Raw genomic sequence first — 120,653 nt, 5'->3', positions numbered from 1 at the left:
CCAAACAGCATCAGTTAAGCAACAAAAATGCCCAGCCCCCTGTAATAGTCATCACTCTATAATTGATTTAAAACTCAGGCTTCTCCCTCCCTCCCAGCTTGGGCATCTGTGAGGTGGGTCGCCTCCCACGGAAAAGGACTGTGTGAGCAGTTTCTCTCCTTCCTCATTCGATACTTCCATTCCTTTCGTCGTCTTGCTAGCTATTGCCTCTGAGCCCTCCATGCTGGGTGGCTGCTAGTCTCTGATGTGCTGCCTCGGCATAGATCGGAAAGAGGTTCCCCTCGTGGATGGATGCCACCCTGTGGGGAGAGAATTGCACTTCTCTCTGTGTGAAGTGGAAAAAGGCAATTCTTCCTCTGAGAAGACGCAACCGGCTGCCAAGACATATGGTTTGGAGCGTAGAAAGCAGGCGAGATTGCAGCCACTGTGCGCACCTACAGCCATGCATACTTTTCAGTGGCTTGCACAACCGTAAGGCCTGTTGAAGTTGGAGCATATGGAAGAATTAATAGGCCAGACAGAGTCAAGTTTGTCCCTCACTAGTGCTGTTGTGAGTGGCATCTGCATTTCCCGGGGTTTGCAGAGATTTAAGGCTACTCTTTAGGGAAGGGACTGGATTCCTTAGTTCTATAAAGCTCCCTCATTCCATCGATGGGATCACATCTTTGTGGCCTCTTTCATGTGGATGAATGCATTGCTCTTAAAGTTGTTTGTTTATAATTCTTGCTCAAGACTCTGGGCATCTGGGGATGCACTTCCACCCTCCTCCCACTGAAACCAGTCACTTCTGGCAGTGTTCTTGAACAGGATCCGAGACAGTGCTTCTCCAGGCCCTTCATGTATGTAACATATCTAGAGTAGACAAAACATGCTCTTCCCAAAACCATAGCCTCGTTTCTACCCCATGGGAGGCCTGAGCCAGCCCTTCACCCTTTACATATTCCAGACGTAACTCAGACACCGGCCACTGTGCCTCTCACATTGGAAGGGACACATATTCTGCACTTCTCTGTGATCCCAGTAAAACTCTTTCCATCAGTGTGAGATGATGGGCACGTACTCCTTACGATGAGGTTAGGGGTGTGGCAGTGACTCAGGACACCAATAACTTTCTCTAAAAACCTTAAATCTTCTATCTCTTTCAACCTCTCCAACATCTTTTATAGGCTGGAGGTAGGTGGCGAACTGAGAGTGAAAAACTGGTTTTCTATAATCGTCCACAGTAAATCCTGTGGTGTTGGGTGTGGTGGCTTCCACAATTGCTGCAGCAAGGGAAGGGAGAGCTGGGGAATCATACACTGGAACTAAATGTTCTGGCCCAGAAGTGCACACACTTCTGTGCATAGCCCTTGAGCCAGAACTGGCCTCCTGGGCACAGCCTCACTGGAAGGCAGGGTGGGAAATGTTGCCATCTTGCATACCCAGAAAGAAGAAAATGAAATGGGTTTCATGTAACCCATCATGAAACCCACCCACGAAACCCCATTTCATGTAACATTGTCTCTGCCACAAGGACACAGAAAAAAAAAGTAACAGGAAAAGGGAATCAGGATCTGATATCAGAAGACTTACTTTTCACTGTACTGTTTACTATATTCATTATGTTGTTTGGTTTTTTTGAACCATTGGGTCATGTATACTTTTTTAGTTAAAAGAATTAGTGACTTAGGGCGGCTGGCTAGCTCAGTCAGTGGAGCATGTGACTCTTAATCTTGGGTTGTGGGTTTAAGCCCTGCATTGGATGTGCAGATTACTTAAAGATAAAATCTTAAAAAAAAAAAAAAAAGAAATAGTAACTTTAGCATCAATGGATACTAAAATTAGTGGGTGAAAGTTTTACAAGGAATAGGTTACAGTATAAAAATACCTCCCCACCTGACACTTATTAATTACAAATGGACAAAAATCCCTGACAGGTACCACCTCAATCTAGGAATCAAAATTACTTAACGTCACCAGTAATGGGACAAATAGACATCATATGCTTCCTGATTTAATGAAGCGAGAAGAATACAACGTCATTCTTTGTGATATTCCTCCCAAAAATGTATAGCCTGGACTTAATCGTAAGGAAAAAACCCAGATAAACCCAAATGAAGTGATTTTGTACACAATATCTGGCCTGCACTCTTCAAGTGACAAGGTAATAGCAGGCAAAGAGAGAAGAATTATTCTAGATTGAGGGAAACTAAAGAGACTTGTTGATTAAATGCAACATGTGATCTGGATTATATCTCGAACCAGAAAAATACTTTTTTCCTCTTTGCTATAAAAGACATTATTGAGACAATTGATGATATCTGAATAAGATCTGTAGGTTAGATAGTGTAACAATGTTATTTTTTGAATTTCATAATTTTCCTATTGTGTAAAGTATGTCTTTGTTTCAGGAAATATTCAAGTGTTTAGGGGTGAAAAGGCATCACATCTACAGTTTCCTCTCAAATAGTTTAGGAAATATATGTATAATAAAATATATTTTTTGTATATTTATATAACATATATAACCTAGTGTGTTATATAGTTAAACATATAAATATGTATATAATTATTTTCTGAACAAATTGGCCATTTGAGAGTAAATTATGGATATGCCTTTTCCCCCCTAAATGAATATATGCATGTATATAAATGTGTGTGTACTTATATATATGTGGGGGTAAAGAATGATAAAGCAAATGTGATGAAATGTTAACATTTTGGGAATCTGGATAACAGATGTATGGTAGGTCTTTGTATTCTTCATGCAACTATTCTAAAAGTCTGAAATTCTCTCAAAATAAAAAGCTGTTAAAAGTGACTAGTAACTATTTACTAAGTTTGTGGACTTTTGCACTATACATAATGCTGATCAGCAAATTCTATTTGTAACAGAATAAAAGTAGAGGGTAATTTTAAAAATTATACCTCACAGAATTATTGCAAGGATCAAATGTAATATGTGTTAGTCTGTAAACAACTATTCGCATGAGTTGTTTTCATTTTTTTAAGCTTTATTTATTTTTTTAGTAATCTCTACACCCAACATGAACTCCCAACCTGAGATCAAGAGTTGCCTGCTCTTCTGACTGAGCCAGGCAGGTGCCTCTGTTGTTTTCATTTTGACCGAAGTAGGTGATTCCTGTTGAAGTGTAATGGAGATTGAGGGAGGTTGAGGTTGAGTGACATGAACAACATACTGAATAAGATGATGAGTGCTAGGCCAGGGGGCTGGATTTTGCCTGTAGTGGTCAGTTTTGGGTACTGAAAAGTCATTACTTACCAAAATGTGTTGGAAGAAAGCTGAATTCTTAACAGTGCTGGGAAGTATTCAGAAGGATGAGCTCAGCCTCCTTGTCCAGTTAAGCTGGCGGGTTTTACAGATGAAGCATCTGGACTAAGGTCTTAAAGATGAAGCTGTGAAGATTCAAAGCTTGAGAAGGCAGATGGAGAAAAACAAGGAGATAAGAAATGTCACGTCGCTAAGACCAGCTACATAATTTGGAGGGCCTAGTACAAAATGAAAATGCAGGGCCCTTTGATCATAAGTTATTAAGAATTTGGAAACAGTAACAGCAGAACAGTAAACTGAGTGGAGGGTGGGGGCTCCTGAGCATGAGGCCTCATGGGACAGGCAGGTCACACATGGGTGAAGCTGGCCTGCACATCACAGTCCACCAAGCTGGTCCATCTTCAGCCATTCACCCAAGGTCACCACATGCTTTCAGTTGAAAGGGACTGAAATTGATGCAAACAGGCTCAAATCAAAAGGAAATGCAGACTGGCAGAAGGTTGTTCTTCAGGCACAGGAAGATTGCTGGTGATTGACAGCAATCAAAAACCCAGGTTCTTTCAGGAAAATCTCTGTGCTCAGTGTATGGAATTTGCCCTGAGACTCCATAAGTTCCAAAGTAAGAAATGGGGCACCTCTTTCTGTTCTCTTCAGCAGGAGCAAAGATGCCTTTCCCAGGAGCTGCACACATCTCCCTAGCCAGAACTGGGTCCCATGGCAGGAGGAATGTGGAGCCATGATTGGATTAGACAATCAGGAGGCCCCTCCTATAGTTCAGAGTGGGGTTATCTTCACCTGACACACAAAGGCATGTGGAGGAGGGTGGATGCCTGAACAAAATCAGGGCCTTGGGGGCGCCCGCTGGCTCAGTCAGTGGAGCATGTGACTCTTGATCCTAGGGCTATGAGTTCGAGCCCCATCTTGGGTGTAGAGATTACTTTAAAAAATGATCACTCATTCAATCATTCAATCAATCAGGGCTCTCGTAGGAAACAGGAGGATTGTCTGCTGTAGTTCCTGACATACTGTTTTCAGAATTGCTGATATAAGTGCAAGGGGGTTGGGTAACCAAATAGCTGAATGGGGAAGTGCAGAGAAGAGAGCAGTGAGAGGAGCCTGGCAGGGAAGTGATCATGTGATTCATGTTGGCCAGTCTGTGTTTCATCTAGTGGGTTACTGGGGACCATTGGTGTTACATGACTTAAGTGGGTAAAAAAGAAAATATTTTTTAAAGATTTTATTTATTGAGGCCTGGGTGGCTCAGTTGGTTAAGAGTCTGCCTTTGGCTCAAGTCATGATCCCAGGGGCCTAGGATCAAGTTCTGCATCAGGCTCCCTGTTCAGTGGGAAGTCTGCTGCTCCCTCTGTCCTTCCTTCTGCTCATGCTCCCTCTCCCTCCTTATTTATTTATTTATTTATTTATTTATTTATTTATTTATTTATTTATTTATGAGAGAGAGAGAGAGAATGTGTGTGAGTGCATGTGTGCAGGACAGAACAGAGAGGGAGGGAGTAGGACAAGCAGACTCTGTACTGAGCGCAGAGCTGAGGTGGGGCTCTGTCCCAGGACCCTGAGATCATGACCTGAGCCAAAATCAAGAGTTGGAGGCTTAACCACTAAACTGACTGAGCCACCGTGCACAAAAGAATATCCTTATTTCAATAGATACATGTTTATTTTTATGCATATTTTAAAAGTAATTAGTAAGCGAAACACAAAAAGTACTGACCATAAGGAAAAAGATTGAGAATTCAGACTTGCTAAGATAAAGAGCTATTGTTCATGAAAGAAACCAGTAGGAGGGCAAAAAGGCAAGCCACAGGGAGGGAGAATATATTTGCAATCCATACATCCACCAGCAGACACTTATCAAGAATACACACGCAGGGCAGCCCGGGTGGCTCAGCAGTTTAGCGCTGCCTTCAGCCCAGAGCCTGATCCTGGGGTCCCGGGATTGAGTCCCACATCAGGCTCCCTGAATGGAGCCTGCTTCTCCCTCTGCCTGTGTCTCTGCCCCCCCCCCCCCTCTCTTTCTCTTTGTGTCTCTCATGAATAAATAAAATCTTAAAAAAAAAAAAAAAGAATACACACGCACATGGTCAGAGGAGATGGGAGAAGGTGATGTGCATAATTTGCGACAAGCCCCAGAGAGATCCCTGGGCTTCTGGAGGAAGACCATGCCATCCACAGTGGAGAATTAACCACTCTTTGGAAAATACATAGAAATACTATAAAACTAAAAATCAGTAAAAGTAAGGACAAACCAATTAAGAAAAGGATAAAAGACATATAAACAAGCCCTTCACAAGAGGATATGCAATTGGCTGGTAAACATGAAAAGTTTTTCAACTTCATGAGTCATCAGGGAAATACAAATTAAAACCACAATGAGATGCACTTTATACTAATGAGAATGGCTAAAATTACAATAAGTGATAATATCAAGTGTTGCTGAGGGTGTGAAATACCTGGAACCCTCATTCAGTGCTCCGAAGAGGGTAGACTGGTACAGTCCACTGGACACCGTGAGGCAGAATGTAGTAACATTGAAAATATATAATCTACAACTCAGCAATTTAATTCAGGTATGCAGCCTCAGAAATGAGTGCATGTGTATACTAGAATGCATGAACAAGAATATTCACAGCAGTACTATTCATAAGTAAATACTAAAACCTGGGAACAACCTAAATGTCCATCGATGGTAGAACAGATGAGCATTAGGGTGTGATCATAAAATGGACTGCTATATATCAATGAGAAAGCATAAACTATTGTTATATGCAATAAGATGGATGAATTTCACAAACATAACGTTGAAGGAAAGAAACCAGAAAAGAATACACATGATAGAATTCATTCCATTTGTATAAAGTTCAAAAGCAGGTTCACCCATTCATAGCAACATTATTCACAATAACCAGAAGGTGGGAGCAACTTACCTGTCTGTTGACAGATGAGTGGGTGAACAATGTAAGATATACCCATACAACGGAATATCATTCAGACTTGAAAAGGATGGAAATTTTGACACATGCCACAACGTGGAACCTTGAGGACATTATGCTAAGTAAAATAAGCCAGCCACAAAAAGACAAATACTGGATGATCCCGTTTATGTGAGCTACCTAGAGCAGTCAAAATCACAGAGACAGAAGGTGGAATGGTGGTTGCAAGGGGGTGAGGAAAGGACGGGAGGGGAAGTTGTTTAATGGGCATAGATGTACATAGAGCGAGGGTCAGTTTTGCAAGAAGGAAAGTTCTGGAGATGGGTTGCATAACAATGTGAATGTATTTAACACTGCTGAACTTAAAAATATTTAAGATGGTAAATATTGTGTGCTACGTATTTGATTACAGTTTAAAAAATTTTTTTAAACGCAGGTAAAGGGCAGCCCCGGTGGCTCAGCGGTTTAGCATCTGCCTTCAGCTCGGGGCCTGATCCTGGTGTCCCGGGATCGAGTCCCGCATCAGGCTCCCTGCATGGAGCCTGCTTCTCCCTCTGCCTGTGTCTCTGCCTCTCTCTCTGTGTCTCTCATGAATAAATTAATAAAAAGATTGAAGATATTTTTAAAAATTAAAAATGCAGGTAAATGAATCTACGATGACGGAAGAAGGATAGTTCCCTTGAAGGAGAAACACTGCCCTGCTGCGGAGATAGTGGCCAGCAGACAGTCTCCAGTGTCAGTTCTTCCAGAGCCTGCAGAGGTCTGTCTTGCCTGAAATCATGCCCTTCCTGGGGTAGGCTGCATCTGGTGACTTAACAAAGCAGGGGGCATAAAGGTCTAGCCATTTAGACTCGATGCTTGACAACCTCTCCCTCCCGGGTGACCTGCTGATTGGCTGAGGCTTTGGTGACCCTGCAGCACAGACTTCCTTCAGCCCAATCCTGCTTTTGCTCCCTTCCTTTCATAGGTGTGGGTCTCTAACAAGCATTTTACATCCCAAACTCCATCTCAGGATCAACTCTTGAGAGCCTGACCTTCTGACAGTTGGTACCAGAAGTGGATGAGAAATTTGGTGATAAGATGGGGTCTTGGAACTGGATCACCACCCATCTGACAACCAGGACCCTGTTACTAGAAGTTGGTGGAGCACACCCAGTGGCGAACTGGGAGAGTGAACCAATAGAATGGAATGCTCTAGAGGGCACAATGTACCAGATACTTGAGATGTATGGAGAAAATAGTAGCTATAGGGATGGATGGAACTGGATGGCTATTGCAAAGCTCCATGGATGTGCTCCAGAATAACGAACAATTAGCCAGTAAAAGCTGGGTGCGGAAAAAAAAAAAAAAAAAGCTGAGCACGAAAACCAGAGGGCCTCTTTGGTTCGTACAAAGAAGCGCATATCTCCTTCAGTGGAAGGGCAGAGAAGCTGAGGGCTAAGCTCAGGACTTGCTAGTATGAGTGACTGATTTCAAAGACCGTTAAATTCCCAAATAAGGCAGATCTCTTATGCGAAAGTCAGTGTCCTGGTTGGAAAAACCTGAAATTCTGACACATGGAATGGAAATATCTGGGTGGATGCTCCCAAAGATTTTAACTCCACAAATTCCTCTGAACCTTACGAGCCTGCAGAAGTAGCCACCTCTTCCTAGTGAGAGCCAGCACTCCCTCTCTGCTGGAAGACAGTGAAGATGGCTCTCCCTCACAAAGCAACAGGTACCTCTTCGGATCTGCTCCCGCATTTCCTCCGAGCCACTAGGCCTACACTAGGTTAGCTGCAGCATAACACAGCATGGAAGTGCTGGGCCTGATAAGGGAGAGAAAAGGGACTGGGCCTCATAGGAGCAGCAAGGCCTACCCATTATGAACTAGGGGATCCAGAGGGGATACATGTGGAACGGGATTCCAAGGGTGCTAGTTGGAGGGAGAAGAAGCATAAAATCAGGAAAGGAAGAGTTTATTGACTTGGGATCCCTCTCCACCCCGCCTCCCCTCTTTACATGTACCTGAGTTTGGATCAACTACTTACTTAAAAAAAAAAAAAGATTTATTGGGATGCCTGGGTGGCTCCGTGGTTAAGCGTCTGCTTTCGGCTCAGGTTGTGATCCCGGGGTCCTGGGATTGAGTCCCGCATTGGGCTTCCCACAGGGAGCCTGTTTCTCCCTCTGCCTGTGTCTCTGCCTCTCTCTGTGTGTCTCTCATGAATAAATAAAATCTTTTTTAAAAATTTAATAAAAGATTTACTTATTTGTGTGTTGGGAGTGGGATGGCCAGAGGAAGAAGGAGAGAGAATCCCAAGCAGACTCCACACTGAGCTCAGAACCCCATGTGGGGCCGCATCTCACAACCCTGAGATCACAACCTGAGCTGAAACCAAGAGTCAGACTCTTAACTGCCACTGCCACCCAGGTGCCCCGTTAAGATTCTTATTTAAATTCCAGTTAGTTAACACAGTGTGATATTAGTTTCAGGTGTACAATATAGTAATTCGACACTTACAACACCTGGTGCTCATCGCAGCACATGTCCTCCTTAATCCCCATCATCTATTTAACCCATTCCCTCCCCTCTGGTAACCATCAGTTTGTTCTCTAGAGTTAAGAATCCTTTTCTTGTATTTTTTCTCTCTTACTTTTTCCCTTTGGTCATTTGCTTTGTTTCTTAAACACATATGAGTGAAATCATACAGTATTTTTATTTCTCTGACTGATTTATTCTGCTTACCATAGTGCTCTTTAGTTCTATCCATGTCATTGCAAATGACAAGATTTCCTTCCTTTTTATGGCTAATAGCCCATTGTGTGTGTGTGTGTGTGTATACCACCTCTTCTTTATGCATTCCTTTGTTGAGGGAACTTGGGGCTGTTTTCATAATTTGGCTATTGTAGATAACACTGCTATAAACATTGGGGTACCATGTATCCCTTTAAATTAGTATTTTCGTATTCTTTGGGTTAACACCCAATAATGTGATTGCTGGATAGTAAATAGTTCTATTTTTAATTTTCTTTCTTCCTTTTTTAAAAAAGATTATTTATTTATTTATTTGACACAGCGAAAGAGCACAAGGAGGGGGAATGGCAGAGGCAGAGGGAGAAGCAGGCTCCTTGCTGGGCAGGGAGCTCGATGCAAGGCATGATCCTCCCTGGGATCGTGACCTCAGCTGAAAGCAGACGCTTAACCAACTGAGCCTCCCAGATTTCCCTATTTTTAACTTTCTGAGGAATTTCCATACTGTTTTCCAGAGTGGCTGTGCATTCCCACCAACAGCGTAAGAGGGAGGGTTCTTTTTTCTCCACATTCTCGCCAATACCTGTTGTTTCTTGTGTTGATTTTAGCCATTCTGACAGGTGTGAGGTGATATCTCATTGTAGTTTTGATTTGCATTTCCCTGATGATGAGTAATACTGAGCATCTATCTTTTCATGTGTCTGTTGGTCATCTGTATGTCTTTGGGAAAATGTCTATCCATGTCTTCTGCCCATTTTTTTTAAGATTTTATTTATTTACTCATGAGAGACACACAGAGAGGTGCAGAGACACAGGCAGAAGGAGAAGCAGGCTCCCCGCAGGGAGCCCGACATGGGACTTGATCCCAGAACCCCAGGATCACAGCTTGAGCCGAAGGCAGAAACCGTTGCTCAACCATTGAACCACCCAGGTGCCCCATTACCTATTTATATTATTATATTTTTAGAGATTTTACTTATTTATTTGATAGAGAAAGCACAAGCAGGGGGAGTGGCAGGCAGAGGGAGAGAGAGAAGCAGGCTCCCTGAATAGCAGGGAGCCCAATGTGGGGCTCGATCCCAGGACCCTGAGATCATGACCTGGGCCAAAGGCAGACACTCAACTGACTGAGCCACCCAGGGCACCCCACCTATTTTATATTCAGTGAAAACCATTTCCAATTCCAATCCAACACCACAGGGTTTTCCTGGTTTCTCCGTACTATATTTGTCCTTTCATTTTTGATAAGTGAGAAACTTGGTTCCTGTTATTTCATCATCCTTGAAATATTTACTTATATGATCAATCCCTTTGTATCTTCTGTGTCACCACTGTCCTGCCCCTCCATGAACTCTCTCCTTACCTGGCTTGGGCTCTGACATCCCAGCTGGGTGGTGACTATCACGTCCTTGTCCCCTTGTAGACACCTTCCTTGTGCTTGGGCTCCAACACTTCACTCTTGACCATCACCAAGCCATCTCTACCCACCACACACTCCCTCCTCATTCTGCTTGGGCTTCAATACTCTGAGCCCAGCCATGAAATGGGATTTTTAAAGCAAAGGGATTAAGAATGCGCACTATAAGTTCTAACTGTGATGAAATCAGCCATATGCCTTCGTTTGGCATGAGGACAAAATTAACAATATTCTGTATTTATGTTAGAGTTCTTAAAGTACCAACTACATTTCAGTATTTAATCTACTTGGCACTTGTTTTTGCAAATGGTATAAAATTGGTGTCTAGTCTTTTTTCCCTGGTAGACATCAGCACTGTTATGACATATTCATCCTTTTATCACTGAATTTCACCTTTAATATGTTCTTTTTAAAAAATATTTTATTTATTTGAGAGAGAGAGAGCGAAACCATGAGTAGGGGGTAAGGCAGAGGGAGAAGCTGGCTCCCCACTGAGCAGGGAGCCCGATGCAGGGCTCCATCCCAGGACCCCAGGGTCATGACCTGAGCTGAAGGAAGACCCTGAAGCCACCGAACCACCCACATGCCTCTAATATGTTCTATTCTTATAAACAGATTTCTATTCCCAGATTTTCTAGTCAGTTACACTGGCTCATTTGTCTATTCCTATGCCAATTTCATAAGGGTTTTATTATGGTAGCTTTATGGTGTCTTCCAATATCTGGTAAGCCAAGTATACCCTTAGTATACTTCTTCCTACATAATTGGCTATTCATAGGAACTTTATGCTTTCCAAATGAATTTTAAGATGATCTAATCCAATTTAAAAAATCTCGTGGAGATTGGAATTGGAAATAATTTTATATAAATGTATAGGTTGACCTTTTTGTGACATTAAGTCTTCATATCCTAGGCTAAAACAATGAGGCCATACAATGCTTATTCATTGTTCAGATCTTGTCTCATTTATTTATCCAACAAATATTTTTGAGCCCCTACTAACCCTAAGCCCCATTCAAAGTGTTGGAGTTACAAACTTGAACAAAACAGACAAGTTTCCTACCTTTTTGGAATACACATTCCAGTAGGGGACACAGGTAATAAACAAATACATAATGTATGTATGTAACATGTAAATATGTAATATATCACATGGTGTTACATGCTAAGGCAAAAAAAAAAAAAAAAGAATCCAGCTGAGGGGGTGTTGTAGAATGGAGGATGGCTGGGGTTTTTGTTTTGTTTTGTTTAGGGTAATAAGGTGATAGGGTGACGGTCGTGCACAGCCATGAAGGAGTCACCGTGTGTTGCAGGTAGGAGGGATGCAACTGTCGGGAGCGTGCACGTGTGGTATGTTTCGCTGGCAGAGGAAGGGCAAACTCCCCAGCATGGCCATGCCAGCATGGAGTAAGTTAGGGGTGGATGGCAGGAGGGGAAATGAAGCATTGGCTTTAACTCTGACAGAAAGACTGTTGCTCCTGAGTTTTGAGCAGAAGAGTAACAAGATCTGATGAAGCCTTTAAAAGGTCATTCTGGGGGCACCTGGGCGACTCAGTGGGTTGAACCGCCAACTCTATTTCTGCTCAGTCATGATCTCAGGGTCCCTGGATGGAGCCCTTCACTCAGAGGGGTCTGGAAGGGGTAGGAAGAAGTATACTAAGGGTATACTTGGCTTACCCACCCCTTCCCTCCGCCCTGTCCACGCTCTGGTGCGCTGGCGTGTTCTCTGTCTCATAAATCAATCAATCAATCAATCAATCAATCTTTTAAAAAAATCATTCTGGGGACGCCTTGGTGGCTCCATGGTTGAGCATCTGCCTTTGGCTCAGGGCAGGATCCCGGGGTCCTGGGATCGAGTCCCTCATCCGGCTCCCTGCATAGAGCCTGCTTCTTCCTCTGCCTGTGTCTCTGCCTCTCTGTGTATCTCTCATGAATAAGTAAATAATTTTTTTAAATCATTCTGTTGGACTGGAGGGGAAGGAGGGAGACCCATTGGGAATCTCTTAGGATAACGCTTGCCCGAGGTGATGGCTTGGACACGGTGGAGGTGGTAGGAAGTGGGGGATTTCGCGAGCGGCCTGGCTGAAGTGCCACCATAGTCCACCAGGGGGCAGTACCTGCAGAGATCAAGCATCACAGCCTGGCCTTTCTTCTCCCTCCCATAATGATACAGTCACTCCTTCCCCTTTGCTGTAGAATTTATATTTTATTTGGGACTGCGCACGCCCAGCCTTAAGGGATGAATCACGACAGTATAAGCACCATTTCCATCTCCATGATGGCCCCCACCTAATGTCATAACCTTCATCAACCCCACCTCCTGCACATGTACAAGCACCAACCAGTGTCCTCATGGAGCCTGGGAAACAGGTTGCTGAGTGCGACGAGGAACTCCTTTCTTTGCCAATATTTCTTATGCGAACATTGCCTTTTAAACATTTTAAACCTGTAATGATGAAAAGAAAAAAACCCAACATTTAAAACAATTTAATTCAGGGACGCCTGGGTGGCTCAGCGGTTTAGTGTCTGCCTTTGGCCCAGGGCATGATCCCGGGGTCCTGGAATCGAGTCCCACATTGGGCTCCCTGCACGGAGCCTGCTTCTCCATCTGCCTGTGTCTCTGCCTCTCTTTCTCTTTCATGAATAAATAAATAAAATCTTTAAAAAAATAAAAATGAAACAATTTAATTCATAGACATGTGAAGAAAATTTGAGATATACAAAAGAGTTTACAGCAGCACTGTCCAGTAAAACTATAATGCGAGCCACATATGTAATTGAAAATTTTCAGTTACGGGGATGCCCAGGTGGCTCAGTCAGTTAAGTGTATGCCTTCGGCTCAGGTCATGATCCCAGGGGTCTGGGATCGAGCCCTGGGTGGCATCAGGCTCCCCACTCAGCAGAGAGTATGCTTCTCCCTCTCCCTCTGCATCTGCCCTCCCACCACTTATGCACACTTTCTAAAATGAATAAATAAAATCTGTAAAAAAGTAAAATAAAATTTTCAGTTATACACATAACCAAATTTTTTTTAATATTTTATTTATTTATTTATGAGAGACATAGAGGCAGAGACACAGGCAGGGGGAAAAGCAGGCTCCCTGCAGGGACCCCAATGCAGGACTCCATCCCAGGACCCCAGGATCATGACCTAAGCCAAAGGCAGATGCTCAACCATGGAGCCACCAAGGCATCCCCATAACCAAATTTTTTTTTTAAAGATTTTATTTATTCATTCATGACAGACACATAGAGGTAGAGACACAGGCAGAGAGACAAGCAGGCTCCATGCAGGGATCCCAATGTGGGACTCCATTCTGGGACCCCAGGACTATGCTCTGGGCCAAAGGCAGGCGCTAAATCACTGAGCCCCCCAGGGATCCCTCCCATAACCAAATTTTTTAAAAAGATTTTATTTATTTATTCATGATAGAGAGGGAGAGACACAGGCAGAGGGAGAAGCAGGCTCCATGCAGGGAGCCTGACGTGGGACTCGATCCCAGGTCTCCAGGATCACGCCCTGGGCCGAAGGCGGCTCTAAACCGCCGAGCCACCCAGGCTGCCCCATAACCAAATTTTTTAAAGTAAAAAGAAACAGATTGAAATTAAGTTCAATAATTATTATATTTTATCAAATATTATAAAAATATTATTTCAGGAGAGCCCCAGTGGTGCAGCGGTTTAGTGACACCTGCAGCCCGGGGTGTGATCCTGGAGACCCGGGATTGAGTCCCGCGTTGGGCTCCCGGCATGGAGCCTGCTTCTCCCTCTGCCTGTGTCTCTGCCCCTCTCTCTCTCTCTCTCTCTCTCTCTCTCTCTCTGTGTCTCTATGAATAAATAAAATCTTAAAAAAATATATTATTTCAAAATATAATCAATATAAAATACTTAATGAGATAATTTACATTCTTTTTTTTCATACAAAGTCTTCAAAATCTAGTGGCTATTTTGTATTTATAGCACATCTCAATTTGGACTGGCCACATTTCAAGTGTTCAACATCCACATGTGGCTACTGCCTGCTGTATTGAACACTGTAGGTTTACAGTGTATGCAAGAACATCTTATCCCCCCAGCGCTCATTCTTCTCTTTGTTTTATTATACATGCATCCCACCCTCAAGTTTAACAACGCACATGGATGCCCAACTGAGTCACCGTCTCCCAGCCTCCCAAAGGTGGTGTGTAGCCATTAGGATTCATTTTCTATAGCAGTGTAAAAAACTACCACAAACGTAGCAGCTTATAACAGCGCCACGTATTGCCCCAGGGTTCTACAGGTCCCAAGTCTGGGCCTGGCTGTTTTCTGCTCAGGACCTTACAAGGCCAAAATCAAGGTGTCCGCTGGGCGGGGCTCTCGTCTGGAGGCTCTGGGGGAAGAACCTGCTTCTAAACTCATTCAGGCTGTTGGCAGAAGCCGGATCCATGTGGCCACAGATCTGAGGTCCTGTTTCCTGCGCTCTGTTCCCCGAGGCTGCCTGGACCCCTACTCGTGTAGCCCCCTCCATCGTTAAAATGGCATCAGTGGGACACCTGGGTGGCTCAGCGGTTGAGCATCTGCCAGTGGCTCAGGTTGTGATCCCGGGGTCCTGAGCTCCCCCGTCGGGCTCCCCACAGGGAGCCTGCTACTCCCTCTGCTTGTGTCTCTGCTTCTTTCTGTGTGTCTCTCATGAATAAATAAATAAAATTTAAAAATAATAATAAAATATTTTAAACAAACAAACATAAATAAAATGGCAACAGTACGAGTCGTTTGAATCTTTGACTTCCCCTTCTGCCTACCAGCGGGGGAAAAAGCTGTGCACTTCAAGGGCCTGTGAGTAGAGCAGGCCCACCTGGCAGCCTTCTTTTTGCTCTGTAACAACATGATCACAGGATGAGATCATACCCACACTCAGAGGGGAGGGATCTCAGGGCATTGAGAGCATTCTTAGACTCTAGCCTCCTACAGCAGGTGACTAAATGCCAGGCAATAGGAAGTTAGCAGCAACTCTATCCTTCTAGTTGCTCAGGGTAATGTTTTCGGGGTCATCCTTGCCCTCTTGCTTTTCCTTACACCTCGGGTTAGAAAACGAAATTCAACGAAATAAATCTTAAAGATCTTGTTGGCTTTATCCAACAATTCATAAATGAGGCAACATCCCATCTGGTAGGGAGAAAGGAGCTGCAAGTTGCTCTACAAAGTGGAAGACGTAGAGGGAGAAGTGAGCAAGAAAACTATACCAGCACCAAGTAGATTGTCGTGGTAACGTCACTTTCCTTTAGGCGAGGCAGGGGTCTATGGGGCAGGCTACCTCACTAGTGCAGCCCAGGCAATTCCGGATCAACTGACTTAAGATTCTACTTCTGGGAGAGGCCGAAAGTATAATTAAGTGAAGTCTCGGTTTGGTGATGTGGGGCTTAGCACAAGTGACTCCTTTTTGGGTCTGTTGACTTGTTTTTAACACCAGTCAGTCATCAAATTCTATCAGCTCAACTTTCTTTTCTTTTGTTTTCTTTTTTAAAGATTTGATTTATTTATTCATGAGACACACAGAGAGAGAGAGAGAGAGAGGCGGAGACCCAGGCCGAGGGAGAAGCAGGCTCCACGCAGGGAGCCGACGTGGGACTATCTGGGGGCTCCAGGACCACGCCCTGGGCCGAAGGCAGATGCTCAACTGCTGAGCCTCCCAGGGATCCCCCTGCTTTCGAAGTTCTCCTAGGACACAACCACTTCTCATCAGCCGTGGGTTGCGGCGGTGGCCTCCTCACTGGCCTGGCCTCAGCGCTCTGCCCTCAGTAGCCCTGGTACCACAGGCTGCGCGCCATGTAATTCCTCGGTTCAGCACCCCTCAAGGGGCACCCATCTTGGGATAAGAGCCAAAGCCAGTGTGGACTGTAGGCTCTGCTTCGGTCTCCTCATGAGCTGGGACCTCAGATCCCGCCCTTCTGCCCTCGTCGCTTCCCAGAGGGACGTGCAGCTGCACAGACCTCGTCAGAAAGTCCTCTGAGGCTTTGCACCTGATACTCTCCGCGGCTAGAATGTTCTTCCCCAAGACACGTGCCTGGCTAGCTACACACACTCACACTCACACACACTCACACTCACACACGCACTCACGCCCACGGGGAGCTTTCGTATCCCCCCCCCCTTGCTTCCTTTGTGCTCCTCGGCGCTCCTCATTATGTAACATGTTGCGGACCTGAAGCTCGCACCTTGTCGGTCTCTCCCACTAAGAGGCAAATCCCTCAGAACACGCTTGTAGGCCCACTTCCCCCCACTTTTGTCCGTCATTGTATCAGCCTGGCGCAGGGGAAGCCCTGAAAATGGTCTGGTGGAGAAAAGCGGCGTGAGAGGGGCTGAGGGAGGGCCGAGGAGTCGCGGCCGCCAGGGCAGGCGGCGGGGCCCGTCCAGGCCACTCCTGTGGGTGCTGCGGTCGCGGCTGCCCCTCAGCGAGCAGACACGGAACAGACTTCGCGCTGAGGCAAGGGGGTGAGCCAAGGAGAGCACCTGAACAAACCGGAGGAAGGCAGGACTGGAGAAGAAAGAGCACAGGGGAGGAGACAGGGGAGCTCCCTAATTCCTGCAGGACCAGGGCAGATGCCTAAATCCCCTCACCATCCTGCGGACACCACACGGATCCGCCATGACGGCAAATGAAATCCCCTCAGCTCTCCCCGACAGCGTCCTGGGAGACGGAGGAAACCTGAAACTTCAATTTACATGTAAATGGGGAGATAAATATCTGGAATTCGCAGAACCGGCCCCGGAGCTCGCGGCAGAACTGGGGCACGGGGAGGGGTGAGGGCGGGGTGTGCAGGAGAGGGGTGCGCGGCCCTGGGGGAGGCCAAGAGCAGCCCCCCCCGCACCCAAGACAGGCCTGAGACCTGCTGGATCAGAGCACTGGCTGCTGGCTAAGGGAAAGGAACGTTCGAGAAAGTGGATGGTTCATTGGGTCACGAAAGAAAATCTCAGTAACTTTAATAGGGATGGTAGGGCCTCCTGGGTGGCTCAGATGGTTAAGGGTCTGCCCTCCCCGCAGGTTGTGATCTCCAGGTCCTGGGATTGAGCCCCAAGCCCCCCCACCCCATGCCTCTCCCTCTCCCTCTCCCTCTGCCATTCCCCCTGCTTGTGCTGTCTAATGAGTAAATACAGTCTTAAAAAAAAACAAAAAACAATAACAACATAAGCAACATTCTCTGATCGCGAGTCAAAAAAATTATAACAAAATTAAAAGCAAAAAGACCCTTACGCTAATTTAAAAAAAAAAAACTGTTGGGGATCCCCGGATGGCTCAGCGGCTGAGCATCTGCCTTCAGCCCAGGGCGTGATCCTGGAGTCCCGGGATCGAGTCCTGCATCAGGGTCCCTGCATGGAGCCTGCTTCTCCCTCTGCCTGTGTCTCTGCCTCTCTCTCTCTGTGTCTCTCATGAATAAATAAATAAATAAAATCTTAAAAAAAAAAAAAAGCTGTGTATTAGACACATGGGTCAGCAAGGCAATACAGACCCAAATTGCAGAATTTTATGAAATAGCAACGATGAACACAACTTATCCGAAGCTATAAAATACCACAAAAGCAGTTGTTAGAATAAAATACATCACATGAAGGTAACATGTTATAAGTACCTTCATGTACTATACATATCAGTAAAATTAAACATCAATTAAAGCTTAAAAAAGCTTTTTAATTGATCAAACAAAGCAGAATGGAGGGACTATGAAAGATAACAGCAGAAATTAATGAGCTAGAAGCAGAAAAAATGTAAAAAAAATAAATCCATCCAACTGCTGCTGGTTCTTAAAAAAAAAATCAAATCTATCCAACCTAATCAAACAAACCATTAGCTAATCTAATCAGGAAGAAAAAAGAAAAGGGAAAAGGCATAAATATGGAAGATAAGGAATGGCAGGGAGGAAATAGCCAGTGAGACAGAAGAAAAATTAAAAATCTTGGGGCACCTGGGTGGGTCAGTGGTTAAGTGTCTGCCTTTGGCTCAGGTCATGATCCCGGGTTCCTGGGATGGAGCCCTGCACTAAGCTCCCCCATCGGGCTCCCTGCTCAGCAGAGCGTCTGCTTCTCCCTCTGCCCCTCACCCTGCTCGTACTCTCTCTCTCAAATAAATATTCTTTTTAAAGAAATTAAAAAATCTTAGGATACTACATTTCTTGAGTCTAGACCAATGTATTAAAAAACCAATGATGATTTCCTAGGAGGATATCATTCACTGAAATTGGCCCCATTGAGGAAGTTTTGGAATATAGGTGAGGTCTGGAGCCAAAGACCAAGAAAGAATTCTTGAGATGTCTTTGGTGCAAAATGGTTTTATTAAAGCCCGGGGTCAGGACTCACAGACAGGAAGAGCTGCTGCCCCTGGCTGGTGAGGAGTGGCTGAATATATACCTGGGAATTGGGAGGGGTTTGAGGATAGCGAAGTGTCCAAGGAATTGAACCTTGGAAGCAAGGTTTCCAGGGCCTTGAGGGGGCCAGCTATTGTCGGGAAAGGTCACTTATTACCATCTAATAAACCCTGAGTCGTGACACCTTTCAGATGGATATCGGTGGGCCTTGTGCTTGGAGGACGATTTCCAACATGTATCTTCGGGGGTTTAGAGATAAAGGAAATTTCTAAAGGGGGTTTTATATATTAAAGTAGACTTACAGGCTCCTGGGGGTCCGGCTAAGATTGCCTTCTGCCCTTAGCAAAGTATTAACATGGAGGCAGCTGAGTCTGTAGAGGACTGTCCTGCTGCCTGTTTCAAGGACTTGCCAATGTGCTGCCCCCCAGGCTCGGGCCTTGTCTTCAGCTAGCCCCGTGTTCCCGCATCGCAGGTAAACATAAAAAAATTAAACACATGAAAGAGCTACTCCTCAAAAAGACACGAGACCCAGGTGGATTCATAGGAGAATCTCCTAAACCTTCTAAGCTACCTAAAATATTCCAGAACATAGAAAAGGGGAACTCCTACACTATTTTTAACTTGTCACATGCATGTACAAAAACCACAAAGAATAAGTAGTCTTTGACATTTATCCACATATTTACCACTTCCGATGCTCCTCATTCCTTCCTGAAGATTCAAATTTCCATCTGGTTCCAGGCAAGAAAAGAAGAAGCAAAAAGGAGAGAAGGGATGATACCTACAGCCAGGAAGCAAAGCTTTTCCAGATATCCTTGGCAGAATTTTGCTGATGTCTCACTGGCTAGAAAACTTTGGTGGAGTTTTTAGCTTACAAATTCAAGGTTCCGCTAATAAGACAAGGAGAATGGTTCTTAGGGAGGAAAAAGCAATGACTGCCACAGTCCACCCTTCTGGATATCCATCCTCCCACAGGTAGGATAACACCTCCCCAGTGGGGACGGTGCTGAGCTCTAGCCAGACATTGACTGCATCCATCCCAGAAGTCTGGACCCCTAGCCAATAAGCAGTTTTCTCCACGTGACCCTGATGTGAAGCCTCAAAGTCCAATAACCTGCAAACTAAAAGGCAAGTTATTTCCCCCAATATATTCCATATATAATAGAGGAGAAGGAAGGCAAAGAATGGGAAGGAAATCTACAGTAAATACCGACCAGATTCTGCTAGACTGGAGTGACCAGGACTCCCTCCCTGACAGTAATTTCCTCACTCAGCCAACCTGCTTTCTGGAAGGACAGCCCTCTTTGATTGTGCCCCATGGTCCAATGCCATCTTCCTTGGAGAGGACTTCTTGTTCATTATCCTCTTTCTATCATATCTGAAGTGAACTTTGGGGAGGAGACCCATTCTACTGTGTGTGTTCAGAGAAGACCTGGGCTGAAAAATGATAAGGTATTGCTGGCCAGATTCTTAAATTCTCATTTTTGGTGATAGGATTCTCTCGAAAATGTAGGTTTCAAGTCTATTTGCCTCTTATTCAGTCCTATGTGTGAGTAGCCACAGCCAAAACTCCTATGTGGCCATGGTCTTTTTCTGTTTTGTTTTGTTTCATTTTTAATTTGAGAGAGAAAGAGAGCACAAGTAGGGAGGGGCTGAGAGAGAGAGAGAGAGAGAGAGAGAGAATCTCAAGCAGGCTTCATGCCCCAGTGCAGAGCTAGACTCGGGGCTCGGTCTCATGACCCTGAGGTCATGACCTTAGCCAAAATCAAGAGTTGGGCACTCAACCAACAGAGCCACCCAGGTGCTCCATAGCCCAGGTCTTTAAACCTAGAAGTCTTCCTCTATAACTCTCTGGCTTCTGTGTTCTGTCTACACCTCAAGCCTTCAACTTAATGTTTACTGACTTGAGACAACTGGAAACCAAAGATTGTTGTGGGAAGAGAACACTTTGGTGACCTCACTTCCTCTGTTGAGTGGTGGCTCTTAAAGGGTGGTGCCTAGGAGAGTTCCAGGACACCAGTCTTTTCTTCTAAGCTACTGCCTGGCGGCCACGGCTCCTATTTAAAAAACAAAAAGAACAATGTTTTTCAGCCCTGCAAATCTCCAGATTATGAGAGCCTCCTTCAAAGATTTGCAGGCTGTATGTAGAGTGTTCTTCCATAGTAAAGGAACTCAGTGAACAGGTATTTCTTCCCTTTTTCCTTCAGTGTGGATGACTCTAGTACACCAGTTTCTTTCAGGACTTTGTAGAAAGTGGAGTGAAGCAGGACGCCTGGGTGGCTCAGTGGTTGAGTGTCTGCCTTCGGCTCAGGGCCTGATCCCAGGGTTCTGGGATTGAGTCCTGCATCAGGGTCCCTACGGGGAACATTACTCCCTCTGCCTATATCTCTGCCTCTCTCTATGTCTCTCATGAATAAATAAACAATATCTTAAAAAAAAAAAAAAAAAAAAAAGAAAGAAAGAAAGAGGGCAGCCCAGATGGCTCAGCAGTTTAGCACCGCCTTCGGCCTAAGGTGTGATCCTGGAGACCCGGGGTCAAGTCTCACATTGGGCTCCCCGCATGGAGCCTGCTTCTCCCTCTGCCTGTGTCTCTGTCTCTCTCTCTCTGTGTCTCTCATGAATAAATAAATAAAATCTTTAAAAAAATGTTTTTAAAAGAAAGTGGAGCAAAATCATCTGCACATGCCAATATTCTGAATTATTCCAGCTATTTTCCCTAACACAATAGACTTGGTTGGCATGTAGGGTATCTCCGCTAGAAGAGCAAATGGACTCAAAGTTTCACCACAGCATAAGGACATTGTGGGCATTCCAGTTTGCAATGTCTGCACCCTCACAGCCCAAGGCCCCATCACTACTACTCAATAAAGTCCATGTTTCATGGGCTGAATGCTCTAAGTGATTGTACTTGGCTGCATTTCACAAAAACCCAACAGACTGCCTAACCCAATAAGGGGTATACTTTTTTTCATGTTACAATGCATCTGGAATATGCAGTCTGGGGCCAGTGTAGCTGCTCACGGAATTAGGCTCCTTCTATCTCCTTTGGCCACTCTTAGTGTCTTTTGGTTTTATAATCACAAGTTCGTTGTCATTCTTCTGGATATTGTTATCTGCTTTGCAGGGCAGAAGAAGAGGGTAGAAGAAGTCAGAATGTATGTGCCAGTAAGTCTACTCTCTCTCTCTCTCTCTCACACTCTCTCTTTAAGGCAGAAAATCAGTCACTTTTACAGAATTAATTTTCCTACTGAGTTTCACTTGTGTCTTATTGGCCACATTGCCACCACCCTTTGCTCCAGGGGAGCTGCATATTTTTAAACTGTAAATAAACTGGAGGTTCTGTAAATAAGGAAGAAGAGGAGGATAGATACTTGCTAGCCAGCTGGGTCTTCCAGGGCAATGCAAATTGTTTATGCAATAAAAGGAATACCTTGGCTCAAGTAACGGAAAAGTCCAACAGCTTGATCCAACGGCTTAATGAAATCACCGAGAATCCAGTTTCTCTTCAACTGTCCACTCCGCCTTCTTATGTGTCAGAATAATCTGAGGCTGCCTGACTCCTTGTGTGGTTCTCAGATGGCTCCCAGGGCCACAAGCTTTGTCATTCATGCCCAAAAGCAAATAGAGAGTTATCAGGCTCCCAGCATTTGCAGCTAACATGCTCAACCCAACACAGGGCTCAGAGAATGGAATTGCTCATTGCTCAGCCCAGGTAGCAACCTCTAAACCTAGATTTGGGGTGGAGTCATCCCAGGAACTACATGGATCAGATCCCCAAATGGAAACTGTGGTCTACTGAAAAGTCAGTCAGGGACCCCTGGGGAGTAAGGTAGGGAAATGGTTGATAGGAACACAATCAACGAATGTCCTCCAGGACAGCTAAAGAAAGAAGGAATCAATCAAAAGGGGGATTAGTTAGCACCGGAAATAGCAAGAAAAAGGAGAGTCTGTAAAGTAACATTGACAACATTCATCGATCCAAGCACTGGTGGGGAAGAGGGAGCCTGACCCAAGGTCATAACTTGTCCAGATCCAATGGCAGATCCATTTTTACTGTGAAGGCCTCAGAAGCACACTCCTGTTATTCCCAGCCCCCATCTCTCATTCTGGCGCTCTGATTCCAGCTCATCATGCAGGCTTCTAATTGTATTTGACCTCCCAAGGTATTTTCTTATAGGGGCAAGTACTCTAACCAGAGACCGGAACGCTTGGCAATTCTGGTTCATAGTGTAAACCAATACACCAGCTTCCTGGTTTTGATATTAATTTGTGACTCACCGTGTCTGCAAAAGCTCCTTTCTGAGCCTGTGTGGCTGTGAATCAGACCCTGAAGTCCTGGTGTCTCCAAGATATTGGAAAACTTGTGAGTCTATCAGCAACCAGCCAATGGGTTTCCCTGGAAGACCCGCACATTGTCGTGTATCCAACCCATCAACTCCTTCTCCAGTATTGATTTGAGGTTTTATAGCATTCAGTGTCTTACGCTGGAATCCCACTGTATTATTCCTAATGTAGATAACGCTGGGTTTGAGCTGACGCAAAGTTCTTTTTTATCTTCAAGATCTCTTGCTGGAAGCCTTGTGTGACCTGCCTCACTGTCCTTCTGATCCTGAGGCAGAATTCTATGAGGCACAAATTTGAATCTTATGTGAACAGACACTTCAGAAAAGAGGGTATTTGAATGCTCATAGGAAAAACATACTCATGTTCACTAGTTGTAAGGGATATGAGATACTACGACCTACCCACTGGAATGACTAAAATTAAAAGGACAATAACAAGTGTTTGCAAGAAAGTAGAGAAATTGGGACTCACATTTCTGCTGGGGGTGTAAAGTGGTACAACTAGTTGGGAAGTCTGTTTGGCAATGTGCATGAAGCTGGACACACACTTATCCTATGTCCTGGCAATTCTAGTCCTAACCACGTATACAAGGGAAATGCATACATACACTTAGCAAAAGACACGCTTAAGAATATTCACTGCAGCACCATTCCTAGTAGTTCTGACTCGCAAACACCCCCAATAGTAGAATTAATAAATACCTTGTATTACATTCATACCATCTATACTACAAAGCAATGCAGATGTGCCCGACGACAGGGGGAAATCTCACTAACGTAATGTTGAAGCAAAGAAGCCAGATACAAAAGACCATGTATGGTATGATTCCGTTTAGAGAAGTTCAAGAGCAGGCAAAAACTAATTTTTGGTGTTAGAAGTCAAGATAATGGCTATCTCTGGAGGAAGAGGTAGGTAATGACTAGAAAGGAACATTCAAGTTGCTCCCGAGGTGTTGTGAATGTTCTGGTTTTTTATCTGGGTGCTGATTAAATTGATGTGTACACTTAGTGAAAATTCATCAAGTTGTACAATTATAATTTGTACACTTTTCTTGGCTGGGCTCCCTGACCTATCTAGAGGTTCATCTGACACACAGCTACCTGGGCTGGCCTCTGCTGGGGCAATCCAGGACACTCAGCTCTGCAACAAGTGCCTGTCATTCACCACAGGCCAGCCCAGGCATGTTCTCAGGGGGATGGCAGAGGTGCAAAAAGGGTTGTTCCCAATGGTCAAGACCATATCAAGCCATCATAGCTGCTACCATTCCATAGCTGCTACTTGCCAAAGCAAGTGAAATGGTGGAAACTAGAATCAAGGGGCGGGCAGGTTACTCTACTCACGGTGGACAAGCATTGCACAGTTACATGGTAAAGGGCATGGATGGATACAGGGAGAATGATCCACACAATCTCCCACAGTGTGAGAATAAGAAGCCTGAAGTTGATGGCAATATAGTGAAACACATACAATATTTGAGAAGTACGGGGTGCTTTAAGGGCACGAAAAAAAGGGAACATCTCAAGTTTTATCTCATATTCAAATTATTCATGAAAAAATTTATGCATGGACATATCCATTCCAGACTACGAACTTCTTGTATATGCTCCATTTTCACATTTCCCTCAGCTGCTGGCATAATGCCTTGCATAAAATAGGCACTTGAACATTTGTGACATTAATGCTCTACCATAAAGGTAGTCCTATTTATCTCAGGCTCCAGAGGAAAAAAGAGACCCACATATGTAGTAATCCTATCTTTATATTTTATAGTCATTTCAGTGAGCTCATAATCTCTATTCATAGAATAGTCTCCTGTCAAGTGAAGGGCTGGAGGAGTTCCAGCCCAGTGATTGAATGGTGGGATCATTCAAATTTTGAGTGTTCTTTTTTTTGAGTGGGTACCTGGTGATGGGAGTCTTCTCCATTTTATTTATTTATTTATTTATTTTTTTGTTTTTGTTTTTTTGTTTTTTATTTATTTATGATAGTCACACAGAGAGAGAGAGAGAGAGGCAGAGACATAGGCAGAGGGAGAAGCAGGCTCCATGCACCGGGAGCCCGACGTGGGATTCGATCCCGGGTCTCCAGGATCACGCCCCAGGCCAAAGGCAGGCGCTAAACCGCTGCGCCACCCAGGGATCCCTCTTCTCCATTTTAAAACATCGTGTCCTCATCGTGGTAAAGTAGGTAAACTGGGTAGCACAGTTGGTTAAGTGTCCCACTCTTGGTTTGGGCTCAAGTCGTGACCTCAGGGTTGTGGGATCAAGCCCCACCATGGACTCTGCACTCAGCGAGGAGTCTGCTTGGGATTCTCTCTCCCTCTCCCTCTGCCCCTCCCCACCAACTATGCACCCCTTCCCAATAAAATAAATAAATCTTAAAAAAATAAAATTGTGGTAAAAAATATATATCATGAAATTTACCATCTTAACTTTTAAATTATTTATTTATTTATTTATTTATTTATTTATTTTTAAAAGATTTTATTTATTTATTCATGATAGACACAGAGAGAGGAGAGAGAGAGAGAGAGAGAGAGAGGCAGAGACACAGTCAGAGGGAGAAGCAGGCTCCATGCAGGGAGCCTGACGTGGGACTCGATCCCAGGTCTCTAGGATCACACTCTGGGCCGAAGGCAGGCGCTTAAACTGCTGAGCCACCTGGGCTGCCCCCATCTTAACTTTTTTTAAATAAAGATTTTATTTATCCATTTGAGAGAGAGAGAGAGAGAGAGAGCAAGCACACAGGCGAAAGAAGAAAGGGCAGATGAAGAGGAAGAAAGAGTCCCAAGCAGACTCTCGCTGATTGCGGAGCCTGGACCCCAAGATCACAACCTGAGTCAAAATCTAGAGTTGGATGCCTAAACGACTATACCACCCAGGCACCCCATCTTAACTTATTTTAAAGGTGCAGTTCACTGGCCCTAAGTACACTCATATTATTGTGCAACCACCACCATCATCCATCTCTAGAACTTTACCTTCCCAAACTGAAACTCTGTACCCATTAAATAATAACTCTCCATTCTCCCTATGCCCCAGCCCCTGACAGCCACCACCTTACATTTTTGTCTCTATGAGTATGACTGGTTTAGGTCCTCATGTAGGTGGAATCATATAGTCTTTTTGTGACTGGATTATTTCACCAGCATTCTGTCCTCAAATTTAATCCATGTTGTAGTTTGTGTCAGAATTCCCTTCCTTTTTAAGGCTGAATGATATTCCATTGTATGTATGCACCACATTTTGTTCAGCCCTTCACTTACTGATGGGAACTTGGGATGCTTTACCTTTGACCATTGTGAAGTGATGTGGTCCTTTTACATGTGAAACAAATTCCACCTAGGTATGGAAACCAGTGCTGTAGGAACACTCACAGCATGCCCTGCCCCATCCAACATGCCCTGGGCAGGAATTTTCTAAAGCAGCTACAGGTCCCTTCCCACAGCAAACCAGCACAGACCTCATTAACACCAGGTACCCCATACCCACATTCTCTTGTAGACCTACCTAATCCAACATACGCCCAAAGCAGGAGTCCATCCAAAGCAGAGCCACAAGCTGGGCAGTGAGCAAGCTGCCTCAATGGGTCAGCACCATACTGAAGTGACTCCTGCCCAGGGGAAGGGGGAAGACAACCATATAGCAGTTCAACTGTCAGCCCCTAGCAGTGGGCTGGGGGCAGACATCTAGTCTGCCTGCAGACCCCACCCACCAATGAAAGATTTTCAGGGGGACAACACAGGGAAAGTACCCTGAAATTTGGCACTACTGCATCTCTGGCAAACACTTGGTCTGACTCAACTTAAGCCCAAGGAGTCCCTGGACTGGCCCACTAATACTATAGGGACCAAACCCTCCCCACAAGAGGCAAAGAGAACCACTGCAGACGACTGAACTGAAGGCAAAGGTGACTCAGCTACAAGAGTGGGGCCCACACAATACAGGTAGGAGACACCCTAGAAGAGCCAGGTTCTGGCAAACAGGATATTGCACTATGGAGTACCATAGAAGCTCTTCTTCATAAGGCACTACTTGCAAGAGGAGATGTAGCTGACTTTCCTAATACTGAGAAACAGACACAGAGAGTTAGATAGAATGAGGAGACAGAGGACTATGTCTTAAGTGAAAGAACAGAACAAAATTACAGTACAAGAGCAAAACAGAGATAAGTAATATGCCTGATAGGGAATTTATTTTTTTTTAGATTTTATTTATTTAATTGAGAGAGAGAGAGAGAGAGAGAGTGTGTGTGTGTGAAAGAGAGAGCATGAATGGGGGGAGGAGCAGACTTCCACATTCAGCAAGGATCCCCTCATATGGGACTCAATTCCAAGACCCTGGGATCATGACCCGAGCCAAAGGCAGATGCTTAGCCGACTGAGCCACCTAGGCACCCTCTGATAAGGAACTTAAAGTAATGGTCATAAAGATACTCACTGGGCTTGAGAAAAGAGTAGAAGACCTCAGTGAGATCCTCAATAAAGAGACAGAAAAAATGAAAAAGAACCAATTTGAGATGAAGAACTCAGTAACTGAAATTAAAAATACATTAGATGGAATAGCTAGTGGGCTAGAGGAAGAAGAACAGATTAGCAACCTGGAGGACAGAGTAATAGAAAGTAATGAAGCCAAATGGGAGAGACAAAAAAGAATAAAAATGAGAAGAGATTAAGGGAACTCAGTGACACTATCAAGCATAATAACATTTGCATTATAGGGATCCTAGAAGAAGGGAAAGAAAAGCAGGCAGAAAATGTATTTGAAGAAATTATAGCTGAAAAATCCCTGAATCTGGTGAAGGAAACAGACATCCAGATCCAGAAGGCACAGAGAGCCCACAGCAAAATTAACCTAAGGAGATCCACACCAAGGCACATAGTAATTAAAATGGCAAAAGAGAATTTTAAAAGCTGCAAGAAAAAAGAAAACAGTTACTTAGAAGAGGAAACCCCATAAGGCTAGCAGCTGATTTTTCAACAGAAACTTTGCAGGCCAGAGGGAGTGGAATGATACACTCAAAGTGCTGAAAGAAAAGAAAACCCGTGGGACGCCTGGGTGGCTCAGCAGTTGGCCTTTGGCCCAGGGCGTGATCCTGGGGTCCTGGGATCAAGTCCTGCATCGGACTTCCTGCAGGGAGCCTGCTTCCCCCTCTGCCTGTGTCTCGGCCTCTCTCTCTGTGTCTCTCATGAATAAATAAATAAAATCTTAAAAAAAAACAACCCTGCAACCAAGAATCTCTATATAGCAAGACTATCATTCAGAATAGAAGGAGATAAAGAGCTTTCAAGACAGACAAAAGGAATTCCTCACCACTAAACCAACCTTACAAGAAATGTTAAAGGGGATTCTTTAAGTGGAAAGGAGAGATGAAAAGCAGGAGGAAGAATAGTAGGAAGCATGAAAGCAGTAAAATTAAGTATATCTATAAAAATCAGTCAATAAATTCACAAAATTAAAGGATGTAAAGTAAGACACCATATACCCAAAACATGGTGGAGACAGGAGTAAAAGTTTGGTGCTTTTAGAATGGGTTCAAACTTAAGCATCCATCAACTTAATAGAGGTTGCTCTATGCTTAAGATGCTAAATTTAAATCTAAAAGTAACGACAAATTAAAAACTTAATATATATGCAAAAAAATAAAGAGTATCCAAGTATATCACTAAAGAAATCCAGCAAACTGTGAGAGAAGTGAGTGAGAAGAAAGGAACAGAGGTGATCTGCCAAAACAACCACAAAACAAGTACCAAAATGGCAGTAAGTACATACCTATTGATAATTACTTTTTAAAAAAAAGATTTTATTTATTCATGAGAGACCCAGAGAAAGAGACAGAGACACAGGCAGAGGGAGAAGCAGGCTCCAGGCAGGGAGCCCGATGTGGGACTCCATCCCAGGTGTCCGGGATCACACCCTGAGCCAAAGGCAGACGCTCAACCGCTGAGCCACCCAGGTGTCCCCGATAATTACTTTGAATGTAAATGGACTCAAGGCTCATTGAAAGATATAGGGTGATGGAATGGATGAAAAAGCAGGACCCATCTATATGCTGCCTACAAGAGACTCATTTCAGACCTAAAGACACCTGCAGATTGAATGTGAAGGGATGGAAAAGCATTTAACATGCAAACAGAAGTGAAAAGAAAGCCAAGGTAGCAATATTTATTTATATCATACAAAATGGACTTTAAAGTAACTGTAATGAGACAAGGGAGGACACTACATAATCATGAAGGGAACAATCCAACAAGAGGACAACCGCTACTGGGGGAAGATTTAAGATGGCAGAGGAGTAGGGGACCCTAATTTCTTCTGGGCCCTGGAATCCAGCTGGAGAGCTATCGCATCATTCTGAACACCTGTCAAATTAACCGGAGCTCTGAGAAAAGACTTGCTAGAATAGAAATAGAAAAGTGATCACTTTTTGCAAGGTGGGAGGTGTGGAGACGTGAACCCAAGACAGTATGTCAGAAGACAAAGCGCAGAGGGAGAGAGCCTCCGTAAGCCAGGCACTGGAAAGTACTAGAAGCAGCAGAGCACAAGGGTCGAACTCTTAAAAGTCTGCCTGAAAGGTGCTCAGGGGGCGAGGTGGAGTGGGAATCCCAGGTGGGACAGCATAGTCTCAGGATCCCCCGGATCACAAAAAGAATGGGGGTGCCTGAGTGCTGCAGAGTTCCCAAGCCCTGGAGGGGGGAAGCCAGCTGAAAACAGCGAGTCCAGGCTCCGGCTTTCTGCTTGGTGTTGCCATAAAGCGGGAACTGAGGCAGGGCTGGGCAACTGCTCTCCAGCTGGCGTCCCTCCAGAGGCAGAACCGCAGTGAGGCCTCCCTCCCATCCCTGGGAGGAGCGGCCCAGGCGCGTGCTGTAGGAGTCCCTAAAGTTTAGAGACTCTAAACAGGGTCACCTGCCTGAGATAAAATGCTCCATATCAGGCCGGGTGAACACAGAGTAGGGAAGGACACCAGGGAGACCAGGGTGCTTGACTCTATGAGGGCTCACCGAAGAGTGAAGGGCCGAACTTCCAGCTCTGGGGCTGTAGACTGGGCTGCAGCCTTGTTCATCCCCCCACCATCGGTGCTGAAAGCCCTCGGCCCCATAGTACAATCTGGGGCTGCTTACACTGCGCCCAGTGTTGTAGCAGGGGCAGTTCTGCTGGGACAACGATATCTAAGAATCAGGACAACAGGCCCCTCGCCAGAAAACCAGCAGAAACATCCAGCTAATACCGAGTGTCCCCCTCATAGAAGGCTGCAGAACTCCAGCTCTTGGGGAAAACAGTATATGACATTTGTGGGGTTTTTCTTATTATTCTGTAGTCTTTTGGTTTTATATTTTTCCCTTTTCAGCTGTTTTCTTATTTTATCATTTCTTTTTTTAAGTCTTTTTAAATTTTCATTCTTACATTTACATTTATATATATATATTTCTCATTTTTGGCTTCCTTTCATTGTATTTAATTTTATTTTTGTGTATATATATGTGTGTGTGTGTGTGTGTGTGTGTGTGTGTGTGTGTGTTTCTCTCTCCTATTTTGGGGTCTAGTTTCTTCTAACAAACAGACCAAAATACACTCAGGATCTAGTTTATTGTTCTGTTCTATTTCTTGTTTGACTTTCTCTCTCTCTCTCTGTTTTTTGTTTTTGTTTTTGTTTTTGTTTTGTTTTTTGTTTTGGTTTCTGTTCTCTTCTGATTTGTTTAGTGTATAGTTTTCTGGTGCCTTGTTGCTATTTTTGTATTTTCTCTCTCTTTCATCTGTTCTTTTCTGGACATAATGATGAGATGGGAAAACTCACCCCAAAAGAGAACAGGAGGCAGTACTCACTGCCAGAGATTTAATCAATATGGATATAAGTAAGATGTTGGAACTAGAATTTAAAACGATTATAAAGATACTAGCTGGGCTTGAAAAAAGCATAGAAGACACTAGAGAATCCCTTACTGGAAAAATAAGAGAACTAAAATCTGATCAGGTTGAAATAAAAAAGGCTATTACTGAAATGCAATAAAAAATGGAGGCTTAACTGCTAGCATAAATGAGGCAGAAGAGAGAGTCAGTGATATGGAAGACAAAATGATGGAGAACAAGGAAGCTGAGAAAAAGGTAGATAAACAACTACTGGATCATGAGAGGAGGATTCGAGAGATCAGTAATACCATAAAGTGAAACAATATTAGAATAATTGGGGGATGTGTGGGTGGCTTAGCAGTTGAGTGCCTGCCTCCGGCCCAGGGCCTGATCCTGGAGTCCCGGGATCGAGTCCCACATCGAGCTCCCTGCATGGAGCCTGCTTCTCCCTCTGCCTGTGTCTCTGCCTCTGTGTGTGTGTGTTGTGTGTGTCTCATGAATAAATAAATAAAATCTTTTTTAAAAATTAGAATAAAAAAAAAAATTAGAATAATTGGAGTTCCAGAGGAAGAGGAGAGAGAGAGAGAGAGAGAGAGAGAGAAAGAGAGAGAGAGAGAGGAGGTTTATTTAAACAAATTATAGCACAGAACTTCCCTAATCTGGGGAAGGAAACAGGCATCCAAGTTCAGGAGACACAGAGAATCCCTCTCAAAATCAATAAAAATAGGTCAACACCTTGACATATAATAGTGAAGCTTGCAAATTTCAGAGATAAAGAGAAAATCCTGAAAGCAGCTTGGGACAAGAAGCTCTTAACCTGGGACTCCTGGGTGGCTCAGTGGTTGAGCACCTGCCTTCATGCCATCGAGTCCCACATCGGGCTCCCTGCATAGAGCCTGCCTGTGTCTCTGCCTGTGTCTTTGCCTCTCTCTGTGTGTCTCTCATGAATAAATAAATAAAAATAAAAAAAGACGCTCTTAACCTATAATGGTAGAGATATAAGACTGGCAGCAGACCTGTCCACAGAGACCTGGCAGGCCAGAAAGGACTGGCATGATATATTCAAGGTGCTAAAGGGGGAAGATATGCAGCCAAGAATACTTTATGCAGCAAGGCTGTCATTCAGAATAGAAAGAGAAATAAAGAGCTCCCAGGAGAAACAAAAACTAAAAGAATTTGTGGTCACCAAACCAGCCCTACAAGAAATATTAAAAGGGATCCTTTGAGCGAAGAGAGAGCTCAAAAGTAACATAGACCAGAAAGGAACAGAGACAGTACACAGAAACATTGACTTTACAGGTAACACAATGGCACTAAATTCATATCTTTCAATAATTACTCTGAATATAAATGGGCTAAATGCTCCAATAAAAAGACACAGGGTATCAGATTGGATAAAAAAAAAAAAAAAAAACCCAAGACCCATCAATATGCTGTCTACAAGAGACTCATTTCATACCCAAAGACACCTCCAGATTGAAAATGAGGGGGTAAAGAACCACTTATGCTAATAGATGTCAAAAGAAACCTGGGGTAGAAATCCTTATATCAAATAAATTAGATTTTTAAAAAATATTTTATTTATTTATTTATTTGAGAGAGAGAGAGTGAATGAGGAGAGAAGCAGAGGGAGAAGCAGACTCCCTGCTGAGCAGGGAGCCCGACATGGGGCTTGATGCTAGGACCCCAGGATCATGACCTGAGCCAAAGGCAGCCACTTGACCAACTGAGCCACCTTGGCACCCCCAATTTTTAAAATCTAAAAGTTAGATTTTATTTTATTTTATTTTATTTTTTGACCTCTGAACTTTTTATTGGCCTCCTGCTCCTCAAAGGGTACCATGTTTCTGCTGCCTCAATGCCTCAGAATTTTGGTGTTGTTGGTCTCAGACACCGCCTTGCTGTTCATGATCTTACAGGTGGTGGTCTTCTGGATGGTCTGTCTGCAAGGAGTTGCTGTTGTCCAGGGCATCAATAAGACTGAAGTCCTTCCCATCTTCCAACAGGTGACAACAGTAGGTGGCAATCTCAGCCTCCAGCTTGACCTTGACATTCAGCAGAGCCTCATATTCCTGGGCCTGGCACTGCCCCTCTGCCAGGCTGGGACAGCTCTGACTCCAGGTGCAGCAGGACCCCGTTGAGCTGTTCCATCTGCATCGCGTAGCAGGTCTCGACCTCCCTCAGGCTGTTCTCCAAGCTGGCCTTCAGGTTTCTCATTGAGTCCAGGTTGATCTCCAAGGACTGGGTGGTACTTCTCCGCTCCATGAGGGTCATCTCAGCTTCTCTTATCTCAGCAGTCTGTGTGGTGACCACCGTGGTGCTCTCCTCGATCTGCTGGGACCAGTACTTGTCCAGCTGCTCCCAGATCTTTTTTTTTTTTTTTAATTTTTATTTATTTATGATAGTCACACACACAGAGAGAGAGAGAGAGAGAGGGGCAGACACACAGGCAGAGGGAGAAGCAGGCTCCATGCACCGGGAGCCCGACGTGGGATTCGATCCCGGGTCTCCAGGATCGCGCCCTGGGCCAAAGGCAGGCACCAAACCGCTGCGCCACCCAGGGATCCCTACTCCCAGAACTTCTGAGCCAGCTCGTCATACTGGGCCCGGATATCTGCCATGATCTTGCTGAGGTCCTGAGATGTGGGTGCATCCAACTCCACTGTCAACCCAGAGTTGACGATTTGGTTTTATAGATCCTTTACTTCCTCCTCGTGGTTCTTCTTCGTGAAGAGCAGCTCCTCCTTGAGAGCCTCGATCTCTGTCTCTAGCTGCAGCCCAGTGACATTGGTGTCATCAATGACCTTGCAAAGCCTATGGATGTCACTCTCCACAGACTGGTGCATGGCCACCTCCATCTCATACTTTACTCAGAAGTCGTCAGCAGCAAGACGGGCATTATCAATCTGCAGAATGATGCAGGCATTGTCCACAGCACTGGCAAAGATCTGAGCCCTCAGGTCCTCAATGGTCTTGAAGTAATGCCCCCAGTCTCTGACCTGGGGTCCCTTCTTCTCCAGGTGTTCCCGAGTTTTCATCTCCAGTTTCTGATCATCAGCCTCCAGGCTCCTCCCCCTCTCCAGGTAGGAGGCCAGGTGGTCATTCAGGTCTTGCATGGTCTCCTTCTCTCCCTGGATACCCTCTATGCCTGCCAGTCCCCCAACCATCCCTGCAGCTGGGCCTCCGGACCCCCAGCCACCCTGAAAGCTGGTGGAGCAGGATACAGAGATCTAGGAGCCCGAGCCCCCTGCACCTGCATAGACGCTGGCCACACTGCTGCTGATTATCTGGACCCGGTGGCTGGGTGACTGCCTGGAGCCCAGGGACTGGTCGTTGGAAGAGAAGGTGGAGCAGGTGGTGAAGCTCATGCTGTTCGGAGAGTAAGAAGGTGAGACGGGAAGCCAGGACTCAGGCTCCAGCCAGTGACAAATTAGATTTTAAACCAAAGACTGGAATAAGAGATGAAGAAGGACACTACATCATAATAAAAGGGTCTGTCCAATAAAAAGATCTAAGAAATATAAATATTTATGCCCCTAACTTGGGAGTAGCCAATTCTATAAACCAATTAATAACAAAATTAAAGAAACACATTGATAATAATACAATAATAGCAGGGGACTTTAACACCCCACTCACAGCAATGGATAGAATATATAAACAGAAGATCAACAAGGAAACAAGGGCTTTGAACAACACACTGGAGCAGATGGACTTCACATATATGTTCAGAACATTTTATCCCAACACAACAGAACACACATTCTTCTTGAGTGCACATGGAACATTCTCCAGAATGGATCACATACTGGGACACAAAGTAGGTCTCAACTGGTACCAAAAGATTGGGATTATTCCTTGCATATTTTCAGACCACAATGCTTTAAAACTTGCTCAATCACCAGAGAAAATTAGGAAGCAAGACAAATACATGGAGGTTAAAGAGCATCCTACTAAAGAATTAATGAGTCAATTGGGAAATTAAAGAAGAATTTTAAAAATTCATGGAAGCAAATGAAAATGAAAACACAACTCTTCAGAACCTTCGGGATGCAGCAAAGGCAAAGAGGGAAGTATATAGCAATACAAGCCTTGAAGAAACAAAACAAAACAAAAGTCCCAAATATACAATCTAATCTTACACTTAAAGGAGATGGAGAAAGAACAGCATGTAAAACCTAAATCCAGCAGGGGAAGAGAAATAATAAAGATTAGAGCAGAAATCAATGAAATAAAAATCAAAAGAATAGTAGAACAGATCAACAAAACTAGGAGCGGATTCTTTGAAGGAATTAATAAGATTGATAAGCCCCTAGGCAGACTTATCAAAAAGAAAAGAGAAAGGACCTGAATAAATAAGAACATTTTATTGGAGAGGAGAGATCACAACCAACACCAAAGAAATACAAAAAATTATAAGAATATGTTATAAGCAATTATATGCCAACAAATTAGGCAATCTAGAAGAAATAGATGCATTCCTAGAGACATAAAAACTACCAGAACTAAAACAGGAAGAAATAGAAAACCTGAAAAGACCTATAACCAGAAAAGAATTGAAGCAGTAATCAAAAAATCTCACAACAAATGAGAGTCCAGAGCTAGAAGTCTTTCCAGGAGAATTCTACCAAACATTTAAAGAAGAATTAAAACCTATTCTTTCTGGGATCCCTTGGGTGGCGCAGCGGTTTAGCGTCTGCCTTTGGCCCAGGGCGCGATCCTGGAGACCCAGGATCGAATCCCACGTCAGGCTCCCGGTGCCTGGAGCCTGCTTCTCCCTCTGCCTATGTCTCTGCCTCTCTCTCTCTCTCTCTGTGTGACTATCATAAATAAATAAAACATTAAAAAAAAACTATTCTTCTGAAGCAGTTTTGAAAAATAGAAATGGAAGGAAAACTTTGAAACTCATTCTATGAGACCAGCATTCCTCCTTGAGTTTGATTCCCAAACCAGAAACCCCAAAATTCTCCCAAAAGGGAGAATTAGAGACCAACATCCCTGATGAACATGGATGCAAAAATTCTCACCGAGATACTAGAGGGAACATACCTCAATATCATAAAACATGATGCATCACATCAACAAGAGAAAGGATAAAAACCAGATGATCATTTCGATAGATGCTGAAAAAGCATCTGACAAAGTACAACATCCATTCATGATAAAAATCCTACACAAGGCAGGTTTATTTATTTATTTTTAAAAAAAGATTTTATTTATTCATGAGAGACACAGAGATAGAGAGAGAGAGAGAGAGAGGCAGAGACACAGGCAGAGGGAGAAGCAGGCTCCATGCAGGGAGCCCGACGTGGGACTCGATCCCGGGTCTCCAGGATCATGCCCTGGGCCGAAGACGGCGCTAAACCACTGATCCACTGGGGCTGCCCCAACAAAGCAGATTTAGAGAGAACATACCTCAACCCAATAAAAGCATATATGAAAAACCCATAGCTAATTCCATCTTCAATGGGGAACATCTGACTTTTCCTTGTTTCCTCCAGGAACAAGACATGGATGTCCACTCTCATCATTGTTATTCAACATTGCCTGAACAATCAGACAATGAAAAGAAGTAAAAGGCATCCAAATTAGCAAGGAAGAAGTAAAACTTTTTCTATTTACAAATGACATGATACTATATGCGTAGAAAACCTGAAAGACTCCAGCAAAAACTACTAGACTGATAAATGAGTTCAATAAAGTTGCAGGATACAAATCAATATACAGAAACCCACTGCATTTCTATACACTAATAATGAAGTAGCAGAGAGAGAAATTAAGAAAACAGCTCCATTTACACCCAAAATAATAAAATATCTAGGAATAAACTTAACCAAGGAGGTAAAAAGACCTACACTCTGATGAAAGAAATTGAAGATGACATAAACAATTGGAAAGATATTCTATGCTCATGAGTTGGAAAAACAAATATTGCTAAAATGTCTATACTACCCAAAGCAATCTACAGATTTAATGCAATCCCTATCACAATACCAACAGAATTTTTCACCAAACTAGAACAAATGATCCTAACATCTGTATGGAACCACTGAAGAGCCAAAACAATCTTGAAAAAGAAGAACACAACTGATGGTATCACAATCCCAGATTTCCAGATACACTACAAAGCTTCAGTAATCAAAACAGTATGGTACTGGCACAAAAATAGACATATATTTCAATGGAACAGGATAGAGAGCCCAGAAACAAACCCAGGATTGATTGATTCATTCATTCATTCATGAGAGAGAGAGACACACACACACACACAGAGGCAGAGACACAGGCAGAGGGAGAAGCAGGCTCCACGCAGGGAGCCCGATGCGGGACTCGATCCCGGGTCTCCAGGATCATGTCCTGGGCCGAAGGCAGGCGCTGAACCACTGAGCCACCCAGGGATCCCCCCATGATTTATTTATATAGTCAGTTAATATTCTACAAAGGAGGCAAGACTATGCAATGGGAAAAAAGCAGTCTCCAACGAATGGTGCTGGGAAAACTTGACAGCTACATGAAAAAGAATGAAATTGAAAAAAAAAAAAAAAAGAAATTGTACCACTTTCTTACACCATACCCAAAAATAAATTCAAAATGAATTAAAGACCTAAATGTGAGACCTCAAACCATAAAAATCCTAGAGGAGAGCACAGGCAGTAATGTCTCTGACATTGGCTGTCGCAACATTTTTCTAGCTATGTCTCCTGAGGCAAGGGAAACAAAAGCAAAAATAAACTATTGGGACTACACCAAAATAAGCTTCTGCACAATAAAGGAAACAATCAACAAAACTAAAAGACAACCTATTGAATGGGAGAAGATATATGCAAATGACATATCCAATAAGGGGCCAGTATGCAAAATATATAAAGAACAATTGACACCAAAACTCACAAATAATCCAGTTAAAAAAATGGTAAAAGACATACAGATGGCCAACAGATACAGGAAAAGATGCTCGACATCGCTAATCATCAGGGAAATGTAAATCAGAAACACAATGAGATCTCACCTCACAGGTCAGAATAATTAAAATAAAAAACACAAGAAACAAATGTTGACCAGGATGTGGAGAAAAAGAAACACTTGGGATCCCTGGGTGGCTCAGTGGTTTAGCGCCTTCCTTCGGCCCAGGACATGATCCTGGAGACCCAGGATCGAGTCTCATGTCGGGCTCCCTGCATGGAGCCTGCTTCTCCCTCTGCCTGTGTCTCTGCCTCTCTCTCTCTGTGCGTCTCATGAATAAATAAATAAAATCTTTAAAAAAAAAAAGCATAAAATTGTCTTAAAAAAAAAAAAAGAAAAAGAAACCCTTGCATACTGTTGGTGGGAATGCAAATTGGTGCAGCCACTGTGGAAAATAGTATGGAGGTTCCTCAAAAGATGAAAAATAGAACCATCTTATGATTCAGTAATTCCACTAGTGGATATGTACCCAAAATATACAGAAACACTAATTTGGAAAGGTAAATGTACCTTATGTCTATGATAGCATTATTTACAATAGCCAAATTACAGAAGTAGCCTAAGTGTCCATCCATAGGTGAATGGATACAGACGAGGTGGTATATATACCCAATGGATATCACCCAGCCAGACAAAAGAATGAATTCTTGCCATTTGCAACAACATGGATAGAGCTAGAGGGTATTATGCTAAGTCAGGGAAAGACATACCGTATGATTTCACTCATATATAAAGTGAAGAAACAAAACAAATGAACAACAACAAAAAAAGAGACAAACCCCAAAATAGACTCAACTATAGAGAACAAAGTGATGGTGACCAGAGGGGGATGGGTGAAATAGGTGTTTGGGATTAAGGAGGGCACTTGTGATGAGCACCAGGTATTGTATGAAGTGTTGAATCTCTACACTGTATACCTGAAACTAATATAACACTGTGTGTTAACTATGCTGGAATTAAAATGAAATCTTTTAAATTAATTAATCAACTAATTAATTATTTTAAAAAGAATTCTTTTTCTGAGCAGATAAATCTGCCTGGGATCTTAGGAACAGGATAAGGCATTAAGCCAAACCTCATTGTTAACCCCAGGAACATAATCCAGAGTGTGGCAGGCACCATGATTTCAAAACTAGGCTTGCGGGTGGAAGGTCACAAGTAGACTGACAAGAGGATATTTCTAAGGTTGGCTCTTGCCTCCCTTCATATTTGTTTATGTCTGTTTTCGTTGATTCTGGGAACTTCACAGCACCATCCCAATATATTCCTTTTCTACTAAGGTTACCCAGAATTAGTTTCTGTTGTTTGTAACCAAGAACACTGACCAGCACACTGCAGTGACATCTTTTCGTTTGTCATTATTTTAAGACAAATTAAAACTTTAATGTAATTCATGTGTTAAATCTATCCAATAGGCACGGATTAAAGAAAGATAATACTCATTGTTGAAAAGGATGTGAAGAGTAGGTGCTGATGGGTTTTAATCTGGAACTCTGCTTAACGATTGAAAGTTTGGAGAGAAGATTCTGGATCTGATGGTGGTGACATAGCTTTTTTCCCCTGTTTTTTTCTTTGAAAAATTGTTTTTAAGATTTTTTTTTTTAAGTAATCTCTACACCCAACATGGGGCTGGAATTCACAACCCTAAGATCAGTAGTTGAATGCTCCACTGACTGAGCCAGTGTGTGTCCTCCATTTTTTAATTGTTATAAAAACACATAAAATTGTAAGCATTTTAGGTTTGCAGTGTTGAGTACTTTCACATTGTGGTGCACCATCGTCCATCTCAGGAATTCTTTTCATCTTGTAAAACTGAAACTCTACACCTACCAGGTAATAACTTCCCATTCTCCCTTCCCCCAAACCCTAGCAACCACCCTTAAACTTTCTGTCTCTATGATTTTAACCACTCTAGGTACTTCACATAATTGAAATAATATATTTATCTTTTTGTGACTGGCTTATTTTACTTAGCGTGATGAGGGAGAAGCTTTTTAATCTCTCTGGATCCCCAATTAAAAACAGTGGGACGGCTGGGTGGCTCAGTGGGTGAGCGTCTGCCTTTGGCTCAGGGTGTGATCCCAGGGTCCTGGGACGGAGTCCTTCATCGGGCTCCCTGCATGGAGCCTGCTTCTCCCTCTGCCTGTGTCTCTGCCTCTCTCTATGTCTCTCATGAATAAAGAAAATCTTTAAAACACACACACACACACACACACACACACACACACAAACAGAGCAACTGGGGTCAAACCCAAAAACCCAAGGATAATATTTATAACAAAACTAGGTGCTATGAACTGTTTGCCCCTCAAATTTATACACTGAACCCTAAACTCCAATATGACATTGTTTGGAGATAGAGCTTTTAGGAGGTAATTAAGGTTAAATGAAGTCATGAGTCCCTAATACAATAGGATGGGTGGCCTGATAAGAGGGAAAGGTCTCTTTCCATGAACACACACCAATGAAAGGCCAGGTAGGGACACCGTGGCCATCTACAAACCAGAAAGTGAGTTCTTCCTAGAAACCAGATCCTGCTGGACACCTGATCTTGGACTTTCCACACTCCAGTACTGTGAGAAATAACTTTCTATTGTTTAAGCTACTCCGTGTGTGGTACTTCTCGACGGCAGCAGGATGTGACTTCTATACAAGGTGACGGTGCTTCCAGGAACTCCAAAATACAAGCTGGTGAGGACAAAGGATTGGTAACCACGGACCTGCACGGTATTAGCATCTGTGCAGAAAGAAGCAGAAGGGAGGAAGGAGGCATCTAACAGATCTGAGAATAGGAATTCGTAGAAAGAGTCAACAGACATCCGCTGAGAAGCCTGACCATTTACAGAACAGCAGCTGAACCTGGGAAGTTCTCTTGGCCTTTCCACCAGGGGCTGAAGGCCGGGGCAGGGCTTTCTTCCAGAGCAGGGCCTCGCCCGTGGGAAGGAGAAGGCAGGGGTGACAACCAAAAGCAGAGGCGGGCGCGCAGGGGTGCGGAGCTGACCTGCAAACCAGCTCGGACTCATTTACAGGCCAGGTGGAGCCTGCGGAAGCTCCGGAGCCGAGCCAGGAGCAGAGTGAGGAGGCCTCTAGCTGGGAACGAGGAGCAACGTTAAAGACCAGCCGCAGGGATCCCTGCTGGGCTCAGCGGGTTAGCGCCGCCTTGGGCCCAGGGCGTGACCCCGGGGTCACGGGATCGAGTCCCGCGTCGGGCTCCCTGCAGGGAGCCTGCTTCTCCCTCTGTCTCTCTCTCTATATAATAATATAATAAATAAATCTTAAAAAAAAAAAAAAAAAAGACCAGCCGCCCAGGCGTCCTGCTCCTCCCCGCTCACTGTCCACCCGCTTGCAGGAGCTTGAACTCGGTCTTTCGCACCTGATGGCTTCGCGACCCCGGTCAAGTTCCAGAAACGCCACTCGTCCCCAGGTGCAAGTGAGGAGTGAAGCCGCAGCTCGTGCGCGGGGACGAGCAACACCCCGGCCGGGCCGAGAGGGGGGCTCCGGGCCCGCCCCACCTGCCAGCGCGCACACTCGAGCCCCGACCCACGCGCTCCCGCGGGGACGCGGGGTCCGCTCTTCGGGGACCTGGGGCGGGGGGCGGCCGTGCAGAGCAGCAGCAGCGGGGCCGGGCCGAGCCAGCGGAGGCGGTGACCCCCGACGACCCGGAGCCCCAGCGCCAAGGGAGAACCCAGCCCAGGCCTGGAGGAGACAGACTTGCGGGCTTCTGTGCATGATGGCAAGCCCTGTCCCCTCTCTGAGCCTCAGGTCCACCCCCCACCTCCCCACCCCATGACAGGGGTCGCCTAGAAGTCGGGGAGTCTCTTTTCTTTTTTAGAGATTTCATTCATTCATTCATTTATTCATTCATTCATGCTAGACACACAGAGATAGGCAGAGACATAGGCAGAGGGAGAAGCAGGCTCCCTGCAGGGAGCTGGATGCGGGGATGATCCCCATCCCAGGACCCCAGGATCACACCTGAAGCTAAGGCAGACCCTCAACCACTGAGCTCAACCATCCAGGCCGCCCCAAGTCGGGGAGTCTTAACAAACTAGAAGACAAGTCTAGTGCCAGACTCGCTAACGGCCAGCTCAGTGGGTTGGACCCTGAAAGTGGTGTTTCTCAGAGGACAGGCTGGCTTGAGTGAACACCACGTCCTCTGAGCCTATAAGCAGGACAAAGATGGCTTTCCGTCAGGAGGCTGGCAGAGGGTCCCTTCAGGAGAGGGCAGAGGGCAGGGGTCAGCACCCCATCATCGCTCTGCTGTGAGAACACAGAATTTCCATCTTGGCCTGACTCCCTCCCCTCTCCCTTCCCCTCCCTTCCCCAGCCAGCAGCCTCTGGGCTGCCTCCCCCCAGCCAGCTGGTGTATGCTCAGAAAATCCAAAGTCATTGCCATGTGAGTGGAGGGGGATGTAATTAAGAAGGCCCCTTTTATTTTGTTGAGGTAGTTTCCTTGTATTGTTAGTTTGTTAAGTGTCTTTAACTTAAATGGGTGTCAGTTAGTAAATTAGATTAGTTTTGTCAGTGCCTTTTCTATATTGAAATGCTCCTGTGGTTCCTTCCCCTCCTTTTGTGGATGTGCTGTAAATTACATTAATACATTTTTGTATGTTGAACTATCTTTGCATTCTGGGAATAATCCCATGCGGTCATGGTGTATAATCCTTTGCATATGCCACTGAATTGTTTGCTAGGATTTTGTGGAGGATTTTTGCATGGATGCTCATGACATTTGGGTGTGGTTCTTTCTTTCTTTCTTTCTTTCTTTCTTTCTTTCTTTCTTTCTTTCTTTCTTTCTTTTTTTTATTTAAAGACTTATTTATTCAAGAGAGACACAGAGAGGCAGAGACATAGGCAGAGGGAGAAGCAGGCTCCATGCAGGGAGCCCGATGTGGGACTTGATCCCGGGACTCCAGGATCACACCCTGGGCCAAAGGCAGACGCTCAATGGCTGAGCCACCCAGGGATCCCTGCTGTCTGGTTTTGATAACAGGGTAATGCCTTTGTAAACTGAGTTGGGAAGTGTTCTCTCCTTTTCAGTTTTTTGCAAAAGTTTGAGAAAGATTGGTATTAGTTCTTTAAATGTTTGGTAGAATTCACCAACGAAGCCATTAGGTTCAGGGCTTTTCTTTGTTGGATTGTTTGGGTTTTAAGCAAAGTGTTACTCAAAACTTCTCAGCACCCTCTAGTTGTCAGATGTTGGGAAATTTTTTTATTACTGATTCAGTCTCCTTACTAGTTATAGTTCTATTCGGATCTTCTATTTCTTCATGATTTAGTCTTGGTGGGTTTGTGTTTCTAGAAATTTGTCCATTTTTAAAAGATTTTATTTATTCATTTGACAGAAGGAGTGAGAGAGCACAAGCAGGGGGTCAGTAGAGAGAGAAGGAGAAGCAGATCCTGCACTGAGCAGGGAGCCCAATGTGGGACTCTACCCCAGGACCCTGGACTCATGACCTGAGCTGAAGGTAGATGCCTGCCTGAGCCACCCAGGTGCCCCGAATTTGTCCATTTCATCAATGTTACCCAATTTGTTAGCATACAATTGTTCCAGTACTCTCTTGCAGTTTTTTTTTATTTCTGTAGAATCAGTGGTAATGTCCCCACTTCCATTTTTCAAAAGATTTTATTTACTTATTTGACACAGAGAGAGCACACACAGGGGAAGAGGGACAAACTGACTCTGTCGAGCAAGGGGCCTGACACAGGGCTTGATCCCAGGACCCTGGGATCACAACCCAAGCCGAAGGCAGATATTTAACCGACTGAGGCACCTCTCCACTTTCATTTCTGATGTGAATGATTTGTCTTCTCTTTTTTTCAGTCCATCTAGCTAAAGTTTGTCAATTTTGTTGTTTTTTTCAAACAACTAACTTCTGGTTTCATTGGTATTTCTCTTCTGTATTTCATTTCTCTCTGCTCTAGTCTTTATTATGTCCTTTCTTCTGCTAGCTTTGGGCTTAGTTTGTTCTTTTTCTAGTTCCTTAAGATGTAAGGTAGGTTGCTGATTTGAGAACTTTTCTTGTTTTTTAACATAAGCATTCATAGCTATTCATAATAAACAACAGGGAAGAAGTCAAATCTCATACAAGATTATTGTATGAAAAAGAGAATAAGGAGCAGAATTACATCCTTATTAGCAGTGAAAGCATACCAATAGGATATGAGCAAGAGACATAAATGACAATCACTTATTTCAAAATGACCGAGACGATCTTTCCTTTTTTTTTTAATGTATGCTCGGGCAGCTCCGGTGGTGCAGCAGGTTAGCGCTGCCTGCGGCCCAGGATGTTATCCTGGAGACCTGGGATCGAGTCCACGTCAGGCTCCTGCATGGAGCCTGTTTCTCCCTCTGCCTGTGTCTCTGCCTCTCTCTCTCTCTGTGTCTCTATGAATAAATAAATAAAAATCTTTAAAAAAAATGTATGCTCCATGCCCAGCGTAGAGCCCAGTATGGGACTTGAACTCACAACCCTGTGATCAAGACCTGAACTGAAATTGAGTTGGTCACCCAACAGGCTCTGGTGCCCCAAATGAACTAAAAGATCTTAAGGAAATGGTATGTGATATGAAAGCATAACATCAATTAGGACGAGGAAAGCTCAGAAATGAAGTGAAAGAGCTCAGAAAAGAATATACAAATAAAAGAAGAAAAATACAAAATAAAGCCTAAAACAAAAGGAACACAAGGAGGAATAAATACGGCAGGTAACGCTATAAGAGAAATATAAGGAGGAAAGAAGGAACATCTAAAAAATAAAAAAGGAAGATATAAAGGATTGGAGAAAAAGCAAAAAATATTGAAGAGAGAACAAAGATCCAACATATGAATAACAAGAGTCTTCTTAAGAAGCAAATCAGAGCAAGAGAAAACTTGTAATTCTAAAACTTATAATTCAAAAAAGTTGTCATGAAATTTTTAAAAATCGATGTTATGTTTTGAAAGATCTTACCATTTGCCTGAGATAACTGACCTAGAACGAGTGACACCAAGGCATAGTTTGGCAAAATTACCAGAACTTATAGAAAAAGAAAATTATTTTTGAGAATTTAAATTTTTATTTTATTTTTAAAAATATTTTATTTATTTATTCATGAGAGGCACAGAGAGAGAAAGACACACACAGGCAGAGGGAGAAGCAGGCTCCTCACAAGGAGCCCGATGTGGGACTTGATGCCGGGACTCCAGGATCTCGCCCTGAGCCAAAGGCAGACACTCAACTGCTGAGCTACCCGGTCATCCCAAAATTTTATTTTTATTAGAGAGAGAGCGCATGAGTGCATGTGAGTTGGGGAAAAAGGAGCAGAGGGAGAAGAAGAGAGAAAAAAATCTTCAGCAGTTTCCACATTCAGTGCAGAGCCCAATGTGAGGCTCTATCTCACAACCCTGAGATGATGACCTGAGCTGAAATCAAGTCAGGCTTAACTGACTGAGCCAGCCAGATGCCCCAAGAAAGAAATATATTTGATGAAACTAGGAGCAAGTAAAAAGGGCAAACAAATTGCAAGGGAAAGAAAATTCGGTTTTCATCATAAGAAAATGAAATATCTTGAGGAAAGAAAATGTGAACCCAAAATTTTATGTTTAGATAATTGATTTTTACATGTAAAGGCTATTGCTATGAAAAAGCTCCAGGAATATTGTAACCCTTCCTGGGAAATCTAGTACAGAGTGAGTTTCAATGGTAAAAAAAAAAAAAAAACAAAAAAAACAAAAAAAAAACAAACACTAGTTGTGAACATTAAACACAGAATTCCTTGGAGAACTAAAAGTGTTACAAGAGGGATGCCTCGGTGGCTCCGTTGGTTGAGTGTCTGCCTTCAGCTCGGGGTCCTGGGATTGAGCTCCACATCAGGCTCCCTGCTAAGCAGGGAGTCTGCTTCTCCTTATCCTGCTCCCCTTGCTTGTGCTCTCTCTCTTTGTCAAATAAATAAATAAAACATATTTTTAAAAAGTATTAAAAGGAAGAAGGTATTTAATGGTATAGATTCAGATAATACATAATATGTCTGTTGAAGTAGAGACGAGTGGAAGGGGTAGAGTGAAAAGTATGTGCAAAAGAAAATTTTTAACTTTTCTCCTCTTTTTAATTTTAAAAGTTTTTTTATTTTTAAATTATTTTTATTTTTAAAAAATATTTTATTTATTTATTCATGAGAGACAGAGAGAAAGAGAGAGAGAAAGAGAGAGAGAGAGAGAGAGAGAGAGAGGCAGAGACACAGGCAGAGGGAGAAGCAGGCTCCATGCAGGGAGCCTGACGTGGGACTCCATCCTGGGACCTGAGGATCACGCCCACTCAACTGCTGAGTCACCCAGGCGTCCCTAATTTAAAAAGTTATTCATTGATTTAAGCAATCTCTATACCCAATGTGGGGATCGAACTCATGACTTGGAGATCAAGAGTCACATGCTCTTCAACTGAGTCAACCAGACACTCCTTACACCTTTCTTAACAATTATATTGGTGATGATTGTACTCTTATTTTGGAGAGTGTTATTTATATAATGTGGGCTAAAGTAAATGAGTAATTATGGCTTACCCCTATGTTCTGTTTTTTTTTTTTAACATTCTTAGTTTATTAATCCTCTCATGAAAAATCTGCAGAATCATCACAGATAAAGCCACTGCAGAATCTTTACTCCTTCTGTTGTCCAATCTCCAGCTCACTTTTTGCCAGCACCAACATTGGCTTTTGCAGTCCCCCTGACTTTCTTCATTCTGTTTTTGCATTCTTTGCGCTGTTTTCTTGATGTCTTTTTCTTCTCATACAGGCCATGTCTTGCAAGTCTATGTTTGGGTTCATTTTTCTTTGCATAATCCAAGGAATCATAAATCATGCCAAAGCCAGTTGTCTTGTCACCACCAGGATGGGTTCTGAATCCAAATACAAATATGACATCTGGTGTGGTCTTGTACATTTTGGCTAGTTTTTCCCGAATTTCTGTCTTAGGTACTGTTGCCTTCCCGGGGTGAGGAACATCAATGAGCATCTGTTTCTGCTGAAGTGGTTGGTCATGAACTTCCTGGTCTGGATAGTTACTGTGTCGTTCATGATGGTGGCCAAGCTTCAAGCAGCCGGGGAGGAAAAGAGATACCCCTATGTTCTTGAGAACTAAGAATCTCAGTGTGGAAGACAGGAAATAAACATGCAACATAGAAAAGATTATGAACCCCCCCCCCCTGCAGCCTTGAATTTGAAGGAACCATATAAACTTTTTATCTCTATAAAGATCTAGATCTCTTTCTAGCTCTGACCACCAAAGCACCTTAGAAATAATGAGCAATCTAGTAGCACTAAGCATCTCTAGGTGTTGATTGGGATCTTGCAATACAATTTCCCACTAACAACCATTTGACCTTCTTGAAGGAATGGCTCATTTTGGGTTTGGGGCAGGAATTGTACAAGATGAGTCTAGGACTCTTGTCATGACAGTGTGGAAACCATCAAAAACTTCCAGGACTGTATGTTAAAAGGACTCAGCCTCAAGTTGAAAAGGCCTGGGACACCTGGGTGGCTCAGCAGGTGAGCGTCTGCCTTTGGCCCAGGGCATGATCCTGGAGTCCCAGGATTGAGTCCCGCATCGGGCTCCTGCGAGGAGCCTGCTTTTGCCTCTACCTGTGTCTCTGCCTCTCTCTCTCGGTGTCTCTCATGAATAAATAAGTAAAATCTAAAAAACCAAAAAACAAAACACCATTAAGCGTGTGAAAGAGCAAGCCAACCACTGGGAAGATATTCATAATACACATTCTTGACGAGGACCTACATTTGTGCAATTCTTAATTTCAGTGACGATACCTATTTCTAAAAGTTATTTTTGGTTCTTCTCAAATATGCCTGTTCTTTTTTTCATCATGTCTTAACTCTTAAAGGCTTGATATCTTCTTCAGTTTATTTACTATTTATTTATTATTTATTATTCATTTATTTTCATTTATTATTTTTAATTTAATTTATTTTTTATTCATTTATTTTTATTTATTATTTTTAATTTAATTTATTTATTATTTATTTATTATTTATATTTATTCATATTTATTTATATTTATCTATCTATTTACTTACTTACTTATTTATGACACACAGAGGCAGGCTCCATGCAGGGAGCCCGACGCGGGACTCGATCCCGGGTCTCCAGGACCAGGCCCTGGGCTGAAGGCGGCGCTAAACCGCTGAGCCACCCGGGCTGCCCCTTCTTCCACATTTGAGCGCTCATCCTAACTTCCGTGCAAACACAATGCAATTCTTATTTTTTATTTTTTATTTTTTTTACAATGCAATTCTTACAGTGCATCCAAAATATGCAGCTTCTCGCGACTCCTGGGGTGCCCAGCGGTGGAGTCTCCGCGCGGGAAATTTCAAGCGGCCCGGAGGCCACGCCCCCCCGCGTGGGTTGACCGGAAGCCGAGTAGGCGGCCGGCGCCTCGGGAGGGGCGGGGCCGCCGCAGAAAGACTGCAACTCCCAGAATGCAGCGCGGGACTTCCGGTTTCCGGCGAGTGGCCCGGAGCGTGTTTACACCGGCGGCTCTGCGGCCGGGTTCCTTCCGCGGGACGGGTGAGGGCGCTGGGGGCCCCGGGCCGCGCGGGCCCGACGAGCGTCCACTACTTAGCAGCCCCCGTGGGGGCGGCGGGGTCGTCGCCTGCGACACAGCGTCCCTGCCCCGCTGCTGGCTGGCTGTAACCTTGGGCCAGGGGCTTCGGTGCCCTGGTCTGTACTGTGCGTGATAAGGCCCTTCAGGGAGCAGCTGGGAGGAGCAAGTGAGATACGGGGTCATGATCCTGACCACGGCCCGCCCTGCCCTAGGAGGGTCTCCCACCCGCAGGAGTCTCTGACTCATTTTTCTGGACACATCGGCCAAACACTGGGACGAAGAGGCAGAAATTCTCTTCTTTGCTTTCACGGCAGGGCCTCCCAAGAATGGGAATGGGGTGGGGGGTTGGGCATTAAATAAGTATTTGCAAGCGTTTGCTTACAAAGGGGGGTGTGGGGACGTCAGAGGGCAGGGAGACGGGACGGAGGAGGTTGTATTTGAAGGATCCAGGTAGGAGTCGGCAGAGCTAACAGATGGTTCCAGGAGGGAGCTGGGGGGGGGGGGGGCGGATAGGGGGTGGAGGATGGGAGAAGTAGGTGATGAGCAGGATGAGCAGGGAGTGCTGTAAATTGGTGAGTCGCTGTATTGGACGCTTGAAAGGAATGCAAACGCTTGAGTAGAAAACACTAAAGTGATGGGTTGAGGGGCAGCGTGGATATTGGACAGGGAGAGAGGCAAGAGGCAGGGAACTTGTTATACAGAATTGAGGAAGAAGCAAATTGAACTCCAATTAAAAAAATATATATATATATATCATGTAAGAAAGACACACCTAACTCTGGGAAATGAACAAGGGGTAGTGGAAGGGGAGGTGGGCAGGAAGGTTGGGGAGACTGGGTGACGGGCACTGAAGGGGGCACTTGGTGGGATGAGCACTGGGTGTTATGCTACATGTTGGCAAATTGAACTCCAATAAAATTTTTTTTTTTAAATCATGTAAGAAAAGAATTGATGAAGAAAATTGGCAATAAGGAGCATACATAGGGAGAGGGTTGGATGATCTCGTTTGAACCTCACAACATTTCCTATTAGGTGAGATGGGGTTTTTATGTCCACTTTAAAGATTGAAGGAACTGAGGCCTAGAAAACTGAAGTCTTATGCTGTTTCTCATAGGATGAGTAAGGAGAGGGAGGACTCACAGATTCTGGTTCTGGCCTGAGGTTGCGTCCTGTGTTTTTCTCCAACAGTGTCACACTGAATTCGCAGTTCATTCAACCCCTGGGTGGGGGTGGGCATGGGGGTGAGGGTGGGGTAGGGAGGGGTAGGGTGGTGGTCTGCCCTGTAACCACTCAGGCTTTGTTCCTTTACAGGGAGAAAGAGAGAGCGCGAAAGAGAGAGGATGTCTCTCTCAGATTGGCACCTGGCGGTGAAGCTGGCTGACCAGCCACTTGCCCCAAAGTCCATTCTCCAGTTGCCAGAGTCAGAGTTGGGTGAATACTCACTGGGGGGCTACAGTATTTCATTTCTGAAGCAGCTCATTGCTGGCAAACTCCAGGAGTCTGTTCCAGACCCTGAGCTGATTGGTGAGTCTCTGTGGACTGGGGATGGGATGCTGTTCTGACCTCTTTCTGGGGAGGACACTTCTGGAATTACAAGAGTAGACTAAGAGTTTGGAGTCTGTTACCTCCACCGTGTTAACTGTGTCCAGGGAAGTGAGTGTCGTTGTAAGCCAAGTAATAAAACTGCGGGTTGCCATTTGAGTTGTGCATCATACGGAGCTTCTTTATCATGGAGTTCCTTAACAATGACATGAAAGAGCTTGAATTTGGGGTGGGCTAGGGAAGGAGGAGCTCATCTTTGGGGGAGGCCCCAGTATGTAGTATTCGAGATGGGTTTTGAGGGATGCTTGGAAGGATTTTTGTTTGCTTGATCGGTTAGAGAGATGGCAGTAAAAAGGGAAAAAAGGAAAGGAGGGCAAGGGTATTCTAGGTGGAGGAAGAAGGAATTAAATGATAAACATAATTTATGAAGCTGAGGGATCCAGTTGGTTCATCCTTTTTTTATTGTTGCATTTTCTTATTTATTTTAAAGATTTTTAATTTATTTATTCATGAGAGACAGGCAGAGACACAGGCAGAGGGAGAAGCAGGCTCCACGCAGGGAGCCCGATGTGGGACTCATCGGGGTCTCCAGGATCCAGCCCCTGGGCTGAAGGCGGCGCTAAACCACGGAGCCACGGAGATGCCCTTTCTCATTTATTTAAATCGAGCAGTTTCCCGGATGTTAAGCTCTAGAGCTTTCCCGTGCATAGACTGTATTTTATGACTTTGTACTCGCTAATGATTTTTATTGAAATGTATTTATTAAATAAGAGTACTTTTTAAAGCACTCCGGCTATCTGTCCCATTGAGGTAAGTTTCTTATGAGGCAGAAGCCATCCACATTGTTTTGAGAAGCAAAATATAAGTGGACCATTCTCTTTTTAGATTTGATATACTGTGGCCGGAAGCTTAAAGATGACCAGACCCTTGACTTCTACGGCATTCAACCTGGGTCCACAGTCCATGTTCTGCGGAAGTCCTGGCCCGAGCCTGATCAGAAACCAGGTGAGTGAGGAGGGCCCTGAGATAGACAGAGTTTCTGTAATATCTGCAAGAAAAGGGTCTGTGTGTTCTGGAGGCATGGCCTGGGTAGAACAAAAAGTGAGATGGTGATGGAGGATATCTGTATTACTTACTGAATTAATCTTCCATTGGCAGTAGAGTGCGATTTTTTTTTTTTTTTTTTTTTTTTTTTAAATTTTTATTTATTTATGATAGTCACAGAGAGAGAGAGAGGCAGAGACACAGGCAGAGGGAGAAGCAGGCTCCATGCACCGGGAGCCCGACGTGGGACTCGATCCCGGGTCTCCAGGATCGCGCCCTGGGCCAAAGGCAGGCGCCAAACCGCTGCGCCACCCAGGGATCCCAGTAGAGTGCGATTTTGATCTACTTGCTATCAACACCGCTAAGGGAAGGGAGTTTGTTCCTCTACTTTTTTTTTTTTAATATTTTTTTTATTCATGAGAGAGAGAGAGGCAGAGACACAGGCAGAAGGAGAAGCAGGCTCCATGCAGGGAGCCCAATGTGGGACTCGATCCCAGGACCCCAGGATCAGGCCCTGGGCTGAAGGCGGCACTAAACCGCTGAGCCACCCGGGCTGCCCTGTTACTCTACTTTTTAAATTCATTACCCACTGTTTCCTAGTGGGGTAGGGAGTGAGTGTCTATTTAAACTTTCTTAGATTAACAGTTGATTTCTCGGTGAACTTTGTATCTTTTTGTTGTTATTGTTCTCATTAGGAAAAAAACTGAAAACTCCTGGTGTTCCTGTAATGATGTAGTTTGTCCTCTTGTTAGCAAATCTTCCCAGAAATGGCCCTAGGCGGTGATTTGTTCACTTAGGTCATTCCTGCTATACTGGTAATGTATTTTCCTGAAGCTTGAAAATATCTGAACAATATTAAAGTAGCTCTGGGAGAAAACTTCCAAAACCTTACAAAACAAATGCCTTTTTATTTATTTATAAAAGGTGCAGCTTGGAATTCATAATGTAAGTTTTACATCTGTGTTTAAAAAGTTTTCCCAAGGATAAAGCTAAGCTGTATAAAACAGATAAGCTTTGTGAAACTGGCAGTTTGTTATATTTATGTACGTTCATGATTGCTGTGGTTGGTTATCAGCTTGAAATTTCCCCTCTTTTCAATTCTAAACATAAAAGACAAAAAAGATCTTTTTTTGTCCACTAATGGGAAGTGAGAAAAAAAGAAAGGCAGTCTCTAACATTCAAGGGGTTGGCCTGGCCCTCAGGTAAGCCTTGAAACATGAAGTTTGACAGATCACCAACATCTATAAGGCCACATGCTCTGAGGCAGTAATGGATCAAGACAAAAATAAGATCCCTCTCATTTCTGAACAGAGACAAAACCCTGGACATTGTCCAAATCACAAAAATGACCAAATATCCCTGTCTCCGGCTATTATGAGTGACTGCTCCATCTTTACCAGTTACAGCTTTGGCTTTGCTCTAGATTTCCTTCCTTCTAGGTAACAGTTATTAAGATATCCCATCATAAAGTCACTTCCACTCCCTGACAGCATTCAACCTAGAGCAAAACCCTGCTGCTTTAAACTCCCCCTCCCCGATCACAGCCAAAGCCCAAATCCTATAAGTCTTCTCTAAAAGCATCCTCTTGGGATGCCCACACTTTCCATGGCATGCATCCTCTCTACAGAGCAGTAAACCCACTTTGATCCACTGCAGTGTGCCCCTCTGGTCTTTGGCTGGAGGGCACGCCAGAAGGAAAGTAACATTTGTTGCTCCGTCAAGCCAGATTGTTTCTCTTCGATATCCCATTTAATCATTAGACCTGCAGGCCAGATGACAGCATTAGCATTTTATAGATGAAGAAAAGGGGTTAGAAAAGGTATTTATTCAAGGTCACCTACCTAGAAAGTGAATGCAAGAGCTGGGATATGAATCAAGTTTTCCTGGCTCTGGAGCCCACGTTCTTTCCACTGGGCCGGCTGCCTCCCACTTCCAAAGAGTGAGACTGAGATTAGCTCAGAGATGTAGTGACAACCATAACTCTTAGCTGACTCCTGGCTTAAGCTATAAAGAGTCCCTTTTCCTCCTCCATTTGGCCTGGAGATTTATTTTTGAAACAAAGGCACGTTTTATTGGGGGTGAAAATAAACTCAGATCTGAAAAGAAACGTATCATGATGGCATTTTGGATATTTTATCCTTGAGTGCTCTTAGAGGAAGCACATTTCTTGATCTCCCACTAGATTAGCACCTGTAGGAGGAGAACCTGTCAGTCCCTCTCTTCCCACCTGGATCTCTGTGGCAGGTACAAATCTTTTCAGGATCTCACTTAGCCAGCGGCGATGTGGATCTTGAGCTCCGGCCACAATAACCAGTTTGCTGTTCTATCAAAGCACTTCATTGTTTTATTCCCCCCATGACTTCGCACATGTTCTCACTTAAGCCTAGGACTTTATCCTACTAGTAAACGTCTGCTTTGCCTTAAATACCCTCTCAGATGGTCTCCCTTGGGAGACAACACCTCTGTCCTGGCTTGCCCTCTCCATGATGGCTGTCTCTCCCCCGTTCCTAGTGCCCTAACTGGGGTCCACATCTCTTCTGGGGTCCTCAGCATGCTGTTTTGTCATTGTGTGTTTGTGGATTTGATCTAGTCTGGCTTTGACTCCTGTCCCAGGAGTTCCTTGTTGTGGCAGGGACTCTATTTTCTGCCTTCCTGTGCCTCTCCCAAAACCAGGCAAGGGATAAATTACTTAGCACGTGTTTGTTGAATGAATAAATTGGGAATTCACTTAAGATGAATATTTTTTGAGAGATACCATTGTCCTGATTAGAAGTATAGGTAAGGACAATGGTTGCCACCCCAGGCCCCGGGGTGCCATTCTCACCTTGCTTTGGGACTGTTGCCTGGACTTGGCAGTACACAGTGTGTACAATCCCAAGTAGCTGTCCTAGGGGAGGGTAACCACACTTAAAAGTGTGATCCAGCCTGAGCTTCCTACCTACTCCCTCTCCTTTTACCCAAATTTCTTTGCCTATGAAATGGGCTGATGTCCTAAATAGTAAAGTAACCAAGTAGAAGTAAGATAACTGCTAAACTTTCCCATATATGTGAATGAATCATAGTGTCCAAAGATCAGAAGGGAGCCTCGAGTCTCAGTGAAACACTTGCTATCAGGCACGTGATATAAGGTTGTTAAGAACCCTAGGGGTACAGTGTGTTTTCTCTGCCCTTCTTACCTATTTTTTAAAAATTCAAAATAATATTACAGCCTGAAAGAAAATATCAAAAGGGAAACAATCAGCCTTGATCCTGCCACCCTCCCGAATTTTTCATCTTCCCTTTGTTCCCTTCCAGCCTTGGGCCACGTGCACACAGACACGTTTTCTGTAGTTTTACTAGAGAACATACGTACAACTTTGTGTTCTATTTCTTTCCCTTAGCATATTGTGTCAGTATAGCTCCATATTGTTCAGATGGCTTTCGGTACTTATTTTAAATTACTGTCTAAAACTCTAGTGAGTTGATTATACCTTCCCCTTTTCCAAATGTAAGAAGTCTAGAATTCCCGCAGACTAGAATTCCCGCAGGATATTGATCAGAGCCCTCTTTCTCGTGGTAAGATTCACCTCTGCTGGAACTGGAATTTCTTGGCTTTATGTACTGGAGATGCTTAAAAGAGCGCAGCCTGCACATCTGTAGCACCAGTGGGTTTTTCTGAACGGGCACTCACATTCTCAGTGGGGTGTTGAGGGAACACGCTGAAATGATGATGCTCTGCATCTGCCGCAGGGACAGGGCTGGGTTGTAGGTAACCAAGTGTCTTGTCCCCAGAACCTGTGGACAAAGTTGCTGCCCTGAGGGAGTTCCGGGTGCTGCATACTGCCCTGCACAGCAGCTCTTCCTACAGGGAGGCGGTGAGTGTATGCCTAGGCCCCTTGCCCGAGACTCTTGCCAGGGTGGCAGGAGAGGGTGTGAATGCTGGTTAGTGGTGTAGAATGGGAGCTGGAGGCCCGTTGCCATGGCTACCAAGAGTTCCTCGGGGAGTTTTTATCATGCCTGTGGGTCTCAGTAGAGCCCTATCATCCTCCAAAGAGGCTCTCTCAGCTAGGTATTGTTGATTTTCGCTAATGATAATGGTACCACCTCTCCTGATATTGGCCTCATGGATGAACATAGTTCCAGTCAGTGGATCCACATACTGTTTCTGCAGGACCTCATTCTTTGACTTTTGCTGAATTGCAGGCCCACTGCTCCTACCTGGATTTCCCCGCTGGGAAAATATGCTGATGTCTCTTGGTAGGAGAATTGATAAGCAAAATTAATAGAGCTGCAAACTTCCCAATATATATGCATACAAAATGATAATTTTATTAGAGATTGAAAAGGGCTTTGGGGACCTAGAGGAACATTTGCTATTGGGCTTATAAAGAGAGCTTTTATTTTGGAAGCATTAGAACTGGAGATGAGAGAGAGGACTAGAAATTGAAGGTTTACTGTGGTCTTGCTTTTTTTTTTTTTTTTTTTTAATTGTTTGCTTTCCCTCCAGTAAGCCACAATCTTAGAGCAAAGAGAGGTCTGTCTGGTTCCTGGAGAGGTCTCTCTGGTTCCTGGGGCTATTGCTTGCTCCATTGTGGTGTGTGTGTGAGCACGTAGAGGGAGGAAGCCCTTCAGCAGTGTATGCAGGTGTGCGGGTGTTTGCTGTGTGGTTGGGCTAGTTGAGTCCTCAGCCTCACCCCCACCATCATTTCCCCTGCAGGTCTTTAAGATGCTCAGCAATAAGGAATCTCTAGATCAGATCATTGTGGCCACCCCAGGCCTCAGCAGTGACCCTATTGCTCTTGGTAAGTGCTGGACTGAACTTGAGGAAACAGGAATTGTTGGAGAAGGAGAAAGTAAGAGAAGGCCCTTCCCATCTTGTCAAGAATCACTGACCTTGTTGGCGGGCGGGGGTGGGGACCAAGCTGCTTCTCAATGTACCCAGCCCTCCAGAAGCGGTCAGTGCCCCTGAGAGATCATGACCTACCTACCATCCTAAGTGAGACAGGAGGGTGCCAGATGGGGGCAGCAGTTAGCCCCCAGCAGGGAAGATTTCCTGCACACATGGAGTGGTGAAGGGAAGAGGCGGCGAAGGGAAGAACCCCAGATGAACCTGGATGAACCCGGAAGTTTGGGGAAGAGGGACTGGTGTGTTGGTCAGTGGCGTGTGGCCTCAGTGCAGGGGGAGGTGGTGAGAGGGGCACAAGGTGGTGAACACTTGGCTTGTACTTCTGGGTACTTCTTCCCCGCCCTCTCATGGAGCTGCTCTGTGGCCCTGTGGAGTGGTCATTCTGAGGCCTAAAGCCTCTTCACCCTCCTGGATCTGGTTAGATTTCCAGTCTCTGAGGTGAGCCCTGTTCTTCTTCAGGCGTTCTCCAGGACAAGGACCTCTTCTCTGTCTTTGCGGATCCCAGCATGCTTGAAACGTAAGCATCCCCATCTACTTACGGGGTCCCTTATCTCCTCAGATAGGCCAAAAGCCTAATTGTCGCCCTGGATTCTGCTCTTGGAGCCCAACCCTAACTATCCCCCAGTCCACCTGTAATTTCTGGCAGGAGGTGAGAAAGAGCAGGGGCCACTGGTGGACCGAGAGAGCCCACAGGCAGGGACACGTGCAGATGTGGGGACGAAGTAGGTTCTGAGGGAGGTGGCTTTGTCAGCCAGGCTCAGTACAGATTGGATGGCTGTCTGCCCCCCGTTCCTAGTGCCCTAACTGGGGTCCACATCTCTTCTGGGGTCCTCAGCATGCTGTAGACATGGGGGAGCCTTTGAAATATTTTAGGGTGGGGAGAGAGGCAGATGCATTTTAGTCCCTCAAAGTTTAGAGCCAGGAGGGACATAAAGGTGATCTGCCTTGTTTTGCAAGTGAAGAAAACAGCCCCAGCCTGGGGAAGAGAAGGGACCCCCAGAGATTTCCCAGGAGAAAGTTGCAATGGAGTCAAGCCTGGAGAAGGACCCCTGAGCCTCCGAGGCTGTGCATGTCCCGTCATGCCTTGCTGGAGGGGAAGGTGAAGCATCTGCAGTGAATACTAGGACTGCAGAGCTTGCCACCGTGCTGGGGGCAGAGCAGCCCGAGGACAGAGCCAAGCGGTGGGAGGTGCTGAGGGACTTAAAGGCAGGCACGGGCAGTGCAATCGGCCTGAGGGGCACCCCGAGCTTGTGGCATGCTGAGGGTGCTCGTTCCTTCTTGGTCACCCTTCTGTTTCCTCCCGCCTCTGTCCCAGGTTGGTGCCTGCCCACCCAGCCCTGGTCAATGCCATCGTCCTGGTTCTGCACTCGGTGGCAGGCAGCACCCCACTGCCGGGAGCTGACTCCTCTTCCCGAAGCGTGCCCTCCGGCTCGTACCGGGACATGCCGGGTAGGCCCCAGGATGGTGTAATGTGGGCCCCCTAGGGAGCGGTGGAGGCCCCGGGAGTTGCTTTCCTCAGCAGCTATGTATAGCGCTGGCTGAGGGCGTTCCTTGGGAACTCTCGGCTTGAGTCAGGGAGTGCATCTGTCCTGTAATTTTCCAAGGAGAGAAATGAAAATGTGAATTTGGAGAGTATCTGAGCTGAGATTCTGGAGCTACGCCTGTGCCTTTCTGTTCTTCCTCCCAAAATCTGTTCTCCCTCCTCCAGGTGGCTTCCTGTTTGAAGGGCTCTCAGATGATGAAGACGACTTTCACCCAGTAAGTGGCCTGGCTGCTTGCCATTTAGAGGATATGGTGCCAGGAACGCGCCTCTCCCGGGGACTTGGCACACCCAAGCTGGGAGGGGGTCTTAACCCCTTTGGTGGCCAATCTGTGTCATACTATTCCCTTCTGAACCTGGCAGCTATTCGGGTAGTTCCTGTAGTGAGGGTGGAGTCCCCCCTGGGAATGTCACAGTGCCATTTCCCTGATTGCCTCCCTTCTTCAGAGCTCTAGGTCCACGCCCTCCAGCAGCACACCCAGCTCGCGCCCAGCCTCCCTGGGGTACAGTGGAGCTGCTGGCCCCCGGCCCATCACCCAGAGTGAGCTGGCCACCGCCCTCGCCCTGGCCAGCACTCCGGAGAGCAGCTCTCACACGCCGACTCCTGGCACCCAGGTATGGAGGGAGGCCCTCAAGATGGAGGCCGGGACCCGGGGGAGAAGCTCCAATGGGCTCTTTGCTGACCTTGATACTAGATCTGATTTGTACTGAAGTCTGCCTGGAGCCCTGGTGGGGTTCTCACTGCAGCTTGGTCGACCTTCCCCCTCACTTGCCCTTAGGGTTCAGCCTCGGGGATTCAGTATAGTCCAGAATTCCTCCCCTCATAGCTCAGAAGAACACCCCCCTCACATAATATGCCCTTCTTCATCCCTGACAGGGCTCAGCCGTCACCAGCTTAAGCGTTCCTGGTAATGGTCACTCTAGCTGCCAAGACCATCTCTCCCAGTGCTGGGGTCCTAGGCTAGGTCAGGGGCTCGATTCCATTTCTCTGGAGCAGAAGAGGGTGGAATCTTTCCTGGCCACAGCAAGCTTTTAGGTATCCCTGTGTGGCTGTCTTATGCAGGTCTCTGTTGGGAGGCAGTCGTTGGGTACCCTAGGGACCCCTGATGGGCTGCTGTGACAACAGCTGGTATATGCTGGAAGATTGAGGTAGCTCTGAGGATGGCACTGACCACTGATTTGTCTCTAGGGCCATTCCTCAGGGACCTCACCAATGTCTTCTGGTGTCCAGTCAGGGACACCCATCACCAATGATCTCTTCAGCCAAGCCCTCCAGCATGCCCTGCAGGCCTCTGGGCAGCCCAGCCTTCAGGTCAGTTTTCCCTCCTCCCGGTGTCCTAGTTACTGGTGACTTCTTAGTTGCTTTGGATAGTCAACTCCTTTCTGTTCTCCAGAGGGCCTTCGTTGTTCTAGGAGAAGCTGAGGTGTGGCAGTGTGACAGGAGAGGATGTTTCCAGCAAGAGCAGTTGCCCCTGTGGCTTCCACTCCTGTACCCTGTACCCTGTGACTGTGGCCTGACTCCACTGACTGCATGGCTTGGATACTTTGGGCAGTTTTAGTCAAGGAGTCAGTCATTCATCCCTCGAGCAGGACTGAGTGTTGAACATATATACACCAGACCCAGGCTCAGCTCCTGGGGCAGAGACAAGCCGTCATCATCCCAGTCCTGAAGGAGTACCAGCAGATTGAAACTGGGGAGCAACAGTGTGAGAAGCCTGGCCTAGGCTTGAGGTGAGGGCCTGGGCAAAACTTACCTGAGGAAGAGGTGTTTGAGTTGATTGTCAAAGAGTTGATGAGAGGTTAGCCGAGTCGGGAAGGGGGCATTTAGGTGGGAGGATGGTATTCAGGCAGAGGCATCCACATGGAGTACGTATGACCTACCCAAGCCTACAAGCTAGGAGGCGGTGTTTTCGTGGAGAAAATCCTGAGAGGAAAAAAAAAAAAAAAAAAAAAAAGATCCTGAGAGGGAGCCAGTGGAAAGGGGAGCAGGAGCCTGCGTGTGAAGGTCTTGTACGCTTGGGTAAGGAGACGAGGCTTGATTTTGCAATCACCAGGAAGCCATGAAGATTTTAAGCAGGAAGTGATACCATCACTGCTCTGCTTCCTATAAGGGTCACCTAAGTTGAAGACCCTAGGGACGAACATTTGATTGCGTGTCCCCGCGCACGAGCTGTCGGCTTCACTCCGCTATCCTTGCTCCTCACTTGAACCTGGGGATGAGTGGCGTTTCTGGAACTTGTCCAGGGTCACGAAGTCCTCAAGTGGGAAAGACAAGAGTTCAAGCTCCTGTAAAACACTATCTCTAAACCATGGGCCCCGGTGGACAGTGAGGGGAAGAGAAGCAGGACCCATGGGCGGCTGGTCTTCTCTGTTGTTCCTTCACGTTCCCCAGCTAGATGCCTGTTCACTGTGCTCTCCAGCCCAGGAGCTTTCACTGGCTCCACCTGGCCTGTAAGTGAGTCCGAGTTGGGTTGTGTGGTTTCTGAAAAGCCGTCAGCTCCTCACCCTTGCGTGCCCGCCTCTCTGAATTTGGTTGTCACCCCCTGCCTTCTCCTTCCCACGGGTGAGCATACTATTCCCTAACTTGTGCACTTCCTCCTTCATGAGGTAGGGATATTAATAAAGCTCTGAAAGTACTAAAAGAAAATGTGGGTTAACTTCTTTAAAGCCTTATAGTAGAAAAGGCCTTTGTAGCTGAGAGGCAAATTCCAGGAGCCATCACATGAAGAGTAATACATTTTGAGTTTGTAGAAGTGAAGGTTTCTGCACAGCAAACCCAACCAACAAACAAAACAAGCAAACACTGAAGGCTAGCAACAAACTGGGAAAACATCTGTAACACATACCAGGCAAAGGGTAAAACCCCCAGCATGGAGAATTCTAGTATTTACGATCAGGAGCTCCATAGAAAAACGGGCAAAGAACAGGAATAGGCTCTTCGTGGAAAGGAAGTGCGGGTGGCCTCTCAAGCCGTGTGATTCCTTGCAGCACCATTTCTTGGAATTTATCCTGGAGGTGGAGGTACGCGTGTGTCAAAAGCGACATTGTACAGAGACAGTCACTGCCACATCGTTTGTGATGGCAAAAAGTTGGAAACAGCTCGGTTATGGTACATTTCAGGATGTCCATGAGTTGGAATATTGTACAATTATTAAGAATCTCTTTATTTAGTGGCATAGAGAGATCACATAATTATGCTAGAAAAATGTTGGGAGGGGTTGCTGCCTGTAGAACGAGGTTCTGAGAAAAGGGTAGATATAGGAACGTATATTTATATTTTCTCGAAGAAAATAAAATAGATTCTCAGAGGTGGAAATGGGAGTGGATACAAGTGAGACTTTTTTTTGCTTGTTTGTTTAAAGATTTATTTATTTATTCATGAGAGACACAGAGAGAGAGGCAGAGACACAGGCAGAGGGAGAAGCAGGCTCCCTGTGGGGAGCCGGATGTGGGACTCGATCCAGGATCCCAGGATCCCACCCTGAGCCAAAGGCAGAGACTCAACCGCTGAGCCACCCAGGCATCCCATAAGTGAAATTTTTCACTCTACATCATGCTCAGAAACAAAGCTCATTTAAAAAATGTACGCCCTCCCCCCGTTTGTGTATGTGTCTATCCGTCTATACAATGAACAGGAGAAAGTTTAATTTTTTGAAATTTAGACAGTGAGTAACCTGCGACCTTGTCTTTCAGTCTTTATGTTGACGGTTTCCTTTTTTTTTTTTTTTGGTTTCCTTTTTTTATTAGGAAAACTTCTTGTTTGTTCTCTAAGCCCTCAAGCCCCCCAGGGCGTCTCCCTCGAAGCCGTGAGTCCTGTGGAACTTCGCAGGGCGACTGTGCTGTAGGAGGCAGCCTTCCTCTGTCCGCCTGAGAGAGCAGAGCTGAGTGAGTCTGTAGGACCCCAGCTAACAGCGTCTGCCTGGTCCTGTCTTTCCGCAGAGCCAGTGGCAGCCTCAGCTGCAGCAGCTGCGTGACATGGGCATCCAGGACGACGAGCTGAGCCTGCGGGCCCTGCAGGCCACCAGCGGCGACATCCAAGCGGCGCTGGAGCTCATCTTTGCCGGAGGAGCCCCATGAACTCCTGCTCCTTGTCACCCCCCAGCAAACTGCCGAGGTGGCTGCCCACGGGAGGCACTCCTGAAGGTGCCCCGTCTCCCCTCTCCCCAATACATCTGATGCTTGACCTTTTGCTCTGTCCATTGCGTGGCCATTCTGGCTGACCTGAGCTGGTGGAGGCAACGGGCAGTGTGGTGTGTGGGTCTTGGTGCGTGGCTCGCCCTTGCCTCTGAGCCCGGGTGGAAAATTTGAGGCCTGTGTCATGGGATGTTGTTGATGCCCATGTTCTCTTTCGGGAGAAGTTTTCAGTGATAGCCCCAGACCCTTTGGTGCTTGGGGTTGTGGCATCCTCAGGACGTGGCCACGGCTGGAGCAAGGCTGCCACCCAGTGTCCAGGGTGGCTGCTGTGTGACCGCTGTGACCAGAAGAGGCACGTGCTCCTGAGATGACCCCAGGCTGGGGAGTGGCCAGGAGTATTTTTAGTGGGAGCAGGTAGGGTTGCTTGCCTTCCCACGAGCTTCCAGAAGATTCCATGTCCCTCCCCTGGCCTAGTCCCGTCAGGCAGTCTCTGCCGCCTGTTCCATAATGACGCCAGACTCCAGACCTCAGAGTGGTGCCAGGAGGCAGGGCCCTCTTCTCTGTCCTGAAGGCGTAAATACAAGAGCAGTTAAATAACAATACTAAACAACAACACCAACACGAACAGGGCTCAGCTTTCATCTCGAAGAGAGGGCACCAACCCCCAAGCTGCTGCTCCATCTGCCTGGGCTCTCGTTCCCCTTGGCACAGCGTTCCCTACTGCGCCGCAGACACGTCCAAGTTGAGCGAGTGGGTTTCATGTGCTTTGAATACTTTGTCACATCCTTCCCCTCAGATGGTGTTTCGCTGGAAAGGCGCTCAGAGGTTGCTCCTGCCCTGTGCCTTTGGCAGGCGTTCCGTCCGCAGCATCCACAGTCCTGGTCATTCAGCGACAGCTGGTCACTTCCTGGGACAAGAGGTCTACCCGCTCCTGAGGACTGCCTCCTCTGTCCCTTGTACCCCAGAGCATTTGGCCTTCCGTCTCCTTTCTACCCTGAGGGAACCCCCAGCCAAGCCTGCTGCTCCCTCTGCTCTGTTAGCAGGACCTTAACTGGGGAGAGGAGCAGCCGGTCGCTTGCCCCTGTGGCTCATGCTGGCTTTGGTGCCCAGCACATCCTGTTCTCCCTGCATGACTTCCAGTTACCAGTGCTTCTCTTCACAGGAGGTACCTGGGGGGACCCACCGTTCCAGATATGGCCCGGCTAGCACATCGTTCCTTTCCTCCTCTAGAAAACAGGAAATCTTCCCACATTCCCGTCTCGGTCCTAGAATTAACGTTGAGGGGTGTTTGCATTGGCTGAAAAGGCCTGGAACTCACCAGGTTCCTTGGTGCCAGGCTTCTCTATGCCTCAGTGGTCCACTAGGAGCCCAGCTGCCACTTTGTGGTTGAGAACAAGACCAGGAAGCTCTATCTCAGTACCCGGTGTCTCTGGCTTATTTGTGCTGGCAAAGGCCAGTTCCATCCTTGTGGGACCACTTGGTCAAATGGGGCTGACACAACCCTTCTCCCTATGGGACTGCCTGCCCGGAGCTAGTGTCATTCTGTGGCAAGTCATACTGTGCCCCTGGGGACTGCCTTTGGAGGCCCTGGATCTCCTTAAACGGCCCCCCCACCATGCTATGGGACGTTTGGGTAACTCTGTCCTGTCCCTGGAACCGACCCCCAAATACCAGTTGTACTGCTTCCCAGAATTGAACCGTTTCCACGATTTCCCTTTCCCTTCTTTGTCAGCTCTTTCCTCCAGGGTCTTGGCAAGTTGGCTTTGCTTCCTGTGGCCATGTTTTAAATAATATATGTTGAGTCTGATAAGTGCCCCCATGGGGCCCGGGGCTTTCCATGGGCCGAGGACTCCTTCCTCACCATTGTTTCCTTTACCTTTTCAACAAACATCCATCCAGCCTCTGCTTTGTGCCAGGTAAACCTGTTGGAGTCCTTGCTGTCACAGAGCCACGTCACTGGGAAGACAGAAAAACAGACGTTTGCGCTAAAGTCTGATGAGAGCCTCGGGAGGCAGCTCCCCTGGGCTTGGGGCTCACAGGAAGGGGAGCTCACTTGGGTTAGGGCGGGGGCACCTGTGTGAGGGAGAGCTTCCTGGAGAGAGTGGTGTCTGGCCTAGGGCTGAGGGGGAGAAAGAATTGGGCAGGAAGGTGTAGTTTTGAGTGGGCCGGGTGCGGGAAGAACACAGCTCCTGTAGCCCAGTGTGGCAGGCTGGATTTTGAGGTAGGCAGAGGCTGGATCATTTTAAGCCACATAAGGAATTTGGATTTGCTCTAAAGACGCTGGGGAGTCCCAGGAGATTTTGAATCAGGGGAGAGAGGCTTGCATTTTAGAGCGGTCCCTGGCTGCTGAGTGTGAACTGGTGGGGCGTCGGGCAGGCTTGGGGCGGGGGGAGGCCAGCGAGGAAGCTGTGATCCGCTTATTGTGACCCACCACAGGCTCACCAGGCGGCATGGCATGGCCGTGTGGGAGGAGGGCGGGTGGAAGCAAATTAGCATCGAGGAATCCGTGTTCCTAGTGCATCTTGGGAAAGGTGAGCGTGCTTAACTAGCCCCCATTATCAGGTGCAGACACTGGGGTTAAGGGGTGTGAGGCCTCGGACAAGTCAGCGTAGGAACTCAAGTCTGTCTTACTCCAGAGCTGGCCCGCTTCCCACGGCTGCCCCCGGCTGGTGGGTGGGGAGGGCTGGGCCGTGGTGCAGGGTCTGCCCCGGCTCAGGAGCTTGGGCTTTATCCCGACGGCAGAGAGCACCTTGGGTGGCTTTAGGCATGGCAGTTAGGGGCAGGCGGGAGGGTGGGGGGGCGCAGATTCATGTGAGGTAGCCTGACAGCTGTGTGGGGGCTGGATTTGTGGGAAGTGAGATTGGCAGTAGGAGACCGGCTAGGAGGCTTGCTGCCTGCAGATGGGACCCAAGTGGGGGCCTCCACTAGAGCCGCAGCAGGGGGGGCTGGGTGGAGGGGGAGGGATGTGAGATGTGAAAGACAGGCTAGACGGGATGAGCCGGGGAAGGGGCGGCGGGGGGGACGGTGCTGCAAGAGTGAGGGATTAGGCGTGGGATTTGGAGTGCAGGGCCAGTCTGGGACGTGTTGGGCTCACAGTGCTGTGGAGCAGCCAGGCGGGGATGTCGTAGAACAATTAGATATTAGGCTGGAGATCACGGCCAGCAAGTCTTAAGTTGAAGACTGGGCCTGCATCACGTGAGAAGGGAATTCAGCTTTTCAGGGACAGGTAGCAGGGAGGGACACCCGCTAAGGCGTTAGACCAGGCAGGGGATGGCGGCTGGTGACCATGGAGCATGGAAAGGGGTGGCATCTGCCACTCTGGGAACATGAGGCTGGAATGGAAGGAACGGGGTGGGGAGGGCATGGTCAGTGCTCTGAGCTGCCATGGAGAGACCTAGTAACCAGGGCTTCTAACCTTGAGCTTGCCGACCTGAGCCATGGTGACCTTGGGGAGATGCTAACGTGGAACCAGAGCCCGGTGATCGGTGATCGGAGTCGAGGCGTGAAGAGGTAGGGGCGGCAGAGGCAGGCAGGGTAGAGAACTCGGGAACCTTGCCTGTGAGAGGGTAGCTGGGGGGAGCTAGCTGGCAGTTAGAGGAGAGATGGAACTGAGAGTGAGCTTTTGCAGTTCAACAGAGGTGAAGTTGGAATTGATCACGAGAACTTTTCTAGGAAGCTACGGGGAGAAAAAAAGGAAAAGACCCCAAAATAGAATATGTAAATATGCAAAGATGGGTGAATTTTCTGAACAGATCCCTTCTCCTGATATAACTCAAATTTGGCTGGGCTGGCATGGGCTGAGCTGGCACAGCTTGCTGGGCACATGGGCCCCATCTGGCCTGGGCCCCAGACCAAGCTCTCAGCCCTGCCCCGAGCTGGCCTCTTGTCACCTCTGCCGCAGGCCGTGGCATCAGACGTTTGGTGAGAAAACTGGGGGGTTAAATCCCCTCCACCTCCAGACCTCCGTGTGCTTACCCAGCCTCTCCAAGTCCCCTCGGGGTCTGGGTGGGGGTTAGGTCGGTTTGGCTGTGCCCCTGGTTTCCCTGGGCCTGGCCCTGTCTGGCTCCTTCATGCTCTGCAGTTGCTGGTAACAGAATTCAGCTTCCTGTATGCTCGGAATGCCTCGTGCAGAGCCCCGGGCACTGCCCTACTGTACCCTGGCAGAGCCGCCGACAGCAGTGCGGTTCGGTCGTGCTCATCTATCAGGCACTGTCGTCTCTGTGCCAGTCGTTGAGCTGGGCAAGCACAGATGCCATCTCAGCTGAACCTCATGACAGCCCTGAGAGGTAGATCCTACTCATCCTTTTATAGATGAGTGCTTCCTCTTGTAACAGGATGTGGCCATACTGGGCCATACTGGCCGTTCTGGGCCTCGAGTTGGATTGGACCGGCACGATTCCATCAGTCCATCACTTGAGGCCTCATGCCTGGCTGCCAGACCTGGAAGCCAGTGGGAGTCACTGGGGGGCCTGCTCACCATTCATCCCTCCAGGAGGTGGCAGCTTGCGTCTTAGAAGGGATTCAGTCTTCTAGGTGAGATTGGCTGAGAGTTAGGTCATTTCCACAGACAGCCTAACCTCTTGGAGCGCACCGGTGTCCTGTTTGACATTTTCCCTTGATTTGTATAAGTGGATATTGACAATGTGCAAGTCAGGGCTGGGCTGGTGAATGTTCTAGATGACTGATGGAGTTAGGGTCATGATGATGAGGCATCCCGACCAAGAGAGACAGGAATAGGGACAATCCAAGGTCCTGCGGTGGGGACTGCTTTCATGCAGGATGGGGTCTTATTTTTCCCCCTCCTAGGCCCAGATTCAGACTCATCATCTTTCTCAACCAGTGTTCCAGAAAGCCACTGCTGATGGGTGGAAATTGGCCCAAGGATGACTAAGATCAATAGGTTTTAGTAGCCGGAGGGGTCTCAGCCCAGTAAGGCAGTGCCTTTGGAGGGCCTTAGGAAGGAAGTCAATCTTTCAACCCTTTGCTAAGCTTTTCCAAATGTTGCGTTCTGATCCGCCACCCTATTTTTGAAGGAGATGGCCACAAACTGGGCTGCCCAGCACCTAAGAGCTTCTCTGCACAATTGTTAAGATGTCTTAGGAGTTAGCCAGAATTACAGAGAATGGGCAAAACCCCATGAGGGACCTAGTTGGAACTGGGGTTATTTACCCTGAAAAAACAGTAGATTTAGAAGGGTTTGACCTCTGTGTTGAAATCCTCTGTTGAAATCCCCTGGCTCTATCCCAGGAAGAGGGATTAGAGTGATCTGTGTGGCCCTGGAGGACAGATTTAGGATCCCTCGTGAGAGTCTTCCCCGGTGGGGGGTGGGAGGAGCCACTTCATCAGAGCTAAGTAAGGTGGGCGAGGCTGCCTGGGAGGTGAGCTCATCCTCCCTGGAGTATGTGAGGAGCTGCAGGACTGCCATCAGGGCTGCTGTGATGAGGCTCCCGGGTTGGAGCAAATGACCTCTGAGAGTTGAGAATTGAGATTCTTAGATCACTGTTTCCATGGAAGAACTCAAATAGTTCATGGGACACCTCGTGTCTGCAAGTGTTTCTTTTCGTTCAGGCGGTCCCAGCAGCCCCAGCATCACATCGGAGCTGGCAGGGTCCTGGGACCCCTATCCTACAGAGAGAGTTTTATTTATTTTTTATTTCTTTAAAGATTTTATTTGTTTATTCATAGACACACACACACAGAGAGAGAGAGAGGCAGAGACACAGGGAGAGGGGGAAGCAGGCTCCATGCAGGGAGCCCGATGTGGGACTCGATCCCGGGTCTCCAGGATCACACCCCGGGCTGCAGGTGGCGCCAAACCGCTGCACCACCAGGGCTGCCCCAGAGAGAGTTTTAAAAACATATTTATTTCAACCGGCAAACAAAAAGGAAATGAAGAAAGTAGGATGAGAGAGGTTTGTTGATCTCTGGCCTAGCGCAGAGACAGACCAGAAGAATAGCTCCTCTTTCACATTTTGTAAACAAAGAAACGGAGGCCTGGGCTGGGCTGGGGCAGGGCTTTGCTTTTCTTGGGTCAGTGGCCGTGATGGGACTTGTGCCCAGCCACCTCTGGTCAGGAGACTTTGTTAGTCTAGATGGGTTCCACATGACTCCCATGAGATCCTGCTCTGCCACAGGCCTTGGGCACAGAGAATGGAGGCTCAGAGATGGGGATGGGGGTGGTGATGGGGGCATGGGCGGGTGGAGGGAGGCGTTTATCTCCAGAAAGGCTTGGGAGTATAGGGATCTGCACTTGAGGCTGACTCCGCTCGGTTCCGAGGCGGCCACCAGGTGGCACTCTGCCACAAGCCCAGTCCACTGTTCTGAGGATTTCCCTGGTTTCTGCTGCTCCCCCCAGGGGTGCTAGTATTTTTTGGGGGGTGGGGGGGGGAGTAAGTAACAGCAGTAAGAACTGCTGTTGTGAGTGGAGCGAAGGCCGGGGTGGACACCAAGTGCTGAGGCCCCATAGCATGGTGGGGCTGGCCTGAAGGGGCTGTTATGTGCTTGGGCTCCTTATGCCCTACGTCGGGCCTCTGGTTAGGGGTGGGTCACTCCTTGGAATCAGGGCTGAGAAGGGGGTCAGAGGAAGCTTGGAGAGAGGAGGAATGCTCTGAGTAGGCCCTGAAAGGCTTTGCTCTGAAGGCTGGGGAGAGGTCCCAGTGCGGCTTCAGGGCTGTGAACCTAAGGTCTGTGTGTGTCCATTACTCTGACTCCCCCAGAGGCCTTCTGGATTTGGCTGTGCCTCAGCTACCCCAGGGAAGACCTCTTCAAAGTATTTTTCTTCTAGATAGGACCCCCTGCACCATTTCTTGCCCCAGCCTTCTCCCCTGGCGCGTGTCCCCCATACCGGGAGCCGTGGGGAGCCGTGGGGACTGGGAGGACAGGCACGCACCCCGCCCCCAGACCTATCAGCATTCCCATCTGTGGCTGCTTTTGCAGGTCAGTTTCCCACCATTTGCTGTGAAAGAGGATTGTGCCTCCGCCCTTGCTCCAGGCCTCCGAGCTACCCTGGGCCTCCAGTGGGGCAGGCCCGCTCCTGTCACGGCTATTACCATTCTCATGTGATGTCCCTGTGCGGCCTGAGGCGGGGAGGTCCACTCCAGCACTGGTCCTCGGCTTTCCCCACCCTGGTACCTGGTCCCCTCTAGGCCTGCAGTCTAGTTGCTCTCTTCTTTTATAGAGCTACTGCTCAAATTATAGGCCTGGTGCTCACCTCCCCTGGCCGCCTGTAGCCAACCAGGAGTGGACTGCCATCTGGCCCTTTGCCCCTAGATTGGCGGGCTGGGAGGGTGCCCGTTAGTGCAGCAGGTGCTAAGCTGGGCATGGAGGAGCTCCGCCAGAGCCCCACCCTGGGCATGAAGTGGAATAGTCCCCAGCATTCCCCCCCTCATCCCCATCCCAGCCTGGAAAAAAAAACTTCCCTGGCATCCACCCCAGTTTCCATCTGCTGCCCTGTTGCTTGAGGGGCTGAGCCCAGCCGCTGGCCTGCCCTTCTGCCTGGCACCTGGTGGTAACCTAGGCCCCGTCTGGGTCGTTCCGAGAATCATTTGGATCCATTCTGCAGCCATACATAGCAGGCGGCAGCAGTATGGTGCAGTGCACAGAGAGCAGATTATGATGTAGAAGATGGGGGTGTAGGCCGCAGGGAGATGGCCTGAGCTGCTTCCCAGCCCTCTGCATAGCTGTGTGACCTTGGATGTATCGCATTCCCTCTCTGTACCTTGGTTTTCTTGTGTGCAAAGGAAGCCAGATAACAGCAAGTACCTTAGCCGACTGTGAAGGTAGGTGGGGCTAGAGTGAGGCTGCGGAGCGTGCACAGCACAGAGTGACCTCGACGCCAGCCATTGCAGTCCAAAAAGCCGGCCCTCCTTGGGCAGCTCCCTTCCCGTCCATGTGCCTGGTGGCCTCTAATAGGAGCTTATCCCCTCTCCCTCAGTGAGGGAGACGACCTAGAACTGCTGGGGATAACAGAGGTGGAAGTGAGTTGTGGGTTGTGAGTTGCCCGGCGGCACAAGGGCAGTGTCATCAGTTCTGAATTCTCAGTTCTTAAAGGCAGGAGCGAGATGATTTCTTAATTTTCCTTTGCTTTGCAGAGAGGACAGACAATGGAGGCCACACAGCTCAGCAGATGAGGTCCTGGACTAGAGGGAGAATGTGTCTTGGAGACCAGCCTGGGCCAGGACACGCTGCTCACTTCAGGGCCACAGCCTCGGCTGCACACCTGGGGTTGAACTGTCCACAGCCTCCCCTTCTTTGGGGCACCGTACCTCTGGGCATTTGGAAGCTGTTGGCCCCACCCAGGAGGCCAGGAACCTAGCCCTGTCTCTGGAGGCATCTTGATTTCACCTTTTAGCCTGTTGGGGTATCTTGGAGCTCATAGGGAAGAAGGAAAGGGATAGCTGGTAACCAAATAAGGAATGGTCAAGCAAAAGACTTCCTGGTGACGAAACTTTGCTGGCTGTGGGCTGGGGCCGGGGCCGGGGGCCCCCTCTCTATGCTGGTGTGTTCAGTGTGTGAATCAAGTCCAGCTAGTTGTGTGGGTCCTGGAGGCCTAGCGGCACCTCTGCTACCTCCTCCTCACCCTGTTTTCCTCTCGGTGCAGCTCACCCCGGAGACAGATACCAGTTCAGCTCTCCAGGAAGCACTGGATAAGTGGAATTCCTATCCATGGTCCCCTCAGGCACAAAGGTGGAGAGCCTGGGCCTTCCCCGGCCCAAGGGAGAGGAGACTCCTCTGCAAAGGGCAGGCATGTGGCTCTGAGAGATCAGCTAATGGCAGAGCTGCCGGGACTATTTACAGAACTGGCAGAGGGACTGGGTCTGGATCCTGCCCGCATCACTGCTGGGTCATCAGGTTGCCTGCATGGCTGAACCCTTAGATGCCTTGGGAGCGGAGACTCCCCAAGGCTGGTCTGACCCTGCCTCCAGGACAGCAAGACTTGGGAATGCAGGATGCTCCTTTCTCTTTCTACTTGGGAAAGGGGCCTTCTTAATTACATCCCCCTCCACTCACATGGAAATGAGTTTGGATTTTCTGAGCATACACCAGCTGGCTGGGGGGAGGCAGCCCAGAAGGCTGCTGGTTGGGGAAGGGAGGAGAAGGGAGAGGGGAGGGAGTCAGGCCAAGATGAATATTCTGTGTTCTCACAGCAGAGCGATGATGGGGTGCTGAGTGCTCCCCACAGATCATCCACCCTCTTCCCCCGCTCCAGGGGAAAGTATCTTGCTCGTCCCTGTTAGGCTCTGCGGGAACCGCGTCCACTTAAGCCAGGCTGTCCTCGGAGAACCACAGCTTTCAGAGTCCAAACCACCGAGCCGGCCATTAGTGAGGTTCCCTGCAGGGTGCCCTGGGAGAGGTCCTCCCCGACTGGTAGGCCAGCCCTTTCGTGGGGCGCGGGGAGTGGATCTGGGGCCCAAAGAGGGACGCACGGGGCCTGCACCGATCACAGAAGCCCCCAAGTGAGTCTTGTCCCCGGAGGCCCGGGTTCTCTCCCCGAGAAGTTGCCGGGGAAGGGAAGGCGGAGGTTCCCCGGCTGCGGGCGCTGCGCCCCCGTCGGGCAGCAGAGGCGAGGGAGGCTGCGGGGGGGGGGGGGGCGGGGGGGGGGGGGGGGGTGGGGTCAGGGCTCGGCTCCGCCCCTCGCGCGCGGAGCTCGGCTGCGGTCGGGCGCTGGCTCAGTCCCGGCTGCTCGCCGCCGTCGCTCGGGGCTGCGGGATGACACCGCCTCCGCCCGGATGCGCCTCCCTCGGCGCCCCGCGCGCCCGCGCTCCCGGCCCGCCGGCTCGGCCCCGGCCCCCGCTGCGGCTGCTGCTGCTGCTGCTGTGCACGGCCGCCGCCGCCCGAGGCCACCCGAGGAGCGGACCCCGCGTCTCCGCGGTCTGGAAAGGTGGGGGCGCCGCGCGGCCGGCGGGGCGCGGGGAGGGCGGCGCGGGGCGCGGGGCGCGGGGCGCGGGGAGGGCGGCCCCCGGGCAGTGCGCGCGCGGCGCTGCGGGTCCCGGGCCGTCCCCGCGGGAGCGCGTGGGGCCGGGGTGCGCGGGGTGCGCGGGGTGCGCGCTGGCAGGCGGGGCGGGCTGCGCGGCGCGGGGAGCCGGGCCCGGCTAAGTCGCTCCAAGTCCTCCCGGGCCGGGAGCCGCAGCGCCGGGGCGCGGGCAGGGCCCCCTCCCGGCCGGGGGGCGTCCCCGGTTGTGCAGCGCCGGGACCTCTGCACCGGACCCTCTCTTCGGCCGGGCCCCCCCAGCCGGGGGTCCGCTCCGTGCGCTGCGGGCGCCGCTGTCGCGCGGGGCGCGGGCTGGGCCGGCAAGGGGGGCGCGGACCCTCGCCGCCGCCGCCGCCGCCGCCGCGCTCGGGCTGCGGGAACAAAGACCCCGCCGCCTGCCCCCGCCCCGGGCCCGGCCCGGCCCCGGCCCCGGCCCCGGCCCCGGCCCGGAGCGCAGCAGCGCGGGAGCGCAGGAGCGCAGGAGCGCAGGCCGGGCAGAGGGCTGGGCACCGGGCGGCGAGCGGGGGCGCGGCGCGGCGCGGAGGCTCGGGGCACCGGGCGCTGCCTCCGCAGTGCCGGGACCAGCCGCTCCCCCCTCGTCCGCACGTGGCAGTTGTCACCAGGAATTGGCGCCCGCGCGGGGGGCAGTGCCCGTGGGGTGGGGCGCGGTCGTCGGGACCCCCGCGCGGCGGATCCGGGGCGGGGGCGCCGCTCTTAGGCCGCGGTGCGCACGCGAACCCGGGGGGCCATACCTCCCCAGGGGCGCCTCACTTTCGACCCCTGTGTGATGGGTCAGGAAGCAGGCCCGGCGGGGTTGGGGGCTTCCTGCCGCGAGGGACTGAGCTCCCCTCCCCTGCATTGCACACAAATGCTTCCCCGCCCCTAGACCCGCAGGGCTCTGTCCCCCGAATTTGGCGGCACTGCGGCCCCCCTGTGGCGGTGGCCGACTCGCCGTGGGGGCTGGGGGACTGGTCTGGTCTGGCCCAGCCGGGAGCCTTTGATGCCTGAGGCGGTTTGCAGGAATTGCGAGAGCCTGAGCATTATCTGGGGCAGGTATTCTTAGCAGAGAGAGGGAGAAAAAAAAAAAAAAAATCCCACACACAAAACGAGCGGCCCGATCTGCAGCTGCGGCGGAGGGAGTGAATGTGACTTGCCCAAGGTCACTCCGCAGCACAGGAGCTCCCGGTGCCGACGGGGGGGCTCGATCTGGCGCAGCACCAGCGCCAGTTATGAGTTAGGGAGGGGAGGAGGAGCTAGGCAGCGTTTGGGCCCTGAAGGGGGCTCCGTGGGGGCGAGCTCTGCCACGCGGTGGGAGTAGAGCAGAAAGCTGGACCTCGGGTCGTCTGTTCCGGGTGGACACTTGCACACCCCTCACTCCAGCCCAGGCTTTCTCTGCATTTCCAGCGTCTTTGCCTCACCTCAGTCTCCTTGGCTGTCCTGAGCAGCCCTGCATTTGGGCTCCCTGAAGGGGACTCCTACGGCCGCATTCGAGTGTTCTGGAATCTCCCCTTGCACCAAATCCCTTGCACTTGGCTCTGCTTGCCCCTACCCCCAAGGCTTCCTAAGACCCCTCCCCCCATACTTAATGCACAGCCACTTCTTAGCACATAATGTGAACCTCCACAGCTCAGCCACTTAGTCCCCACCCTGGGGCTATTTAAAGATGCTCTCAGCCCTCTTGCCCACTTTCAAGGCTCCCAACCCAGCTCCACTGTCTTTCCACTGCGCACGGTTCACAACTGTACCACACGGGCCCGCGCTGGCCGTGCCCTGGGCTTGGTAATGCACTATCGATCCCCACCCGGACCTGCCGCCCCCTCACCTATCTCGTCCGAAGGCAGCCTCTCTGCACGTCTTCACCAGTGCCAGGCGCCCCGCCGGCCAGACAGACCCTGCCATCAGCCTCTCCCCCGGGCCCACAGCTGGCGATGGTATGCCTGGCTGACAGCTGCCTCCGATTTCCCGTGGGGTGACACATGGCAGTCGGACAGGAATGGGCTTGGGCAGGGCGAGATGCGGAGTAGGCTGAGAAGAGGACCCTCCAGCCTTGCTGTAGACCCAGGCCCCTGACTTCCAGCGGGTGGGCCTCCACCAACGACTAGACCAAAGATAATGGTGTTTCTGGAGACACTTTTCTATGAGGCATAGACTGGGCTTTTAGTTTTGAGCCAGGACAGGTGTGGGGACTGGAATAGGTCTGCAGGGTTCATCTCTGCCGTTTATTTTGTGTCGCTTATACTCCTAAGCCTCAGGGAAAGATTTGATCAGGGAGTTCTGGGAGATTCCCAGCCTGCACTTGTTAGGGAGCTTGAAGCCTCTCCAGCCTGCTGACGGCCTGGCCCAGAGAGAGATGGGTGTGTCAGCACCGACCTGCTGGGTGCCCTTGAACTCTGCATCTGTCTCTGACCCTCAGAGTTAGATCAGGAAGGGCTCTGGAGGTTGTCCTCTGAGGGTGTCACTGTGACACATGGGCCAATCACGGAGGCAAAGTAAGGGCCTGACCTCCCTGCCAGCAGGGATTGGAGGGGAGTGGGTTGCAAGTGGGGGCAAGAGGTTGGCGTGCTTGTGTAAGCTGTGTACTCCTCTCTCATTCCATCCCTGCTGGGAGGAGCTGGGGAAACCCAGGCAGGTCCTGACCCCCCAAATCAGAGGTGAGCCAGCGTGTCTACAACGAGAAACACAGCTGAGTCTCCAGTCTCCACCTGCCCAGCCGGTTCTGCGCTATCTCTTGTCCAATTAAACAACAGGATGTTATTGTTGACTTGGTGGCTGCTGGGGGAGCCATTATGGGGTGACTCCCCAGGGCAGGGGGTTGCTGTCACCTTCTCCAGGGGATGAGGTCACAGCTGGGGCTCCCCAAGCATCAGCATTTCCACTGGAAATCCTTGCCCCCTTGGGGACTTAGATGTGCTCATCACCTTCCAGATGAACTCCTCCTGCAGAACCAGGGAAGGGGGGGCAATTCTCCCAGGAGGAGAGACGGGGTTTTCTGAGTGATGATGTCACTCAGGTGACATCATCCGGCCAAGCTGTGTGGCCCCTTGTTCCTTACTAGTGAAGATTCTGAGAGCAGGCTGGGGTGGGCAGATGCAGGCATGGGCCTGAGGCATCCACAGTGTGGGGAAAAGAGCAGAGGTCAGGAACTGGCTCGGGTCCTCGCTCTGACCTGATTTGCTGTGTGACTCTGGGCAGGTACTTGCCTTTTTCTGAGGCTCAGTGTCCTCAGATGTCCAAAGTGGGTGGAGGGAGGAGCTTATACTTAACAGAGCACGGATTTCCTGGGAATCCTGCCTCTCTGGGACGGGCAGAGGCTGCGGTAGCCGGTTCAAACCTCAGCATTAAGGAGAAATTGAAACCTGGGAAGTCAGGGGAAATCCTTGGGTTTGTGTTCTCTCCTATCTTTCTCTCTAGGAGCGGACGGCCGAGAATCAGCTGCAGGAAGTGGTTCATTAGTTAGTAGTCTTAAAGGTGGGCATAGTGATTTAGGGTTTGACATTTGACATTTGCTGGGGTCAACCTTGTATTAGTCTCAGGGCAGGGCTTGGGGACCCAGGGATGAGAAAGTCGACCAGTTTATATAGACTTCTCAGTGCAGATGGGGAGACGGACAGGCAGGTCAACCTTCAGTTACAATAAAATGTGGCAGGGCCTGTAACAGAGGGCAGCTCTGGGGGTTGAGGAGGCACCTAACCCAGTCTGCCCAATCAGGGAGGGCTTCCTGGAGGAGATGGTAAGTTGGGATGACACGAGTAGTAGAAGCCAGCTGAGGAGGGGAGCGACAGGAGGAAGTACCTAGTGTGATAGGATTTTAGACCCAAAAACTTACAACTAGGACCAGGGAGAGGAGAAGAGCTGAGTGGGTGCCCCCAGGAGGGAGACATTGAGTTAGCCAGGGTTGGGGACTCCAGAAAGGTTTCTTACAGGAGGGGACATCTGAGTTGGGCCACTTAATCTTATACAGCCAGTGGGAGGAAGGACCGTGGCTGGCAGGGGAGGCCTCCTGCGTGTCCTAGCTCCCGTATGGGGAGCCAGGAGCTTTCTGCCTTACTCCTGACTGTGGTTCTCCTGTATCTGGGCTGAGAGTCGCCGTGATGGGAGGACTCCCCCCGCCCCCCCGCCCCGCACCATCCAGGCACTGTTGGTCGGGGAGGGGCAGATCCCTTCCTGTGGTCAGCTTCCCCTTCCAGGCACGGTTACCTCCTTAGCGGAGGGTAGATCACTCCTTGGGCTGGGGGGCCTGGGGGGATTCTGGGCACTCAGGAGAAACAGTGAAAACTGGGCACCCTTCTTTATGAAGGGCCAGGCCAGGGCCCCTGACGTGTAGGTGGTAAGCTGAGGCTCGGACCAGGGAAAGGGGTCCAGCAGCCTGCAGGGGGGTGGTGATAGGAGTGGGTGGCCCTGTTGTTGACAGCTGAGGCCCCAGCTGACGTCCTGTCCTCCACCCCCAGCCCTGTGTCCCTTATTTCAGCTACCACACGGCGTCTGGCTATGTCACAAGGGCCTGACCATACTTCCTCTGCTCTGGTTGGTAGCTTTGGGGACGGAAAGCTTCCCCTTCTCGTAGTTTCCTTTTTTGGCCAGGCTTGTCTGCCCCCAGAGGTCTCCTTCCTCCCAGGGTTGGGGAGGAAGGGGTCCTCCTAGAGCCTGGAGGACGGTGGTCCCTTATTGACCTTGCAGTCGGAGAGCACGCGTTCCCCTTTCCCGGGGAGATGTGTCCCCTGCGGCCCTTCCGTCCCTCCACGTACTGTGCAGTGACAGAGCCACCACTCTCCCCAGGGCTGCCTGTGGCCGGGCTCCGCACCCACCTTCTCTCCCACACATCTTTCCTCCCACTCCCCAGCGCCCATGTGTTCCTGCCTCGGTGCTGCTGCCCTGCTCGTCATCCCTCCCTGCACCCTCATCACCCTTCTCCTTTCTGCCATTTCTGTCTCACTTCCTCCAAAAAGCCTTGGATGACTCCACCTCACGGCCTGATGGAGCAGGGCCTAGGACATCAGAGGACAAACGTCAGAGATCAGCTGGGCCAACCACACATTCCGTAGATGGGGAAACTGAGGGCAGAGATGATAGAGGGCGGCCAAGGTCACCCAAGGACACAGGCAGAGCGAGGGCCGGGGCTGGGTCTTCTCCCCAAGCCTGCTGTGGGCCCGGCCACTGGCCTCTGTCTACCTGCCCGTCTGCCTACCCGCTCCCTCCCCGGGCCTGAGGCTCACTGAGCCCTTCCTCCTTGGCCAGTTCGGCTGAGCCCAGGCTCTTCCTGCCCCAGTGCTGTCTGCTTCCAGAAGCCCACCGGCCCTGACCAGCCTCCCTCGGGGCCTTAGATTGGGCCGGGTCCATGTGGCTCTTCTGGTCTTTTCCTCCGGGCAGCTGGGCGTCAGGTCTTGAGGGCAGGTTGATCTGTGTCACGGTTTGGGCTAATCTGGGTTTAACCGTCACGGCCCCCTGGGATTAGGCTGATCCTACCCTGCCTCCTGCACCCCTTGCTTCCAGTCAGGGGCTCAGGCTCTGCGCTAACGCCTCGGGGCAGCTCTCACTGCGGAGGGCGGCGGCACCTGCCCCCGGAGAAGGCCCGGGCTGGCCCTCGGGGAGCACAGAGCTGCTTGGAGAGGTCAGCCTGCTGCGGGCCAGGGAGGGCACCCGGGAGATCCGAACCTAGGGGTAGAGCCAAGGACCGCGACAGGAGGTGAGAGCAGGACATTTCAGTGTGAGGTGGCCCAGCGGGGGGGAGACTTACTGGGTGGGGAGCAGGGGCCAGGTGAGAGCGAAGGGCAGACCCGCTCGTGCTGTTTATCTCCTGGGCCCAGGGCTTTGGCCTGGCCTAGTGAGGAAGGAATGTTACCCTGATAACTCAGTGCCCTGTCGGTGGCCCAGGAACCCGTTCCAAGACGACTGCTCCGCTGATGTAGCAGTTTGGCGACTACTCCTGTCCACCCCTCCCTGCTATCTGAGGTGTCCTTACTTGTCCAGCCCTGGCCTTGGCTTGGCCCAGGGCCCACGGAATGAGAGGAGGCCTGGCCTTCACCTTCAGGACCCAACGGTCCAGGCAAAATCCCACCAGACAGTGCGATCTGAGGGCGGATGGTGTGTGCCAGATGGTGTATTGTGCAAGGTCAGAGGGAGGATGGAGCAGTGAGGGCTGGAGCAGCCGGGAATACCTCCCGAAGCCAGGCGGCTGAGGCCAGGTGTTCAAGGACAGGTAGGACCATGTGCACAGACGGAAGGGGAGAGGGCAACCGTGGGAAAGGAGAGCATGAGCAAAGGCGAGGAGGAGGGAAAGAGCCGTGGCAGAGATGAGCAGAGGTGGGCCTTGGCTGCCAGGTAGAGGGGGAGGGCCCTGCGGGGAGAGGCGCTGGGAGCCATGGCGGGTGCTGGAGCCGAGTGTTTTCGCCGGTGCCGGCTGGGGAGGAAGCTGGCTGGGCAGATAGTAAGGGAGGGCTCCGAGCATATCTTGCCCTGCCCTGTGCTCTACCCCAGCCTTGCTGTTTTGTACCGAGATCTCAAGATACTCACCTCCGCAGTCAGTCATGCGGGTTGGCCCTCAGATCCCTGCCACCCCCCACCCCCTTGCCTCAGGCCCGCGCGCCTGTGCTCCCTTACACACGGCCTCTGTAGGGCATCGTGGATAGAGGTCAGACCCTCACGGGCCCAGAGGCCTCTGACCAGGCTCCACCCTCTCTGGGCCCCAGTCTTCTCTTTTGTGTGGGAGGCACTGGCCTGGAAGCTTCCGAGGGCCCTGCTATGGAGCGCAGCTCCACTCCCCCACCTAATAGCTGTGCGCCCCTGGGCAAGTGGCTCCAGTTCCCTGTGTCTCGCTGCCCTCGCTGTGAGACGTGGTGATAAAAGAACCCCCCTTCGAAGAGTTCAGCAGTGATCAATGAGTTAATGTATCTAAAAATCGCTTAGACTAGTGCCTGGCACGTCGGAAGTGCAGTGCAGGGTTAGGTGGCAGGGGTGTCATTGTCGCCGCTCTCCTCCTTTGGCGTCTCTGATTGCTGGCGAGATCCAGCCCGGCCCCTGCCCGCGCTCCCTCCACGCCGTGCTGGCAGGCTGCCCTCGCTCTTTCGCCTTGCCCCCTCTCCCCCGGCCCAGGCTGAGGCTGAGCTGGGGAGCCTCTCTCAGGTCTCCCCGTCTCGCCTGCCTCCCTGTACCGAGGTGGGTCAGCCATCCTCTGCCCTCGCCCCCACCTCTGCCCTGCTCCCTTATCGGCCCCTGGCTCTGGGCCCAAGGGCAGGCCCTGCCTCTCTGCCCATCCTCTCCTTTGAAGGAGCCACCCGTTGACCTTGGACTTTCTCTGGGGCTTTTGGAACCCGCCGGGCTGAAGAAGAGGCAGAAGGTGGACAGGGCATGCGGCCCATCCGGGTTTCCTGCCTTCCCTGGCCTTTGAGGCTCCTCGCTGCTCCACGTGGGCCGTGGCTCAACCTTCCTTCCCTGAGTCTCCCGAGTCTGGCTCAGCCCAGGGCCCCCCCAGCTTGCTGTCCACACTGCCTGGTTCCTGGAAGCCTTCACCCCAGCAGGGCTTCCCACCAGCCGGGCTTCTGGTCCCCTGAGCGCAGTGGCACGGTGCAGAGAGCGCACAGCCCTTGCCCACCCAGAGGGGCCCGAGTTTTCCCGCCTTCTTTGCACGGTGGCCGGGGTATTTGGCAGGCTAGTTGATGGAGGCAGAAGGGGATGTTGGCTTCTTCTGCTGCCCCTACCTCCATTCAAAAAGCCATCTCTGGCTTTTCTGGGACTTACACTCCCACACTTCCCCCAAACAACCCCTGAACTCAAAGCTGATTGTTTTGTGATTTGTCCTGAGAACCGCGGTTGGATCAGAAAACCTAGACCTTAGCAGGTATCAGCCCCTTCAGCCCACAGAGAAGGAAGCCACCCAGGAAGGCCCTGGTCACAGCCAAGCAGCCACCTGGCTGCCAAAGGGAGCACAGGCCTCTAGGAGCCAGGGCTGAGCCCACCTGTGAGGCACGCCCCGCTCCCACTCATAGCTGACCTCGGTGGGGGGGGAGGATGTGCCCCGTTGGCCCAGCAGGTTTTCACCCAGTGGGCAAGGGAGGGGAGGATGGGGAGCAGGAGGTGACCCGGGGAAGCAGAGAGAAGCAATACACAGCATTTTGTAAATCAAGAGGCTCTCCAGGCGGTGGGGGATGTGGTCCTGCAGGGCCGGAGCTGTGGCCCGCCCCTACCTCTGCCTTCCTTGCCATGTGCCTTGGGCCAGTGGCAAGCTCATCTGGCCGCTCTGCCTCCTTAGCTCAGTGATTGTTCAGATCCTCTCCCTTCCGTGACCCGTGGGGTATGGGTGGCAAAGGCTGGAGAGGCTGCATACTAATTCCCGGGCCACACGCGGGCCCTCCCTCCTCATTCTCAGCCAGGTGTGCGTGGTAGGAATGCAGGGTGGGGTACCCCGTGGGAGGACGTGGCTGGGTCCCCAGTCCGAGGTTGGCCTGGCTCCTGCCCTGTGCCCGGGCCTCCCCAGCTGCCCGACTCAGGCATTCCCTGCTGGTGTCCACATTCCTGCCATTCTCAGCGCCTGCCTCAATGCCCACTTTCAAAGGGCTCCTTGATGTTGGCATTCGAGGCCCGTCGGGTCAGTGGGTCAGGTTAGAAGGCCGTCCCTGCCCAGGCCAGGCTACAGGGCCTGTGCCTTGTTGCTCCCTTCATGGACAACAACATCCCCTACGTCCCAGCCCCCACTCCCATCCTCCTCTTGGGCTGCCTCTCTCTTTTGTAAGCAGTGAGGATGTGGGCATAGTGGGGACCAGGTAGAGACAGCACCCGGAGTGTGGGAGAGGAGGAACAATATCCCCCCACGGCAGCCTGCTTTCAGAAAACCTACCCCATGGAAGTCCGGACTTGTTCCAGCCATTAGGCCACTGGGATGGTGGTGGGAGGGTGGGCCGTGAGAGTGATCAGGTCTGAATGTTTCCGGTGGCACCTTGCCTCCCACGCTCGGCCACCTTCCTGACCCTCCTCTCTGGCTGAGGCTGGGTCTTGCAGCTCCTGCCACTGCGAGGAGGGTGGGGACTCGGGGCCATGGAGTCTGGCGTGGGTACAGGGCAGCCTGAGTGTGCTCTTTCTCGGTCCAGAAGGAGCAAGGATTGGCTCAGAATCACATGGGGGTGGGGGCAGGGGTCCTGTGCCTGGCCCACCTTTGGGGCCATGCCCCCCCCCCCAGGTGCACCTAGCCCCCTCCCTGGCCCGAACCCCTGGTTATTCTGGGAGCTTTTAGCTACCACTTAGTCAGCCACTAATGCGTCAGGCCGGGGAGCGAGGGGGGAGACACAGTGCCAGACGGTGCTCCTTTTAGATATCCAGGATGGGAAGCAGAGGGAGCTGGTCAGGCAGGGAGAGCAGGGAGGTGGGGGGATGCCAGAGGAGCTAGGGGAGGCTTTCTGGATCCTAGCCCTGCCCGGAGGAGGGAGGTGAGGCAGTGCTGCAGGCCGATGGGCAGGCTCCTTGTGCTGCTGTACCTTCCCACCCCCTCGTGCTCGGGGCCCCTGGGTCTGGGGACCCACCGTCCAGTCAGCCTTCCCACCTTCGCTCGGCTCTTTCCCCTGTCTGGGATTTTCCTCCTGCCTGTTCCTGACCCATCTAGCTTTGATCCACCTCCCCCAGCCCTTCGGATTCACTGGGAAGCAAAAAGATGCACGTAAGGATGTGACACTTGCTCAGCCCGCTGGCTGTTTTTAGGGGCAAGCTCTGGCCTCGCTCTGCCTGGCCTTGCCCCGCATTGGGCAGAGCCTTGAAGGCCGCCCCCTCCCTGACCCAGCTCTCTGTGATGGTGCCATGGGGCCGCGGGTGCTGGCTGTGAAGGCTTGGTGCTGCCTTCACTTCCAGGCAGCCCTCCTGCCCCTGAGCCCCCACCCAGCTCCTACAACCTGAACAAAGCTTTCTTTCATGTATTCATCGAGCTGCTGCTGCTCAGACACTTCCCCGGCACAATCAGGCCCTTTGAGGGCCTTGGGCAGTTCGGGAGCCAGGCCGGGGCTGGGTGGAGAATGGGCCAAGGCTGCGTCCTGGGGCTGAGCGGGTGCCGTCCTACCCACACACTGCACCAGGCGCGGAGTGGGGGGCGGGAGTCTGGGGGCCAAGGGCGGCAGTGCTCCCTGGCCCCCGTGTGTTCTTCTGCAGAATGGGGCGAACAATGTCTGCGTCACGCAGCCCTGGCTGCTGCAGCCGGGGTTCAGAGGGAGTGGGACTCGGGCTTGCAGGTCTGTGCAGGGCCGTCCTGCGCCCAGTGTCGTAGCCCTCGCGCCGCACCCCACAGCAGGCCGCCCTCACCCTCCCTCCCTCTGTGTCCTCAGAAAGACCTTGTGAGCGGCCCTGAGTTCTGCACCGGGGACAGGTCTGCACGAGATTCGGGGAGGCTCGCTTTGCTGTGGCTGTGTCACTTGGGTTTCAGCGGAGGGCCAGGTCTCCCCCTCACACCTGGCTCTCCGGGGCCAGGCCGTGCATCTCCCGTCAGGCCCGACTCCCCGGGGCAGGACTGCAACCCCTAGACTAGAGCTGTCCCCGGGACCCACTCTGGTGCCCCCCCCCCCCGCCCCCGCCACGCCCGACCTGTGGTTGGCCTTACACTTCTCTCCTCTCAGGCCGGTGTGGCTTGAGGGGTAGGCTTCGGGGGGCTCAGCTCTCAGGCTCCAGCCCATCTCCAGATGCAGATGCAGACAGGCAGCTTTTCCTGGCCGTGGCCGGCTGGGGGTGGAAAAGGGGCAGCCACAGACTGTCTGGATCCCTGGCTGGCTGCCAGTGAAAGGGGAGCCGGGCAGCTGACCCTAGCACTCTGGAGAGGTGGGGGGAGCCTGGGGGCTGAGCCCTGCCAGCCAGGCGGTGCCCAAGCCTCGGCCAGCACCCCGCACCCCAACCCAGTGCCGAGCTGGGCTCTCAGCATCGCTCTGCACAGCTGGGGCTGAGAGGGTGAGCGAGGGTGCAGCCCGGCTGCTCAGGCTGTGCGTGGAGCGCTCCGGGAGAGCCAGGGGAAGCCCGGGCAGAGAACCGATTCTAGGAGCCAGTCCGTCCTCCTTCTCGTGTGACCTTGGGCTGGCGTGTCCCCCAGAGGCCCTGCGCCAGGCCACAGCCAAGGTGAAGACTGAAAATATCCCACGTCCAGGACTGACCTGACCGTGCGGGCGGGGGGGCGGGGGTTGCCTAAGAGGAGAGGGTCGCAGGGACGCCCCGTTGACTGTAGCACCGGCAGGACCCGGGGCAGGCTCAGGGAACGGCGGCCCTCTTCCGCGTGGGCCAGGCTGCGGCCTGCTCCGGCGCTGGTGGGAAACGCTGAATTTGCTGCAGCTGAATAAACAGCGGTTGCTGACTTCTGGGGTGAGCCCAAGCTGGTCAGGGGCAGGAAGATGCTAGCTGGGGCTGCTTGCAGGGGGCCGAGCCGCAGGCCGTCCCATCTCTAATTTAGTCCTACAACCAGGCCAACCTCAGCAATGTCACCGGAGATGAGACATCCTGTCCCTGGAGGTAGTGGCTACAGACAGTTTCTTTTTTGGGCAAAATTGTCCTGGTCAGCCCTTCTGCTTCGAGGCCTCGGCTGTGCCCTGCGACGGGCTCCCGGTCGCAGAGCTGCTGGGGAGGTCAGGCCGGACGCAGCGCGCAACAGGCCAGGCTGCGGCGTGCGTGGTCGTTCAGCGCCTGCTCCCGACCCTGTGACCTTGGGCTGCCTCCTTCTAGACTTCCATTTTCCCATCTGTAAAAATGGGGAGGAGCGGATATTCAGATTCCTTTTCTAGCTCCCATGAAAGCTGGCCTGGGTGGGTCAGGAGGGGTTGGAGAGGGCTTCCCAAAGGAGGGGTTGGGCTCTGACCAAAGTGAGCCCTGGGAACCCGGACTCTGAGTGGGCTGCTTAGAGGCCCCACTCCCTGCAACGGGGCAGCTGTGGCTACTGCCTCTGTCCTGGCAGGGGTGACTCTCACAGAGCAAAGCCGGGGAGCCCCAGTCGAGTCCTGAAGCCTTAGCTTCTTGGGAATAGCAGACTGAAGTGTGTGCACCTGTGCGCGCGCGTGCGTGTGCGTTGGGCAGGGATGGTGGGAGGTCTGTTTTCCCCAGGGATCCCTAAATCCTGCCCTCACCCTGAGGCTACACATATTGTAGGGTAGGGATCATGGCTTTGGGGTGAGGACAGCTGGTTGCTGGACCCCAGCAGGGGCCCTTCGCTTCTCCCACTCACGGCTCTGCGTCTTGGTACTGCCCCAGTCCAGACGCAAACGCTAGTTGCCAGGCAGGTGCTGGAGTGCCAGGGGGGTGGAGGCAGGTTCTTGCTGCCCAGGGCCTCGCCTCAACGTCTCTGCCAATTGCCTCCTCCTCAGGCCGCGCAGGACAGGACTGGGTTGACTTCGGCCTGGCGGAGCCTCACACGGTGCTTTTCCATGAGCCCGGCAGCTCCTCCGTGTGGGTGGGTGGACGTGGCAAGGTCTATCTCTTCAACTTCCCCGAGGGCAAGAATGCCTCCATGCGCACGGTGAGCCCGGACCCCTCTGCCTGGATCCCCCTGCTGGCCCCAGGAACCGAGCGGGGCCCCTCCCTCCTTCCCCCCCCCCCCCCCCGCCCGAGTCTCACTCCTTGTCTCCCCTCTGGCCTTGGTAGGGGGGCCTCAGGGAATCCCTGGGAGCCAGCATCCCTTTGTAAACTGGCCCACCTCCTATTATATCCCACATATGGTCCCTGGGAGAGGGCTCCCTGACGGTAGTCCAGATTGGCACGGGTGTTGGGGAAACGTTGAGAAAGGCCTAGAGCTAGCCCCCTGGGCCAAGTGGACTGTGCTGCTGCAGGAGGAAGGTGGGCAGGACAGGAAGCTGGGCTCCAGAACCCCATGGCCCCCTTCTTCCAAGATTTCTGGGCTGGCTCTGGGCTTTGGCTCTGGGTAGCAGGCCAGCCTGTGTGATCTCAGGTAAATCGCTCAGCCTCTCAGAGCCCTAGCTGCTCATCTATAAAGTGAGCTCATCCCCAAGATGCATGGAAGGTACTTAGAGGCATCTCACCTCGGCGGAGTGGATTAATGCTCTCCCCTCTCCCCCAGGTGGACATCGGCTCCACGAAGGGGTCCTGCCTGGACAAGCGGGTGAGTGGGGGAGAGGAAGTAGGGGGGTGTAGGGACAGGAGTCCTGAGTCTGGGGAAGGAGGCATAGCTCAGCCTTGGGAGCTCCAGGATTCCCAGTTCTGATGGGGAGACGTGGTCATTCTCTAAGGCTTCTCTGCCTTTACTCTGTTGTTGGGGGGGTTGGGGTCAGTGGCACCCCCCTGGGCTCTCCTTTTGAAGGGTGCCTTTGGGATTCAGACTTCTGATGCCTCCTGCCCCAAGACGGAGGGTCCGAGTGCTAGGCCTGCCAGGGCCTCCAGCCAACCCTCTCCTTCCCCTTCTCCCGGGCAGGACTGTGAGAACTACATCACGCTCTTGGAGAAGCAGGGCGATGGGCTGCTCATCTGTGGCACCAATGCCCGGCGTCCCAGCTGCTGGAGCCTGGTGAGAAGGCCCTCCCCATGGGCCGTGTCTGGGTGGGCTTCTGCCCCCTGTATAGGGAAGGAGCTGGAGGGACTCGGAGGCTGGCCTCGCCTTTATAGGGTCCCTGGGAGGATGTAGACCCTGGCTGGGAAGCTGGCCTCCTGGGAGCAGTGGCCATGGCATCATGTGGCTGCTGGACCCTCCTTGGTCTCCCCCAGGTGAATGGCACCGTCGAGTCTCTTGGTGAGAAGAGAGGCTATGCCCCCTTCAGCCCGGATGAGAACTCACTGGTCCTGTTTGACGGTAGGGCGGCTGCCCTGGGCTGGGGGAGGGCGGTCAGCTCGTGTCCGGTGGCCCAGGCTCGGAGAAGGGACCCCCAGGAGCTGTCTGCCCTTACCCGTGCCCCTCCCACCACACGCAGGGGATGAAGTGTACTCCACCATCCGGAAGCAGGAATACAATGGAAAGATCCCCCGGTTCCGGCGCATCCAGGGCGAAATTGAGCTGTACACCAGTGATACCGTCATGCAGAGTACGTCAGGCTCCAGCTGGGCTAGGGGGTGGAGAGGTGTGCATGCCCAGGGCAGTGGGCGGAATCCTCGTGTTCCCTGGGGGCTCCCTGGGCCCTCAAGACACTGGGGGCCTGAGGGGCCAGAGGCAGGGGAACGGGAGACAATAGGGTGGGGGCAGGGGGCAGCCGCAGACCCAGTGTGGGCTCCCCTGAGCCAGTGCATCCCTCTGCTGAGCTCATGTGGGGGCAACACCTCCTCCCTCCTCATTAGGGCGCTGCCAATTAGGCAGAAGCGACATAGGGGCCCCCGGGGACCTCCCCCCAGTCCCCAGGCATGAAGTCATCGCTCTTGGGCCGACCATATCCTTATAGGAGAGGGCAAAACAGGTATGGGGTGGGGGTGCAGAGGCTCAGGCCCCTTGGGTTATCTGGCCCGATGTTCTGGGTTTTATTCTAGGTCTGTTTGCCCCGGGTTTGTTGGTAGAGGTTCGGGTTGTGTGTGTGTGTGTGCGTGTGTGCACACAGGGGCGGGTCCTCTGAGCGGGCTCCCAGCCTCACACCCCTTTGCCTGTGTCTCTGGCAGACCCCCAGTTCATCAAGGCTACCATCGTGCACCAAGACCAGGCCTATGATGACAAGATCTACTACTTCTTCCGGGAGGACAATCCTGACAAGAACCCCGAGGCCCCTCTCAACGTGTCCCGCGTGGCCCAGCTGTGCAGGGTGAGTGGGCGGCTGAGTGGACAAGAGTGCATGTCCACACCTGAGCAGAAGTGAGCAAATGTGTGAAAACACACCTAGGCCAGTTGTCGCACACGTTTGCAGGAAGGAGCGTGTGACATGTGCGCGTGAATCTGGGTGTGGGATTGTGGGAGCGAACGTGCGTGCACAAGAGGGTCTGGGCACCTGTGCATGCGTGGTAGTGTGCAGATGTGTGTCTCCTGTGGCATGTGTTCGTGAGTGTGGAAGTGTGTTTACACGTGTGTTTCAGCCGTCTGAAGGTGCCGGGATGCATCTGTGCCATGTGTGTGAGTGTGTATTTGTGAGAGTGGGCAAATGCGTGTCTGAGCTGGTCTGCTGTCTGGGGACGGGCGCCCTCCACCTGCAGGTCCCTACTGCTGGCCCTGTGCCCTGGATCAGCCAGGCCCGCGGCTGGAGCTGGGTCCAAGCACCTGGCCTGGGAGGACAGGCACCTGGGCCTCGTCACCTGGAAGGTCCCGGCCCCTTTCGGAGCCTCCCTGCCTCCTCTGGAGCCTGGGTGCTGGCATTCCTGGCAGCAGGTGCCATGGCTGTGTGGCAGCCGGGGCAGGTGCTGAGGGGCCTCTCCTTCCCTCCTTTCAGGGGGACCAGGGTGGCGAGAGTTCGCTGTCAGTCTCCAAGTGGAACACCTTCCTGAAAGCCATGCTGGTGTGCAGCGATGTCACCACCAATAAGAACTTCAACAGGCTGCAGGATGTCTTTCTGCTCCCTGACCCTAACGGCCAGTGGAGGGACACTAGAGTCTATGGTGTTTTTTCCAACCCTTGGTGAGTGAGCTTTGCTGGGGCTGGGGCTGGGCTGGCATCGGTTACGTGTCCAGTGGGGATCCGAAGGTGTAGGCCCTGCTGGGCACGAACGGGGACGGTTGCTGGGCCTGTGGGGGGGGGGATGGCCACGTTCAGGGAGATGAATATGCTGACATGCTGGAGTCTGGGCACGTGGGTATGTGTGCACGTGCCACGGGCGTGCTTACGGCTGTGCCGGTGCCCGTGTGTCCCTCAGCCGCGTGCTCAGAGGGGGTGCCGAGGCCTCTTAGGGTGCCGGGTGCTATCACACCTGCTCAAGCGCTGCCTGCACCTGATCATTCACACTTCTTAATCACTCTCGTTGATTGAAAACAAGGCAGGCGAGAGTGTTGGTGTGTGTGGGGAGAACTGGGGGACAGGGTGGGGAGGCCAGGCCCCCGTCCTGTTGCTTGAGCGTGGGCAGATCCAGCCTGGCCGGGGCGGGAAGCGGAGTCTGGTCTCCTCGGGCAGCAGCATGCTGTAGCTGTGCCCAGAGAAGTGGGAGAAGCACCCCCTGGAACACACGCTGGGACTTCTCCAGCCCCGGGGCTGCCCTCTGCACTGAGTGGTTCTGTGAAGAACGCAGGTTGGGGTTTGGGATTACAGCAGACAGAAATTTGGTTGAACTTGCCTCTCTCCCCTGCCTTCCCCCCTCCTCCTGCCTTCCACCCTGCTGTCCCTCCCTCCCTCCTGTCTTCCCCGGCGCCTGATAACTCTTGGGCACCCGGCCTGACCCCCAGGGTAGTGCCTGTCCCCACACGGCTCCCAGACCAGGGTGCTGGGCTGCGCCTCTGTCCGGTGCTGGGCTGGCCTGGGTGAGAGAGGGCGGTGGGTCCCGGGCCCCCCACCGAGGTGCTCTCTGTGCCCCCCAGGAACTACTCGGCCGTCTGCGTGTACTCCCTCGGTGACATTGACAGGGTCTTCCGAACATCCTCACTCAAGGGCTACCACATGAGCCTTCCCAACCCTCGGCCGGGCAAGGTAAGCTGACCCCCACCATGGCCTAGGCTTTGGCCCACCTCCCAGCCGCACCACTAACCTGGACCCGTCCTCCTTGCCCAGTGCCTCCCGGACCGGCAGCCCATACCCACGGAGACCTTCCAGGTGGCTGACAGTCACCCCGAGGTGGCACAGAGGGTGGAGCCCATGGGGCCTCTGAAGACGCCCCTGTTCCACTCGAAGTACCACTACCAGAAAGTGGTTGTCCACCGCATGCAGGCCAGCAGCGGGGAGACCTTCCACGTGCTTTACCTAACCACAGGTGAGGGGCTACCCCGCGACCTTCTGGCCTGCTTTGTAAAAACACACATGGTAATATGACTAACATCTGATTGGATCTTTATACTTGGAAGGAAGAATTGGTGACCAAGACCTGCCAGGGGTTCGTATGTGCAGCTGTGGAAGAGTCAGGCAGGGAGGGCTTCTTGGAGGAGGTGGGGGTAGAGGGAAGGGGAGCGGTTATCCTAGGATGGGAGAAGAGCAGGCGTGAGGATTCAGAGGCAGAAATGGAGCAAGTCTGAGCAAAGCTGGGTGTAGCTTTGGCCCCGACCTCTGACCCAGGGAAGAGGGTAGGAAGAAAAATGCAAAGTCAGGAGGAAGGACCTGGTCACTGGTATCCTGGGGGCCTTTGCCGGGCAGAATGAGGAAATCGGGCTCTCGCCTTGTCTTTGAGACCGTGCAGGCGAGGGGAAATGTTTGATGCGGGATGCCAAGAAGTGAGACGTGAGGACTTCCAGACAGCAGAGCCTTTGCAGAGTCTCGCAGAGGACCCGTGGCAGTCAGAGTTTGCTGAGCCCGGAAGCCGGGGGGGAATGCCCTGGGAGATACCCCTGTGTTCTGGGAAGCTACCAGCTGGGGACGAGCCAGGCCTGAGCTGAGTTTTTGGCAGCTTCTTGGTTCCAGGCTGTGGGCAAAGGGGCTCCTGGGAGCAGGCATGGAGATCAGTATTGGCGGGGCCACGGGCCTTCCTTGAGACTGGGTGGTGGTGCCACCCGGGGCAGTGTCTCCCCGGGAGCCTAGAGCCTCTGGGGCCCCACAGTCAGAGCCTCAGGCGCTCACCCTCAATACCTCCCCTGCCACGGGGCTTCCTGCTATTGCTTCACCTTGTGGCTGTCTCAGGGCCCGAATGACCTTAGTGGTTGGTTGACTCCCGGAAGCCTAGGGAAGAGGAATTCCCCAAGGGGCCTGGCTCCTGGGTCCTGAGACCCCAATTCTTTACTCCCCTGTTCATCCTGGCTGCACCCGTGGTCCCCTGCCCTGGCTCCGCTCAGCAGTGGCTGGCCTAGCTGTGGTCAGCCAGGGGGATAGATAGCAGGGCATTGGGGTGCAGGAGAGGGAGGGTCACAGAGGACAGGAGTGGGAGCTGGAGCCGGGACAAGGAAAGCTGGGTGGGGCTATGGGCTCCCCTCCTGCAGCCCCGGGGAGGCGAGCGCACTTGAACGATGAGGCAGTTGTCCTCGTTTATCCGTGAGGGCCGTGGGAGAGTTAGCATCCTGGAGCCTGCGGCAGGGAGGATCGGGGCCAGATAGGAAATAGAACTTTCTGAGCCCACTGCAGAGAGTGGGAGGTCTCACACCTGGGAGAAGCTGTGGGAGGCGCTCACCGGGCTGCCGTGGAGGAGGCGGAGGGCAATGTGTACGCGTGGGGGTGTGAAGGCAGCGGCCAGGGTGGGGGCTTGTCAGGACAAAGGAGCATCTGGTCACATCTCGGAGCCCGGAGAGGGGGATCATAGACACATAGAGGAGCGTCCTAGGTGGGTGATCATCTGATTGCTTTTTTGGGGCAAGTGATGCCCTGGGAAATCGGGAGGGAGGGAGAGGGAGGTAAGCTATTCTAGAAACTGGGACAGCAGGGGAGGTGGGAATGGGAGGACCCGGAGGTCAGAATGCCCATTAGTCCCCGACAGGTAGGAATGGAGGCAGCACGGCCTTGGAGGCAGGCAGCCTGGTTCTGACCTTGGGAATCTCTATGTGGCATCTACGGTCCTTTTCCAATCAAACATTTTTATAAAACTTTAAAAATCCCGTAAGATTAAATACAATACGGAGTCCTGGATTGGATCCTGGAACAGACAAAGGACTTTAGTGGAAAAACCCAAGAAACCCAAATAAAGTCTATAGTTGAGGTAAGAGTAACGTCCCAGTGTCAATTGCCCCATTGTGACAAATGTGCCACAGTTATATAAGGTAGTAACGTTGGGGGAAACTGGGTGAAGGGTGTTCGGGAACTATGTACTGTCTTTGTGACTTTTCTGTAAAGCTAAAAATATTCCAAAATGCAAAGTTTATTTAAGGCAAACATCCCCCGAAGAGTCCAGGAAGCAGGGGAATCGTAGGAGCTGAGGGGTGGGGATCTGACGTCTCCGGGTTCCAGGCACCGGCTGTGTGACCTTGAGCAAGTGGCTCGGCCTTTCTCAGCCTCATTTCCTCGTCCCGAATCAGGGAGGTAGCAGCCGCCTCTTGAGAGCGTGGAGCACGGCCCTGAGGACCGCTTCTGTGCCCCGGGCCTGGCTGCCCCTGCGGCCTCCTCCAGCGCCTGCGGCCCGGCCTCCGGCCACAGGGTCTCTCCCAGGCTCCCGCGCCCCTCTCCAGTCGTGCCCTCCTCGCGCACCCCCGGCCCGAGCCATGCCCCCCAGCCTCCTCCTCCACATCTGGAGGGAGGTGATGGAGCCCCCGCGCTGGCCCGCTGACCCTCTGCCCCTCGCCTCCAGACAGGGGCACCATCCACAAGGTGGTGGAGTCCGGGGAGCGGGAGCGCAGCCTGGTCTTCAACATCATGGAGATCCAGCCCTTTCACCACCCGGCTGCCATCCAGGCCATGTCGCTGGACGCCGAGCGGGTGAGCCTCCCCACGTCCCTGTCCCCAGGGCCAGCCGAGGCAGGGCTGGCCTGGTGACTTAGCTGGTGTTGGGGGGGCCGTGCCTGACCGCAGTCCTGCTCTCCTTCCAGCGGAAGCTGTATGTGAGCTCCCAGTGGGAGGTGAGCCAGGTGCCCCTGGACCTGTGTGAGGTCTACGGCGGGGGCTGCCACGGCTGCCTCATGGCCCGAGACCCCTACTGCGGCTGGGACCAGGGCCGCTGTGTCTCCATCTACAGCTCCCAAGCGTACGTTGGCCCGGATCCCTCGGCCCTGGGGGGTGGGGGTGCACACAGGAGTGGGGGTGCTGGAGGTGGGCTGCAGGGGGTCCTCTGGGGGCAGACTGCTGCTGATCGTGGCAGGGGGTGAGGGCAGGGAAGGGGCCAGACCCGTGGGCTCCTGTCCGCTTACCCTCTCGCCCCTTCCAGCTCCAGGTCAATGCTGCAGTCCATTCATCCAGCTGAGCCACACAAAGAATGCCCCAACCCCAAACCAGGTACCCGATCTGGCCCTGCTGGGGCCCCAGTCCCCTGGGGTGGTACAGCCGCATCTCACGGAGACATGGCCTGGTCCTGGGGGCCCTGGGCAGATGGGGCAGGCCAGTCCCGCTGGGGCTGGAGGGGTGTCATATGGGGCGGTTGTGGGGAGGGACGGAACGGGGAGGGAGGCCGGGTGGGGGGAGTGGGGAGGACGGTGGGCACCGTGTGCCTTTAGAAGCCTTGGGCCCAGAGGCCTGGCCAGCAGGGGAGAGCACAGCCCGCCTCGGGAGCCCTCGGCCCCCCTCATGGCTGCCTCCCCCATTCCTCTCCAGACAAGGCCCCACTGCAGAAGGTTTCCCTGGCTCAGAACTCTCGCTACTACCTGAGTTGCCCCATGGAGTCCCGTCACGCCACCTACTCCTGGCGCCACCAGGAGAACGTGGAGCAGACCTGCGAGCCGGGCCACCAGAGCCCCAACTGTATCCTGTTCATCGAGAACCTCACGGCGCGCCAGTACGGCCACTACCACTGCGAGGCCCAGGAGGGCTCCTACTTCCACGAGGCTCAGCACTGGGAGCTGCTGCCCGAGGATGGCGCCACCGCCGAGCACCTGCTGGGCCACGCCCGGGCCCTGGCTGCCTCCCTCTGGCTGTGCATCCTGCCCACGCTGGCTCTCGGCCTGCTGGTCCACTAGGGCCCCGGGGCTGGGCGTGGCGCGGGTTCCTGGGGAGGCTCGGCCCGATGGAGGACCCAGGCCTGGAGATGGCCAGCCGCGGGCGGCTGCCAGGCCCGCGTGGGGCACGGGCCGTGGGGGCCGCGAAGTTGGGGCATGGGTGACCTCGGACTTTAGCTTCTGGAGACCACTTTTCCAACGCTCCTCCTCAAACTTGGCCAAACGCGGTGACGTCTTCAAGAGCCCACGGGGCGGAGAGCGGGGTTTGGGAAGGGAAGCTGGGACCCTGGCTCCGGACCTGGGGGCCGAGGCTGGAGCCCTTCCGGCCCCTCCACCCCAGCTGCCCCTGCTCCTGCTCCTGGCGCGGCGAGCCCAGGGCTGCCTCCGTGGCGTCCTCACCAGCCCTGGGTCCCACCAGGCAGCGGCCTTGCATGTTTATTGAAGGATGTTTGCTTTCCGGACGGAAGGACGGAAAAAGCTCTATTTTTATGTTAGGCTTATTTCATGTATAGCTAATTCTGACTGCATCTGTATGAAAATACCAAAACTACAGGCTGGGGGTGGGGTGGGGCAGGGAGGGACTGGGGGAGAAATGGGCTGGGGAGGGGGGTCCCAGTCGAGGCTCCGGGGACGGGGTGAGAGTCTAGGGGTAGGCATGGGTTCGCGGAGAGTGGCATGAGCTGGCTCTGCCCTGGGATCCCAGTCTGAGGGAACACGCCCCAGTCCCCGCTGTGGGGGCAGCTATGAGAGGGGGTAGGGTGAGGGAGACAGGGGAGGAAGAAGGAGAAACTGAGCCCTGGGTTCACCACGTCCATGTAGAAGGAGGAGCCGGGTCCTCAGGGGGGGGTTCCAAGACTCTGCCCTTGGCATTGGGGGTTGGGGGGCGGGGGGTCCTCTCCCCTCCCCTCAGCCCCCTTCCCCAGGGGCTGCGCTTCCATGCTCCTAGTCTCCCACCTTCAGCTCAGGACATGTTATAACTTAGGCTAAACTGTGAATTCCGGTGGGGACAGCCTGGGCCAAGCTCTCCAGGTGCGCGGCTCTGCCCCCAGCCCTGTCGGTGGATCTCGGCAGAGAGCGGGCCCCTCTCTGGCTGTGTCTGGCCAGCCCAGGGCGGGGCCTGGGGCCGGCGGCCTTCCAGCTTGGGCCCCTGCATCTCTTCTCAATGCACTTTAATAATGTAACATATTACTAATAAACCAGCTATTTATTTACCCGTGTCTGCTCCTTGCCTGCAAAGCCCTGCTGGTTGGGGGGGAGGGGTTGAGGGCTGGGGGGGGCCTGTCCTGTTTATGGCTCAGAACCTCCTGCCTGTGCAGGCGTCACACACACTTAACTGCCTCTGTCCTTGGAGCCCCGGAAGCACTCCGTGGAGCTCCTGGCTGATGGGATCCGAACCCCCATCTCCTGAGCAGTGCACTGCCTGCCAAGCTGCGGGGCCGGAGCCCAGGCAGCTTCCGCATCCCACCCCGCTCCTCACACCTCAGGAGCTGGCCCTCTCTCCCCCTGCACCCATCCCCCCAGGCTCCTCCTTCCACTTTCCAGAGAGGCCTGGCCTGGCAGCCTTGCGGGGAGGAGAGGGCAGTGGGGGGGGGGGGGGGCATCGGGTGGGGGGTGGATTAAATGGTGGTGATGGCAGTGTGTGTGCAAGAGGGCTTGAGTGGGGATGGGGTACAGGGCAGGAGTGGGGGTGAAGGCTGCATGCAGGGGGGTGGCTGGCGAGCAAGGGGCAACTGGCGGGCAGGACACAAAGTTTGTGCCCTAGCCTCAGAGTTTGGCTTTTCAGCCCCTAGGGCAGTGAGGAGGGCTGGGCTGGGGTCTGCGCCTTAGAAGCCCTGGGGCTCCTGGGGCTCCTTCCGTGGGAGGCAGGGAGGGGTTCGGAGGCTGTTGGGAGGGGGTGGGCAGACTAAGGCCCCAGGGAATGCAGAGGAAGGAACCTTGCCCTCCCCCGGGGCCTTTCCTCTCTTTGTTCTTTTCTGGCCTGCCCCTGGCGGTAGGGACTGGGCCTTCTGGGGTGTGTGGGAGATTTGGGACAGGTCCCCCGTCTGAGTCTGAGCCCAGCTTCTGGGCGGCTCTGGAGGACACCCACAGAACTCGAATCACCCCCCCCATGGCACCCCCTCCCTGTCCGTCTGCCCTGTGCTTTCCTGGGTCAGCCCCCCACGACCCTGCCTGGTTCTTTCCCCCCCACATCCAGCCTTTCCAGATTGACCAAGGCAAGAGCAGGTGCGTGGGGCCAGGAGCCTGGGCATCTGGGGGGCCTGTAAGTGCTCTGGGCTGGGGGCAGGACGTGGGTCCCCAGTCGCCCTCATGATCCTGGGCGGGCCTTGCCTTCCCTGAGACTCATTCTTGTTTGTAAGAAGAGGTTGGGTCAGGGCTTCTGTGGGGCCCCTTCCTCCACAGTTCTGGGTTCTAAGACCAATTTGCTTTGTCTTGGAGGGAACTCAGGGCCTACTCATGGCCTTGTCTACCTCCTCGGGGGCCCACCCAGCCCGTGGTGGGGAGGGGGACAAAGGGTGGGTTTCAGGAGCAGCTAGGAGGGGTGGGGGGCTCCAGCCCCGGCCCCACCTGCATGGCTGGGTGACCTCCAGTGAGGTCCCTGCTCTCTCTGGACTTTAGCAGGCTCCCTTTTTCCAGTCGGGGTGCTCTCGGTACCCAGATGGGCCTTTGGGAGAAGACTCGAGGGACAGAAGACGCTCCTTTGCCTCTGCAGAGGCAGCAGCAGGGCTGGGCAGGAGGAAGCTGTGGCGGGAGGCATGAACCGAGCGCATGTAAATCCCACGTAAATGAGCGGCGGGCGGGCAGGCCTGGCACAGGACCCCTGGCCTGTGCTCCCCTGTGGCCGAGGAGCACGTGGGCCCTGCACGGCGGGGCCGCGTGGGCCGTCCGGCTGGGGCTGCAGGCGCCAAGGGCCACCTGACACCCCAACATCGGCCCCTTGGGGCGCCAGCCAGGCCTGCGCTGCCTTCTGTCTTGTGCGTCACCCCCTGCCGCCCCGAGGGGAGGACGTGTGTGCTGTTGAAGACCAAGGCTCCGCTCCGTGGGGGCAGCTAGAGGGAACGGAGACCGCTTCATAACTGGAGGGGCCCCTGAGGCTTACCCTGGGGGCCCGTCTCCCCTGGGGGAGGCCTCTGCCTTCTAGTGTCTCTGGGGCCGGGTCCCTGACCTGCCGTGGACAGCCCCGCACACCCCTGCCTTCTCGATGCTCAGCTGCGGTCTCCCGCCCACCTTTGCTCCTGTGGGTCTCTCCCCTGGAAGGCCAGGAGCAGGGTGACCCCAGGCAGACACTGCAGACCGACTTGGAATCCTTCAGACGAGTCCTCGACTGTCCCTTCCACCAGCACCACTGACCCCGCGGCCTGCTCCGTCCTGGGCTGCGGGCTGGGGGTGCGTCCCTGGGGTCCTGGCCCAGGAAGGCCCGGCCGCCGCCCCTGGGACCCTGGAAGCCCGGTCGGGGAAGCAGGAGTGGGGCTGGCTGGGGACCGTGCCAGTGACGATCCTGGGAGGGGGGGTACCCGGCCCATGGTGGCGGGGGAGGGTGGCTTGAGTGGGCCTTAGGGGACAAGGAGAAGTCCCCGGGGTGGGGAGGTCACCGGAGAATGGAAGAGGGAACGGCATTTGCGGAGGCCTGGAGTGTCCTGGGCTTGGCTGGAGTAGTGTGAGCTCCGGGAGGACAGGGAGGCTCCTGTCAGTTTGGGTGGCACCAGGGGCGCCCTGGTGGCTCAGCGGTTGAGCGTCCGCCTTCGGCTCCTGGGCTCTGGGATCGAGTCCCGCGTCGGGCTCCCTGCATGGAGCCTGCTTCTCCCTCTGCCTGTGTCTCTGCCTCTCTCTGTGTTTCTCATGAATAAATAAAGAACATCTTAAAAAAATCTTTTTTGGGTGGTGGCTGCATCTCTAGCACGGAGAATGGTGCCTGCAACACATTCCTGTTGAAACCGTGGATGAAAGAGGAGAGAGCATCTGAAAGTACAATCAATGGCTCTGTCAGTGCAGCTCCTGGGAACGAAGGCCCCAGATAGCGAAGGCCCCAGATCCCCACCCTGCAGGGACCAGGGAGCCACTGAAGGAGTTCGAGCAAGAGGAGGGTGATGATGACTATAGTGCTGGTGAGGATGCTGGGGGCCGGATGGGGGCCCCCAGTGCCCACGTGTCATCCCTGCCTGCCTCTTCCCAAGCTCACCCCCTCTCCCATCCCCAGCCATTTCCAGCTGCCTCTGTGGCCCAATTTTAGCCTCTCGTTGTCTGGAAAAGCAAGTGGAGCGTCTGGGCTGGGCCCTCCCCGTCGGGGTTCCGGCCAGGAGGTCTGTGGGTGTGGGTCGGTGGAATGAGGCTGAAATAGTTCACTCAGGCTCAGGAAAACACTTTTATGTTGATATTGGTCAACTCTGGGACGAGTCGTCCTTGGAAAAACAAAACAAAAACAACACTACATTCCCAAGATCCCCAGTGGCCACAGACCAGCCCACAAGAGAGGAAAGAGCACAGAACCACACCCGGGAGCACTGTCCTGTTGCATGCGGGGGCCTCCCTGTAGGATGGCGCCCATGCCAGGATGGCCGAGTCAGCACCTGAAAAAGTCCCGAAGTCCTGGGCTCCCTCTCTGGTGCTTCATTCAGATTGGGCTGAATGGGCTCAGAGGGCTTAGGCTGGGGTGGACACACGCCCCAAGCGTGCTGGCTGACGCAGCCTGCAGCCTACCCCACTCAGGGGGCTGACTCACGCCCAGAGCAGACATAACTAACCAAGGGGGGCATTTCTTGCTTCTGAGCTCAGAGAAATGATTTCCTCTGGAACCACATTCTTCAAGCTCTACGGCTTATCTGAATTGAGAGGTGTCATAAGTCTAAAAGACGTAAATGGATTTCGAAGGCGTAATAGGGAAAGAAGGTTATTGATATGTTGTCACATTGGTTACACTGGGAAACGAAAATGTTTTGGATATATTGGGTCAAATAAAATATATCGTAGAAGTTCACCTCACCAGTTCCTCTTGACTTCTACTGATTGTGACTCTGGGAAAACTGAAAATGTTCAGTGTGGCTCACAGATATTTCTACTGGGCAGCAGTGCTTTAGAGTATGTGCTCTGTGAGGACAGGGAATGTTGTCCTTTTTTTAAAATTTTTTTTTATTTATGATAGTCACAAAGAGAGAGAGAGAGAGAGGCAGAGACACAGGCAGAGGCAGAAGCAGGCTCCATGCACCGGGAGCCCGATGTGGGATTCGATCCCGGGTCTCCAGGATCACGCCCTGGGCCAAAGGCAGGCGCCAAACCGCTGCGCCACCCAGGGATCCCCCCATTTTTTTTTTAAAGATTTATTTATTTGAGAGAGTGCGAGCGGTGGGAGGGAAAGAGGGAGAGGGAGAGTCTCAAGCAGACTCCCTGCTGAATGCAGGGCTGGACTCCACGACCCTGAGATCATGATTTGAGCCGAAATCAAGAGTCAGACGCTTAACCGACTGAGCCACCCAGGCCCCCCTCTCTCTGCATAGTAGGTGCTCAATAATTATTTGTGGAATGAGCGACGAATGAATGACTCCTTGTTCTTCAGGGAACAATCACCAACTAATCAGAACGCATTTGCTACCCTGAGCTTGCACAGTAGCTCCAGCACGGGGCTCAAATGCCCATTTGTGCCCTCCCAATTTTAGAGCATGTATCATCCTCTCTGGACCCTCTCAGAACCCAGAAGGGGCAGCTGGAGATGGACTTGGGTGATAGCTCTTCTCTGCCACTGGTCCCCTGAAGGGGAACTTCTGGTTCCTTCTGATGAGGCAGTAGGACAGCATGTAAATGATATGAAAATCACCTGTTAAGGGCATTTGCCTCCCTGGGGTGCTGGGATGCTTCTGGTCTACTTCCTGGACCCAGCCCCTGGTCCCTAGGGACAAAACAGGACGCTCTTGAGCTCCCAGGGGGCAACTGGGGCCACTTGAGTCTTTCCCCAGCGAGCAAGGGCTATAGCCTGGAGCATCCTTGTGTCTCCATCCAGCAGGAGCCTAAAAATAGGCTGCAGTTCCAGCCTCCCCCACAGCCGCCCGCGCCGAGCCGGGCCCTGCGCCTGCCAGCTCCTCCACGGCCCAGATTGTCTGCACAGTGTGCCCCAGCTCCCGACCCCCGGCTCCTCGGCCTCGGTCCCATCCTGACCCCTGGGGACCTGAGCTCAGGGCTCCCACTGTCAGGCCTGCAGAGGGTCTGCTTACTGCTCTGCCCTCCCAAGCAGTCTGGACCCCGAGCCCTGGACCTCCAAACCCTACGTCCGGTCCTCTTTCCCGTCCTTGAGGGGATGTTGAGGGTGTTCCAGGCAGTGGAACCAGCAAGCACAAAACCAAGTAGTTCTGCTATGGTTTGTGGCAAAGGGGAAACTGTGGGAAGGACCGGTAGGACAAGCTGGAGCGCGGGCCAGGCACAGGCTGGAAGCCCCCCTGCCGTGCGTGGGTCCTCCGGCTGGCTCTGTCCTGGCCCGCACAGAGGGGCCGCCCCGATGGAAGAGCCATTGCCATGCTGTCCACACTGTGTGTAGAGCCCCGGGGGCTACTCATCTCTCCAGTTTGGCCCAACCATACCTCTGATTTGTGGGAAGCCCTGGAGCCTTCCAGCTCTGAGTTCTGGGGTTCCTGCCTGCTGATAAAGCTGCAGGTGGGCCAGCAGGGCTCCCCACCAATGCCCAGAGACAGGAACAGCCTGGAGCGCCAGGCAGGGCCAGCACCAGGACCTTCATGGCTTGGTGTCCTGCTGGGGCTCATCCCCTCACTCTGAGGTCAGACCATCACTGTTGGGAGCACATCCTGCTCTGAGTCTGAAGAGTGGGGTTGGGGGCCCCGCTCTGTGGAGGGCCTTCCTGGTGGCAAGAGTGAGTGAGCAGGTGACGCTGTTGGCCCGTGACGGTTTCCCCAGTCTGAACTGAGCAGGGTCCCAGCTGCAGGAAGTGGGGGCAGCGGAAGTTACTTTTTCCTCTTTGGGACGTTGACTCTCAGGGAAATGCTGAGTTCACGGGGCGGACCTTCCTAAAGCTGCCCTAAAGGGTTCCGGGAATCCTATTACCAAAGCTGCCTCTTGCCCCAACATCTGATAGACTGACCAGAGCCCTGGGAGGCAGAGTGCCAGCGTGGGCATTGCTGCTCCCCAGTAGAAGATGGGAGGCTGGCGCCTGGGCGGGGAGTTTCCTGCCCCGAGCTGCACAGCCCACGAGAGCTCAGCCCAGAACCCAGGACTCTTGCCTTTTCCCACCCTTACATGACACCTGCCCCCAAGGAAGCAGAGGAGGGTGTGATCTAGATGGTTCTTGGCCAAGGTAAAGGTGCTGGGGAGGTTTTGAGGTTTTCTTACTCCTATCACTGTGCTCATTTCCCAGTAGAGGGGGGCTGTCCTCAGGGTGAGTATTGGCCACCACAAGGTGTCAGGTTTAGGACATTCACCTCTGGCTATGAGGCATGTCAGAGGTGCTCCCCTCTCCTGGCTGTACCCTGGAAGGCATCCTTGGAATCCTAGACCCAGTTTTCAGCTTGAGGAAACCACAGACCTTGAAAAAAGGCCCAGGCTGGTGCTGTGAATGAGGAGACGGGGGACTGTTGCCAACCTAGCCCTGATACACCCCTTCCTGAGCTCCACCTGCTATCTGCTCACCTTGTCTGGAGACCCATCCCCATCACTGTAGTGAAAGGAGAGCAGCCCTTGCTGGGGAAGATGGCATGGCGGGGCCTCTATCTCTGTGCCTTTCTCTGTCTCTGTCTCACTCCTTCTCTGTTGGTCTCTTCATGTCCTTCCTCATTCTCCCTGACTTGTTCTCTTATGTTTACTCACATAGCATAAGCACGTATAGTATAACACGCAGGCACGCAGGACCACACACATGATCCACTCACATGTACACACACACAGGCATGCCTGTCTGTGCACACGAGCACCTGGCCACAGAAACCCTCCATCCTCGGGTCCTGTCCACACACTTGAGGGGGGGCATGAAGCGTGTCTACGTGCTCAAGGCAAACCCTCATTTAATTTTCAGCTCTCCCTGCCTCCCTGGCACTGACAACTGGGGCCTTGAAGGTCTGGGCTGGGAGCCCCACTGGTATCTGGGGAATCTAGTGGGGATCACTGGGCCAAGTCACTTGCAGAGACAGAGAGAGACAGAGAGAGACAGACAGAGAGAGAGAGAGAGAGACAGAGAGAGAGACTGCCCTGGAAGGTGAGCCGAGGAGATAGAGACACAAAGATACAACGTGGAGTTAATGATGCCCTGGCCCGGAGGGGCCCCAGCCCCACGTTAGGCCCCTTCCCCAGAGTTCTGCTCAGATGTCCTCTGGCCCACCTGGAAGCTGCAGACATAAGAACACTGGGTCATAGGAAGCCCCAGGGAGGAAGGCTGACTGAACATGAACCCCACCCGTGGAGAGCTGGGGGCTGGATGTCCCTGGGGGGGGGTCCTATGATGACGGAGGCCTCGCTTCCGTCATTTTAGGACAATAGGCCAGACGCGGCCCCACCAGGTACTTGGGTTTCCTGGGCGGATGGGTGCTTTCCTGGAATGCCTAACCTCCCTGGTCTCCCAGGGTCAAAGTGATCCCACGGGTGGGGGTGGGGGGAAGTCGGGCGGGCAGGAAGCCTGCGGAGTCACCAAGGACTTGACCTGCCCCGGGGTCTTGTGCTCAAGTGGTCCCCAGAGCCTCTCTCTGGCCTGAGCAGCACACTTATTGAGCACCTATTAAGCACAAGCTCTGTGTGGAGGAGGCACCCAGGCTGGCCGTGGGGAAGGGGGCACCTTTCATTGCCGGGGCAGGAGCTAGAGCCCCTCCAGGGCCTGGGACTGACCAGGGGGAGCCCAGCGGTCTGTTTTTTGTTTTTTAAAGGTTTTATTTATTTATTAATGAGAGACACAGAGAGAGGCAGAGACACAGGCAGAGGGAGGAGCAGGCTCCATGCAAGGAGCTCGATGTGGGGCTCGATCCTGGGTCTCCAGGTTCACGCCCTGGGCCAAAGGTGGCGCTAAACCACTCAGCCACCCGGGTGTCCCCCCCACAGAGGTCCTTCTGAGAGGTGTCACCTACCTCCACCCTCCCTCTTTGCCAGAGAGGGGCATCAGTCAGCCAGCACCCTAGGCTAGGCTTCAAAGGGAAAGACCATGAGGACAGTAATATGAACAGTTATAGTGGTGGCCCCATACCACCTATGATGTGTATGCCTAGAGTATTCTGGGAGTTTTACATGATTATCCTAATTTTCTCAGCAGCCCTATGAAGTCGATACTGTTATCATTTCCATTTTATTATTAAAGGAACTGAAAGGCAGAGAGGGTACGTAATTTATTAACACTTCACAGCAAAAACATGCATCTAGGTTTTGTTCTCAAGAAACTGGGGTTTCGGGGGCCCCCAGGTGGCCCAATCAGTTGAGCATCTGCCTTCAGCTCAGGTCATGATCTCAGGGTCCTGGAATCGAGTCCCACATCGGGCTCCCTGCTCCGTGGGGAGTCTGCTTCTCTGTCTTCCTCTGCCTCTCCCCCTGCTTGTGCCCTCTCTGTCTCTCTCTCAAATAAAAAAAATAAAACCTTAAAAACTAACAGACTGGGGTTTCAGGCCTTTCATCTGATCTCGCTCACTCATTCTGTAGCTACTTATTAAACTCCTCTGCTTTGCTGGGCTTGTGGTTGACGCAGGATGTACAGAGCAGAGGCGAGCAGACACATGGGGTCACTCTGGCAAAATGAAAAAGGTCAGGCCTGGGGCAGAAGCAGGCCCAGTGGACCAGGGCCTCTCCTACCCCACCTACTCGCTCCTGATGCTTGGCCTGTCCCAAGAGGCTCGGGGGAGGGTGGCACCAACGCATCCCCCAAGGGTGCCTGGGGGGCTGCTGCAGGTGGGTGGGGGGGTGTCAGCCTTCCCCTTTCACTGGTTCCCACCAGCACCACCTCAGGAAGCAGCTGCTAAGGGGCTGCAGGGAACCCACATCCTGCCCCATAATGGTGAAGTGAACATTGTGGGGTGAGGACCCTTGTGGGGGCCTGAAGCTGAGTAACGTTGAATCAGACTGACTCAGTGGAAACCTCTACCCCCTGCTGATTCCAAGCCAGATACTACAGTCAGACCAAAGGAAGAACTTCCCAACTGTGCGTCCCTACCGGGCTGGAATGGGCGCCAAAGGAGAGGCCTCTGCGTGGGAGGGTGCGGTGGGCTGCTGGCGGGCTGGGAGGAGCGAGCGGGACCTGTGTCAGAGACCAGACTGTAACCACACCTCGAGCCCCCTTGTCGTGGGGCACCTGTCCTGAAGCTGGGGGCACAGGGAGACCACTTCATCCCACTACAAGGCCCACTGGGCCTCCAGGCCCCTCCCACCTACCCCTCCCGGGCTGAGTGCGGGGCAGGGGTGTGGTGAGCTGCAGGGCTGCCATGGCTGGTGCTTTCGGACACAAACCAGCTTGGCCTTCCAACTCATCCGTAGGGAGGTTGTTTGCCTTCATTTTATGTTATTTTATTTTTTTTAAATTTTTAAAAAGATTTTATGTATCAGACAGAAAGAGAGAGAGCGAGAGAGAAAGAGAGTGTGTGTGAGCAGGGGCAGCGGCACAGGGAGAGGGAGCAGCAGGCTCCCCGCTGAGCAGGGACCTAATGAGGAACTTGACCCCCGGACCCCGGGATCATGACCTGAGCCGAAGGCAGACGCTTAACGGGCTGAGCCACCCGGCGCCCCTGTTTTAATTGAGGTCAAAATCACGTTTTAAAGCGTTGATCTGGAGCTTGTCGGGGTGCTAACGGTGCTGGGACCATCGGCACCCTCCGTGCCCGGGGAGCTCTGCCCCTTAGCGGTCACTCCCCTTAGCGCTGCCCCCACAAATCTACTCTCTATCTCCAGGGGTTTGTCCGTCCTGGACATTTCCCGGAAACGCGCTCGTCGCGGAGGTGCTAGGAGCCTGGTTCTCTCACTTCTCGTAAGCGTCCTCACGGTGCACCCGCACGGCGCGTGGCTCACCCCCGGGCCTCGCCCTCCGCACGGCTCGCGCTGCGGGCACCGGGCTGCTTTGCCCTCGCTGGCCACCGCGAGTGGCGCCGTGTGGGCGCTGGCGGGCAAGCTCCCCTGCGGACGTGTGCTTTCCGTCCTTTGGGGTGTCTGCCCGCCGGGGGTGGCGCTGGGAAGTCACCCGCTGACGCTGTGCGTGGCTCCGGGGAGCCGCCAACCGCCTTCCCCGGGGGTACCACTTACGTCCTCCCCAACCACGTGTGGTTCCACTTGCTCCACTCATTGTTTTCCGTGCCCTTCTCCTTTCAACACCTGTTCTGTGGAGCACCTACCGGGGGCAGGGGGCAGGGGCAGGGGCAGAGACTCAGGCCACTGTGGCAGAGCCGAGGGGACACAGACAGGACAGCGGTCCTCGCTCGCTCGTGGCGAGTGGCGCGAAGGCCGAGTCCTGGGGCCCTCCGAGCGAGGGAGCGGCGGGAAGGCTTCGGAGGAAGCACCGACCCCGGGGAGGGGCACCTGATGATCGAGGTGCCCGGCGCCTCCGTCCTGCCCTTGCCTCCCCTCTGCCCGTGAAGCCTGTTCTTTGTTCCGGGCCTTCATCTCCAGATGGTGGGCCGGCAGCCCAGGCCAGGTGGGGACACTGAGGCTCAGGGTGGGGAATGATTTGCCGAAGGTCATCCTAGAAAGCCCTGGTGGAGGGAACCAGAGTGTTTTCAGTTCCCACGGGCTGGGGTGAGGCCCGGGGAGCGTGGGGCTGGAGACTGCAAATGGGGCCCGAGCGAGAGGAAGCCAAGCTTCGAAGACTTTCCCAGGCTCAAGGGAGGGGCCCTGGGCAAGGTGTGTAGGTGAAGAATGAGTGCTAGAGGTCCCTGGGGTCTGTTCCAGACCAGTTTCCTCTGCCCAGTTTCAGTTCTGCCCCACTGGCCCCCTGAGACCCCAGGGTTGGGGGGGACTCACCACGGAGTCGGAGCTACCTCCCTCAGCCTGCCTTCCTGTCCTCGCCCTTCCCCCCAGGTCCTGCAGCCTGAGGGAGGAGGCTGGAGGCTGGCTGGGCCCACCCTCTGTGAGTAGGGCTGAGCTACAGCAGGACGGGCCTGGAAGAGTTGGTGGCCTTGTGTGCATTCATATCGCATGACTTGGAACCTCCGGTGGCTGGTCTCAAAAGCAAGGTTTGGGAAAAGCTTGCTCAATGAGCTCATACTTTCTAGGACTAAGTTGCGATGAGCTCACCATTGCCCTCATGCTCTGTGACTCATGGGGCCCCGGGGGAAGTTCCTGGCCAGAGCAGGTGTTGAGGTGTGTGGGGATGCAGCCCCTTGTCCTCCCAGACAGCAGGAGAAGCGCCCTCGGCCCTGGCAAAGGCAGTGGTGGTAGCGTGGATGGGATGGAGACAGCTGGGACAACCAGACCCGGGTGCCCAAGTGGGTGGGCTGGAAGCTCCAGGAGCTGGGAGGGAGCCCTGTGGCTCCCACGCCCATCCTGCCTGCTGGTCTCCCTCGCCCTACACCCCCTCATCTCTTCATCTCAGGCCCGGCTTGCTCAGTCTGGTGTTATCTTTTGATCTCTTTCCGTGGCAGCCCCCATGCTGCGGAGAAACTCGAGTCATGGGGGCCTGGGAAAGTCCAGAAGATGATGTCCTGGAAGCGCCGCCTGCTACCCTGGCTTCCCGAAGGCCTCACTTCCCCATCATGGAGCTCCCGTGGGGCTTTGGGGGCAATTTCTAGATCTTTAGCAAACGGCCTTTGGAGGACTGGTGTTCCCTTGGGGCTGCCCTGGGGTTGTGGCACGGTCAGGTGGGGGATTTCGGCGAGGCCAAGTGCTCGTCATGGCTAAAACTCCCCTGGAGGGCCTAGCTGCCCAGGCTGGGGGTACTGTGAGGACCTCACTGGAGCCCTTGGGACCGGCCGGCCAGTGGGGGCCAGAGTCCTGACAGCAGTGAACCCAGGGTGGGGGGCATTAACACCAAAGTGATTCTTGGATTCTGTGTGGAAAAGTAGACGTCAGCTGGGCAAAGACGGGGCCAAGGGCAACTGCCAGGTCAGGGGTGCGGCGGTGGGAACCAGAATGACCTCGGCGGGGAGCTCGGGTGTTTCCACATGACCGACTGGGGCAGAGTGGATGTGGGGGGACACGAGGGCGAATAGGGAGGCTCCGACAGGACCCTGAGGCCCCAGCCAGGCACCCCTGAGCCCCTCCGCTCTGTGCCAGGAGGCCTCCCGGGAGGAGCCGGCACAGGCACCCCCACTCCATGGCAGATGGCCACCGACTGGGCTCTGGCTTCGAGCGGCTGGCGGGACGCGGCCCACGGGAGCCCTCGGCACTGGGGGGGGTGCGCCCCCACCACAGTGTCGCCGAGCTCGGTCAGTCCGCCTTTCGGGGGCCGGTGTGACGGCCAAGGCCCAGCTAGGAAGTGGCCCTGCAGCTGCTCGCTGGCCGAGCCCGCTCTCCCTCCGGCGGGACCCACATAGGGTGCTGCAGGTGCCGATGGGCAGCTCAGAGGCAGCGGCCAGGAAAGGAGACCCAGGAGGGCGGGAGTCCGTACTCCTGCCCCTGGCGGGCATGAAGCCTCAGAGTGTCCTTGGAGAGGCCGGGGGGCATCCCAGTGCTCCCCGCTGGGTCCCCAGGGCCTGTGCATACAGCGGCAGGTCGCCCTCGGGCCCTACTTGCGAGCAGCCCCGGGCTCTGCACCCCGAGCTGGGCTCTCCTGGGCCGGGGCACGCAGGCGCAGCAGGAAGGCAGCCCGTACCTCGCTGGTCACCTCTGGTCGGGCGACCCCACCTTTGGGGTTTTGTCCTCCAGACACGCCTACGTGCTTGGGACGGTGCACAGAGCCTCCGGGCAGCGCTGCTCGGAGCACCTGCGCCTGGGTGGGCGCGGCCGGGCGGGACTGCGGCGTGTCCGTGGGCCACCACGCAGCTGTAAGAAGAATGTGGAAGCTCTCTGTGTACGAGGGTGCGATAAAAGCTCCGGAATTTTTGTCCAGTGAAAAGGCAAGTACAAGTCAGCGAAGGGTAGAGAGGGTGGCCCGAGCCTGGGCGGGGGCAGGGCGCGGCCTGACAGCTCAGGAGGCCTGGGGAATTCAGCCAGAGAGAGAGATCGGAATGAAGGGACAATGCCGGCGGGTCACAGGGCGACCACATCAGAAGGAGAGGGTCCCCATCCTTCGGAGAAGAAACCGAAAACCACCAGGAGCCCAGGGACAGGCTTCAGCAGGTTCTGCTCTGCCTTGTCTGGTGAGCAGGTTTGGCGACCGCAAAGCAGCAGCCCGCGTTTATAATATGCTTTCACCACCTTGTCTCATTCAACCTCTCAACAACTCCGAACACCACGACAGAGGTGCTGTTATCATCATCCCTGTTTCACGAACGGGGGAATAGAGCACAGGGAGGTTAGGGAACCTGCCCGAAGTCACACAGCCAGTAGCTGGCAGAGCCAGGGGAAGCACCCAGCCAGTCTGGCTCCTGGTCCTGCCTCTCGGGGTGGCGGCCTGGCGGGGGCCGGCGGGGGGCAAGGGAGAGTCCGAAGCAGCCCAGACACCAGAGCCATAGGGCCTGGGGGTGAAGCAGTGGCTATAGGATGAGGACTCAGGTGCAGATTTGAAGGCCTAATTTTAGGGAGGTGGAAAGGAGACCTGGTGATGTGTGGGGTGTGGATGCTGCGGAAGGGGAGGAGCCCGAGATCCCACCATTCATTCACTCACGTAGCAAAACCATGGCTGCGCTTGGCTCAGGGCCTGATCCCGGGCTGGGGTTCGAGTCCCGCATCGGGCTCCCCGCAGGGAGCCTGCTTCTCCCTCTGCCTGTGTCTCTGCCTCTCTCGCTGTGTCTCTCATGAATAAATAAATAAAATCTTTAAAAATATATGTAATCCTATGTAAATGACGTAGTCCGTTAGAAGCGTGGAAAACATACAATAAAGGTAAGGGTGGCTGGCAGTCCTGGTCAAGGAAGCTTCGGGAAGGTTTAGATGGCACGGTCAGGTCAAGCCTCACCAAGAAGGTGACGTTTGAATGAAGGCATAAAGGCGGCCGAGGGGTGAGCCTTGCACGTACACGGGGAGGACATTCCAGGCAGAGGAGCCGGAGCTGGGACGCTCGTCGTGTTTCTCAGACGTCAAGTGGATCGCAGAGTGGGCCCTGGGGAGAGCCCTGGGCTGGGGGTGGTGGGTGCATCTGTGGGTGTTCACAGAGCACAGAAGGCACGGGATGCCTCGTTGAGATCTGGTGGGAGAAAGTGAAAGGTGTGCTTGGTTTCAGCATCTGGGCCGACGAGGGGAAGGGGCGCAGGGGAGGGCAGGTTCAGGGAGATCCTGAGGGGCAGCCAGCGGCGGTGTCTGGCCTGGGGTGCAGAGAGGAGCCGGGGAGCCCAAGCCCGGAGGAGGCAGGAGCATGAGCCGGGGTGGGAGACGTCTGTCCCCGAGGAGGAGGAGGAGAAGGCTCGGGGCAGAGCTCTGGGTGGAAGCTCACGTGAAGGTGGCATCGGGACAAGGGGGCCGGGGCCCGAGCGGCGGGGGGTGGTCCAGGGTGAGAGGTCAGCAGCGAGACCGACCCTGAGGAGGCGAGTTGGTGCGGGCAGCGAAGTGGCACGAGGAGCGGAGAGGCTGCCGGTGACCTTGGCGCACCGGACGGGAGTCAGACCTCGGGTCGGGGGCGGTGAGAGGTGGGTGGCCGTGGAGCCGGAGTAAGGACAACCCTTTCAAGAGCTGCCAGGCTGGGCAGGAGGTGAGGCCGAGGGGGCTCCTGGAGGGCGGGAAGGACCCAAGCGGAGGGTTTGGTGCCAAGAGCTGGGGGCAGCAGCGGCGGAGGGGGTGGGCAGGAGGTTGGGAGGTTGGGCTGCAGGCGAGACAGGGTGAAGGTCAGCGAGGAGCTTCCCGGAGCCTCCGGGGGACAAGGCTGCGATGACCTCCTCCCGGTCCCGGCAGGGGAGGAATGGGTGGGATCCGGTCAGAGGGTCAGAGCGAGGGCGGGCCGGAGGCAGGAGTGGGGCAAGTGTGACATCTTTTCAGGTAAAGTCGTGGCCACTCCCGCTGCGGTGAGACGACCGGAAGGGAAACCGGTGAGAGCGGAGGTGTCTTTTGAAAACATTTCTGGAACAAGCAGGAGCAGGCCCCGGCGGGCCCCTGGAGGACGGCTTTGGGGGGCCAAGCCAGCAGACGGTGGGAGAAGGCTGGGCCCGCAGGGAGGGCGGCCTGGGCGCAGGCTGGGAGCCCGGGGGGGGGGGGGGGGGCTGCTGCTGATGAGGGGAACCAGGGGGGAGCGGGACCAGGGGGCCTGAAGCCCGTCCCCGGAGCCCAGCCTGCCAGGCCCTCCGCCCGCCTCTGTCCCTGCCTGGGAAGACCTCCAGGGGCCCACGCGTGTCCAGGGCAGGGGCCAGGCACGCTGGGAGGGAGCGGATGGGGGAGGCGAGAACTCAGGGGACAGGTGCCGGCTTCACAGTCCATGTCCGGGCCCCTCTCCCTTCACGCGCACACCTGGCCTCACTGCTCAACGGGCAGAGCCCGGCTCTCCCCAGGGCCGGCTTCCCCTCCGGCTAAAGGTTCTCAGGAATCGTCCACTTCCTCTTTTCTGAAAATCGGAATTGCCTCTTCATTTTGGAGAAAAAGAACTAACTTTTGTTGTATATCCCTCCCCCCTACACACACATACACACACGTACACACACGCACACCCACATGCACACACACACACACACGCACGTACACACGCACACGACGAGCAGGGGCCAAGCCTGGAGCATTATTATTCACCTGGGGTGAAAGGGCCTCACCGAGAGGACGTTGTTGTTTGTCATTCTTGACAAATGGGGAAGCTGAGGCTGTGGGAGGCTCGGTGACTCACCCAAGGCCACGCTGTGTAGTGACATGAAGGGCACGGACACGGAGGTGTGGAGAGGCCAGGTCGTGGTGTCACCTGTCCCCTGCACATGGTCAGCCGGACGCTCCACGTTGCTGGGGAAACCTCTCATCTCCCCTCTTATCTTGGGTGCTGGTTTCCTGGAGGCCTGTGCCTCCCGAGGCTCTCACAGACCCTATGAAAGAGTCCTGCTACCTCTGGTGAGAGGCACTCGGGGCCCGAGAGAGGCTCTGAAAGGGTGCTCGGCCCATGGACTGCTTCTCGGACCCCCCGCAGTCCCTAGGGCACCCCGCTGGGGACTGGGGATTGGCTCCGAAGGGGATCAGAACTTCAGGTCTGGGCATGCTGGCTAGACCTGGCTCCCCCGATGTGATCCCTAGGGGTCTGCACTCTGCTTGCCCCTAGCCTCCTATGAATGCCCCCCACTTTTCTTCTCCTGCTCAAGTGCAAAGAGTGTGGGCTTGGCGCTTAGAGGGGAGGCTCCGTAGCACCTGTGTGACTTTGGGCAAGGTCAGTAAGCTCCCCAAAGGTGAACCTTCATCCTCTCATCTGCAGGAAGGGGATGCTAACAAAGACAATGTCCCCAGAGGGTTTCTGAGGATTAGGGGAGATGGTTCAAGAACCCAGCTCACAGGAGGTGCTCAGTGACTTCTACTTCCTTCCTCCAGGCCACTAACCTCCTGGGACAACCCCCACCATCAGCTGCTCACACGGGGCCTGAGTCAGCTCTGGAATGAACCGGAGTGGTGCTTTAGGACTTGGCCTCTGCTTCAGGGAGTTGACGGTCCTGCCTGGGAATCTGGGGTTCATGTCCCTTTGAGGGCATCTGGAAGGAAAGAGGCCATGAGCTTCAGAGCAAGAATGAAGAAGCACATGGTGGTGGTGTGGGACCTGCACGGAGTACCTCTGTTAGGCCCACCCCTCACAGTCGTGGGGCTCGGGGCAGAAGGACAAATGGAAGCCCACGTAAGACATGTCTAGATATTTATTTATTTATTTTTAAGATTTTATTTATTTAATGAGAGACACAGAGAGAGAGAGGCAGAGACACAGGCAGAGGGGAAAGCAGGCTCCATGCAGGGGGCCTCATGTGGGACTCGATCCTGGGACTCCAGGATCACACTCTGGACTGAAGGAAGCACCAAACTGCTGAGCCCCCCGGGCTGCCCATCACACGTCTAGATATTTAAAAGTTATAAATCAAGCTAACAAAATTAGCCTCCCACGTGGATAAACGTATTTTGAGAATAGCCTGGAAGGTCAGGTTGCATTAATTCTTGGACTCCTGGGGTCCCAGTGGCAGGCATGTGGCAGGGTGGGGAGAGCCAAGCCTCAGCCCCTCCCCTGACTCCAAAGGTGGGTGTCACCCATGGCTGCCCCAGGCCATCCAGCCACGTTTTAATCCACAGTCCAGGCCACCTCTTAGGCCCAGGGTGTACATACCAGGTGCAGGGCTGGGGGAAAGGCCCATGCAGACTGCGGGGCAGAGGATTTTGGGGTCCTGCATCAGGAGGAGGGCAGGTCTCCTTCGCTCACAGGGATGAAGCCAGAGGAGGGGTGGGCTCCTCTAGAGTGTGGGGTCCAGGATGGGGGCCCCTCCTGCCTGGGTCTAAGCTCGATGCTGTCTTGGGGCAGTCCCAGGACCCGGCTCCGGAGGGCACATCCCCTCTTGCTTGCCTCCCAGCACTTGAGCCGCACAGCACCGGGGTGATGCAGGCCATGGTGCTCCGTTGAGCTCTAGGGAGCTGCCCCCGCCACCCCCCCCCCCGCCCCCCAGACGGCGGGACTCCTGCCCAGCACCAGTGCCTCCCTTCCTACCTAGTGGGCCTCACTTTCCCCTGCGGGATCAGGATGGGGAGGGGGGCCTGCTGCCACCTGTCCCCTGACCTTGCGCTGCCTCTGCTGGCGCCGCACACTCTGTCCCGGGCCCTGCTTGTGCCAGAAAGTGGGGCACCAACTCCACTTGAGCCAGCGTTTGTCGCTCACTCAGCTGAAAAGCTTCCCCGAGGCTCCTAACCCTCGCTGGTTGCTGGCAGCTCCTCCCCTGATGCTGTGACAGGCCCGACCTCGGGGCTCCGGTACCTGCCCCGCTACGGGGTGCCTCCCTCACAGTGACGGGGGCCCACGAGGCCCATGGTGTCTAATAGCGTCCCCCTCCCTGGGCGCAGCCTGCCCTGGGGCTCAGCGTGACCCTTCTGGGCTCCCTTGTTAATGGAGACCCCCTCTCCTGCCCAGAGGGGTGCTAGGGTGCCCGCAGGGGCAAGGGGCAGGAGCTGCCGAACACACCCTGCTCTCAGCCCTCAGATGGAAGTCAGAGCCCTCTTCCATCGGGGCAGGGGGCACGGGGGCACAGGAAGGCTGGAGCGCGCCCTGAGCTGTGGCCACCAGGGGCCGGTGACGGGGACACACTCGGGGGAAGCGGGTCTCGCGCCTCCTCCCTCGGACACGCAGCCGGTGAGGCCGGCCGCCACCTTAGAAACGACTCCTGCACACGCGGCTCCCCTTCCCCCTTCCCATCGCCCTTTGTTCACGGACAGCTTTGGTCTTGCCGTGTCAGCATCACTGCTGTCCCCTGCCAGGAGAGCCCTGTCCTGTAGCCGGGGTGGGAGCCCTCCACCAGGTAATGGGGGGACGGGGAGGCACCTCTTGCCCCCAGGGCATCTGTGGGCCCCCTGGAGGCCCACTTCTCATCGGGATGGCCTTTGTCCCCGTCCTGGAAGCAGCCCCTCCCTGGGCAGGGGCCCAGGGCCTTAGCCTGACTTACCGGTGGAGAGACCCCAGGGCGCAGTCACCACACCTGGGGGCCCGTGCGTGCCCACCTGTGGTGGGCCAGGAGTCCGGGTTCTCCCCTGCAGGCCAGTCTATCCAGCTGAGGTGGGGCACGGGCCAGGGGCCTTCCGCTGAGAGGCGGTCGCCCAGCCCCTCCGATCCTCCAGGCCTTTGCACCTGCTGTGCCTGTCTCAGTGCCCCCCAGTGCGAGCCCCTGCAGCGCCCCCCCATGAGAAGCCCTCTCGACTGCAGGGCCCCCCAGCCTGGGTCTGGGAAGGGGTCCTTGTGCTGGGAGCCGAGACTCCTGGGAACCAGCCTCTACACCTACACCTCCCCCGCCTCGGGCAGGTGCTGGGCCCCTGGGGCTCCATGCAGGCTCTTTCCAGAGGCAAGGGGCACAGCCCTCCGGCCTAGGCCGCGGTGGCCTGTCTGAGAAATGGGGGGCCCCGTCACACTCTGCCCCGACCCGTTTCCCTGACAGAAGAGCACGGCTGCATCCTGGTGGGACGCCCCTCTTTCCTCCTCCTTCCTCCGGGAAGGTCACAGGAAGCAATCGAGGATCTGACCTCATGCTTGCATCTACCCGGCCCTGCCTGGTGCCAGCTGATGTCTAGAAGCTTCTGCGGAGGAGGAGGAGGGAGTGGGGAGGAGGTGGGCCTGCGGCATGAGGGGATGGATCGGACTCCAGCCCCTGCTGGGATCATGTCCTCCATCCTAGCGGGGTCCCAAGCTGGGGAGCACCCGGCTGTACGGCGAGTCTGCCCGGCCCTCTTTGCCCAGGACTATCCTGTACAGGTGCTGGAGGCTGGCAGGGGACGAGATCTCTCCGGGGATACCCTCTCTTGGGGCCACCTGAAGCCCAGCAGCTGGAGGGGGCAGGTTTGGGGCTGCAGCCAGCAGGGAACGGGGGACAAACAAGAGGCTGACTTCGGCGGGGTGGGTGGGGTGGGGGTCACCTCTCCTGAGAGGCTCGGAGCCAGGCCCTGGCGAGGGGAGCCTCTGGGGCACCGTGGCCGCGGAGAGCATCACTAAGCGGAGCTGGGGGGACCGGCCAAGGACCCGTACTTCCTCTCTCCTGACCACACCTCTCCAATGAGCTCACCTCCTACTTCACTACCCCGCTGTTGCAGGAGCAAATGAGGTGATGCAGAGACTGAAAAGCATAAAGGTGGTATTATTATTAGCAGGAGTCATATTTGACTTGCTAATTAGCTTCCTAAAAATAGTCACTTTTATTATATGCGGGGAGCACCCTAAGCCGGAGCCGGCGCCCTGGATTCTTGGCGTAGCTCTGTGGCAGCCTTGCTGTGTGACCTTGGGCTGGGCCCTGACCCTCTCTGGACATCTGGTTCCAGCTGGGGCTGCTCCTGTTGGGGGGCTGGGTTCTGGAGGACTGGCTTCCTCTGAGTCGGTAGGTCATGGCAAGTGGTGTCACAGAGGCGATCCCTGGCACCTGCTGAGGAATTTACAGGGCTCTTGAGTCTGGCCTTGATCTTGGGGCCTGGGGCGGAGTGCCCAGTTCCCACCACAGAGCCCAATCAGCAGGAGGCTCAGGGCCTGCAGATGACAAGGGCCCCCGAGAGGAGCTGGGGCCCGGTGGGGTGGGCGGTGAGGGGCTGTGGACCCACTACAGGGCATCCCTTCATTTGGGCCCGTTCTGGGAGTGCCTGGCCCTGCACCCCATGCTGCAGACAACGGAGACCACACCAGGCCCAGTTCTGACCGGGTGGGGGAGGCAGGCACTTGTCACAGCCCAGACGACTAAACCTCATGACACTATGCAGCTCCTGCCAGGGCTCCAGAGGGGCGTATGGTCAGGGCACACATCATGGGGGCGTCTGGCTTCGCTGGGGGGTGGGGGAAGGCTTCTAGGAGAAGATGACTCGGCTTGAATCTGAAGAGTAGGTGCTGAATGGGCAAAGTGTGGGGTGGGAGGGAATTCCAGGCAGAGGGCTTGGAGGAGCGGGCACCTGTGAGCCTGCAAGCAAGAGGAGCTGAGAAGCTGGGCGGCTGGGGTGGGGACGGGGACCCCAGGAGGCCTGCCTTCCCTGGCCTCAGGATGGGAGCCTCAGAAGTGGGAGGATGTCGGGGATTTGAAGCTCCTATGGTCGTCCCAGCAGGGGTGACAGTGGCTGAACCTGGGTGTCTGTGGCAGTGGGACAGGGTGGGAGGTCCTGACCGTAAAGCCACCAGGGCGGGGGACTCTGACGACAGCATGAGGCAGCAGGAGGGTCGCCGTGCCTCCCGGAAATGCTGACCTGGACCCTTACCTGCAGGATGTGTGCTCCTCCCTCCCGCCCTTCCCTGTCTGGCGCTCCCAGTCTGGTTTCGGCTCCAGGAGGAAATGCTCCTCTGTCGTCCATGAGTCACCAGCCCCTCTCCGTACTGCAAGCCTGCCACCTGCCAGCATGCTGGCCTCCTCTGTCCCCACCTCTACTTCTCCTGCCCCGCCGTCTCCGGGGTGCCCGCTGTGACTCCCGTCCCCCGCCCATCCTGTCTGTCCCCTGGGTGGAGGAGCCAGTCAGCTGGTGACAACTGGAGGATTGAGTGTGGGTCAAGTGGCCTTTATGGGGGGCTTTCCAAGGACGGTGCCTGGATGTGGGTATGTGGGGACCACTGTGCAGTGAGCCCGTAGTCGAATGGGATAGTGACACCCAGCTCCCGGGGCTGTTACGAGAATTAAACAAGCTAATAATATGTTTGCAAAAGGCCTTTATAGGTGGTGGATGTGAGGCCACTGTCCCCCGGGCCCCTGCCGGCAGGGCCATGCCCCGGCCACTGGCCCACCCTCCCCAGCAGGGGGTTAGTGTGTCCCGTCCCGGTGCCCTGTGGTGAGAGAGGCAAGACTGTGCCATGCAGAGCTCCGTCACTCACTGGTTCTAGAGCCAACGTGGGGGCTGCAGCCACACCCCGCTTGGACAGGCTCTTGGCTTCTGTAGGACAGGAGGTAGGACATCCCTTGGGCACCACCTAAGATACCAAGGTTGGTAGGAGATTTTACCCTGAAGGGTCTCCACTCATCTCAGGAGCAAGTTCCTGAGCCTCATTCGAACACAGAAGTCCTGAGACCTGGCTCCTGTGCCCCTCTCTGCCTCATTTTATCCCCCCTTGTCCCCATCCCCCACTGGCCACTCTGACGTCCTCGGGAACCATCCTGCCCACAGGCACCGAGGAGACAGGTGCCAGTACTAAGGAAATGAAGCACAGAGATGCTAGGTAGCTCGCTCGAGGCCCGGAGCCCAGCTGTGAGCGGGGGAGCCAGGAGGGGAACCCATGGAGCCGTGTACCTGATTTCCAGGCTCCCCTGCCTCTTGGGACTCGGTGGGGAGACCAGCCAGGGGCCTTGCAGAGTTCTAGGTGGCAGAGGCTGGTGCCCTGAGTCAGGCAGGACCAGGTGTCCTGGGGCAGAGGATGGGATCTGAATATCCTTGGGAGAAGGAAGTTCTAGAGTTTGAGGCTTTGAGGGCTGGATGGAAAGGGGCAGAAGAAGCTCGTGGGGTTGGGTTGGGGCATGGTGTGGCTGTGGGTGTGGGTGGCCCCGGATGGCCGGGCTGTGGGAGGCGGGAGGCGGCAATGCTCGGGACTCAGGCTGGGAGCCACTTGTGAACTGTCAGCCCAGCGTCAGGAGAAGCCCTGGGGAGCCGCAGGTCAGGGTCCTCTTGGAAACCGGTTTGGTTGAGGAGCCAGGCACGGTTCCCCAGCCAAAGGGGGCAGCACCCATCGAGACCCCCAGGACGGAGGGCACAGTAGCCCGGGGGTTGACATGGGACCTGGCGGCGGGCATTGCACAAAGGGAGCCTTCTCTTCCTCGTAAATGGAGCTCTCAACGAGAAGACAGGCTTTGTCTTGGGGTCCTCTGGGCTCCGGGGCTGCACGACCCCTCTGCAGGGTGAGGGCTGTTCCTGAGGGGGTTTTGCAGTGGGCGGTGATGGCTCGAGGCCAGAGAGTCTGCATCTAGTTGGGGGGGGGTGTGGGGAGGGGTCTCTTCCTAAACGTTGAGCCTCTTTCCCGGGCTCAAGCTCTGACGTGTGGGGTGGCCGGGGCCAGCGCACCTGCTGCGCATGGCGGCCTCCTGCCTCTGGCCCTTCGGGGTCTCAAGCCCTGCTCTTTGGGGGGCACTTCCCCTGCCGCAGGGCTGGCCTCGGAACCAGCGTTTCCTGCGTGGTCTGGCACGAAGGGAGCTATGGAGAGAGGTCCGGCAGCAGCTGCCAGCCTGCCCCCCCATTTCTGGTTGGCCCGGGGCTGCAGCTGGCAGGCTGGCCCCGGGAAAGGGGCTCCCGAGACGCTTCCTTAGACATGTAATTGGGGTTGCGCGGCTTGGTAATTAGGAGACGCAGCACACTGCTCTCTAAATAATTGTAATTAGAGCTACTTTCTGCAGCCAAACCAGGAGTTTCGGGCATCACCTGGGGGAGCTGGCTAGAAGGGAGAAGGGAAGCGAGGTGAACACTTGGCTGCAGAGGGCAGGATGTGGGCTGCCTCCACCCGCCTCCCGCCGCAGGCCCCTCCGCAGACCCTGGGGGCTCTAGACAGCCAACAGGCCTGGCGGCCATCTGGCTCAAGGCCTCAGTCCGACAGAAGGAAGATGCCTGGAGAAGGGAGGAGACTTGCCCCAAGGGACAGAGGTGTCAACAGAAGACCCTGCACAGGAGCCCAGCCTTCCACTCATCAGGACTGGGCCTCTTGCTTTGGTTTCTGGTGCACGCCAAGCACTTTCTCCTCTCCTGGTCTTTTGCCAGCACTCCCTTCAGCCTGGTACACTCTCACCCCTAGCTGGGATCCTCTTCCCTCAGATTTCTGTGTGACACCACCTCCTCCAGGAAGCCCTCCTTGAACGCCTGGGTAGGGTCAGCTCCTCCCCAGGTTCTCCACCGCTGGCTGCCCACCCTGGGTGGGCCTGTCTTCCCTAGTTAGCTGGTGTGATCTCGGGGTCTCGGACCTCATCTGATCACTAGTGGGGAGCTGGAGCTGGCTTCAAATGGCTTTCATGAGCTCGTGGTTAAATTTTTAGGAATTTTCTTTTCTTTTTTTTTTTTAAGTATTTATTTATTCATTCATGAGCGACAGAGAGAGAGGCAGAGACACAGGCAGAGGGAGGAGCAGGCCCCATGCTGGGAGCCCAACTTGTGACTCAATCTGGGTCTCCAGGATCAGGCCCTGGGCTGAAGGCGGCGCTAAACAGCTGAGCCACCCGGGCTGCCCAATTTTTAGGAATTTTCTGAACTGGTTGTTAAACTCGGCCATCATTAGAAACTAATTTTTACAAACTTACAGTGAAAACCATTTTCTTAAAAAGGGAAATACGCACTAAAACTGCATCACTTCCCAATTATTTTACTGTTATCTAACCTAGGCTATTTATGGCTATCGTATCTGGGGGTGGACACACACCATATAAGGATGTGGGCCAACTCGCCATTCATCAATGTCAGATGGGTGCCTTGATACCTGCCAGGGTAGGAATGCTGACACCACAGACATGAGTAAGAGCCACATACTGGGGCCCCTCACCCCATCCCAGAGGCTGGCTGTGAAACATTTTTCAGCGCACCACGGAGCTCAGCCCCTGCCCTCCGGGCCCCTCCAGTAGGGCTGGGCGCACAGCAGAGCTTAATGAAGGCCGCCAAAGAAGAGGAGAGAAAGGATGCGGGGTTTGCCTTGGGAAGCAGGATGACTGGCTTCCAACATCTGCCACCAAGTGCTGGCCCGTTTTCCCCTCGGGGCTTTCCTGGGGACACAGGTGAGGCCCCTGGCTGGGGCCTGCGTCCACGGGTGCCGGGGTGGAGGGCAGCCAGCCAGGCGAGGGCTAAGGGGCCCCAGAGAGGCGGTAAGTGTGGGCGGCCTTGGCAGGGCTCACAGAGAGCGGGGCCCAGAGGAGGTCCTGCCTCTTCCTCTCCCAAACGGTCCATGGCAGCGTGCCACCCTCCTGCGCCCCTCCCAGCCTGGCCGCCGATGGGGGAGGCAGGCAGAAAGGCTTCAAAGAGGGCACCTGAAGTGCTCCTCCCTTAGAACTTTGGGTAAGAATGGGCCTTTTCAGGTTCTTTCTTAAAAGGGGCATCCCCGCCCCTCTGTGGGCAGTTGACCCTTTAGAATTCCAGAAGGTCAGGGATGAGAAAGATGACAGGGCTGAGCACTTCCTGCCAATCGCCTCATTTCACCCTACACAGGGCAGCCCCACCTCCCCCTCATCGTACAGGAGGGGGCACCGATGAACTTGTCGGTTTAGCCCAGGGCTTTCCTGCAGCTCTTCTACAATGTTCCTCTTTTCTTTTCTTTGGATGGAGAGAGAGAGAATCTTAAGCAGGCTCCTCACCCAGTGCGTAGCCCCACTCAATCTCATGACCCTGAGATCATGACCTGAGCCAAAATCAAGGGTCGGAGGCCTAACCAACCCAGCCAGCCAGGCGCCCCTCTTCTACAGTGTTTCTGAACCCCCAGGGCACATTTGGCAATGTTTGGAGACATTACTTTTCTCTTACAACAGGGAGGGGGCGCTACTGGCATCTAGTGGGTAGAGGCCACGGATGTTGTTAAACATCCTACAATGCCCAGGACAGGCCCCCACAAGAAAGAATGATCCAGGCTAAAACATCAACACTGCCAAGTCTGAGAAGGCCTGATCTAGACAGATGTACTCAGACAAACCCACGCAATGTCGGTCCCCAGCTAAAAACTCCTGGTCTCCAACCTCTCAGTTTATGGAAGAGGAAAGAACAGAAGGCAGGGTGGATAAATGGCTTGTTTCGGGGCACCCAGCAAGATGCCCTTGCAACCTGTGCCGTGAGCGCTGGGCCCGCACACAGCAGGAGCTCTGCAGAGAAGAAAACCAAGAGAGGACTGGGTTCCGGTCTTCAGCTCCCCTCAAGGTTGTCCTGGACAGGATCCTCATCAATGTCCTCTTGATCTTTGTTGGACCCCAGCCTCTCCGACAGCCCCTTCTTGACTGCAGTGAGGAGGCCTGAGCCAGGCCATGATGGGGGTAGGCGGGGTGGGGGCTGCCTATGGGACAGGGGAACGGAGGGTTGGAGCCAGCTTCACACGTCTAAGCGTGAGAGGCCACGGCGGTTGGAAGGGTGCACCATGGTGGGGGCACCGGAGGGCTGGGTCCGGCTGCAGGTGGTGATGGGGTTCACTGGTGCCGTATATCCCTGGTGAAGCATGTGGGGCATCTGGGGGGGGGGAAAGCTCAGATTTTCTGACCTTACTTGACAGAGGAGTCGAGGTTCTCGATTAGCTAAAAGCCCTTGTCTGGTGCCTGCTTGTGGCACTGGCCTTGGAGAGCCCGTGGGGGTTATGCCGGCAGCGACCTCGGCGGCCTCCTCTGTTCTCCATCCTGCCCCTCTTCACAGGGACAGAACTGCACGGCGTGATGCGTGCGGGCCCTACAGCTCCGCTTCAGGGTTCGCGTCCGGCATGGACTTACTGGCCGTGCGTCCTTTGGCGAGTTACTCAGCCCGTTTCCTCACCTGCGGAACGGAGTGAGCACAACGGCATCCCCGGCATCCCCGGCATCCCCGGCATAGGTTGCTGGGAGCACCAAATGAAGTAGTTTCTTATAAAGCCCTTAGAAGGATGCCTGGCTTGGAGGAACCGGGGCACTGCTGCTGGCATTGTCCTCACAGGCTGCTCAGGCCCTCTGGAGGGGGGTGAACTCACCCAGGGCTCTTCTCTCCAGCATCTGCAGCTCTCTGCTGTCCTCTAGCGGACGCTGACTGCGCCATCCTGAGGGGACCCCTGGCGTGCCCGGAGAGGCCATGTCATCCTTCAGATTCCAAAGGCCATTTGCCACGTAAGGAAACCTCATGGTTGATTCCTGGATAGAGCCAGACACCTAATTTCTTCCCCTTCCTCCCAAACAGAAGTCACTTTTGGGTTGGTGTGTGCATATTGCTTTGTGTGAAGCTAGAAGGCGGCAATTCTTCTTGGTATTGACATTCATTGATCATTTTCCGTTTTTACAGGTGTGATTACCTTGAACCCCAATACATTTCTGCAAACGTCCTTATTCCACGGTCGAAGCCAAACTTTATCACCCGCACCCCCAGCGTGGGGACAAGCTGGCCGTTTCCTCGAACCTGTGTCCTCCTCTCCGGGCCACAGTCTGGTGTGCAAACCGAGGAACAGCAGAGGCCGCGTCTGCTTGGCTCACAGCTCTGTCTCGGGGCCCATTAGGGGCCGGGCGCAGCGCTGAGGCCCAGTGTCTGTGCGGAACGGGGTGCGCACCCCAGGCAACCGTGTGGCCTCGCTGCTCCCTGCGCCTCCTTCCTCCTATTGAGAGCCCCCCGCAGAGGGTCGGGGCATCCACTGGGGCATCACGGGGAGGGGGGGGGCGCGGGATCTGCGCTGATGAGCGCCAACGGACTCTGGGAAGAGGCATATTTAAAGGGAAGGATGGGGGATCCCTGGGTGGCGCAGCAGTTTAGCGCCTGCCTTTGGCCCAGGGCGCGATCCTGGAGACCCGGGATCGAGTCCCACGTCGGGCTCCCGGTGCATGGAGCCTGCTTCTCCCTCTGCCTGTGTCTCTGCCTCTCTCTCTCTCTGTGTGTGTGACTACCATAAATAAATAAAAATTAAAAAAAATAAATAAAGGGAAGGATGAAGATAAAGGGAGGGCAGAGCTGCTGGTGGGAGGGGCGGGGGGTTGGAACAGGTCTGGACACCTACCCGATGTGGCTGGAGGGAGGTCGGGAGAGGCAGCAGGAGTCCTGGATTCAGGACTTGGTCCCCGCCGCACACCTGTGCCTGGGGACGATGCGGCCCAGGCTCCCCGCCGACGCCGAACAGGCTCCCGGCCCCCCGGCTCCGGCTCCCCGCCCCGCCCGCAAAGACGCGCGCCACCTGCGCCAGGTCCGCGCACCTTCCCCACCGAGTCTCCATCCAGGTTCTGACGGCTCCCGGCCCCGCCCCGGCCCCGCCCCCGGCCCCGCCCCCGCCCGGCCCCGCCCCGGCCCCGCCCCCACCGCCGCCGGCCAATCCGAGAGCCCCAGCAACCCCCACGTCCAATGCGAGTCCCC

At 52.9% G+C, this 120,653-nt stretch overlaps 2 protein-coding genes, 1 long non-coding RNA gene and 2 pseudogenes across 13 annotated transcripts; 3 read left to right on the top strand and 2 right to left on the bottom strand.

Annotated features, from left to right (window-relative positions):
* Positions 1–32,752: 32,752 nt before the first annotated feature.
* LOC100686628 lies at positions 32,753–34,265 on the bottom strand (annotated as a pseudogene).
* A 12,185-nt stretch (positions 34,266–46,450) lies between these two features.
* LOC106558048 lies at positions 46,451–46,914 on the bottom strand (annotated as a pseudogene).
* A 1,348-nt stretch (positions 46,915–48,262) lies between these two features.
* On the top strand, positions 48,263–70,520 carry UBL7 (ubiquitin like 7). 8 transcript variants are annotated; one of them, XR_005381875.1, is made up of 12 exons: positions 48,264–48,415; positions 49,764–49,976; positions 50,880–50,999; positions 54,810–54,892; positions 55,735–55,819; positions 56,383–56,440; positions 57,239–57,372; positions 57,632–57,681; positions 57,911–58,078; positions 58,653–58,775; positions 61,403–61,606; positions 69,688–70,520. XR_005381875.1 is itself a non-coding variant. In XM_038580970.1 (12 exons), the coding sequence occupies exons 3-12, from the start codon at positions 49,793–49,795 to the stop codon at positions 59,020–59,022; spliced, it is 1,170 nt and encodes a 389-aa protein (XP_038436898.1). In that variant the 5' UTR covers positions 48,353–48,415; positions 49,394–49,484; positions 49,764–49,792; the 3' UTR covers positions 59,023–59,360. The 8 variants fall into 8 exon arrangements, 6 of the variants coding, with proteins under 6 accessions (XP_038436894.1, XP_038436895.1, XP_038436898.1 ...); XR_005381876.1 differs by lacking the exon at positions 69,688–70,520 and adding an exon at positions 62,394–63,016; XM_038580970.1 differs by lacking the exons at positions 61,403–61,606; positions 69,688–70,520 and adding exons at positions 49,394–49,484; positions 58,858–59,360 and having other exon boundaries at positions 48,353–48,415.
* Positions 70,521–71,305: 785 nt separating this feature from the next.
* SEMA7A (semaphorin 7A) lies at positions 71,306–93,280 on the top strand. 2 transcript variants are annotated; one of them, XM_038580964.1, is made up of 14 exons: positions 71,306–71,477; positions 83,876–84,027; positions 84,586–84,627; positions 84,937–85,029; positions 85,227–85,311; positions 85,430–85,540; positions 86,103–86,242; positions 86,861–87,045; positions 87,936–88,044; positions 88,126–88,324; positions 90,773–90,900; positions 91,011–91,165; positions 91,346–91,413; positions 91,729–93,280. In XM_038580964.1, the coding sequence occupies exons 1-14, from the start codon at positions 71,306–71,308 to the stop codon at positions 92,088–92,090; spliced, it is 2,001 nt and encodes a 666-aa protein (XP_038436892.1). In that variant the 3' UTR covers positions 92,091–93,280. The 2 variants fall into 2 exon arrangements, with proteins under 2 accessions (XP_038436892.1, XP_038436893.1); XM_038580965.1 differs by lacking the exon at positions 71,306–71,477 and adding an exon at positions 77,631–77,763.
* Positions 93,281–112,314: 19,034 nt separating this feature from the next.
* On the top strand, positions 112,315–120,108 carry LOC111093391. Of its 3 annotated transcripts, none has more exons than XR_005381392.1 (3): positions 112,315–112,434; positions 119,315–119,428; positions 119,601–120,108. It is a non-coding gene; the product is annotated as an uncharacterized LOC111093391 (long non-coding RNA). The 3 variants fall into 3 exon arrangements; XR_005381390.1 differs by lacking the exon at positions 112,315–112,434 and adding an exon at positions 116,961–117,379; XR_005381391.1 differs by lacking the exon at positions 112,315–112,434 and adding an exon at positions 118,132–118,618.
* Positions 120,109–120,653: the final 545 nt, after the last annotated feature.

The sequence above is a fragment of the Canis lupus genome, chromosome 30 (genome assembly GCF_011100685.1).
Source record: "Canis lupus familiaris isolate Mischka breed German Shepherd chromosome 30, alternate assembly UU_Cfam_GSD_1.0, whole genome shotgun sequence".
In the NCBI taxonomy this organism is placed as follows: Eukaryota; Metazoa; Chordata; class Mammalia; order Carnivora; family Canidae; genus Canis; species Canis lupus.
Note: the sequence above shows the minus strand (reverse complement) of the source record. Positions and strands in the feature narration are given on the sequence as shown.

Coding starts and splice junctions, on each gene's coding strand:
- SEMA7A (XM_038580964.1), top strand. CDS start 71,306: ATGACACCGCCTCCGCCCGGATGCGCCTCCCTCGGCGCCCCGCGCGCC. Junction 91,166..91,345: donor TCCATCTACAGCTCCCAAGC/GTACGTTGGCCC, acceptor CGCCCCTTCCAG/CTCCAGGTCAATGCTGCAGT. Junction 91,414..91,728: donor ATGCCCCAACCCCAAACCAG/GTACCCGATCTG, acceptor ATTCCTCTCCAG/ACAAGGCCCCACTGCAGAAG.
- UBL7 (XM_038580966.1), top strand. CDS start 48,328: ATGCAGCGCGGGACTTCCGGTTTCCGGCGAGTGGCCCGGAGCGTGTTT. Junction 51,000..54,809: donor CGAGCCTGATCAGAAACCAG/GTGAGTGAGGAG, acceptor TCTTGTCCCCAG/AACCTGTGGACAAAGTTGCT. Junction 55,820..56,382: donor CAGTGACCCTATTGCTCTTG/GTAAGTGCTGGA, acceptor GTTCTTCTTCAG/GCGTTCTCCAGGACAAGGAC.